Below are 115,759 nucleotides of genomic sequence, written 5' to 3'. Positions count from 1 at the left end.
GAATCTCATAGGCAGTTAACTTTAAGCAAATCTACTATGATTATTATGATCATTCAGAAATCACATTATCTGAATAATTGAAGAGATTTCATTTAAATACCTGGCCCTTCACACCTGTGAACTTCTTCCTTGCAAAGGATAATCACATGCAACAATAGCACATTTAAAAAGTCACCTCTTAAAGGACCTCAGCCTTCATGTTATCTGAAAAGTTAACACCTAGGGTGCTTTAGAAAGCCAGCCAATCAACTTTGCCCATTACAAATTCCTCACAAGCAATCCCTGTAGTGTAAGGTGTGACTGATGAATTTTGTTGATTATAATTAAAAAGTTTTTCTGCAAAACATGTTTCTCTGTGCCCTTTTACTTTATCAAAACACGATTTTCACATCCAAGAAATCTATTTTAATTCAATTGTTCCAAAATAGCCTCATTCTGTATTCGGCAATGTTACCTATTCCCTATTTATAAGACTGGCTGCGCAATTTGCGGGATCTGGGACAAAATAACAATCTGGAGATCTTTGCTCAAAAATATGAAAAATAGTGCCCTCACATTGACAAGATTTTTCCCCTTCTCTGCAGTTTCTCTCAACTTGCCAAGATATTTGATTTTTGCTGTGGAATGCCTCTCTCCCTTGGACATGGAGATACTAGCAGGTCAAGTGCAGGTCCTCGTAGGTGCCTGGAGACCCTGTTCTGCAACTCAGTCGCCCACCCACTGCCAGGCTCCTCCTCCCCCAACCACTGAAACAATAGTCCAGGCTCTGTTTGGGGTGAGGAAGCTGAGCCAGGCATCTGCCCTTCTCCTGGGCCTGCTGCCTGAACCACAGACAGATAGACAACCCCTGGGACTGCGGCCTCCACATCAGGACCCACACAGTGCATGAAGCAGGGGTAGGTGAGGGGCTTGGCCCGCTGAGTCTCTACTGGAACGTGCTGTGGCCCTCCCAACCTGAGACGGGATGACACCTGCCATGCCGACAGTGAGGCTGCTGGCGTGCACACCTGACCACAGCCTTCCCGACGCCACGTCCAGTCCTCGCACAGGGTGGAGAAGGAATGGCAGTGCTAGGAGGTCAGCGTAAGGAAGGAGACACTGGACTGGGCCCAAAGAGCCAGGGGCTGGCTGAGGAGCAGGTGGATGAAAACCCCTCCCAGGGAGAAAGGGATATAATGGGAGACAGTCATAGGTAATGTGATTCCAGATTCCAACACCCCACACATGCTCCATGGTCCCTTCCAAATTCACATACAATATACCATTCAAAGACAGAATTATTACAAATTCCAAAACTGCAGCCACACACCTCAAAGCCTGATAGCAGGATTCAGTGCTGCTGGACTAGTGGCAACCCATGGAAGGGCCCTGTCTGATTCGCTTCTGAAACTAAATTATCTCTTTGTAACAGCAACTAAATGAAGCAAAGAATGTCAAGCAGAGGCAGCTACCAAACTATCTGATGGGACAATTGGGAGCTGAGGGCCAGGCAGTTCTGATGGTAATATCCTTTCTGGAAACAGAATTTTGCCCTTTGGGTATCAACAGGAAATCAGAGAATTACAGAGGCACACTAAAGACTGTAAAGTGTTAATCACTCAGTCTTGTCCAACTTTTTGGGACCCCATGGACTATAGCCCACCAGGCTCCTCTGTCCTTGGAATTCTCCAGTCAAGAATACTGGAGCGGCTGTGGTACTGTATTAATGTACTTTTCAAGGTACTGTATTGTAAGATTAAAAATGTTTTCTTTTTTTTGTGCTTGTGTTTGTTTGCCTTTTATGTATTATTTCTGTGGAAAGTATTATAAACCTATTACATTACAGTACTATATAACCGATTATGTTAGTTGGGTACCTAGGCTAACTTCATTAGACTTAAACAAATTGGACTTAACGAATATGCTCTTAGAACAGAACTTGTTTCTATGTAGGAGATTTATTGTAATTGTATGCCTCATCTAAAATAAAAAGGAAAAATGATGTGTTTGTCTACAGAAAGCAAAAACAAGAATACTGGAGTGGGTAGCCATTCCCTTTTCTAGGGGATCTTTTTCTAGGGGATCTTTTTCTAGGGGATCTTCCTGACCCAGGAATTGAACCCCAGTCTCTTGCATTGCAGGCAGATTCTTTACCACCTGAGTGGTATCATTCTGAGTACCATTCTGAGCCACCCCATTAAAGTATTTCAAGTCTGAGGAAAAAAGTTACCTTTGATCCTTTAAAGCATATAGGAAGCAACCCTACAAAACAAACAAGTGATGAAGAATTTTTTCCTTTACATTATGTTTAATAGTGAAAAATTAAAGCATAATCTGTCATTAAGGATAAAAATAGTGAAAATTGCTTGGTATAAAAATGAAACAGATATTAAAGATGTGCATGAAAACAATTACTCAGCTAATTGTCAACCAAATTCTCATGGGCTGTGTTACCTTTTCTTCACTCTCAATTCTCAAACCTAACTTGTTTTCAGCCCACTCTTATTCAGTAACCTTACCTCCCTATTTTCTGACAATATAACATGTAGAATTTAAAGAGGATGCAAAGATTTGGGGTGCATAATGGAAGCAGGAATCAAGGATGATTCCCAGGTTTTTAGCTGCCAAAAAGAAAGATACAGTATGTAGGACAAAAAGTACATTTGAGAAGAATGATGACGGATTAAGTTGGGGTTGGGTGGAAGAACATAAAACTGAGGTTCTTCAGCGAGTAGGTTAGCCTGCATACTTTTAGCTCAGGAAAAAAGTTGTGCCTGATATGATCGTGTGGGTTTCCTCAGCATACTGGTGTCTTTATGGGCACAGGAGTATATGTGATTGCCCGCTCTACACCTGCCATAAAGCTTAGGATATATCTGATATTCAGTAAGTATACAAAAAGATCTTCATGACCCAGATAATCATGATGGTGTGGTAATTCACCTAGAGCCAGACATCCTGCAATGCAAAGTCAAGTGGGCCTTATAAAGCATCACTATGAACAAAGCTAGTGGGGGTGGTGGAATTCCAGTTGAGCTACTTCAAATCCTAAAAGATGATGCTGTTCAAGTGCTGTACTCAATATGCCAGCAAATTTGGAAAACTCAGCAGTGGCTACAGGATTGGAAAAGGTCAGTTTCATTCCAGTCCCGAAGAAAAGCAATGCTGAAGAATGCTCAAACTATCACACAATTGCACTCATCTCACACACTAGTAAACTAATGCTCAAAATTCTCCAAGCCAGTTTTCAACAGTACGTGAACTGAACTTCCAGAGATTCAAGCTGGTTTTAGAAAAGGCAGAGGAACCAGAGATCAAATTGCCAACATCTATTAGAAATAATCAAAAAAACAAAGAGTTCCAGAAAAACATCTAATTCTTCTTTATTGACTACACCAAAGCCTTGGACTATGTGGATCAAAACAAATTGTGGAAAATTCTTCAAGAGATGGGAATACCAGATCACCTGACCTGCCTCATGAGAAACCTGTATGCAGGTCAAGAAACAACAGTTAGAACTGGACATGGAACAGCAGACTGGTTCCAAATAGGAAAAGGAGTGCATCAAGGCTGTATATTGTCACCCTGCTTATTTAACTTTTATGCAGAGTACATGATGAGAAATGCTGGGCTGGAAGAAGCACAAGCCAGAATCATGATTGCTGGGGGAAATATCAATAACCTCAGATATGCAGATGACACTACTCTTATGCCAGAAAATGAAGAAAACTAAAGAGCCTCTTGATAAAAAATGAAAGAGAAAAGTGAAAAAGTTGGCTTAAAGCTCAACATTCAGAAAACGAAGATCATGGCATCTGGTCCCATCACTTCATGGCAAATAGATGGGAAAACAGTGGGAAAAGTGGCAGACTTTGTTTTGGGAGACTCCAAAATGACTGTAGATGGTGACTGCAACCATGAAATTAAAAAACGCTTGTTCCTTGGAAGAAAAATTATGACCAACCTAGACAGCATATGAAAAAGCAGACACTTTTCCAACAAAGCTTTGTCTAGTCAAAGCTATGGTTTTTCCAGTAGTCATGTACAGATGTGGGAGTTGGACTATAAAGAAAGTTGAATGCTAAAGAATTGATGCTTCTGAACTGTGGTGTTGGAGAAGACTCTTGAGAGTCCCTTGGACTGCAAGGAGATCCAACCAGTTCATCCTAAAGGAAATCAGTCCTGAATCTTCTTTGGAAGGACTGATGCTGAAGTTTAAACTCCAATACTTTGGCCACCTGATGCAAAGAACTGACTCATTGGAAAAGACCCTGATGCTGGGAAAGATTGAAGGCGGGAGGAGAAGGGAACGACAGAGGATGATGGTTGGATGGCATCACCAACTCTATTGACATGAGTTTGAGTAAACTCTGGGAGTCAGTGATGGACAGGGAAGCCTGGCCTGCTGCAGTCCAAGGGGTCACAAAGTATTGGACACAACTGAGCCACAGAACTGAACTCAACTTACCTCTGCTATTGTAAGTTCTTCCTGCTCCTTTGAGGAGCAAATCTTTTCATAGCCTCTTGTCTCTTTTACCACCCACAACTGTCTTTCTTTAGTACCTGACAACCATCCCTTTGAAATGTTAGCATCAGTTCCCCATTTGCCATTTCAGTTCACTTCAGTTCAGTCGCTCAGTCCTATTTGACTCTTTGCAACCCCATGGACTGCAGCACACCAGGCCTCCCTGTCCATCACCAACTCCGGGAGTTTGTTCAAACTCATGTCCATCGAGTCAGTGATGGCATTCAACCATCTCATCCTCTGTCGCCCCCTTCTCCTCTTGCCTTCAATCTTTCCCAGCATCAGGGTCTTTTCCAACGAGTCAGTTCTTCACATCAGGTGGCCAAAGTTTTGGCGCTCCACCTTCAGCACCAGTCCTTCCAATGAACATTCACGACTGATTTCTTTTAGGATTTCTTTTAGGATTCTTTTAGGATTGATTTCTTGCAGTTCAAGTGACTCTCAAGTGTCTTCTCCAACATCACAGTTCATGTTGAGGTTTGACAGAAAATAGCAAAATTCTGTAAAGCAATTATCCTTCAATAAAAGATAAATTAATTTTTTAAAAAAGCATCAATTTTTCGACACTCAGCTTTCTTTACGGTCCAACTCTCACATCCATACATGACTACTGGAAAAACCATTTAATACTGGGAAAATCAATCCAGGGCCAGGTGGGCAACAATATTTAGCCAGTAGACTCAGGCTAGTATGTGGATAGAAACAAAAGCTGGACAGCAGGTTCATTATAAGACTTACTCAACATTGATTTTGCATGGGAATGGAGAAGGAACTCTTCTCAATAAGAGGACCTTTAATTTGGACTAATTGAGGGACACCAGGAAGTTTTCCCAACTGAATAAATCTTCCCTTCTTGAAATATCACTCCTAGCACTTTATCCTTTTTACAAAGTACTTGTCTCTGGATGCCCCCTAAAACTTCTCTTGTGCCTTCAACCACTGCCAACTCAAAGGGGAAGCTGTGTGAGAATGGTATATTTCACTGTTCATAGTTTCATTCAGTCAGTAGTTACTGTTTAGCAGCTCACAGGAAGGAGACAGGGTTCCTAGGAGATGGTAGAAGTAAAGACAGGGCAAATGGGAGACTCTAAAGTAGATTTTACCTGCCTCATAAATTTAACAAAGATGAGCCATAGCAGAAACCTTACCTATTCTTCTCTTTTAAATTGTCTATCCTGCTTAGCTTTGTATTGTCCTTAGAATTTGATGAAAGATCACCCTTTGCCATTAGATATAATTGAGTATATACCTTTAAACTGCTGTGTCTGTGGACAGAATAAAATATAAATGTCAGTTGCTATGTAATACCTGGGAATATAGTCCACACTTTTTTATTTCTGAGAAATGCTATTGGTTTTTTGAAATTTATTATAAGACATTATGTTATTTCCCATCACTGTGTACGATAGCCAAGAAGTCTTTTTGGTTAAAATGCTTGATTGTATGACTTTAGCTAATCAATCTTATAAAGGCATGTTCTGAAAGTGTCTCAAATAAAACATCCTAATAAAATTCTTTCCACTGATAAAATTTATAGAATTGAAATAAGCAATTCCAATGCAATAATAGTTTGTTTATTGGCTCTTTGAATTCCAAAACCTATAGATTTGTTTAAATCATCCTAATTTTTACACAAGACCTCAATGAGAACACCTATTATCATTTTTATTTTATAGGTAAGCAACTAAGATATACAAAAGGGTAATGACTTAACCAAGGTTGAAGCTAGGAAATGGTAGGGATGGGTTTCAAACCCAGAGAACCTGGCTTTAAAATCTCACTCTGGACTCTGTAGTGTATGTAGATTTTACAGATAAAAGAAGGCATATGTTTCCAAAAATAACTAGACATTCATAATCCAGATAATAAATCTCTGAGGCATCACCCCATGAATTTCCATTTCCACTCTGTATTATAGAAGTTTATGTGTTCTAGCATTTTTCTCATTAAATATAAAATTTGGGGATTAGACAAACACTATCAATACCCAAATCTGGATTTTTCCTAACTACTGATTAGTAAAAATTTTCTACTTTAGAAAACCAAATTTAAAATGAGACAGATTTTTTTAATTTATTTTTTTTATTGAAGGATAATTGCTTTACAGAATTTTGTTTTCTGACAAACCTCAACATGAATAAGCCATAGCTATACCCTTTTGAACCTCCCTCCCTTCTCCAGCCCCATACCACCCCTCTAGATTGATATAGAGCCCCTGTTTAAGTTTCCTGGGCCATACAGAAATTTCCCATTGGCTATCTATTTTGCATATGGTAATATAAGTTTCCATGTTACTCTTTCCATACATCTTACCCTCTCATCCCCTCTCCCCATGTCCATAAGTTTATTCTCTATGTCTGTTTCAAAAGGATGTAGATTTTTAATGCAAAAAAGCAGTATACAATTATTTGATGGATGAAAATGAAGTCATTATTTGCTTAAAAATAGCCTTAGGTGCTTAGAAAGAGCAAGGAACTGTACCAGGTATTGAAATAAGGTGAAAAAATAACAAGTAAAAAGTACACAGCTATTTAGGATTGTTAGTAAACATCAGATTACTTGATATACAAAGTATAATAAATCTGTCTAAAGCCTGAAAATATCTAAAAATTATTGCTAAGGTTCTGTGATAAACTTAGTTTAAAATATAGTAATCAAAATAAATTTCTTGCATGTCAAAGGACAGTTGTCTTTAAAACTCATTTTTGACTTTTTAATTACTATTACTAGTGTGTTTCTGCTTTTTTTTCAAGTGAGATGTAATACTGAAGAGTCATTCTTCAAGACTGATATTTAAATAGATTGGAATGTGTCAAAAATGAAGAGTGAAAACATAAATGAAGAGCATTAGAGCTGAAGAAAAATAAACAGCAGCTTCAAAGGTTGTAAACATGGGGATCTGTGAAATTCAGGTAAGCATCAATTACATCAGTTACAAAAGAAGAAATGTTACAGCAGCGACCAATGAGTGACGCTGACAGTTCTCCAAGAGAACCTATTAATGACGGCCTGTTTTGTCTTTGCAGTGTGTTATTGATGGATTATTCACAGCCTTGATGCCAATTGATATATTTGCTCTAATTCCAACCAACACTGAGGCAAATGACAGCAACTGTTCTATAACTTTCTTTCTTTTTTAAATGTATTTATTTTAATTGGAGGCTAATTACAATATTGTAATGGTTTTTTGTTCTATACCTTTCTATTTCTGAACACCCCATTTCAATATTTTTTAATATCAGTTCAGTTCGGTTCAGTCAGTCGTGTCCCACTTTTTGAGACCCCATGAATTGCAGCATGCCAGGCCTTCCTGTCCATCACTAACTCCCAGAGTTCACCCAAACTCATGTCCATCGAGTTGGTGATGCCATCCAGCCATCTTATCCTGTTGTCCCCTTTTCAATATACAATTTTTTTAAATGTAGCGCTGTACTTTTAGTATCAACCGATTAAGAAAAATACATGTTGGACAAAAACAATTATGAATTAAATAATGCTTTTACATAAATAATTAATAAAAATAAACATCCCAACCCAGGGATCAAACCCAAGTCTCCTGCATTGCAGACACATTGTGGGCCACAGTGCAGGAGGAGAGATAGGGCACTATAAATATATATATATGTATAAATATAATATAAGTATGCAATATAAATATAAATAAACATGCATTTTAATAATGGTACATATATGTGAGACACATAGTATTTATGAAATTTACATCCTGAGGCCTAAGTGGATTAATTACATCTTTGCAATAACTGTCTACTTCCATCTTCAGGGTGTCTTGTTCCAAATACATCCAAGGCTCTGCAGCAATTTTGTATGCAGCTAGCCAAGAAGTTAATCTATTACTTGTATAAATAAATTAGATGTAGAAGAAAGGAGTGGTGCTGAGGTCATCACTGAGATAGTTTGGGGGTAAATAACCAAGTGTTGTGTTCTTTTCAATCAAAAGACTTTTATGAAGAACTTCTAGGAGAGTAGAAAAATAAACAATGTATTCTTCTAGGAGAGTAGAAAAATAAACAATGTATCCTTCATTCATAAATGTGAATAAGAGCTTAGAAACATCACTGGACAGTATTTATTTTTGCAATCAGTTCATCCAATGATCACACTCTACAAACTGCAAGTGAATGCAACAGTATATTTATATATATTTTTTAAGTCCCCGAGATCGTTTTCCTCATTATATATGAGTGTCACTGTCAGTTTACACTGGCAATTAACACACATTTCTATGAGGACAACATTATTGATTCACTATTGAAGGGACACAGCTTTGAGCTCTTCTCCAGAGAGAATGTGAGGGACCTTAATTACGATCATTTGAAAGGTGACCAGTAGACCTGTTTGGTGACATCATGTCTGAACCAGATAGGTGTTCTGCATGAAGACTCCGTATTCTCTTCATCCTCCTTTATCTTTATTTTTTCTCTCTGAAATACTGTCAGCTCTATTTGAAAGGTATTAATTCATAAATGTAAACTAGCTTAACCTTGTATAAAGTATTTCACAAAGCTTTTTTTTAATAAGACATATAACATACAAAATTTATGTAACTCTGTTTAGCTGTCTCTTCTTTTCATCTCATTAAACAAGTTTGTTATAGAATAGTCTGCGAAAATGAGTTACCTAAATAAAGATTTAAGGCTGTGGTTCAAAGATTTAAGAAGGCAAATCACCTTATTCTTGGTTTTTTCAAATTTTTCTCCATCTTAAACACTTGACATACATGTTTAATTAAAATGAATTAAAATTCATGTGAATAAGAAATGTTATCAGATGAGAAAACTAACAATCTTGCTACTTGCTATTTTGAAATAATCCTTGTTTATATCTGGGTAATTCAGCTGTTATTATAATTCAGGTAATGTATACCTCCAAATACAATGTCTAATACAAACAATGAACTCAAAAGTAGAACAAAATGTTCATTTGAATTAGCATTTGGTGGCTCAAACAGTCAAGAATCTGCCTGCAATGTGGGAGACCTGGGTTCAATCCCCAGATTGGGAAGATCCCCTGGAGAAAGGCATGGCAACCCACTCCAATGTTCTTGCCCGGAGAATCCCCACAGACAGAGGAGCCTGGCAAGCCATAGCGTAGCAAAGAGTCAGACATAACTGAGTGACTAAGCACATCACAGCTTATCCAGATTGTTAAAAAAGCAGTCCATCTCTTTGTCTACATGCTCATTTGACTGTAATAAACTATGTTCTCCAGCAGTAAAATGTTCTGTAATCATGTAATTACTGTACATGTTTTCTGTGAACCCAGTGTCCATAAAATGGAAAGTATGATTAGAATTTAGAAAACACAGAAATTCAATCTTTAATTCACTAGAAAATTTCCATTGCACCTTTTGCTTTTCCCCTTTTTCTAAAGTCCTTTTTAGATTAACACATTTCAAGAGTTTGTAATCTTACATTAACTTTTAAATAAAATATACTTTAAAAAAGATTTTTTTTGTTCCCCAAAATCTAATTTCAAGTTAGGTAGGATTTTTTTAGCCTCTATATATTTTGGACAACTTAACATTGGTAACAAGTATAAAAGAATCGACAAAATTCAAATTATTTGTAGAAACAATGAGAAATTTCAGAGGAAAAGGTAGAGAATCAGAAAAGCATAAAAGAATATGAAACGAGAGGCAACATTACTCATTTATCATTAAATTCTAAAATAAATGCCAAAATTCAACACATGAACACAACAAAATTTTGGAACAACTAACTTTTAAACATTAATGTCCTCCTGGTTGGCAAATGATTACACTTGCCTCTCTAGATCCAAATACTTAATTTTGCCCTTGACCTTACTTCCATGTTAGTTTTTAAGTTCCTGAAGCAACCTTGTTAATCTATGTCTGCTTCCTCAGAACATAAATTAACTGTGGATGAATCAACTCTTAAGACTTGGCCACTTATGATAAGCTTTATTGCCTTCCGAAACCATGGATAAAAGAAAGCATAAATCAAGGGATTCATAGCCGAATTATAATAAACACACCACACTAAAATCTCATAAACATAAGGAGGAGTTATAAAATTCATATAAGCATCGATCACAGCATCAATAACGTATGGAAGCCAAGAGACCAGAAAAGCTGCCACGGCAATACCCAGTGTTTTCGCGGCTTTTCTCTCTCTCTTTGCTACTCTTTCCTTGTAACTCTCTGAGGAGCACTGAGCTTGGCTGGCTGTACTTTCTATCTTCCTGGCCTGATATTTAGCCACCAAAAATATCTTACCGTATATAAACACCATGACAACAGTGGGTATAAAGAATAGGAGAAAACAGAGTAGAACCCAATTTTGATTCAGTGGAGCCTGGCAGCCTCCTACACAGGTGAGAGCAACTACTAGGTCCTCAATCCCTTCCTCATTGGCCCCCGTGTAAAAGATAGAAAAACTGTATGTGACAGAAAAGAACCAAGAGAGAACAATGCATATTCCTGAAACAGAGACCGTAAACTTGGTAGGATAGGTCAGAGGGTCAGTAACAGCAATGTATCTATCGATCGAGATACAGCATAAATGAAATAAAGAAGCAAAACAGAAGGAAGTATCGAAACAAGTATGAAATTTACAGTAGCTCTCCCCAAAGTACCAGCAGCTCTCCACCGACCTCACTGTGCTGAAGGGCATCACAGTCACTCCCACCAAGAAGTCCGCACAGGCCAGAGATGCAATCAGAAAGTTAGTGGGAGTGTGCAGCTGTTTGAAGTGAAGAATAGCAATAATGACCAGTACGTTTCCAAACACGGCCAGCACAGCCCCCAAACCAAGGACTGCATATAGAACTGCCCGAGGACCTGGTGAGTAAGGCGTCTTAACACAGGACCCATTCACGTTCTGGTAGCAGAGTTCCACAGCTTCAGCTTGGGAGAAATTGTTCACCATTGCCTTCTTTGGAAGAGTTTAGGGTTCTCCAATTCCCTATTTCAGCAATGGAAAACAAGAAGGAGATGGCAATTTTAAAAGCTTCTGGAAGAAGGAAAATTTTCTGGTTAAAATAAATGAAAGTTAGTAACTTTTCTCCCATTTGGGGGAGAATAGGAACTCTAACCTCTTGGTCTTTTCAAAAACTATTCCCAAGCTTTTAATATAATTAGATGGGGAATTTGTTGCAGAGAGTCATTAAAATACAGTCAGCATTCTTAGTCCAGTGATACATTTTATATAATGTAATTAGTTAATGGTTAGAAAGTCCCTTTTGTGTGTGTTACTTTACCTTTTGAAATCTTGCCTGTAACCTCCTGAGCTGAGAACTGATTAGGCTAACAGGAGCTGAATGGTATCTAATAAGTCATCTCCCCTGAGTAGTCCACCAGTAATGATAAACTGTACTTCATTTTTTCAAGAAGGAAGAAGTAAATTACATCTCCTTCAAATTACAGCCTCAAAAATCCCTGTAGTATAGGGTGTAAAGACTAAGGAAATATTTACTCATAACTTGCTAAACTTATTTGGAGAGTGTATTTCCTCCACTGGTTATATTTTCAGAGTTTGTGGGGTTTTTGATTTTGTTTTTTTTTTTTTGTATTCCTCCGCGATTTGGACTGCTTGAGATGATTTGGAGAACTATTCTTCCGAAATTGCTACTAATATATAAGCAGTATATAAGTATTTTGTGGCTAACAATCAGTTTTCAGTTCAGTTCAGTTCAGTCGCTCAGTCGTGTCCGACTCTTTGCGATCCCATGAACTGCAGCACGCCAGGCCTCCCTGTCCATCACCAACTCCCAGAGTTCACTCAAACTCACATCCATCGAGTCGGTGATGCCATCCAGCCATCTTGTCCTCTGTCGTCCCCTTCTCCTCCTGCCCTCAATCTTTCCCAGCATCAGTGTTTTTTCAAATGAGTCAGCTCTTCGCATCATGTGGCCAAAGTATTGGAGTTTCAGCTTCAGCATCAATCCTTCCAAGGAACACCCAGGACTGATCTCCTTTAGGATGGACTGGTTGGATCTCCTTGCAGTCCAAGGGACTCTCAAGAGTCTTCTCCAACACCACAGTTCAAAAGCATCAATTTTATGCTCAGATTTCGTTATAGTCCAACTCTCAAACCATACATGACCACTGGAAAAACCATAGCCTTGACTAGACAGACCTTTGTTGACAAAGTAATGGCTCTGATTTTTAATATGCTGTCTAGATTGGCCATAACTTTCCTTCCAAGGAGTAAGTGTCTTTTAATTTCATGGCTGCAATCACCATCTGCAGTGATTTTGGAGCCCCAAAAAATAAAGTCTGACACTGTTTCCACTGTTTCCCCACCTATTTGCCACGAAGTGATGGGACCAGATGCCATGATCTTCATTTTCTGAATGTTAAGCTTAAGCCAACTTTATCACTCTCCTCTTTCACTTTCATCAAGAGGCTCTTTAGTTCGTCTTCACTTTCTGCCATAAGGGTAATGTCATCTGCATATCTGAGGTTATTGATATTTCTCCCGGCAATCTTGATTCCAGCTTGTGCTTCCTCCAGCCCAGCGTTTCTCATGATGTACTCTGCATATAAGTTAAATAAGCAAGGTGACAATATACAGCCTTGACGTACTCCTTTCCTGATTTGGAACCAGTCTGTTGTTCCATGTCCAGTTCTAACTGTTGCTTCCCAACCTGCATACAGGTTTCTCATGAGGCAGGTCAGGTGTTCTGGTATGCCCATCTCTTTCAGTCTAAAATCAGTAAGATTGTTTAAAATACACAATAACTCACCTAGCCCTTCACCTTTCATCCTTAAAACAGAGTCCTATGTAACTCCTGGAATGGTCTGGGCTAGGATGGGGAGGTGGTTAGATTAGCTACCTCTCTGGTGGGAATGGATTCATTCAAAGGCATCCAAAATTCAAGGAGATACAAAGTTTGTTTCTCCCAGTGTTTGTTTTTATTTGATTATTTCTATGCTGAAGAATACAGCTTCAGACACTTTACAGAAGTCACCAAACAATTTAGTTCAGTTCATTCTCTCAGTTATGTCCGACTCTTTGCAACCCCATGGACTGCAGCATGCCAAGCTTCCCTGTCCATCACCAACTCCCAGAGCTTGCTCAAACTCATGTCCATTGAGTTGGTGATGCCATCCAGCCATCTCATCTTTTGTCATTCCCTCCTCCTCTTGCCTTCAATCTTTCCCAGCATCAGGGTCTTTTCCAACGAGTGAGTTCTTTGCATCAGGTGGCCAAAGTTTTGGCACTTTAGCTTCAGCATCAGTCCTTCCAAAGAAGATTCAGGACTGATTTCCTTTAGGATGAACTGGTTGGATCTCCTTGCAGTCCAAGGGACTCTCAAGAGTCTTCTCCAACACCACAGTTCAAAAGCATCAATTCTTCAGTGCTCAGCCTTCTTTATGGTCCAACTCTCATATCTATACGTGACTACTGGAAAAACCATAGCCTTAACTAGATGGATATTTGTCCATAATGTCTCTGCTTTTTTAATATGCTATCTAGGTTTGTCGTAGTTTTTCTTCCAAGAAGCAAGTGTCTTTTAATTTCATGCTGCAGTCATCATCTGCAGTGATTTAGGAGCCCAAGAAAATACAGTCTGTCCCTGCTTCCATTGTCTCCCCATCTATTTGCCAGGATTGGTGGGACCAGATGCCATGATCTTCATTTTTCTAGTGTTAAGTTTAAACCAGTTTTTCACTCTCCTCTTTCACACTCATCGAGGCTCTTTAGTTCCTCTTTGCTTTTTGCCATAAGGGTGGTGTCATCTGCATATCTGAGGTTATTGATATTTCTCCCAGCAATCTTGATTGCAGCTAATGCTTCATCCAGTCCAGCATTTTGCAGGATGTACTCTGGATATAAGTTAAATAAGCAGGATGACAATATACAGCCTTGATGTATCCTTTCTCAATTTGGAACCACTCCATTTTTCCATATCTGGTTCTAACTGTTGCTCTTTCACCTGCATGCAGATTTATCATGAGGCAGGTCAGGTGTTCTGGCATTCCCATCTCTTGAAGAATTTTCCAGTTTGTTGTGATCCACACAGTCAAACGCTTCAGCATACTCAGTGAAGTAGAAGTAGATGTTTTTCTGGAATTCTGATGCTTTTTTGTTATCCAATGGATGTTGGCAATTTGATCTCTAGTTCCTCTGCATTTTCGAAATCCAGCTTGAACATCTGGAAGTTCACGGGTCATGAACTGTTGAAGCCCAGCTTGGAGAATTTTGTGCATTACTTTGCTAGTATGTGAGATCAGTGCAATTGTGTGGTAGTTTGAGCATTCTTTAACATTGCCTTTTTTGGGGATTGGAATGAAAACTGACCTTTTCCAGTCCTGTGGCCATGGCTGAGTTTTCCAAATTTGCTGGCCTATTGAGTGCAGCACTTTCACAGCATCATCTTTCAGGATTTGAAATAGCTCAGCTGGAATTCCATCACCTCCTCTAGCCTTGTTCGTAGTGATGCTTCCTAAGGCCCACTTTACCTCACATTCCAGGATGTCTGGCTCTAGGTGAGTGATCACACCGTCATGGTTATCTGGGTTATGAAGATCTTTTTTGTATAGTTCTTCTGTGTATTCTTGCCATCTCTTCTTAATATCGTCTGCTTCTGTTAGGTCCATACCATTTCTGTCCTTTATTGTGCCCATCTTTGCATGAAATATTCCCTTGGTATCTCTAATTTTCTTGAGAGCTCTAGTCTTTCCCCTTCTATTGTTTTCCTCTATTTCTTTGCATTGATCACTTTAGAAGGCTTTCTTATCTCTCCTTGCTATTCTTGGAACTTCGCATTCAAATGGATATATCTTTCCTTATCCCCTTTGCCTTTCGCTTCTCTTCTTTTCTCAACTATTTGTAAGGCCTCCTCAGACAATCATTTTGCCTTGTTTGCACTTCTTCTTCATAGGGATGGTTCTGATCACCATGTCCTGTACAATGTTATGAACCTCCATCCATAGTTCATCAAGCACTCTATCAGATCTAATCCTTTGAATCTATTTATCACTTCCACTGTGTAATCATAAGGGATTTGATTTAGGTCATACCTGAATGGTCTAGTGGTTTTCCCTACTTTCTTCAATTTCAGTCTGAATTTAGCAATAAGGAGTTCATGATCTGAGCTACAGTCAGCTCCTGGTCTTGCTTTTGCAGACTGTGTAGAGATTCTCCTTCTTCAGCTGTAAAGGATATAATCAATCTGATTTCCGTATTGACCATCTGGTGATGTCCATGTGTAGAGTCATCTCTTATGTTGTTGAAAGAGGGTATTCGCTATGACCAGTGCATTCTCTTGGCAAAACTCTGTTATCCTTTGCTATGCTTCATTTTGTACTCCAAGGCCAAACTTGCCTGTTACTCCAGGTATCTCTTGACTTCCTACTTCTGCATTCTAGTCTCCTATGATGAAAAGGACATCTTTTTTTTTTTTTTTTTTTTGGTGTTAATTCTGGAAGGTCTTGTAGGTTTTCTTAGAACCATTCAACTTCAGCTTCTTCTGCATTAGTGGTTGGGACATAGACTTGAATTACTACCTTGAGAACCCCATGAAGAACACCAAACAATAGTAACTATTTTTAACTTCATTTAACCATGAAAAGTTACAACCTTGAACCTGAATCTTAATTTAACTAGAGACTAGATTACTTACTTTAGTGCCATCATACCATCGGCTTTCCAGGTGGCTCAGTGGTAAAGAATCTCCCTGTCAGTGCAGGAAACACAGGAGATGTGGGTTCGATCCCTGAGTTTGGAAGATTCCCTCAAGAAGAAAATGGCAACCCACTCCAGTATTCTTCCCTGGAAAACTCCATGGACAGAGGAGCCTGGCATGATACAGTCCAAGGGACCACAAAGAGTTGGACACAACTGAGTGAATGAGCACACACAGCACACGTATCTCATACCATAGATTTGGCCTCTGTTGAAAGTGCAGGTTCTTAAAAAAAGCTGGGTGAACACACTTGTGTATATGTGTATCTTTTATCTACATGTCTATACTCTGCAGTTAGTAAGCTTTGCTAATCTATGAATTATAAACATATATGTGTGGTGCTGCTGCTAAGTCGCTTCAGTCATGTCCAATTCTGTGCGACCCCATAGAGACGGCAGCCCACCAGGCTCCCCCGTCCCTGGGATTCTCCAGGCAAGAACACTGGAGTGGGTTGCCATTTCCTTCTCCAATGCATGAAAGTGAAAAGTGAAAGTGAAGTCACTCAGTTGTGTCCAACCCTCAGCCACCCCATGGACTGCAGCCTTCCAGGCTCCTCCATCCATGGGATTTTCCAGGCAAGAGTACTGGAGTGGGGTGCCATTGCCTTCTCCATATATGTGTGGTATGTGGGTATATATGTCTGTGGCATTTTCAGGCCTTACTAGTCCTTGAGTTTTAAATCAATTCATTTTTACTTTGATTTCTCAAGTTTATACTTATTTAAGTTCTGGTTTACTGGCATAAATCTAAGTCTCCTCCTCAGAACAGATCTCATAGTTACTCCTCGGATTCCCAAGGTAGGTGCATGCATGTACTCATAAGCCAGTTTACCCAATAAAATGACCATTTCACACTTCCATGTTTCCATCTTCTGCCACATAATCGAGAAATCGTTTATTTAACAAAAGTATAAATTATGATGCTTGAAATCTAAATCCCTGAAATAGTAAAGGCATAAGGGATTGAGGCATCTTAACTCCTTATTTCTTGGCAGGTCTTTCTTACTGATCTATTTCGAGGGTAGTCTCCCGTCTTTGACACTTTCATTTTTCCCTGTACTCTGCTGCCCCTTAGTGGTCACTGTCGGCAATACTGGGCTGACCAAACAAGATTAAGTTAAAGCCCAGAAAGTAAGTTTATTCAAAAACGTCACCACCCAAACCCCTCCCCAAAATAAGCTCCACATCAAACACTTTGAAAAGAGTCTCTGCCGTGACTCAGATGATAAAGAATCCACCTGCAGTGCAGGAGACCCAGATTTGATCCCTGGGTTGGGAAGATCCCCTGGAGAAGGGAATGGCAACCTACACCAGTATTCTTGCCTGGAGAATTCCAGGTTCCAGAGGAACCTGGCTGACTGCAGTCCATGGTGCTGCAAAGAATCAGACACGATATAGCAACTGAACGACAAACACTTTGAAAGCGTGACAGCTAGAGACTATCCATTTTCTTCCTTCCAAGCTACCCCTCCATACAAACAAGTCAAAGAAAGATTTTTGAACTTGTCTTCATGTTCAAAATCATGTGAGGTGCTTAAGATTTCAGGCCTTGTACCTAGAAGTTCTAGGACTGTGGTGTAGTGTGTTTTTTTAAGTCATGCACCACAAATGATTCCGGCATTCCACAGAACATTTCTTGAGGAACTCTGCCCGAGGGGAAAGTAGCCCTAGTAGAATGGAAAATGCTCTCAACTCAATCAGAAAAATCAGGTCCATTCTTTCCACTCACACTTGCTAAGCACTTTCTAGAGCCAGGCATCCATGTTTGATGCTAAGAATGCAGATAAAAGTCACAACCCCTAACCTGCTCATGGTCTAGTTTGGGAGAGGCCAAGCAAACAATTACAGAGCTCTGAGATAAGAACTCTGGAGAGAGGGAGGAGGAGCATTCCAGGGAACAAGGAAGGGGTGAGGGGAGGTCCCTGGGAGAGCCAGGCTGATGTTTTTATTGTAGAATGTTCTCCAGTCAGAGACTCTGAAGTGAGTAAGGACAGATTGTATTCAAGTTCCTAATTTCTCTCACCCTGAACCCATCTTCAAACTCTCTGGGTTTCAATTTGTTATAAGAAAAAGACATTATACACATGTCGATTTATACATGTGGTTTTACATACATGTTTAGCTGTTTCTGGCACTTTTCACTTTTACTTGACAGTGTGCTTACAGTTTACACTAGTGACGGTGTTTCTAATAGGTACAGTGACCTCAAGATGTTATTCACTGTCTCCAAATACCTCCCACCCAATGTTTTACGATCCTATATACGTATGTGATCCAGATGCCTTAGGAAGAACAGTTGGCTGTTCTTTCGAATAAACCAAGGTCCTAACTGTTTTGTTGTTAAATTGTGTCTGACTCTTTTGCGACCCCATGGACTGTAGCCCACCAGGCTCCTCTGTCCATGGGGTTTCCAGGGCAAGAGTACTGGAGTGAGTTGCCATTTCCTTCTCCAGGGGATCTCCCTGACCCAGGGATTGAACCTGCACCTCTTGCATGCATCTTGTGCACTGAAGGCAGATTCTTTACTACTGAGCCCCCAGGGAAGCCCAAGGTCCTAATGGCTCATTGTATTTCATTATTAATTCATAATAATCTACCAAATAGAAAGCTATAATGCATTTTTGTTTGGTCTGATCATTGATCATGGCACTTCAGTGAATCCCAAGGAAAGTCCAAATGGAAAATAAAATGAGATAACGTGAGATGAGGGGAGATGAGATGAACAGAGAGCAAGAGGCAAATGATAGATAAACAAAGGAAAAGATGAAGGAAACAGAAAGAGAAGTGATTCCCTGTCCCCACTGTACATTTCAGTATCTCTTCCTCTTTCACATCCCAGCATCACAAAAACCTCCTCCTCCTGAGATCTTTCCTGAAGCAAGGTCAACATCTATGCACACTGTTTTAATCTTGGCCGTAACTCTTACAGTAGCAAGAACACGTACAGAGTACATCCCTGTGCTAGGTGCTCTCACAAATGTTTTACATTGTTAACTCATTTAATCATTAAAACAACTGTATGAGGCAATATGATTTCTACTTGACATGTGAAAATAGAAGTACACAAACTTTGAGTAACTTATGCAAATTTAGGGAAAATGGGTGGCAAAACTAGAATTTCAACAAACCTGTGTCTTTGTCTTCAACTCTTTCTGTGACTGTCTGAAGACAGCTTTTTACTCCCTTTCTCTACCTCTTTAATTCAGTGGCTTGTGAAAAAATGAGGCATCGAAATTATATTGATGACTTCAACAAGGAAAAAAGAACGTGGAGGGGAAATGCGTTAGCAAGTTTTGAGGAGAATACCCATTGAAGGTCATAACTAACAATATTCAAAGCCACGGCTCAGCTGGATTATTTCCTAAACTGTAAACTGAGTAACTATTATAAGAATTTCTTCAATGTTTTTAACATGTACACTTTTTCTTTAACAGTTTTCAATAATCTTCCATTCTAATTAACACGAGATTTTTTAAATTGAGATATAATTGGTGTAATGGTATAACTGACATATACCATTTTATTCGTTTTAAGTGTGCAACATAATGATTTGAGATAAGTACATACTGTGAGGTAACTACTAGAATAAGTTTAGTTAACAACCATCACCACACTTACTGAATAGCTACAATTATTTTACTGTGATGGGAACGTTTAAGATCTGTTCCCTTAGGAACTTCCAAATATACATTACACTATTTTCAACTATAGTCACCATATTGTACATTATATTTCCAGGACTTTATTTTGTAGTTGGAAGTTTGTACCATTTGACAGGTAAGAAAACTGAGGCACAGAGAAGGTAAGTGAGTTGTCCAAGACTACACACCTTTAAGTGCTAGAGCTGGGGCTTGAGCCCAGGCAGCCTGATTCCAAACAGCATACTCTTAACCACCACACGATGGTCTTCCTTTCCCTTGCCTTTATTAAAGCTGCACTGCTGTCTGTGTGCAAACATCCTTAGGGAATTCCATTGACAGATATTTATTTTGTTCCCAAATGCTTGACACTTAAAATCATATTGTGATATGTCGTTTCAACACACTTGTCCAGGCATTTCCTCAGGATAGATTTCTAAAGGCGGTGTTGATGGGCTGAAGAGTTAGTACATTGCATTTAAAAGTTTGCAGAAAGGGTGTGTCGATTTATAAAGCTGCCGCACTGTAAGAGTGTCCATTTCCCCATATATCTACCTGTTCGCACTATGTAGTATCATTCCTATATGCCCAGTCTCTCATGTGAGACAGTGTAGAGCCCTTTTTTACACAGGTAAGACTCATAGATGCCCTCCTTGTTTATTTATCACAAGGTGGGACAGACTAGATCAAATTCCCATTCTTAGCCTCATAAATGATTGGCTGAACTTCTAGTCTCTACAAATCAATCAGAACAAAATGCTAATTGAGTTCAAACAACGGTTAAGATTCCATCTTTCCCTCAGGTGCCTGAACTTTGGTCTATGGCCAGCCCCTCCCTACAAATGGCCAGCCCCTCCCTAACAGCCTCTCCTGAGAAAGGACAGGCCTCAGGAGAAAACACTTTCTAATCTTGTCACTCCCTTTCATTCCAAGTCCTGACACCTAGTTCTTCTTAGCCTGGTTTCCTCCTCTCTAGTAAAGAAACAGAGAAGGCAATGGCACCCCACTCCAGTACTCTTGCCTAGAAAATCCCATGGACAGAGGAGCCTGGTAGGCTGCAGTCCATGGGGTTACTACTAGTTGGACACGACTGAGCGACTTCCCTTTCACTTTTCACTTTCCTGCATTGGAGAAGGAGATGGCAACCCACTCCAGTGTTCTTGTCTGGAGAATACCAGGGACGGGGGAGCCTGGTGGGCTTCCGTCTATGGGGTCACACAGAGTTGGACATGACTGAAGCGACTTAGCAGCAGTAGCGGCAGTGAAGAAACGGCCTATTACCTAACACCCGAGACCTTAGAGATCTTGTGATCTAAAGGCTCTCCTCACTGCAACAGCTCCTTTCTCTCCACTGCAATAACTTTCAAGGAAATTCCCTTTTCACTAAGTCCAGATTTGTTTTTTAACAGGTCAAAACAACAACCACAAAACAGCTTGCTTTATTTTGCTTTTCCTTTTGTACTTTTGTTGGCTTTTCAAGTATGGTTATTGGCTATTTTGATTTCTTCTCCTGCAGTTTAAAAACTTTTCCAGATTTGCTCAGTCTCAGGTAATTTCAGCCATTTGTTTCCAGGAGATCCAACCACTAGGAACAGTCCAACACAGCTGTGTCTCTTTGCCTCCCAACCATGAGTCTAGGTTTCTGCAGAGCTTCTAGTCTCTACATGCAAAGTTACCGAAATTTTGGTTTGCTGATGTGGCTTCCTGGGCAGGAATGTCTCTATGTTGGACTTAGAAATGCATCTCAACACTGCTAAGAGACTGGACCTCAATTATTCCCACCATAAAAAGAAATGGTGATCACATGACGTAACAGAGGTCTTAGCTAATGTCACAATGGCAATCATAGTGCCATACAAAAATGTATCAAGTCAACATGTTGTACACCTTAAACTTACACATTATGTGTCAGACATATTTCAATTATCAAAAAAGCTTTAGTACATAAAATTTTGCCTTAGGCTCTCCTTTTTGGGAAGCTTGGACTAAGACTCTTCTGTGAGTTTTCTATTCTGAGCTTCTGCTACTTTTTCTAATGTGATGTCTTAAGTTGGGGTCTCTAGATGCAGAAACTGAACTGGGGTACAAGAGAAGGTGAGAAGAAAGTGTAGAAGAGAAAGAGAATAAGGAAAGGAGGATGAGCCAGGGGCAAAGCTAGGAATGTGGTCTCAGCTAGAGACTAGCTTCAGTCCATCCCATAGGAGCACAGCTTGCACCAGAGAATCAGTTCTACCACAGCTCCAGGAGTTCAGTTCAGTCAGTCATTGACTGAGTCTATGGGATCAGGGCATGCGAACTTCTGAAGGGAGCAGCTCATCTTGAGTCAAGGGTAGCTCTCCAGAGAAGGCAGTCGTGATTTGTTGTAAGCCAATACAGCCACTGAGGTTTGGTTCCAGTAGCAGTTAAAGGGAATTTGATTGGAGAATCAATAGCCTCCTCCATATGAGGTTTGTCTTTCTTATAAGTGATGACGCTGTGAACCATTTGTGCTAGAATTTGCACATATTTTCTGTTCATTTGTCATTCTCTTTAATTGTGTTCATGATTTTAATAAAGAACTTATAAATTTTTCTGTGAAGATAATCAGCACCCCAAAATAGAGACTACTTTGGTGCAAAGAATATTTTAAGCTGAAAGCATTTGAGATTCAACAGATGCAAAGAAAGAAGAAGAAAAAGAAAGCTTTCTCAAAGCTTCTCTTATCTGTTTAAAAGTAGTAAATTCTGGGAAATTGGACTGCTGTAAAATTCCTCTTCGGGGCATATCTACTCCAAGAATGGGGAACTCAGCTACGTGCATGCATGCCGTGCGTGCTGAGTCACTTCAGTAGTGTCCCACTCTGTGTGACCGTATGGACTATATTGTTATTGTTTAATCATTAGGTCATGTCCGAGTCTTCTGTGACCCATGGACTGTAGCCTGCCAGTCCTCTGCCATGGGATTTCCCAAGCAAAAATACTGGAGTTGCCATACCCTTCCCCAGGGGATCTTCCCAACCCAGGGACTGAACCCGCATCTCTCATATCTCCTGCATTGGCAGGCGAGTTCTTTTCCCACTGAGCCAATTGGGAAGCTTTATGGGCTGTAAACCTACCCCAAGTCCCTTCCTCAAAGGAGTTTTAGTTTTAAGACCATTTATGCCTATGTAGGGGCTTCCCTTGTGGCTCAGAGTTTAAAGCGCATGCCTGCAATGAGGGAGACCCGGGTTCCATCCCTGGGTCAGGAAGATCCCCTGGAGAAGGAAATGGCAACCCACTCCAGTATTCTTGCTTGAAGAAGCCAATGGAGGGAGGAGCCTGGTAGGCTACAGTCCACAGGGTTGCAAAGAGTCAGACACGACTGAGCTACTTCACTTTCACTTTCGTGCCTATGTAGACAAATATTAACCCAAACTTTTCTACCACCAGTCTGTTCTCCTAAAAACCTATTTGTCTTTCCTAAAGAAATCTGGAAAAGGTCAGTTTTCATTCCAATCCCAAAGAAAGGCAATGAAAAGAATGCTCAAGTGAAGTGAAGTTGCTCAGTCATGTCCGACTCTTAGCAACCCCATGGACTGCAGCCTACCAGGCTCCTCCGTCCATGGGATTTTCTAGGCAAGAGTACTGGAGTGGGGTCCTATTTGCCTTTTCCAAACTGGAAAAGATCAGTTTTCATTCCAATCTCAAAGAAAGGCAATGAAAAGAATGCTCAAACTACTGCACAATTGTACTCATCTCACTTGCTGGGAGTGATTGGGGGCAGGAGGAGAATGGGACAACAGAGGATGAGATGGCTGGATGGCATCACCCACTTGATGGACGTGAGTTCAAGTGAACTCCGGGAGTTGGTGATGGACAGGGAGGCCTGGCGTGCTGCGATTCATGGGGTCACAAAGAGTGACTGAACTGAACTGAACTGAAAGAAACCTATTTGCTTTTCTAAGTTTTTCTCCTCCTTACCTTTCCCCTGTGGAGTTAAGCATATAAACTTTTGTTTCTATCTTTGTTTGTTAACATGTAACAAACCAGTAATTTCCTCTGTTTGCCCCAATATTCATGCAAACTAAACCTTTTGTCCTGTTAATCAGTCTTCTGTTAATTTAATTCACAAGGCCCAGCTGCTGAACCTAAAGTGTTAGTCTCTCAGTCCTGCCCAACTCTTTGGGATAGCATAGACTGTAGCCTGCCAGGCTCCTCTGTCCATGGAATTCTCCAGACAAGAATACTGGAGTGGGTAGCCATTCTCTTCTCCAGGGGATCTTCCTGACCCAGGTACTGAACCCCTGTCTCCTGCACTGTAGGCAGATTCTTTATCAGCTGAGGCACCAGGAAAGCCAAGAGAGTAAAGAGAAAGCTTTTTCTCTACTGCGCTGGGAGGGATTGGGGGCAGGAGGAGAAGGGGACGACAGAGGATGAGATGGCTGGATGGCATCACTGACTCGATGGACCTGAGTCTGAGTGAACTCCGGGAGTTGGTGATGGACAGGGAGGCCTGGCGTGCTGCGATTCATGGGGTCGCAAAGAGTCGGACACGACTGAGCGACTGAACTGAACTGAACTGACGTGTGTCGTAAATACAGATCATCCCATTCTGCTTTCCTTGCCTTTTTCACCCCAAGATAAAAGCAGTCATCAAGGTATATGGAATATAACATAAACCATAAACTTAGATCCACTCAAAGAAATGAAGAGATTCAGGAATGGAATATATGAAGGTAAAATAAATGTTTTTCTCATTTTAAATTGCTCTAAAATATGGATGACCATATTAAAACCATAAAATACATTATGTTTTTATAGCACATGTAAAAGTGAAATGCATGACAATAACAACACAAGGAAAGAGAGGGAGGATTTAGGAAAATATTACTATATTGTCCTTAGAAATATTACTTGAAGGTAGGCTCAAATTAATTTTTTTCTCTCTTTTTTTTTAAATTATGAAAGTATGACAACACATTTACAGGAGATTTGGAAAATACAGAAGAAAGTTACATATAATTTCATTACATATTATAATTTTTTAAGTAGATAAATTAATATTTTTAGTTGGAGTTTCAATATCAAACTCTCAAAAATTAATAGAATGAATAGACTGAAAAGTAGAAGGACATTAGTAGACCTGAAAAGCACTATGAACCAATTCAATGTAAAAAAGATTTAAATAATTTTCACACAAAAGTAGGATATAAATTCTTTTCAATTTCCCATAGACTATAATCTAGGAGACACTGGAACATATGCAGGGACATAAAATAAGGTGCAAAAATTTCATGGTCTAAAGGTATTGAAATCATGTGGAATCTGTTCTCTTATCACTGTGGAATTATGTTAGAAATCAACATAGAAAGATATCTGAAAATAACCCACATATTTTCAAGTACAATGTGACATTTACCAAGGCTCAAATTAATTTTTAAAATGGAAAGAAATATATGTCAATAAAGGAAATAAAATTATTAAAAATTCTTAATTAAACCCAGGGAAGAAAGCAAAAGGTGAACAAAAAAAGAATAAAAGGAACAAATAAGCAATTAACAGGATGGTAGACTTTAATTGAAACATCATAGATTTAACTCAAACATAGTTTAAATGTTAATGATCCATACATGTTGGTTTAAGATTAAGAGGAATTTGAAATAAAAAATACATTTATAACAGCATCCAAACAAATGAATACATTACATATGACTTACAAAATATGTTCAAGATTTGTATATGGAAAATGATAAAACACTTATTAAAAATAAATAAAAGAAAAGCTATATAAATGTAGAGATATACTGTGTTCATGAACTGAAGAGTTTCGGTTTTGTTAAGGTGTTAATTCTCTTTAACTAAGAAAGATTCCCTGGTGACTCAGATGGTAAAGAAACTGCTTGCAATACAGAAAACCAGGGTTCGATCCCTGGATCAGGAATATCTCCTGGAGTAGGAGATGGCAACTGACTCCAGTGTTCTTGCCTGGAGAATCCCATGGACAGAGGAGCCTGGCAGGCTACAGTCCACGGAATTGCAAAGAGTTGAACACGACTGAGCAATTAATTCTTTACTTTCACTTTCCTCTTCAATTGACTTTTGACTAGAGTGCTGTCTACTTAAGATTCACAACATGAGAGTTGCAAATTGAGTTTTATATGGGGGGAAATGAGGCCTGCTGACCGGGAGACAGCACCTCAGATAACTCTGAGAAACTGCTCCAAAGAGGCAGCAGGGGAGGACAGTATGTACGTGATTTTGTTGAAAGGAGAGTACATGCAATCAGGCCCATATTTTTCCAGAAGGCTTTTGCTAGTCTTATGAAACTTTCTGCTAGTCATGAGAAACAGTCATCACCATGAAGGATTTTAATGCTTTTCTAGATATGAGGAGCTACAAGAATTGGGCTCATAAAATCACCTCCTGAGAATATCTATCTGAAAACCCGTCCTGCCAGTTTTTCCCGAAGCACAGAGTGCCTCATTTCTCCATTACCCTGAACTCCTTTCAGAGGGATGTTGAAGGTCAGCAGCTACAGCAGGACATGATTTAGTCTTTGTAGAGGTAGAGACAAGTACCCATAGCACATGTCAATTTCTAGCTGACAGTGCAAAGGGAACTCAATGGAGAAAAAAGTCTTCTACAACTGATCCTGAAACAATTAGACATCCATATTTTAAAAAAAAGAAACCAAAACTTTGATATACATCTCATACGAAAATAAAAATTAATATGTATTGTAGATCTAAATGTAAAAGGTAAAACTATAAAACTTTAAGAAAACAATTTAGAAGAAAATCTGTGTAGTTCTCGATTTGGTAATGAAAAGATTCAACAACAGTAGCATAATTTATAGAAAGAAAAATTTGGCAAATTGGATTTTATAGAAAATAAAATTGTTTTCTCTGTGAAAGACACTGGAAAGAAAATAAAAAAGACAATAGGAGGAATATTTGCAAATGACACGTTTGTTACAGCCCCCAAAATATAAAGAACTCTCAAAACCCTACAATAGGGACACAATCTAACAACAAAAAAAATGGGCAAACGATTTGAACAGATACATCAGTAAAGAAGACATATGGATTTTAAATAAGCATATAAAAATGTTCAATATCATTAAGAAAATGAAATTAAAGCCACAGTGAGATGCCACTACACACCTATTGGTTTGGCGGTTTAGTCGCTAAGTTGTGTCTAACTCTTGTGATCCCATGGGCTGTAGCTTGCAGACTCCTCTGTCCATGGGATTTCCCAGGCAAGAATACTGGAGTGGGTCGCCATTTCCTTCTCCAGGGGATCTTCTTGACCTAGGGATCAAACCTGTATTTCCTATATCAAGGGCAGATTATTCACTGCTGAGCAACCAGGGAAGCCTATACATCTATTAGAATAGACACAATTAAAAAAGAAAATCTAACAATATCAAAGGTTGACAAGGAATTAGAGCAAAAGAAATTCTCATTCATTGCTGGTGGGAATGCAAAATTATATGACCACTTTAGAAAACAATTTGGCAGTTTCTTATAAAATTAAACATATACAACCCAACAATACCACTTCTAGATATTTACCTAAGTGAATTGAGAACAAGTACGTTTATCTAAACCTGCACACATATATGAGTTTTATTTGTAATTGCCCCAAATTGGAAACAACCAATAGGTGACAGATAGTGTTACATAATGACAATGGAATGCTACTTAGCCATAGGAAAGACCAAACTATTGATTCATACAATAGTGTGCATGTATTTTAAAGGCATGCTGCCAAATGCCAGAAGGCAGACTCCTATGATTCCTTCTCCCAACCTTACACAATCCCTCAACCCTGCCCATTCCAGGCACTTTTATTTCTAAGAAGTACATTTGAGGGCATGTGGCAATCATGGTGATGACATGAAGCCTGAAGTAATGTTTTCAGATTTGTGCTTCAAATATTCAGTGCTGGCTTTGAGAATAATGATGTTGAGTGGAGTGGAGGGACAGATGCTGGTGGATTGGGACACAGACCATGAGAGACAGAGATAAGAGGCCACCTATTGACAATATTTAGGAGGTAAAATTAGAAATGAACATACCACTTGTCATGCTGTTATGCTGTAATTGTCCATGTAAGATTTCTCTGGGATGCCTATTAGCTCTATGTTTAAAAGTGAGAGCAAAATCTGCTCTGTCCTTGGCATTTAAGTAGGCACAGGGTGGTCTTAGAAAACAAAGAGACTGCCAAGAAAGGTGCTGCTAAGCTGCTAAGTCACTTCAGTCGTGTCCAACTCTGTGCAACCCCATAGACGGCAGCCCACCAGGCTCCCCTGTCCCTGGGATTCTCCAGGCAAGAACCCTGGAGTGGGTTGCCATTTCCTTCTCCAATGCAGGAAAGTGAAAAGTGAAAGTGAAGTCGCTCAGTCGTATCCGACCCTCAGCAACCCCATGGACTGCAGCCCTCCAGGCCCTGTCGTCTATGGGATTTCCAGGCAAAATTACTGGAGTGGGGTGCCATTGCCTTCTCTGGCCAAGGAAGGTGAGGGGTGCCTAAAAGCAAAGCACAATGAAGCAAACTTGTTTATTAGATATTAATTTCAGCTGCCTCTTAGTCTAGGACAGATTTCTTAAAACAGCTGTGGTTTTCCCACTAATAATCAAAACCAAACTTTCACAAGTACTCTTGTTCTCATTTATCAATAAATTCCTTGCCTTGCAGTATTTTCTTTTTGTGTCTTTTATTTCTCTAGCTGTCCCACAAGATCACATGGTGGTCCTTCAAAAAATTTTTTAGTTCAGGGGCTGTCACATGAATGGGTAATTATCTCCTTCTGTTCACTAGAATTACTATTCTAAACACTGGAGATATAGCAGTGAAGAGTTCCCTAGCCTACATGGCAAAGGTTATTTAGGTAGTATTTATATTAATAAGGACACTAGTATGCAGATAGCAATTCCCACTCAAAAACTTATTTCTGATTGCCCTTCAAAATCTTTCCAAGAAGACCCAAATCCCCAAAATTGCCAACCCTGAAAAATCCAAGTTACAAGTCTTCAAATACAGGTTCAGTTCAGTTCAGTCGCTCAGTCGTGTCCGACTCTTTGTGACCCCATGAATCACAGCACGCCAGGCCCCTCTGTCCATCACCAACTCCCAGAATTCACTCAAACTCCTGTCTATCAAGTCGGTGATGCCATCCAGCCATCTCATTCTCTGTCGTCCCCTTATCCTCCTGCCCTTAATCCCTCCAAGCATCAGGGTCTTTTCTAATGAGTCAACTCTTTGCATGAGGCAGCCAAAATATTGGAGTTTCAGCTTCAGCATCAGTTCTTCCAATGAACACACAGGACTGATCTCCTTTAGGATGGACTGGTTGGATCTCTCTGCAATCCAAGGGACTCTCAAGAGTCTTCTCCAACACCACAGTTCAAAAGCATCAATTCTTTGGCACTCAGCTTTCTTCACACTCCAACTCTCACATCCATACATGACCACAGGAAAAACCATAGCCTTGACTAGACAGACCTTCGTTGGCAAAGTAATGTCTCTGCTTTTCAATATGCTATCTAGGTTGGTCATAATTTTCCTTTCAAGGAGTAAGCGTCTATTAGTTTCATGGCTGCAATCACCATCTGCACTGATTTTGGAGCCAAAAAAATAAAGTCTGACACTGTTTCCACTGTTTCCCCATCTATTTCCCATGAAGTGATGGGACCAGATGCCATGATCTTTGTGTTCTGAATGTTGAGCTTTAAGCCAACTTTTTCACTCTCCTCTTTCACTTTCATCAAGAGGCTTTTTAGTTCCTCTTCACTTTCTGCCATAAGGGTGGTGCCATCTGCATATGTGAGGTGATTGATATTTCTCCCGGCAATCTTGATTCCAGCTTGTGCTTCTTCCAGTCCAGTGTTTCTCATGATGTACTCTGCATGTAAGTTAAATAAGCAGGGTGACAATATATAGCCTTGATGTACTCCTTTTCCTATCTGGAACCAGTCTGTTGTTTCATGTCCAGTTCTAGCTGTTGCTTCCTGACCTGCATATAGGTTTCTCAAGAGGCAGGTCAGGTGATCTGGTATTCCCACGTCTTTCAGAATTTTCCACAGTTTATTGTGATCCACACAGTCAAAGGCTTTGGCATAGTCAATAAAGCAGAAACAGATGTTTTTCTGGAATTCTTTTGCTTTTTTGATGATCCAGCAGATATTGACAATTTCATCTCTGGTTCCTCTGCCTTTTATAAAACCAGCTTGAACATATGGAAGTTCACGGTTCATGTACTGCTAAAGCTTGGCTTGGAGAATTTTGAGCATTACTTTACTAGCATGTGAGATGAGTGCAATTGTGCGGTAGTTTGAGCATTCTTTGGCATTGCCTTTCTTTGGGATTGGAATGAAAACTGACCTTTTCCAGTCCTGTGGCCACTGCTGAGTTTTCCAAATTTACTGGCATATTGAGTACAGCACTTTCACAGCATCATCTGGTAATTTCTCCAAATATAAAGGATTTGTTTTGCGAGAAGTGAAATGATAACCAGTAAAATCAACAGAATTTTTGAGCACTACTGGATTCGAGGTACCTGGCTGAATTTTACTAGGGCCTTCCTTGGTGGCTCAGCAGGTAAAGAATCCACTAAGAAGCAGGCTGATGTTCAGATTTGCTGTTGTTGTTGTTTAGTCACTAAGTCGTGCTCAGATGGGATACCATAAATATCGGGAAGCCTTTCATTTATCTTCTGTATCTCTAAATTTTGCAAGGCTACCTAAACTATATCTATTTTTTCACTTGAATGCAAAAGATATACAAAGGTGTGAAATCTTATTCTTAGTTTTCAAAAGAGCTGGAAGAAATCCATTTATAATATGTTGTTAAAATATGGGAAGTTGGAAGGAGCCCAGGAATCAGACAGTTGAGGGTTGATTCCGATTCACTCAGTAACTAACATGGGACCTGAAGAGACTACCAAACCTCCACTTCTTCTGCAGTACTTTGTGCTTGCCCCTCCCATAGCCCAGGATTCTATCAAACATGATAGGATGTGGAAGGTATAGCAGATGCCACACAGATATAAATTCTCTGCAATGATAGATTCTTGAATTATTGAAATGCCTCTTCCCAAATTCCCAAGTCCAATCACTTCTTAAACCCCAAGTCCAATGCACAACTTTTGGTTCTTAATTTATTTGCACTTCCTATGACATGTGCTATCATTCCCTCTTTTTTAGAAGTGTTTTTCTTCATTCTTTACTACTCCTTTTCCTGGTTTACTTCTTATCTCTCTGATTACTCCTTTTCAAGGGTTTTCTTTCTCTGCCCTTCCTTAGACACAGAAAATTCACAACACTTCATCTTTATAGTTAGTGACTTCATCTCTTCCCAGAGTTCCAACCAGAGCTCCTGTCTGGAACACCAGCTCACATTCTCAAGTACCTAAAGACACCACACATCTCAGATCCCCAGAATCGTCAATGTCCCAAGCTAAACATATCATCACTTTGCCCCCTTGTTTCCCCACCTCCCTACTCAAACTGCAACTGCTTTATCAGCAGTCTTAGATCTCAGCTACATCATGTTCTGCTTAACAGTTACGTGTCTTAAAAAGAGAAGATCTCTTTCATTCTCCATATCTAACTGATTTTCAAGTCTTCTTAAATATTTCTCAAAGCAGTCCTCACCTCCTCTTCTCCAGTGTATTTGCCTTACTACAGTCCTTCAATATCTCTGATACTGGAGAGATCCTTAAATGGGGAGATACTACTATCGCAGCAACCTCCTAAGTAGCCAAAACTCTCTCTCTCTCATTCTTCCATGTGTGCTTGATAACTCATGTCCCCATGGACAGCAGGCTGCCAGGCTCCTCTGTCCATGAGATTTTCCAAGCAAGAATACTGGAGTGGGTTGTGATTTCCTTCTCCATGGGACCTTCCTGACCCAGGGATCAATGCAAGGTCTCCTGAATCTCCTGCATTGGTTCAGTTCAGTTCAGTCATTCAGTTGTGTACAACACTTCCCAACCCATGGACTGCAGCAGGCCAGGCCGACCTGTCCATTACCAGCTCCCGGAGTTTACTCAAACTCATGTCCATTGAGTTGGTGATGCCATCCAACCATCTCATCCTCTGTCATCCCCTTCTCCTTCCACCTTCAATCTTTCCCAGCATCAGAGTCTTTTCAAATGAGTCAGTTCTTCGAATCAGGTGGCCAAAGTTTTGGAGTTTCAGCTTCAACATCAGTCCTTCCAATGAATATTCAAGAATGATTTCCTTTAGGATGGACTGGTTGGATCTCCTTGCAGTCCAATGGTCTCTCAAGAGTCTTCTCCAATACCACAGTTCAAAAGCATCAATTCTTTGGTGCTCAGCTTTCTTTATAGTCCAACACTCACTTCCATACATGACTACTGGAAAAACCATAGCCTTGAATAGAAAGACCTTTGCTGGCAAAGTAATGTCTTTGACTTTTAATATGCTATCTAGGTTGATCATAACTTTCCTTCCAAGGAGTAAGTGTCTTTTAATTTCATGGCTGCAATCACCATCTTCAGTGATTTTGGAGCCCAAAAAAATAAAGTCTGCTACTGTTTCCCCATCTATTTTCCATGAAGTGATGGGACCAGATGCCATGATCTTCGTTTTCTGAATGTTGAGCTTTAAGCCAACTTTTTCATTCTCATCTTTCACATTCATCAAGAGGCTCTTTAGTTCTTCTCCACTTTCTGTCATAAGGGTGGTGTAATCTGCATATTTGAGGTGATTGATATTTCTCCCAGCAATCTTGTTTACAGCTTATACTTCAGCCAGCCCAGCATTTCTCATGATGTACTCTGCAGAGAAGTTAAATAAGCAAGATAAAAATATACAGCCTTGACATACTCCTTTTCCTACTTGGAATCAGTCTGCTGTTCCATGTCCAGTTTAACTGTTGCTTCCTGACCTGCATATAGGTTTCTCAAGAGGCAAGTCAGGTGGTCTGGTATTCCCATGTCTTTCAGAATTTTCCACAGTCTATTGTGATCCACACAGTCAAAGGCTTTGGTGTAGTCAATAAAGCAGAAATAGATGTTTTTCTGGAACTCTTTTGCTTTTTCAATGATCCAACAGATGTTGGCACTTTGATCTCTGGTTCCTCTGCCTTTTCTAAACCCAGCCTGAACATCTGGAAGTTCATGGGTCACACACTTTGAAGCCTGGCTTGGAGAATCTTGAGCATTACTTTACTAGCATGTGAGATGAGTGCAATTTTGTGGTAGTTTGAGCATTCTTGGCATTGCCTTTTTTGGGATTGGAATGAAAACTGACCTTTTCCAGTCCTGTGGCCACTGTTAAGTTTTACAAATTTACTGACATATTGAGTGCAGCACTTTCACAGCATCATCTTTTAGGATTTGAAATATCTCAACTGGAATTCCATCACCTCCAGTAACTTTGTTCATAATGATGCTTCCTAAGGCCCACTTGACTTCTCTTTCCATGATGTCTGGCTCTAGGTGAGTGATCACACCATCATGATTATCTGGGTCATGAAGCTCTTTTTTGTACAGTTCTCCTGTGTATTCTTGCCATCTCTTCTTAATATCTTCTGCTTCTGTTAGGTCCTTAGCATTTCTGTCAGGTCCACACCATTTCTGTCCTTTATTGAGCCCATCCTTGCATGAAATGTTCCCTTGGTATCTTTAATTTTCTTGAAGAGCTCTCTAGTCTTTCCCATTCTATTGTTTTCCTCTATTTCTTTGCACTGATCACTGAGGAAGGCTTTCTTATCTCTCCTTGCTGTTCTTTGGAACTTTGCATTCAAATTGGTATGTCTTTCCTTTTCTCCTTTGCTTTTCGCTTCTCTTCTTTTCACAGCTATTTGTAAGGCCTTCTGAGACAACCATTTTGCTTTTTTTGCATTTCCTTTTCTTGGGAATGGTGTTGATCCCTATCTCCTGTACAATGTTACAAACCTCCATCCATAGTTCATCAGGCACTGTCGATCAGATCTAGTCCCTTAAATCTATTTCTCACTTCCACTGTATGTATAATCATAAGGGATTTGAATTAGGTCATATCTGAATGGTCTAGTGATTTTCCCTACTGCTGCTGCTGCTAAGCCACTTCAGTCATGCCGACTCTTAGCGACCCCATGGACTGCAGCCCACCAGGCTCCTCCGTCCATGGGATTTTCCAGGCAAGAGTACTGGAGTGGGATGGCATTGCCTTCTCCGAACGGTTTTCCCTCCACGTTCAAGGTCAGGAGGGGAGGCCATGAGGAGATACCCGTCTTCCAAGGTAAGGAGCAGTGGCTGCGCTTTGCTGGAGCAGCAGTGAAGAGATACCCCACGTCCAAGGTAAGGAAATCCAAGTAAGACAGTAGGTGTTGCAAGAGGGCATCAGAGGGCAGACATACTGAAACCATAATCACAGAAAACTAGCCCATCTGATCGCACAGACCACAGCTTTGTCTAACTCAATGAAACTAAGCCATGCCATGTGTGGCCACCCAGGACAGGCGGGTCATGTTGGAGAGGTCTGACAGAATGTGGTCCATTGGAGAAGGGAATGGCAAACCATTTCAGTATTCTTGCCTTGAGAACCCCATGAACAGTATGAAAAGGCAAAATGATAGGATACTGAAAGAGGAACTCCCCAGGTCGGTAGGCACCCAGTATGTTACTGGAGATCAGTGGAGAAATAACTCCAGAAAGAATGAAGGGATGCAGCCAAAGCAAAAACAATACCCAGCTGTGGATGCGACTGATGATAGAAGCAAGGTCTGATGCTGTAAAGAGCAATATTGCATAGGAACCTGGAATGTTAGGTCCAATTGGAAGTGGTCAAACATGAGATGGCAAGAGTGAATGTCAACATTCTAAGAATCAGAGAAATAAAATGGACTGGAATGGGTGAATTTAACTCAGATGACCATTATATCTACTACTGCAGGCAGAAATGGAGTAAATGCAGAAGAAATGGAGTAGCCATCACGGTAAACAAATGAGTCTGAAATGCAGTACTTGGATGCAATCTCAAAAATGACAGAATGATCTCTGTTCATTTCCAAGGCAAGCCATTCAATATCACGGTAATCCAAGCCTATGCCCCAGCCAGTAACACTGAAGAAGCTGAAGTTGAACGGTTCTATGAAGACCTACAAGACCTTTTAGAACTAACACCCAAAAAAGATGTCCTTTTCATTATAGGGGACTGGAATGCAAAAGTAGGAAGTCAAGAAACACCTGGAGTAACAGGCAAATTTGGCCTTGGAGTACGGAATGAAGCAGGGCAAAGGCTAATGGAGTTTTGCCAAGAGAATGGACTGGTCATATCAAACACCCTCTTCCAACAACACAAGAGAAGACTCTACACATGGACATCACCAGATGGTCAACACCAAAATCAGAGTGATTATATTCTTTGCAGACAAAGATGGAGAAGCTCTATACAGTCAGCAAAAACAAGACCAGGAGCTGACTGTGGCTCAGGTCATGAGCTCCTTATTGCCAAATTCAGACTTAAATTGAAGAAAGTAGGGAAAACTGCTAGACCATTCAGGTATGACCTAAATCAAATCCCTTATGATTATACAGTGGAAGTGAGAAATAGATTTAAGGGCCTAGATCTGATAGACAGAGTGCCTGATGAACTATGGACAGAGGTTCGTGACATTGTACAGGAGACAGGGATCAAGACCATACCCATGGAAAAGAAATGTAAAAAAGCAAAATGGCTGTCTGAGGAGGCCTTACAAATAGCTGCAAAAAGAAGAGAAGTGAAAAGCAAAGGAGAAAAGGAAAGATATAAGCATCTGAATGCAGAGTTCCAAAGAATAGCAAGGAGAGATAAGAAAGACTTCCTCAGCGATCAACGCAAAGAAATAGAGGAAAACAACAGAATGGGAAAGACTAGAGATCTCTTCAAGAAAATTAGAGATACCAAGGGAACATTTCATGCAAAGATGAGCTCAATAAAGGACAGAAATGGTAGGGACCTAAAAGCAGCAGAAGATATTAAGAAGAGGTGGCAAGAATACACAGGAGAACTGTACAAAAAAGAGCTTCATGACCCAGATAATCATGATGGTGTGATCACTCACCTAGAGCCAGACATCCTGGAATGTGAAGTCAAGTGGGCCTTAGAAAGTATCACTATGAACAAGCTAGTGGAGATGATGGAATTCCAGTTGAGCTATTTCAAATCCTAAAAGATGATGCTGTGAAAGTGCTGCACTCAATATGTCAGTAAATTTGTAAAACTTAACAGTGGCCACAGGACTGGAAAAGGTCAGTTTTCATTCCAATCCCAAAAAAGGCAATGCCAAGAATGCTCAAACTACCGCACAGTTGCACTCATCTCACATGCAATGGCACCCCACTCCAGTACTCTTGCCTGGAAAATCCCATGGACGGAGGAGCCTGGTAGGCTGCCGTCCATGGGGTCCATGGGGTCGCTAAGAGTCGGACGCTAAGAGACTGAGCGACTTCACTTTTACTTTTCACTTTCATGCATTGGAGAAGGAAATGGTAACCCACTTCAGTGTTCTTGCCTGGAGAATCCCAGGGACGAGGGAGCCTGGTGGGCTGCCGTGTATGGGGTTGCACAGAGTCAGACACGACTGAAGTGACTTAGCAGTAGCAGTAGCACATGCTAGCAAAGTAATGCTCAAAATTCTCCAAGCCAGGCTTCAGCAATACGTGAACTGTGAACTTCCAGATGTTCAGGCTGGTCTTAGAAAAGGCAGAGGAACCAGAGATGAAATTGCCAACGTCTGCTGGATCATGGAAAAAGCAAGAGAGTTCCAGAAAAACATCTATTTCTGCTTTATTGACTATGCCAAAGCCTTTGACTGTGTGGATCACAATAGACTGTGGAAAATTCTGAAAGACGTGGGAATACCAGACCACCTGACCTGCCTCTTGAGAAACCTGTATGCAGGTCAGGAAGCAACAATTAGAACTGGACATGGAAAAACAGACTGGTTCCAAATAGGAAAAGGAGTACATCAAGGCTGTATATTGTCACCCTGCTTATTTAACTTATATACAGAGTGCATCATGAGAAACGCTGGACTGAAAGAAGCACAAGCTGGAATCAAGATTGCCGGGAGAAATATCAATCACCTCAGATATGCAGATGATACCACCCTTCTGGCAGAAAGTGAAGAGGAACTAAAAAGCCTCTTGATGAAAGTGACAGTGGAGAGTGAAAAAGTTGGCTTAAAGCTCAACATTCAGAACACGAAGATCATGGCATCCGGTCCCATCACTTCATGGGAAATAGATGGGGAAACAGTGGAAACAGTGTCAGACTTTATTTTTTTGGGCTCCAAAATCAGTGCAGATGGTGATTGCAGCCATGAAATTAAAAGATGGTTACTCCTTGAAAGAAAAGTTATTACCAACCTAGATAGCATATTAAAAAGCAGAGATATTACTTTGTCAACAAAGGTTCGTCTAGTCAAGGCTATGGTTTTTCCTGTGGTCATGTATGGATGTGAGAGTTGGACTGTGAAGTAAGCTGAGGACCGAAGAATTGATGCTTTTGACCTGTGTTGTTGGAGAAGACTCTTGAGAGCCCCCTGGACTGCAAGCAGATCCAACCATTCCATCCTAAAGGAGATCAGTCCTGGGTGTTCGTTGGAAGGAATGATGCTAAAGCTGAAACTCCAGTACTTTGGCCACCTCATGCGAATAGTTGGCTCATTGGAAAAGATCCTGTTGCTGGGAGGGATTGGAGGTAGGAGGAGAAGGGGAAGACAGAGGATGAGATGGCTGGATGGCATCACCGACTCGATGGACATGAGTTTGAGTGAACTCTGGGTGTTGCTTATGGACGAGGAGGCCTGACGTGTTGTGATTCATGGGGTCACAAAGAGTCAGACACGACTAAGCTACTGAACTGAACTTCAATATAAGTCTGTATTTGGCAATAATAAATTCATGACCTAAGCCACAGTCAGCTCCCAGTCTTTTTTTGCTGACTTTGTAGAGCTTCTCCATCTTTGGCTGTAAAGAACATAATCAGTCTGATTTCGGTGTTGACCATCTGGTGACGTCCATGTGTAGAGTCCTCTCTTGTATTGTTGGAAGAAGGTGTTATGACCAGCACGTTCTCTTGGCAAAACTTTATTAGATTAGTGGATTCTTTACCACTGTGCCATCTGGGAAGCTCCTCTCACTCTATTTCTCTTTATTTTTCCCCATTCTCCAAAGTCTTCATACAATGGAATTATGAGCACATCACACCTTTGCTTTCATCCTGTAACTCCTATTAGGTATTCATGTAACATGATATGCAGGTTTTCAGTATGTAAATTCCATTTGACTTTCTAGTCTCATGCCCCTCCATTCCACCCACTTTGCTTTATCTAATGAAAGTCATAAGAGATCCCTGAGAGTTTACACTTGCCTATGATTTTATGTTTTATGTGTTCTTCCTTTCGAGTGGAATGTCCTTTCCCATCTTGTCTCCCCAGCAAACTCTTACACATTTTTCAAGATTCTAGTAACTCTTCCTTTTTTGAAATGGTCCCTGTCCCTGTAAGTGATCCTCATCTCTGGGCTCCCTCGGCACTGTGTAGAAATCTTTATCACAGCATTTCTTGCAGTGTTCTGGGAGAGATCTCATTCATTGAGGGAAAATACTGGAATCTCATTTTGAGATTTGCATTGCCTCACACAGCACCTAGCACAGGGCAGAGCATCAGTGAGTATTTGCTGAATGAAATAAAGGAAGAAATCAAGATGTTGAATTAGGGCACCTGGACCTGTGCTTCTCATAATTATTTGTGTGATTTTGATCATGTTTCTTTGGGTTTCAGATTTTTTTTCATCTGCCAAATGGGGAAATAGAGCTAGCTTTTCTGTTAGGCTTTCTCCAGCTTTAATACTCGATGGCTGAAATTATCATCTATTACAAAGGCTGAAATACATATTTTATTTGATTACAGTATGTTTTATAAAAAGGTTAAGAATACTGGGAAAAAATTTCACATAAAAATCAGAGTTTCCACTATATCTCAACAAAGCTGATAATTTGATTATGTTGGGCCAATATTCCTAAAAGTCTACAATCGGCTCTAGCTGAATCATGCTGCCCATTTAGATGCGAGTGTGTGAGTTTTGTCTGACAATCCTGCCCATCTTTTTCTATTGTCCCCTCTTAACAGAGAGAAAGTATACGTTGCTGCCTATTGTCACACTTATACCACAGTATTCAGGAAAAATGAGAAATAGAAAATATTTCTTGGGGACTTTCCTGGTGGTCCAGTGGTTGAGAATCTGCCTTTCATTGCAGGGGATATGGGCTTGATCCCTGGTCAGGGAACTAGGATCCCACATGCCATGGGGCAATGAGAGAAAGCCTGAGTGTTGCAACAAAGATGCAGCATAACCACAAAATTAAAAAAAAAAAATTTCTTGTTCTCATTTCTCTGTTTAGAGGAGAAAAATGAAAAATAAATGGAGAGTCGCTTATATTTCTTATCTTTGGGTGACCTCTCACTTAAGTACATTTGTATGCATAATTACAAACAACCTAAAATTTGCTCCTAAAGTGAAAGTATTAGTCCCTCAGTCATGTCCAGCTCCCTGCATTCCATGGACTGTAGCCTGCCAGGCTCCTCTGTCCTTGGAATTCTCAAGACAAGAATACCGGAGTAGGTTGCCATTTCCTTCTCCAAAAATTTGCTTGGGTGGTACCAATTCAAAGTATTCTGGCTTTAGATTTCTTTTCCAGCTTAGTTCATCTGGATTTTGATTTCCTGATGATCCTCTCAGAAAATACTGTTGCCTTAATAAAGACAAATATGTGCTTTGTGCTCAGTTGGGTCCAACCCTTTGTAGCCCCATGGACTGTAGCCCACCATGCTCCTCTGTTCATGGAATGTTCCAGGCAAGAATACTGGAGTGGGTTGTCACTTTCTATTCCAGGGGATCTTCCCAACCCAGGGATCTAACCTGCATCTCTTGGGTCTCCCACATTGGCAGGCAGATTTTTTACTACTACAGCACCTGAGAAGCCCCAATAAAGACCTCATTAATTAATCTGATATTTCTTTCACTTGAAGCGACTGATGCTTTTTATCTAACGATTACTTTATATTTGAATATCATAAGAACATTCTCGGCTCACTTCAAATCCTGGGAAAACTACTTCCTGCCTTTCAAGGACGCTATGAAAACTTGTCTAAGAAAGCACAAGGAAATTACTCTTCGTTTATTCCTTCATTGTTCCTGTTAGAACTGCATATTTATACGTTTGCATTTTTTTAATGGACCTGCGAATACGGTCTACTGTAGAGTTAAGTGTTGGGAAACAAGATAAGGTATGCGTTGATGATACGGCCTGAAGTCTAAGGAGGCCGAAATGACCCGATAAAGAAAACAGCAGCTCTCCTTTCCCTCTTCTTGTTTTTTACACGCAAACTAGGGCGTTCGCCATCCGCACTTCAGACCTCAAAGAACACCTCCTATGTACTGTGTAATTTTGCAGGAACCCCTATTCCTTAGCTTAGAACCAGAGGGGGCGGGGAAGGCATCTGTCACTCAATTCCACTAGCCAATGAGAGGGGAGAAAGCCCCGCCTCCTTCCCTGGGTGCTGTTGCGGGCATGCGCAATGAGCGTTCCAGCGCCACCACCCATCAGCTGAGAATCGTAGCTGGGGGCTCAGGGGCCCTTGGGTCCCCGCGGCCAAAGAAGGAGAAGGAAGCCGAGGAGGTCGGGGTAAGAGGAGCCTCGGGAGGGGGTGTCTCTGGCGGGGCGCCCCGAAAGCGCGTGTCCCCGTGGCTGCCGCGCCACCTCGTTTTTTGTGCGCGTTGTCAGGTGGCCGCCGCCCCTGCGCTTTGCTGCAGGCTCCCGGGAGTCGGAGGGCCGGCGCTAACCCTGCCCCGAGATCGCGCTGTTCCCCACGCCCCGCCGGCTGGCGCGAGTGCGCCGCCCGATCAGGCGGGTCCCGCCGGCCCTGCCAGCCCGGCCCGCCCAGCGCCGGCTGCGCTGTAGCCTCGCCTCCGCCCCGGCCGCGCTCGCTCAGGCGCACCGGCGGGCTACGCGCCCCGGGGAGGGGCTGGTGCCCGAGCCGCTCCGGCCCAGCTCTGGAATCCAGCTTCTGCCTCGGGCTGGACACCAGTTGACCTCTTCCTCTTTTTAACGCACGGATTTAGAAAACGCGCTTTAAAGTTCTCCTCTCGAATACAGATGGAGAAGGAAATGGCAACCCACTCCAGTATTCTTGCCTGGAGAATCCCATGGACGGAGGAGCCTCGTGGGCTACAGTCCATGGGGTCGCAAAGAGTCGGACACGACTGAGCTACTTCACTTCACTTCTCGAATACAGAACAACTGAAGACATACATTTCTGTAGTAAAGGAGCCGTCTGTTTATTCGAAGGCTCATCGTGGTTGGTTTTCGGTTTGGCAAGGAGAGTTTGACATGCAGCCTTTCTTTGATCTTTTCAGTGCAGGAAAGCGTTAGTCGCTCTTTCATGTCTGACTCTTGTGCGACCCCATGGACTCTAGCCCTCCAGGCTCCTCTGTCCGTGGAATTTTACAGGCAGGAATACTGTAGTGGGTTGCCATTCCCTTCTCCAGGAGATCTTCCCGACCCAGGGATCTAACCCACGTCTCCTGCATTGTAGGCAGATTCTTTACCATTTGAGTACCTGCCCTTAATTGGCTTGCGGAAAGCCCTTTGCAGGTACATAAAATATTCCAGGATACCTCCCGACCCCGCCCCTCTTGTTTTTTAGGTTGTTACTTAAATTCAGACAAAAAGAAAAAATGCCCTTCCAGTCAAATGCTGTATGTTTTTGTCCTCTCAAGGTTCTTACATTTGCTTGGCTCTTGTAGACATATGTTAATTTTTGTTTAATTCAGATCAACATATTCTGACCATAATTATACATCATCAGCCCTGGGATTTCTTTGGAAGGAATGATGCTAAAGCTGAAACTCCAGTACTTTGGCCACCTTATGCGAAGAGTTGACTCACTGGAAAAGACTTTGATGTTGGGAGGGATTGGGGGCAGGAGGAGAAGGGGACAACAGAGAATGAGATGGCTGGATGGCATCACTGACTCGATGGACGTGAATCTGAGTGAACGCCGAGAGTTGGTGATGGGCAGGGAGGCCTAGTGTGCTGCGATTCATGGGGTCGCAAAGAGTTGGACACGACTGAGCGACTGAACTGAACTGAAAGCTTGCACAGCATCTGGAAGAAAAGAAAATGGTTATGAATGCTGTGCTGTTCAGTGATACTGGAGGTGAACGTTTCTTCTGGGGTTGTCCTGATCACCGCCCCCACCCCCCAGGGCAGAGACTTATAGCAGTGTTAAACTGTGTGCTGTGATGTGGTCAGGCCTCTGCTTGGCAGGCTGCTTTGAGAAGTTTGTCCCAGACTTTTGACTGGTTAAGAATTAAACTCTAGTTCAGATTTTCTGAAGAAGTTAACATGATACCATGTTAACTCAGTAACATCTACATTTTTCTTCAGGTATCTTACTTCTGCTGTTCCTGATCTTGAAATCAGTCTGAATTTTGATTATGATCTCAAACTTTAGCCAGGGGCTGCTGGTTAAAAAATAAATCGTATAGAACACCTGCAGTAAGTCTGAGTAAAGTTTGCTGTAATTCCATTTAATTTGAAAGCTTAGAGCTTCAGTCTGAGTAAAGTTTGCTGTAATTCCATTTAATTTGAAAGCTTAGAGCATGAAAGGGTAAAAAATAGTTCTTGATATTGTGGACCAAACCAAGATAGTATGATAATTTAACGGATGGAGGAGGTGAGCTAACAAGTGCAGTTAATGCAACTGATGTTGACTGTGCTCATGCTTGTAGTAGAGTGATCACCCTGACATCTCTGGATCATCTTCTGTGGCCCCAGGACTTGTGAATTCCACAAGACTGGCAGACTTGTCTCTCTCATCTCTATATTCCGGAGGTAGGATTAGATAATAAATGATGTACTGACTAGATCATTTTAAATGATGATTAGCACTGTGATGCAGTAGGTTAAATCAGCAGAGTGGCAGAATGGTGACTCCGCACTTCAGATCAAAGTGACCATAGAATACTTCTCCAGCCATGTGACGTGACTTTCGGGGGCGGGGGGGGGGGCGGAGAGCAAGTCACCGAGGGAGGGGGCGGGCTCATGGGACGAGCTCTCCAGGGAAAGGAAATAGCATGGAGCAGTGGCCCAAGTCAGCGATAGGTCTGGGACATCCTGGATCGGAAAGAAAGCCCTCGAATCCACTGTCTTAGCAGTGGTTATATTAACCCTCAGCCTGGGCGTGTGTTCTTAGGAAATAGGTACATTTGTTTTACAAATATTTATTAAGCACTTATTATATATACAGATACTGAAAGTAGAGCAGTCTACGCAATAGACCAAAAAAAAAAAAAAAAAAAGAAAAGAAAAAAACCACCACCAAAAACAAACAAAATAAATCTGCCCTTCTGGGAGCTTATTTTTGGAGCACAAGTTGGAGGGAAGTACTGCTGATGCTCACCGTTAAGAAAGTGAAACTGACTATAAACTGTTTCTATTGCTTTATCTGCACTGAATTTATAGAGCATGACCTTTATGTTAATTGGAATTTTAAGGATTCTGCACTGTGTCCGTTAGTAACTAGGAATAATGTTTGATGCTCAAGATTCCTTTTTAAAAATCCCCTTTGTTCTTTTATTTGTGCTCTTTAGAAACAGTCTTAAGATTCTCAGTACAAGTATTGCACTTTGATCCTCTCTTCCCATCTTTCCCTTTGTAATGTTTATATATCCTCATAGAATGCTGTTTTTTGAGATGTTTGGTGAACACTGTTCAATAGAACTTTGCTGAAATGGAAATGTTCCATCCGTGAGCTGTCCAAGCCAGTGGCCACACAGGTATGAACACTTGATAGTGCAAGTTTAGATAATGAGGTATAGTTATTCTGAGTCATAAAACTAGGAATTCTGAATGGCCTTTCAGAAATATACAGTGTGAGTGCTTTGGTGCATTTTAGCTCTGGGCTACGTGCTGGATGGAGAGTGACATGCAAAGCAGACATCAGAATAACTTGGTTGATGTAACCTGTGTGCAAAGATCATACAATTTTACATCAGTTTATAGTTAGCTGTGTATCTGTTTCTATGTATTTTACAGTATAGTTGGTTGTTTGGATCCTTTATTTCTCATAGCTCATCATCAGGAGAGCCAATCACTGTTGTTTTTTAGATATCACTATAAGCAGAATAAGAGAAGATGAGGAAGCTATGCAGCCGTGTTACCTTGATTCATCATGAAGTCACTCCAGGCCTATTTCCCCATCTTCCTTGAGTTTAGCCAGATTTCACACAGGGTCTGCAGAAAGCTGGTAAATTTGGTGTTTCTGAATTGAGTGGGCTCACCTGTCCTTAATTTTGTTGTACAGGGCAGCAACAACATGGTTTTGTGTTTTAAAATATAGCAACAACATGGTTTTGTGTTTTAAAAATATAGTAGGCTTTAAGATTTAGTTTCAAATTTTAGTTCTTTTCTTACATTAAGTGTGTTGCTTATTCTCAGTATACCTCAATTTCTTTGTGTAAAAAAACCATAATTATTATTGTACCTATCTCCGTAGGCTTGGTGGAAGAATCAACTGAGAAAATAAACGTGAAAGTTGTAAACACAATGCTTAGGAAATAATGTTAGTGATAATCTTGTTGAGTTTTTCTTTCCCTTCCATAGATCACAGTTTCTTTTCATTCTTAGCTCAGCACTGAGCCAAGAGACTCACCACTGCACCCTTCCTCTAAGGAAATGCCAACCAGTCCAACAGTGGCAGCCCTTTTGGGTGAATGATGCTTAGTTGTCTCACCAGCAGGAACTTCCTCAAATGTAGGCTCTTGAGTAAAGAGATGAGGAACACCAGTAGTTTGTAGCTATTTGGTTGATTCTCTGAAGAGCAGAAAAGGAGACCATAAAGGAAAACAGTGGGAAGGCTTATCCTAGGCTTGTTGAGTCTTGAGGGTTAAGGTTAATGCTACAATACGAAGTGGCAGTCCATGGGACTCAGTGATCATACTCCCCACTCTGGGGGAGAAAGCGGGCCTCAGCTACTCCTGTGGTCGGGTGGTCCTGAGGCAGGGAAGGTGGTTGATGTTGCTCCTGCAGATGCAAGAGCGGAACTTTCCTTTCTTCTGTGTAGAGTAGGAAAGCTCTTGGTCCCTGGATGTGCATTATCTCATTTGGATCCTGGCTGCAGGCCCAAATGTTAAGTGTCTTCCTCAAAGTAGAGACTTCTCATTTTTGCCAGTTCCACTGGCAGCTGAAAAGGCAGTTGGTGAGTTCCTGCAGCTTCAAAGACATAAAGACACTACAGAGAGTGAAGAGTGTGACTTGGAGATAGGAATGTGAGACTCATTTGTGTGTGTGTGGACGGAAGAGCACCCCCAAGAGAGTACATAAAGAAGAAAGAGGAACACGTCCTCATCTAGTGTCTTTGTGTAGGCAGTGAGCCTAGTTGATAGAGGGAAAGGAGAAAGAAAGATATCAGTGAGCCAGGAGGATGTTGCCCCTGTCTGTACAGTAAAATATTATTTGGCAGTGAACAGGAAGGGAGAACGCAATGGCAACCCACTCCAGTGTTCTTGCCTGGAGATTCTCAGGGACAGGGGAGCCTGGTGGGCTGCCGTCTGTGGGGTAGCACAGAATCCAACACAACTGAAGCAACTTAGCAGCAGCAGCAGCAGTGAACAGGAAGGAAGAATCGATACATGCTGCAACATGAATGGGCCTTGAAAACGTGCTGAGAAAAAGAAATCAGTCACAAAAAGAACACATTGTATGATTCCTTTAATATGAAGTGTACAGAACTGGCAAGCCTGTAAAGACATAAAATAGATGAGTGGTGGCCTGCAGCTTAGGAGCTTGTTGAGAAATGGGGAGTCACTGCTAATGGGTATCAGCTTTATTTGGAGGGTGAGGAAACGTTCTAGCAGTGACGTCATGGTTGCACAACTTTTTATTGTGAGTATTTAAAAACACCATTGGATAGTGCACTTTAAATGGGTGAGTGTATGCTGTGTGCATTGTATCTGAGTAAAGCTGTTGTGCTCAATTTCCAGCTCTTTGGACTGCAGCCCACCAGTCTCCTCTGTTTATGGGATTATTCAGGCAACAATACTGGAGTGGGTTACCATTTCCTTCTCCAGGTGATCTTCCTGACCCAGGGATTAAACCTGCATCTCCTGTGTCTCTTGCATTGGCAGGCAGAATCTTTACCCACTGAGCCATCAGGGAAGCCCTTTTCAACCCCCAAGCTCTTACTGGGGGAAAAAAGATGCAAAATTTAGAGATCTAGTTGGTGTTTTGTAGGCAGCTTGGGATAGTATTGATCTTGTTGAATCCCAGGTCCAGTGTAGTTTGGGTCCTCAGCTCTTCAGGTGGCTGCAAGCCCAGGTCCAAGGCTACCTGGGAGTAATCTTATTCCTGCTGCCCTGCTGCAGTGGTTCTACTGTTTGAGTAGAAGTTTCATTCACCCTTTTATGAAATTGGTTTTGGGTCTCTGACAATTACTTAGTGAAGTCCAAAGGGCTCAGAATAGATGAACTGGACCTGTCACTCAGGGAGAGAGAATGGAGAGCATCTAAAACTTCCCAGGGATTCCAGGGCGGCCTCGATACAGCAGAGCACAGGCATGGCCCCAGCACTGTTTTTTCTGTGTCAGCCATTCCACTGTCGTACTTGTTACCAGCACCAACCACTAGATCAAAGACACATATTTCTTTGTGGTCTCTTCCCCCTGATTACCAGAAATCTCCAGTGGGGTCTTCTTGCAACATATTCAAACCAAACCTAGCATCCAGAGCCCACCCTCTTCTGTGACATCTGTTTTATGGGGCAGCAAGGACTGTTAGAACCAGAACCCTGGAATTGAATTCCACCTCTGCCTAGTGGGTCGTTTGGGGTACCTTTCCAGTTACTTAATCTTCATATGCCTCAATTTGCTCATTGTGGCACCCCATTCCAGTACTCTTGCCTGGAAAATCCCATGGACAGAGGAGCCTGGTAGGCTGCAGTCCACGGGATCGTGAAGAGTCAGACACGACTGAGCGACTTCACTTTGGCTTTTCACTTTCATGCAGTGGAGAAGGAAATGGCAACCCACTCCAGTGTTCTTGCCTGGAGAATCCCAGGGATGGGGGAGCCTGGCGGGCTGCCATCTATGGGGTCGCACAGAGACGGACACGACTGAAGCGACTTAGCAGCAGCAGAAAGCCAGGTTTATTTGCCACTACCTACTTTAAAGGGAAGAACTTGAAAATTAAATTAGACTGTCTATGTGAGATGCTTTTCATTTCACAGATGTGCAGTAAATGTTAGGCCATTGCACCTTTTCCTTCTCTGTGTCATCTCCTGCTTAACCAACCATGAGGCATTGGATCCAGGATTGACCATAGATTTCCCCTTCCTTTGGTAACTGACACACTGCCTTCATACTGTCCACATGGACTGGGTCTGTCTGCCTCAAGCTTCATGTCTTTGCCTTTTTTGTTTTTCATATATTCATACTCAGGTATCCAAGTCTTACATCTGAGTTTCATAAATTCTTTTTAGAGAAGAGTGATAGTCATGTTTCCTTTTCCCCATCTCTATCACTTTTGCCTGGCACATGACTTTCTACTGATCCAACCCACCCACCAGCAGAGATGGGATTCAGTTCCAGGATTCTGGTTCTAACGCTACCCATCCTTGCTGCCCCCTAAAACTAATGTCACAGAAGAGGGCAGGCTGGTATTGCTTTTATTGTTTTATATTATTACCTTTGTCATTCTCGTAAATGGAAGACTTGATTTGAGCATTCTTTGGCATTGCCTTTCTTTGGGATTGGAATAAAAACTGACCTTTTCCAGTCCTGTGGCCACTGCTGAGTTTTCCAAATTTGCTGGCATATTGAGTGCAGCACTTTGACAGCATCATCTTTTAGGATTTGCAATAGCTCAACTGGAATTCCATCACCTCCACTAGCTTTGTTTGTAGTGATGCTTTCTAAGGCCCACTTGACTTCACATTCCAGGATGTCTGGCTCTAGGTGAGTGATCACACCATCGTGATTATCTGGGTCGTGAAGATCTTTTTTGTATAGTTCTTCGGTGTATTCTTACCATCTTCATTCCAATCCCAAAGAAAGGCAATGCCAAAGAGTGCTCAAACTACTGCAAAATTGCACTCATCTCACATGCTTGCCCTGGAGAAGGGATAGGCTACTCACTCCAGTATTCTGGCCTGGAGAATTCCATGGACTGTATAGTCTATGGGGTCACAAAGAGTCTGACATGACTGAGTGACTTTCAGTTCACTCACACACTAGTAAAGTAATGCTCAAAATTCTCCAAGCCAGGCTTCAACAGTACATGAACCGTGAACTTCCATATGTTCAAGCTGGTTTTAGAAAAGGCAGAGGAACCAGAGATCAAATTGCCAACATCTGCTGGCTCATCGAAAAAGCAAGAGAATTCCAGAAAAACATCTACTTCTGCTTTATTGACTATGCCAAAGCCTTTGACTATGTGATCACAACAAACTGTGGAAAATTGTGAAAGAGATGGGAATACCAGACCACCTGACCTGCCTCTTGAGAAACCTATATGCAGGTCAGGAAGCAACAGCTAGAACTGCGCATGGAACAACAGACTGGTTCCAAATAGGAAAAGGAGTACGTCAAGGCTGTATATTGTCACCCTGCTTATTTAACTTCTATGCAGAGTACATCATGAGAAATGCTGGGCTGGATGAAGCACAAGCTGGAATCAAGATTGCTGGGAGAAATCTCAATAACCTCAGATATGCAGATGGCACCACCCTTAGGGCAGAAAATGAAGAGGAGCTAAAAAGCCTCTTGATGAAAGTGAAAGAGGAGAGTGAAAAAGTTGGCTTAAAGCTCAACATTCAGAAAACTAAGATCATGGCATCCGGTCCCATCAGTTTATGGGAAATAGATGGAGAAACAGTGGAAACAGTGTCAGACCTTAATTTTGGGGGGCTCCAAAATCACTGCAGATGGTGACTGCAGCCATGAAATTAAAAGACACTTACTCCTTGGAAGGAAAGTTATGACCAACCTAGATAGCATATTCAAAAGCAGAGACATTACTTTGCCAACAAAAGTCCTTCTAGTCAAGGCTATGGTTTTCCCAGTAGTCATGTATGCATATGAGAGTTGGACTTTAAAGAAAGCTGAGCACCGAAGAATTGATGCTTTTGAACTGTGGCATTGGAGGACTCTTGAGAGTCACTTGGACTGCAAGGAGATCCAACCAGTCCATTCTAAAGGAAATCAGAAACTCCAATATTTTGGCCACCTGATGTGAAGAACTGACTCATTTGAAAAGACCCTGATGCTGGGAAAGATTGAAGGCGGGAAGAGAAGGGGATGACAGAGGATGAGATGGTTGGATGGCATCACCATCTCAGCAGACATGAGTTTGAGTAAACTCCAGGAGTTGCTGATGGACAGGGAGGCCTGGCCTGCTGCCAACCATGGGGTCCAAAGAGTCCAACACGACTGAGCGACTGAACTGAGCTGATTCGAGCAGATGCTTTCTCTTGATTGTTTTGTTTGCTTGTTCGCAGCTCCCCAGGGCCTAATGGGGTGTCGGGTGTGTGGCAGATTCAGCTAGCGTGCTGACTGCCCAAGCCTTTACAGTGTTCCGAGCACACTCGGTGAAAAGATAGTAGAGGAGTAGCTGAAATTCTTTGCTGTGCACAGTTCTGTCCGCAGGGACACTCCTTTTTATCCTTTTTCCCTAACTATGACTGATGCGTGGTATGAACTGAAGAAGGACAGATCTTTGTTTTACTCTCTTTCTGTGGCAGCTGCACCACTTAGCTTCCTGTTCTAAGATACTGGCTTCCACAGCAGAATTCTTCCTCTGTCAGGGGAGTGTGCTTGTGATGGGCCTTTTACTGGGTATTTCCTTTTTTCTTAACTTGTTGGCTCTGCTCTTTCAAATTGAACCTTGTTTCCCATTAAAATTAGAGACCCATTAGTGAGCTGTTCCTGTGTTAAGTTAAATGAGAGAAAATGAAATTTCTGGGGAAAGCCTGAAATCTGTGTGCCATATAATTCATAATTGAATGCCTTTTCTCTGCCAGGAATTATTTTAAATGTTGGAGAAAGAAAGATAAATAATATGTGGACCCTGGCCTATAGTTGCTCACAGTTTAATTAAGGAGAAAATATACAAATGGTTAAAAGGATACACAGAAAAGGCACTTAGGGTTTTTCTGGTGGTCATGTATGGATGTGAGAGTTGGACTGTGAAGAAGGCTGAGTGCCGAAGAATTGATGCTTTTGAACTGTGGTGTTGGAGAAGACTCTTGAGAGTCCCTTGGACTGCAAGGAGATCCAACCAGTCCATTCTGAAGGAGATCAACCCTGGGATTTCTTTGGAAGGAATGATGCTAAAGCTGAAGCTCCAGTACTTTGGCCACCTCATGCGAAGAGTTGACTCACTGGAAAAGACTCTGATGCTGGGAGGGATTGGGGGCAGGAGGAGAAGGGGACAACAGAGGATGAGATGGCTGGATGGCATCACTGACTCGATGGACGTGAGTCTGAGTGAACTCCGGGAGTTGGTGATGGGCAGGGAGGCCTGGCATGCTGTGATTCATGGGGTCACAAAGAGTCGGACACGACTGAGTGACTGAACTGAACTGAACTGGACTGAACTGAAGTCATCCTTTGCGAGATCAAAGATGTTTCCAAAGGGAGTGGATAATTTGAACCTTATTTTCTTTAACATGTTTAATTCAGTTCTACCCTATAAAGTCCATTTTTAAAAATATCAACATGTGAGTTTTACTCTGACGGATTCCTTTGGTAAATTTCAACCCTGTTAGGTTCATCAAATTTGTAAAATCTAAGGAGTAACTTTAAAATAGGTATAATTATATGACTTTTATGTTATTTAGGTAACAGCTGAGAAAACTGCACTGCTCACCAACAGCTGATGAAATTAGTGAACAAGCAAATCAACCATGTCTTACACTCCAGGCATTGGTGGTGACCCCGCCCAGCTGGCCCAGCGTATCTCTTCCAACATCCAGAAGATCACACAATGCTGTGAGTTGAGTTTTAAATTGACTTCACTGTTTGTTTTCAATTCTTCATGGGAACTTGGTGGAGATTCAGAAATGGACAACCAGTGTTCTTCCAAGAAGAGATTTTAAAAGGCTAGACCTCTTTAGAATGAATGTAAGAAATAATTATGTTAGAAGAGATAACACTTAACTGCATTTTTCTGTAGTGTGTTAGGCAGTTAATAAATGTTCATTAATGAAAGGTTAACAAACGTAGATACCAAGGTTTGCTTTAAAACTGTGTGATTCTGGATGAGATCTGATGAAATCTCATAGCTTTGGAACTTGGAAGCACTTTCAAGTTTTAGGAACTTTTGTTTATTAAAAATAAAATCTGACTGGATATGATTTAGGTTAATTTTGTCAGGATAAATGTGTAGTAGATTATTAAAGACAAGGATGAACTAAAGTAGGGGTATTGTTCTCTCCTGAGGCAGATGTAGAAGATAACCATCTCGACTCCCCACAAATTATCCTTTGCTGTACTTGTCAAAGTCGGAATACTAGAAAACTAGTTTAATGTGGCGTATTGTTAGGAATTATTACTCCTCAGAGTATATATAATAAGAATTAAAAAAAAAATCAGATCTGAGCTGTAGGTTTATTTGACTTTTTGTTTCTGAATCACAGCTAATCCTATACCTGGATTATTCTAGTCAGTTTGCAATCAATATGTTGGTCGTCCTGACTTACCTAAACCCTTTTAGGATATGTTAATCTGCATAGTTTTATTTTTCAGCCTACTTCATTAAGGCTACTCTGCCAGAGTGCTGACACACTGGAACATCTGAAATGTTTTCAGATGACCAACTGTGTTTCTGTAATCATTAACTTCCCAACAGTTATTACTCTACCTGAAAGATTGAAGTGAGATATCAGTGTGTTTTGGAGTCAAAGGGAGTAAATTAGATTACAGATGATCCTAAAAACGTGCTGTTATGCTCAGCAGTGTAAGGTAACTCATATTCTGATTTGGGGTAACTCTCGTTTTCTTTGGCTGTTCTTGGAGGAGCAAGGAAGGGAATAGCGTGGAGGTCCCACCTTATCCCCTGCAGAGTCCATAGGATTGGTGCACTGGTGGTTGTTCCAGTTTGTCCTGAGGCACCAGTGTTGGCTCCACCTTGCTCTTCTGGCTTCAGATCTGTTCTCGTAGTTAACTAAAAGGGCCTCTCCTTTCTGTGGCTCCCTCACTGCTGATGAGAAGTAACGCTAGTCTGCCTCAGGCTACCTGTGGGAAGATAAAGAGAGTTTATAATTTTAATTTGCCTATGTGGAAAATCAGGACCTGTATCCAAGAAAGGAGGCCAGGAGGTCTTTTTCCATAGGATAGGATTGGTATCTTACATTGGGAAAGCTAAATGGCATCAGGAATTCTGGGAAGAAGATGGGAATGACTGTAGTGCCCAGAGATTACAGAAGCAGTGTGCACCTAGTGATATGAAGGATGCATGGATTGGAAATGGTGTGTGAGCTTGAACTGGAAGGAAGGTAGAGTTAACTTCAGTTAGGTCACGCTCCCTCAGAAAGAGATCAGTTCACAAGGCCAGCCAGATGATATGAGGTAAATTGGACCAGAGTTGCATACTCATGGCCGGGTTGATAGCTAAATATGTGACTACATTGTGGTTTGGGGCAGTCTTGGAGGATGTGGGAGGGTGAAGAGAAGACCCAAAACTCTTGTTTTTAATAGCCTTGTGAAAGTGAAGTCACTCAGTCATGTCTGACTCTTTGTGGCCCCATGGACTGCGGCTCACCAGGCTCCTCCGTCCATGGGATTTTCCAGGCAAGAGTACTGGAGTGGGTTGCCATTTCCTTTTCCAGGGGATCTTCCCGACCCAGGGATCGAACCCGGGTCTCCTGCATTGTAGGCAGACGCTTTTACCGTCTGAGCCACCAGGGAAGTCCCAATAGCCTTGTGAAGAGCCGTTAAAGAGACTGGGACTGTTCAACCCTGGGAAGGTACAGTCACCACCTTCAGATGTTTGAAGCACTGTCTTGTCTGAAACACAAGGAATATACTCTGCTTGATCATAGCGTCCTCCACAGATGAACAGAGGCACAGTAGTCAGTCCTCAGTTTCCGAAGGAATAGGGGCATTTGAACAATCATAATTGTTTAGAGATAGAATTGTCTACCTCAGAAGCAGTGCAATTCTGAGCAGCATATGGTGGTAAGATATTTCTCAGGTCTGTTACTCAGAGTTTTAGATACCTGAATAATGGTTCAGACTGAGAGACTTTAAAGTTTTGATTTTAAGTATTTATTCATTCAGCAAATAATTTATTGAGCATCATCTGCTTGCTTGTCACTGTTTAAGACCCTGGGTATCCAGCAGCAAACAAGACCCAAAAGGTCCTGTTCTGTAGTTTCCAGTATGAGGAGAAATGAATGTTTCTGTTTTTGTTTTTAATTAATGAGCAACTTAATTTCCCATGAAGAAAAAAAAAAATAATGAGAGTGATGTGAGAGCAGGTGATTAGGGAGAAGCTGCCTTAGGTTAGAGAATCCTCTGAATGCAGAAGAGGAGGGGCTGATAGAAGATACTGGGGAAGAGCAATTAGTTGGAAGCCACAGCTGGTAGTTTTAAAAAGCAGTCCAGAGCATGAGGTGTTCAGAAAGCAGGAAAAAAAGAAAAATCCAGTGTGGCTGATGCACAGCACTTGAGGCAAGAGTGGCAAGAGGCAGAACTGGGAGAGGAGGCCAGTCAGGTCACCTAGAACCTGGGAGGCCATGTGAGGCCTTGTGGAGCTTAGATTTCAGTCCAGGAGGCAGGGAAGAGACACAGTCAGATCTGCACTTTGAAAAGATTACTTTGGCTGCTGCTTAGAAAATAGACTTTGAGGAAATAGGAGGAGGACACCCTGGCTATGGCAGGGTTTTGAAGAGAGAGCTGTTGCCTTGCCCCAGAGTGGTAGGTGGGGAGCTGGCGAGAAGTGCTGGATGTGCACCGCCAGCAGGACTTGTAATGCTTGGCATGGGCGGGGGCGAGAGGGAGAGAGGACGTCTGGGTGATGCCATGGTTTTTGCATTGAGCAGCCAAGTGGATGGTGGTGAGTATGTACTAAGATGGAAAGAACGATAGTTCAGGAGATGTGGGAGAGTTTTGTTTTGGCCAAGTAAATTTTGAGGCGTCTTTTAAGCATCCAAGTGGAGATGTCAAATGTCTAGTTTAGATATATAAGTTTGGAGACCAGAGTGCCATCAGAATACAAATGATATTTAAAACTATAAATCTAAAATAATCACATAGAAGGGAGTAGAATTCAGAGGGCTAGAGCTTAAAAAAAAATGTAGACGTTGGGAAAGCAGGGAGAAAACAGCATAGGCAGGAAAGGAATGACCATCAAGGTAAGAAGAAAATCAATCTCTGCTGGGGTTCCAGAGATTAAAAAGAGTTTCTAAGAATGGGTGAGGCATCGTGTGTCTAATGTTGCCAAGACACTGAATAAGATGAAAACAGAGAATTGAATCTGGCAAACTGGTGACTTTGAAAGAGTGAATCCCTGGATATATTCCAGGGATGAAAAGCTGGTTCAGCCTCCGCAAATCAGACCATGTGATGCATACAATGCGTTAACAAAATGAAGGATAAAAATCATATGATCATTTCAGTAAATAGAGAAAAAATGTTTGACAGAATTTAACATCCATTTATGATAAAAACTCTCAACAAAGATGGGTATGGAGGGAACTTACTTCAACATAGTAACGTCCATAGTAACAAGCCTGCAGCTAACATCATACTCAATGGTGAAAAGCTAAAAGCTTTTCCTCCAAGATCAGGAACAAGCATGAGGATACCCATTATTGCCACTTTCATTCAAAAGTGTTGGAAGTCCTGGACAGAGCATTAGGCAAGAAAAATAAATAGAAGGGATCCAAATTGGAAAGGAAGAAGTAAAACTCACTATTTGCGGATGACATGATATATATATATAGAAAACCGTGAAGACTCCATCAAAAAACTAGTATAACTAATAAAATATAGAACTAATATAAACAAATTAGTGATGTTGCAGGTTACAAAATCAATACTCAAAATCTGTTGTGTTTCTATACACTAAAAACAAACTATGAGAAAGAGAAATTAAGAAAATCCCATTTACAATTGTATCAGAAAGGAATGAATTTAACCAGGGATATATATTGAAAAATACCAGACATTAAGAAAAGAAATTGAAGGAGACACATGTAAGTGGAGAACTATTCCATGCTTACGGATAAGAACAATTAATATTATTACCCACTGTAATCTACAAATTCAGTGTAATCCCTATCAAAATTACAATGGTATTTTTCATAGAGTAAACAATCTTAACGTTTATATGGAATTGCAAAACATCCTGAATAACCAAAACAATCTTGGGGGGGAAAAAAAAAAAGCTGGAGTAATCACACTCTCTAATTTCAAACTATTACAGAGCTATAGCAATTAAAACAGTATGGTATTGGCATTAAAAACAGACACATAGGTCAATGCAAAAAAATGGAGGGTCCAGAAATAAACCCATGTATATATTATCAATTAATTTACAATAAAGCCAAAAATATATAGTAGAAAAGGAGTCTCTTCAATAAATTGTGATGGGAAAACTGGACAGACACATGGAAAAGAATGAAACAGGACCACTATCTTACACTAATACACAAAAAATTAATTCAGAATGGTATAGACTTGAACATAAGGCCTGAACTATACAACTCCTAGAAGAAAACATAGGTGGTGAGCTCTTTCATATAGGTCTCAGCAATGATTTTTTAAATTTGACAACAAAAGTGAAACCTACAAAAGCAAACATAAGTGAGACTGTATCAAACTAAACCGCATAGCAAAGGAAACCAAAAAGACAAGAAATAACAGGTGTTGGTGAGGATGTGGAGAAAAGGGAACCCTTATTCACTGTCTGTGGGAGTGTAAATTGGTGCAACCACTATGGAAAATTGTATTGGAGGTTCCTCAAAAAATGAAAAGTAAAATTACCACTGTGCTGTTGTGTTAGTCATCCAGTCATATTCAATTCTTTGCAACCCCATGGACTGTAGCCTGCCAGGCTCCTCTGTCCATGGGATTCTCCAGGCAATAATATTGGAGTTGGTTGCCATTTCCTCCGCCACGAGATCTTCCCAACCCAGAGATCAAACCCCAGCCTCCCATATTGCAGGCAGATTCTTTACCGTTCGATCCACCAGGGATTCCCATATGATCCAGCAGTTCTACATTTGGATTTTTATCCAAAGGAAACAGAAATGCTAACTTGAAAGTGTATCTCACTCCCATGTTCATTACAGCTTTATTTACAATAGCCAAGATATGGAAGCAACCTGTGTCCATCGATGGCTGAATGGATAAAGATGATGTGGTAGATAGATAGATATACACAGTGGAACATTTTTCAGCCATTAAAAAACCCTGAAATCTTGCCATTTGTGACTGCATGGATAGACCTCAAGTGCACTGTATTAAGTCAGATGAGGGGGCAATTACTGTATGATCTTTCTTGCATGTGAAATAAAAATAAACAAAAACTCAAAACCAAAAAACCCTTAAACTTCTGCATATGGAGAACAGATTGGTGAGATTGGTGGTTGTCAGGGGTGAGGGGTGGGAGAAATGAGTCAAGGGGGTCAAAAGGTAAAAAATATATATATATATATATATATATATATATATTTTAACTAAAAAGAAGACGGTTCACAGATTTGAAAAATTCAAAAAGAGGAAAGGTGGTGTCCTATCCATGGTCCTTGTGTAGATGGAGAAAAAGGAGACTGAATGACTGACCTGTTCCACTTAAAGGGACTTCCCAACACCCTCTCACCTCTGCGTATATTACTGACCAGAATTTAGAGTCACGTGGCTACTGCCAGGAAGGCTGAAAGCATCTTTTAGCTGGATTGCAGTGTGCTCACTAAAAATGGGGATTTCTCTACTTGAGAGAAAAGAGATAAATCAATTATTTAGGAGGCAACTAGTCGATTCTACCACAGAAATACAGAGATGATCAAAGAAAAGGTGCATTTTTTTCCCACTACACAAGGGAAATTCTGGTGAAAGTATACTTGTGAAAGAATTGTCTTTGAAGGTGAGAGGCTATGGGGAATGGACCACTGATAAGTGGTTTGCCTTTTTATCCACTGTACAGATTTGTTGCAAAGTGTGGTGTGGACTCGAAATGTGATGGGTAAAGATGGAAAGTTTCTGAGTTCTGAACAAAATAGGAGGCACAGGCATCAGATAGACAGTGGGAGAGAAAGCTGTTAGAAGTTTATGGAAAGAAGAGAAGGTAAACTACTTGAAGTTTTGACACTTGAGAGAATGGGTGTACCAGGGAAGCAGAGGAAGGTTGTCTTTTTTAAATTCTAAGATTAAATGTTTAAATGTTGGGAAGTTTAGATTTCGGTAGAGCAAATTACTGCTAAAAATCTAACCTACCATCAAGTGTGTGTTACTGATAAGGGCTCTGCAGAAATCACATGGAAGTGAAAGGGAGAAGTGTGAAATTTCACTTCACTTTTTTCCCCATCTGGTAATGCTAATAATATTGAATGTGATTGAATAAGATGATACTTTGCAGCCCATTTAGGTGCTTCTCTTCACACTACATTTGCATCTTTTGAATTTGTGTCAGTAAAATTATCTAATTTTACAGAAGAAATCAGAAGAGAAGATGCTGTAAGGAAACATCCTCATATTTAGAATATGTACATCTATTCAACTGAAGCTAAAGTCTCCCTGAGTATTGCAGTGGGAAAATTTATTTTTGTATTAATTTTGATTAAGATCAATGAAAATGTGTAAAATACTAAATTGTATGGTTTAATTTATACCAAAAAAATATTGAGTTGTATGGTTTAATTTATACCAAAAATAGCAGTCAAAAGACTTAATTCTTGGAGGAACCCCAAAATAGCATTGAGTAAAGTTGGAATTTTGTGAGTTTTCAAAACATTATTCTGGCAGTTCTGTTTTGCAAAATGTAGGATAGAGGAAACAAAATGTTTTTAAACTTAAGTGGGTTTTTTTTTCCTCCCTATTAAGCTACTTTTTGTTACAAATAATCTCTAGTCTTGTTGATTTGCTTTACTTATGATGTATTTAAACCACATTCAGTTCAGTTCAGTTCAGTTCAGTTCAGTCGCCCAGTCGTGTCTGACTCTTTGCGACCCCATGAATTGCAGCACACTAGGCCTCCCTGTCCATCACCAACTCCCGGAATTCACTCAGACTCACGTCCATCGAGTCAGTGATGCCATCCAGCCATCTCATCCTCTGTCGTCCCCTTCTCCTCCTGCCCCCAATCCCTCCCAGCATCAAAGTCTTTTCCAGTGAGTCAACTCTTCGCATGAGGTGGCCAAAGTACTGGAGTTTCAGCTTTAGCGTCATTCCTTGCAAAGAAATCCCAGGGCTGATCTCCTTCAGAATGGACTGGTTGGATCTCCTTGCAGTCCAAGTGACTCTCAAGAGTCTTCCCCAACACCACAGTTCAAAAGCATCAATTCTTCGGCACTCAACCTTCTTCACAGTCCAACTCTCACATCCATACATGACTACTGGAAAAACCATAGACGGACCTTAGTCGGCAAAGTAATGTCTCTGCTTTTGAATATACTATCTAGGTTGCTCATAACTTTTCTTCCAATGAGTAAGCGTCTTTTAATTTCATGGCCGCAATCACCATCTGCAGTGATTACAATAATATAATTTATATTAAGCATAAAATATTTAAATATTCTAAACATGTAAATGTAAAATATATTAAAAATAAAATTATGTTAAAATAATATCACTTTCTAAGTATATGCAGTAAATAGATACAATAAACTAGAACTTTATTAGAGATTTCTCTGTGGAGCATTTAAAATGATTAAGAACCTGTTTTTATCCTAAGGGAGAAAGTGTTCTGTGAGTCAGCAAGTTGTTTGTGCTCCATTTTGACAGTATTCTCTATCGCTGGCCTTAACACGGAATTAAATCTTTCTTAGTGCAGTGTTCTAGGCAACCATTCCCAATAGACTGAAGTTGACGTACAAATGAAACTGATTGTTATCCAAAGACCAGAAGATCATAGTGCTTTAAAGACATGCTTAGATTTAGTTCTCAAATTTTAGATTTACTTCTCAAGTTATTGTTTTAAACAGTACCATTTTCATTAACGGTATGAGGAAAGGAGATATACACTCGTTTACCATTTAACATCTGTATTTTGTTTGGGACATCCTACGTGTGACATCCAGGACAAGGATAAGCAAGTCTCTGTGGGTTGAAAAGGCTTGAGCCTACTATATGAGGTAAACCAGAAGAGGGTGTTTCGCAGGGCCCCTTCATCCTGTTGCAAATACACACAATTCAGAGAAGGACTCAGGACACATGGAACACACACAAAGAATGCATGTTTTTGAAAGAAACAGATAAATATATTGACATCCCATCACATAATTAAAGACTTTTTTTAATTAAAAAAAAAGAAGTATTATATATATATATATATATACACACACATACACATATATAGAGAGAGTTGTATAGAAATTATTAACTTATATGCAGAGTACATCATGAGAAACACTGGGCTGGAAGAAGCACAATCTGGAATTAAGATTGCCAGGAGAAATATCAATAACCTCAGATATGCAAATGACACCACCCTTATAGCAGAAAGTGAAGAGGAACTAAAAAGCCTCTTGATGAAGGTGAAAGAGGAGAGTGAAAAAGTTGGGTTAAAGCTCAACATTCAGAAAATGAAGATCATGGCATCTGGTCCCATCTGCTGCTGCTACTGCTGCTAAGTCGCTTCAGTATGTCCGACTCTGTGCAACCCCATGACGGCAGCCCACCAGGCTCCCCCGTCCCTGGGATTCTCCAGGCAAGAATACTGGAGTGGGTTGCCATTTCCTTCTCCAATGCATGAAAGTGAAAGGTGAAAGTGAAGTCGCTCAGTTGTGTCCGATGCTTAGTGACCCCATGGACTGCAGCCCACCAGGCTCCTCCATCCATGGGATTTTCCAGGCAAGAGTACTGGAGTGGGGTGCCTTCTCCACTGGTCCCATCACTTCATGGCAAATAGATGGGGAAACAGTGGAAACAGTGGCTGACTTTATTTTTTGGGGCTCCAAAATCACTGCAGATGGTAATTGCAGCCATGAAATTAAAAGATGCTTACTCCTTGGAAGGAAAGTTATGACTAACCTAGATAGCATATTGAAAAGCAGAGACATTACTTTGCCAACAAAGGTCCATCTAGTCAAGGCTATGGTTTTTCCAGTGGTCATGTATGGATTTGAGAGTTGGACTGTGAAGAAGGCTGAGCGCCGAAGAATTGATGCTTTTGAACTGTGGCATTGGAGAAGACTCTTGAGAGTCCCTTGGACTGCAAGGAGATCCAACCAGTCCATCCTAAAGGAGACCAGTCCTGGGTGTTCATTGGAAGGACTGATGCTGAGGCTGAAACTCCAATACTTTGGCCACCTCATGCAAAGAGTTGACTCATTGGAAAAGACCCTGATGCTGGGAGGGATTGGGGGCAGGAGGAGAAGGAGACGACAGAGGATGAGATGGCTGGATGGCATCACTTGACTCGATGCACATGAGTTTGGGTGAACTCTGGGAGTTGGTGATGGACAGGGAGGCCTGGCGTACTGTGATTCATGGGGTCGCAAAGAGTTGGACACGACTGAGCAACTGAGCTGAACTGTATAGAAATTAGTGTAGCTCAGTGAATTATATTACAATACCACACGTCAGGAAGTAGAACATTGCCAGCCTCTTGTAGACCTTCTCATGCTTAGAGCCCATTCATACTGTCCAGAGATCACCAGCGTCCTGACTTCTAATGTCACCGATTAACCTTCCTAGTTCTCAACTTTATCTAATGGAATCAGGTAATTTATGTTAAATGTCTTTCTCCCATTAGGTTTGTGCACTTTCTAAGTATTGTTGCATCTGTGTTGTTGCAGGTAGCTGTCAGTCCTAGGTTTTCATTAGTGTATTCAGACATATCTAGTTTTTCTTTCTACTGTTGCTGGACGTTTGGAGTGTTTCTGTGTTTTTGCTTTGTTTGGTTTTGTTTTTTCCTTTTATGAACAATGCTGAGTGAGCACTCTTGTACATTGTTTTGTTTCATGTGTGTGTCTGGAAATTGGGTTGCAGTGTTGTAGGATAATGTGTATGTTCAACTGTAGTAGATACAGCAAACCAGTTACCCAAGTAGTGGCCCCGCCAGCCACTGTATCAGTTTATGTTGCTCCAAATTCTTGCCAATATTTGACATCTGCAGTCTTTTAAATTTTACCCATTTTAGCCACGGTTGTGTCCCATTGTGATTTATATTGCAGTTCCCTGATTAGAACCAGACTTTTCAGAATTTCGCTGAGTGGGGAAAATCAGTGAGACAATAGAAAAGTTTCTAATTAGGCAAGCTCTGTGTGCGTGCATGCATATTTCCTGAAATCAGATCCAGAGAGCAGTGTGACCTGAGTAAGCTGTCTAGTCTTCCAGGGCATGATTTTCTTATATATTTTTTCTGTGGGCTGGATTATGGTCTGTTCTAACTTTAACAGGCTATAATTTTAACCAAGAGAAATTGGTTAAACCAAGTAAAAAAATAAAAGTCCTGAGAGCTCTTCTGACATATGTGAGATTATTCTCTTTGGTATTAAGAAACCAGTTGCCATATATGGACCCTTCATGCATGCTTTTAAATTCCCATAATGGAAACAGTCATCCATAAGTTACAAGTAGAATTCCACTGAGAGCTTTGTATTATTTCTAAATAATAAGAGGTGGGAGAATTGCAGTTACAAAGGGTTCTGGGGTGAATCATGTCAGAATTAATTAAGGTATGAATTGAAGGAAATTGATAGATAGAAATAACCACAGCTGACCACGAAACACATTCATTGAGGTAAAAGTTTACCATATGTATACATTACAGTAAGTCTTACCAGTGCTAATAAGAATTCTGGCATTTGAGTATTGGTTTAAAGGATAATCTAAAAGAGGAAGCTGGAGAGTGGATAAAGCTTGCCTTTGGAAAATGAACAAAAAAAAGGTCCATTGGTAACTTTATAAAATATGAATGTGTACATGTAGAAGTTTTCTTAGCAGAAAATATATGCGTGATATGTCATATGTGTTCCAGAAGATTTGAGAAGTCAGGACTTTGTAGGGGGGCCATAAAATGTGTGAACTGAAGCCCATATTATAAAGGTTAAGGGAAGATGACTGAAAAAAGATTTGTGTTGAATCTTTATTGTTTTATTTTTTTTTAATTATATATCTCCTATAGATTAAAGCTATTGATCCAACACAGATTTGTTTAGATTTGAAGTAAATATTATTGGTTTCTCTGTTGTGATTTCTTTCCTTGTTTATTGAGAAGGATCAGTGCCTGGCTCTTATTCTCAGAAGGTCCTTAGGACTTTGAGATGAAACATGAAAATCTCTATAATGGTGTAAGCCCTTTTGTTTCTTTTACGAATGAATGCAGTTCTTTTAACTACAGTCTGGTGAAGGACACTCTTTTTGCACCTTAACACATGACTGCAAAAAAGGGAAGCTGGTATCATCAACTTCTCCTTTTTGGTTGCCAGAGCAGAGTTTTCTTTAAAAAGGATCACCAGTCCTGAGAAGTTAATAAATTGACTGTACCAGTGTATTTACCTAGGAAATGGAACTGTTTCCTTCCTTTTCCTAGGGCGATTGGTTGGTGAGTGTTGGTGGAAGGGAAGGCAGTTTATAGAAGGAAATGAATAGAAAACATGTTCTCTCTCTCTCCCCCTCCCTCCCTCCTTTCCTTAAAATGCAGTATGTTATATCTACTTCTGATGTCACATGTCTGAAAATACCTGGTTGAATTTTTTTCCTCTTGAGGAGAGAAGCTTCAGTAGCTCTGAATTCACTGTTGTGATTTTCTTCGCCTACGGTGTTGACATGGAACAAAGGGAGGGGTAAAAATTCATCTTAATCCAAGGGAATCTGAACAAATAGCAGCCACCCTTTCTTCTCTCTGATGATTTTGCCTACGGGACTGAACGCGAGTGTGGTTTACAACTGAATGTGAGTGAACACTTTCTGTTTGTTTTAGGAACTAAAATTTATTTTATGAACTAAAATAAAGATACAGCTCCAGGGAGCTCTGTCCCTCACTGCCCCCGTAGGTAAACCATCTGTCCTGAATGTGAACATTCTTACCCTTGGTCCCAACCTCAGTCCCTAGTTCTGTGTAGTCTTTGCTCCCCGTTTGCAACCTAATGCACATCCTGTTGGTCCCACTTGCCAAATTTGTCCTTTCCCCTCTGCGTCTGCTGTGACCAGGCAGGTCCCAGCTCCTACTCTTTCTTCTCTGGGTGATACCAGTCTCTGAATTGTACCCCTGGCTCCCATTCCTGCCCCCCTGCAGTCTCTTCTCCATACTGTAGCTGAGGTGAAGGATGTCAGACCATGTCAGCCCGCCATGCACCACCATACCCTCCAAGTCTGATCCTGCCCTCACTCTCCAACTCCTGCCACTCTCCCCCTTTGTAGATTTCAACCACAGTAGCTGCCTTACCCCTGACTGAACAGTTGAGCTCCTTCTTAACTCAGAGTAATTGCACTTGCTTTTCCTCTGCCTCAGACATTTTCTCAAATCTTCGCACAGTTGGCTTCTCCTTGGCATTCAGGTCTCAGCCCAAAGGTTGTATCATTAGACATATCTTCCCTGACCTATCGTGTGCTTCCTCCACTCATTCTTTCTCATTAAACAGTTTTGTTTCTGTGATGCCTTTCATCAGTAAGTCTATTGTTCAGTCACTCAGTCATGTCTGACTCTCTGCGACCCTGTGGACAGCAGCCTACCAGGCCTCCCTGTCCATCACCAACTCCTGGAGCTTACTCAGACTCGTGTCCATTGAGTCAGTGATGCCATCCAACCATCTCATCCTCTGTCATCCCCTTCTCCTCCTGCCTTCAATCTTTCCCAGCATCAGGGTCTTTTCCAATGAGTCAGCTCTTCGCATCAGGTGGCCAAAGTATTGGTGTTTCAGCTTCAGCATCAGTCCTTCCAATGAATATTCAGGATGGACTGGTTGGATCTCCTTGCACTCCAAGGGACTGTCAAGAGTCTTCTTCAGCACCACAGTCTGAAAGCATCAATTCTTTAGTGCTCAGCCATCTTTATGGTCCAACTCTCTTCTATTTGATTGGTATATTAAACTACTATAATTGTCCACTTATTTTCTGCATTCCCTACTAGGATGCAGCTGCTAAAGAGAAAGGACTTCACATGCCCTGTTCATAGCTCTGTCTGTCCTATAAGAACAAATGAATAATCTCAAGTAGGTTACCCTTTAAGTATGCCTGGCATGTACTAGCCATTATAAATGTTTATTTCTTTTCTTACCTTTGACCTTATGGCAGGAATCTCTTCTCACTGATTTGGTAATGAGATGCTGGTTTGTGAATTCTTCTGTATTTCATCTTTATGATTTTTTTCTAGGTGCCAACATTTTTTCCTTTACTACGAGAGTCTCTAATCTCTTCTATGGCAGGGGGTCATACTTTAATGCAGAATTATATCCCTCAAGAGCTTTGCATACAGAGGCTATTAAGAATCCATTGGATGACAAAGGATAGAATAGAAAGGCAAGAATAGAAAACTTCAAAGAAGAGAATGTTATGATTTCAAGATGTGACCCTGGAGGGAAGGAACAGTTTGATAAGATGGGAAGCGCTCAGCAATCCTGACTACAGTGCTACAATGTAAAATCAACTGAATGAGAACAAAACAAGGTTTATAAAGAAATCTTAGTGCTCACATTGGCAGCACATATATTAATACTAAAAATGGAATGATACAGAGATTAGCATGGCTCCTGTGCAAGGATGACATGGAAGGGAAAAAGGTATCTTAGAAATCTTAAAGGAAAGGCACAATACGTTTCTATGAGCCTGGTTCTGGGGCAGGGTGGGGGCTGGGGAACCAATGTTGAAGGTGAATAATGGAAAGGGAGAGGGGAATGAGAGGGTACAGAAATCACTCTATGATGCATGGATTCATGCAGCATTTGGAAATACTAGGAACATTTCATCTAGAGGGGGATTGGATTGTTGCTTCAAATAGTTGAAGGGATGTCAAGAGGAACCAGAGCTCGAATTGCCAACATCCATTGGAAATCATGGAAAATGCAATAATTCCAGAAAAAAATCTACTTCTGCTTTATTACACCAAAGCCTTTGACTGTGTGGATCACAACAAACTATAGAAAATTCTTCAAGAGATGGGAATACCAGACCACCTGAACTGCCACCTGGGAAATCGATATGCAGGTCAGGAAGCAACGGTTAGAACTGGACATGGAACAACAGACTGGTTCCAAATCGGGAAAGGAGTACGTCAAGGCTGTATATTATCACCCTGCTTATTTAACTTCTATGCAGAGTACATCGTGTGAAATGGCAGTCTGGATGAAGCACAAGCTGGAATCAAGATCGTCGGGAGAAATATCAATCACCTCAGATATGCAGATGACACCACCCTTATGGCAGAAAGCAAAGAAGAACTAAAAAGCCTCTTTATGAAAGTGAAAGAGGAGAGTGAAAAACTTGGCTTGAAACTCAATATTTAGAAAACTAAGATCATGGCCTCTGGTCCCATCACTTCATGGGAAATAGATGGGTAAGCAATGGAAACAGTGACAGACTTTATCTTTTGGGGCTCCAAAATCACTGCAGATGGTGACTGCAGCCACGAAATTAAAAGACGCTTGCTCCTTGGAAGAAAAGCTATGACCAACCTATGCAGTATATTAAAAAGTAGAGACATTACTTTGCCAATAAAGGTCCATCTAGTCAAAGCTGTGGTTTTTCCAGTAGTCATGTATGGATGTGAGAGTTGGAGTATAAAGAAAGCTGAGCACCGAAGAATTGATGCTTTTGAACTGTGGTGTTGGAGAAGACTATTGAGAGTCCCTTAGACAGCACGGAGATCCAACCAGTCAATCCTAAAGGAAATCAATCCTGAATATTCATTGGAAGGACTGATGCTAAAGCTCCAATATTTTGGCCACCTGATGCGAAGAACTGACTCATTAGATGCTGAAAACGATTGAAGGTGGGAGGAAAAGGTGATGACAGAGGATGAGATGGTTGGATGGCATCACCGGACTCGATGGACATGAGTTTGAGCAAGCTCTGGGAGTTGGTGATGAACAGGGAGGCTTGGCATGCTGCCATCCATGGGGTCACAACAAGTTGGACGAGACTGAGTGACTGAACTGAAGTGTCAAGCGGAAGAGGATCTCCCTTCTTTTTGTATGATATTAAAGAGAGTAATTAAGAGTTGAGTTGAAGGAATTGCAGTGATTATGAGTGGTACTTCCAGCAAGTTTTCTGAGGTTGCTGTGGACTGGTACAGGTTACTCTTTCATCCAGGTGTTCGAGCGTACATCAAAGATCCTTGACAAGTATCTTAATTTATTTATTAATATATGTATTTTTTTTACCTTCCCCTCTCGTAAGCTCTGTCAGGTTCCTTGTTATGGACTGAATTGTGTTCCCTTATTCATTTGTTGAAGTCCTAATCCACAGTGTGACTGAATTTGAAGATAGGGCCTTTGGAAAGGTAATTAAGGTTAAAATAGGTCATAAGGGTGGTGTCCTAATCCAGTCTGACTGGTGTCCATATGAGAAGGGGAGAAACACCAGGGATGCCCAGGCACAGAGAAAAGGCCACATGAGGATATAGCATGAAGAAGGCCATGTGCAAGCCAAGAAGAAGCATCAGGAAAAGCCCACCCCACTGGCACCTTGACCTTAGGCTTCCAGCCTCCATCCAGAACTGCGAGAAAATAAAATTCTGTTGTTTAAGCCACCAGTCTATGGTATTTTGTTATGGAAGCCCTCACAAACTAAACACAGCCCTGCATTCCTTGGCATGTTGCACTGGGGTTTAAAGTGACAGGAAACCCAGGTAATGCTGAAGTTGGCTTTTGAATCCCAAGATTCTACAGTTTGTTGTAATGTATAGTATTTCAAAAGTAATGTGGGTTCGTGTGGTTTAGGCAGGTATTGATACAGAATGAGAGAAGAGATATTTATATTAGCTTCTTTGATTTTTATGAAAAACTCAAGATTCTGAAAGATGTTTTCATTTACTGAATAGCACATTAGGAAGAGTAATTCATGGATAATATAGAAATACCTTTATTAAATAGTCCTTTGTTATAAGATTTCTTCTGTTTGAAGTGATTACTGATAATGACCATAATGATAAGCCAAGACTGAAAGTGTGACATTAGTTGATTTTTCAGCTCTTATCTACCAAAATCCCTAACTCAGGCTTTTACTCTGGGTAGAACTAGACTTTTGAACATGTAAATAAATGGAACTTGGATACACAGATAAGAGAATGTTCTCATCTAGGTATCATTACACTAAGTATTTTCTCTATATAGAACTTGGAAGGATTCATTTGTAAAAACAGCATGAATGGTAAGTTTCCCCCAGTGTTAAACTTATAATCTTAGGATAAAGTCTCCATGAACAGAGGTTTGGTAAGTGCTGTATGGCACAGTCATATACTAGAGGACGCACAGTGTTGGGCTCAACTAGAGTCTTGGATTTGTCGAATGGTTAAGATGAGTGGAGGGAGGGACTCAAGGACACAAGCAGGGGAGTAGAAGCTGATGATGTTTAGGCTGGCTGTGGAGTGCAAGTTGGGACAGGAGGCCAGTGAACCAAGGGGGAGGGGGAGGTTGTGTGAGGGAAAGTGACAAAGAGGCAGGACCTAAGGGCTCTAGGTCCTGGGAGTTGTCAGAGGCTTGTTGGGATCAGGGTACCAGTCAGAGAGTGCTAGGCATACAGGAGGTGGTAATTTGTAAGTAGTGTCTATGAAACTAAGGTTATGGAACAGTTAACAGGTGTTGGTAATAAGAAGGCATTCGGTTAGATCTTAGAGTGTGTGATTTTGAGAGGATGGAGGATAAGTTCATTTGGAAAGAAACATACAAAGAACTGGGGCTTCCCTGTGACTCAGCTGGTAAAGAATCTGCCTGCAGTGCGGGAGACCTGGGTTCAATGCCTGGGTTGGGAAGATTCCCTGGAGAAGGGAAAGGCTACCCACTCCAGTATTCTGGCCTAGAGAATTTCATGGACTATACAGTCCATAGGATTGCAAAGAGTCGGACACGACCGAGCAACTTTCATTTTCATAGAAAGAACTGAGGCCAGGATTGTTGTTCAGTCCCTCAGTCATGTCTGACTCTTGGCGACCCCATGGACTGCAGCCTGCCAGACCAGGATGGTGGCAGGCTTATCAGCATGGGTATTGAGATCACCAGGAGCTGAGAGAGAGGAGTCGAGAGTGACGGTGAACCTGTAGCTAAAACCATAGAAAGTCGGGAGCGTGACCTGAACAACCCAGAGAGACACCCACTATTCCTGGGGCTCTTGCTTTCTGTGCATCTAACCTGACCTGTCATTTTTTCTTCATTGCAGAGAAGAATTCTAAATTCTTTTTCTTCCCCAAGTTACTCCAGTTTCTGCTTTGCTGGTGCTTATTATCTGGCCCTCTTGCCTGGGAGCTCTTTTGCGATCTTGCTTTAAAACTGCAATTGCTTCACTGAGTTTAAAAAAAAAAAAAAATTCAGTGCTATTTTGGGTTATAATTTTCACCTTATCCACTTCTGTGGTTACGTTTTTTTTCCTGCTGCGTTTTCCTCATAGGGAGTTTTGCTGTTCTTTTCCACAGTTTTTTATAGTCTTCCACATGGTTGCTATATCTGTTCTTTCTGTTGTTATTCAGTGGAGTGAGTGTGCTTTTCCTGGCTGTGAAGGGAGAGGGAGGAGCCAGACTCCACTCTAGGGCCCCTTCCTCTCGGTGCTGCCCTGAGGCACTGTTTCTTGCCCCCTCTGCCTCTCAGAACCTAGCCCGGTGTAGGAGGGCTTTCCCCTCCAGCCATGGTGTCCCCCCATCACGCCATTGACTCCCAGTGTTCAGCTGCTTCTTTCTAAGGTGTCCCTTTCCTCTTAGAGAAAGGTGAGTTTAAGAGATGGGTAGCCGGGGGCCCGAGGGTGGTCTCAGCCTCCTGATGCCACCACCCCCAGCAGAGCACCGCCCCCGTTCCTTCTCAGCGCTGCTCCTGGACCCCTCCTCGGGGTGCAGTCATCGTCTTCTGCTGGTGGATACTTGCGGGTGACATTTTGGAGCTCTGCCTCCCCTGCTCGCATCTGCAACACCTCCTCACTCCCTGTCCACACACGTGGCTTCTCACCCAGGATCTGCTCTTTTCTGTTCCTTTTGGCCACATGTACATATTTTTGAGGATTTTTTTGTTGTCTTGGTTTCTCTGAAAATATAACTTCGGTTGGATTTCTCCCCCCACCCCCACTCTGTTCTTTATGGCTTGGGGAGGGAAGAAGAGGCAATAACATGTGAGCAGCAGGGTGTTGCGGCTAAAACTGATCAGGAATTCAGACTGAGGTTAACAGTTGAGGAAGCACTGTCATTTAAGCGGGAGGGGGATTCCTCACGTGGCTAATACTGCTGCTGCTTTTGGAGCAGGGGGAGGCCATCAGCAGATGACAGGAAGGAAGCTCGTCCAAGAGGTGAGGTGGGCTGAGGAGGGGTCAGGAAGGCTGGAAAACCAGAAGGAGTAAGGCTTTCCCGCTGGCAAGCTCCCCTGTGTTAGCTGTGTACACAGACCACCCTCTCAAGGGGCCGCGTCCTAACCTGGGCCTCTGTTAACTCCTGATTCTAGACTCCCTCCGACCAGGTCGGCCGGGCAGGCCCATGTGACAAGATGTTAGGTCTGAACGTCTTTGCTAAATCAGAGCTTGCAATGATCTGGCTACCTTCGAATTCCAAAGTACTGTTTAGATACAGTTGGCAAATGACTCGCTTTTGTACTTTGTTCATTTTTGAGAACCATGACTTCAGATTTAACATTTTGTTAGTCTACAGAAGCTTTAAAATGCCCGAAATTGCAACTTTGTTCCACTGTGTGCCTTTCTTGAAATATCTGGGAAGAAAACCAATGAGGAATTTAAAATTAAATGTGTTCTAGATGAGAGACTGCTTCATGGAAGCAGGACTTGCCTGCGGGTGTTGGAGTACCAGGAGGGCGAGCACAGTAAACCAGAGGGCTTGGCCCCGGCCACACCGGCTTCACCTTCAGCTTCTCAGCTCAAGACTCATTCTTTAGAAGATCCTTCATTTTCCTCCCCACAATGCACATCAGTTTTTTCACTCTTGAAGAAGATAAGCTCCCTGTTCGGGTCACAAGACAACATATTGGGAAAAAAAGCCCATAATTATTTCAGTAGTTTTCTTTCAGATTTTCTAACGAGTTTTTCTACTTACCATGTGCTTTTTAGAATTACAGTATACTTTTCTTGGTTTTTCCTGATATAAGAAAATAAACCTAGGTCACTTGATTTTTTTTTTTTTTTCTTCAAACCTTTTTGTGTTCAGACTTATTTTTAACCAGCTGATGCAGGTATTTTTTCATGGTGCATTATCTTATGCACCTTGTACTGAGTAATGATTAGCCCAACCTAATGATTCTAACTCTGATTATCGTAAAGTTACCAGTAATAGCATCTTGTGTTCTTTTATTAGGTTGGTACAAAAGCAATGCAGTTTCAGACAGTGAATTTTAATCGTTATCTGTTCAGTTCAGTCACTTAGTCACGTCCAACTCTTTGCGACCCCATAGACTACAGCACACCAGGGTTTCCTGGCCATCACCAACTCCCGAAGCTTACTCAAACTCATGTCCATCGAGTCGGTGATGCCATCCAACCATCTCATCCTCTGTCGTCCCCTTCTCCTCCTGCCCTCAATCGTTCCCAGCATCAGGGTCTTTTCCAGTGAGTCAGTTCTTTGCATCAGGTGGCCAAAGTATTGGAGTTTCAGCCTCAGCTTCAGTCCTTCCAATGAATATTCAGGACTGATTTCCTTTAGGATTGACTGGTTGGATCTCCTTGCAGTTATAAATAGGCTCAAACACATCTGTATTAATCAGAATAGGAACCATTACAATCAACCCATTCTTGCTTATTTGAGAAATAAGTTTGTGTATTCCTGTAGCATAAAAATTTGTGCTTTCAGCAAACTGTTGGAAAGCGTTTTCTGCTTCCTGCTGGTTGTGAAAGCGTTTTCCCTGCAAAAAGTTGTTGAGACGCCTGAAGAATTGGTAGTCAGTTGACAAGAGAGGGCAAGTGAATGTGACGGATGAGGCAAAACCTCGTAGCCCAATTCGTTCAACTTTTGAGATGCTGGTTGTGCAATGTGTGGTCGGACATTGTTGTGGAGAAGAAGTGGGCCCTTTCTGTGGACCACTACTGGCTGAAGGGGTTGCACCTTTCAGTGCATCTCATCGATCTGCTGAGAACGCTTCTCAGAGGTAATGGTTTCACTGGGATTCAGAACGCTATGGTGGATCAGCCTGGCAGCAGACCACCAATGACCATGACCTTTTTTTGGTGCAAGTTTGGCTTTGGGAGGTTTTTTGGAGCTTCTTCTCAGTCCAGCCACTTAGCTGGTCATCGCTGGCTGTTGTGTAAAATCCATTCTTTTGCCACACCTCACAATCAGGTTGAGAAATGGTTAGTTGTTGTTGAGTAGAATAAGAGAAGACGACACTTCAAAATGATGATTTCTTTGGTTTGCAGTCAGCTTATGAGGAACCCAGTTATAGAGCTTTTTCACCTTTCAATTTGCTTTGAATGCCGAATGACTGGAATGTAGATGCTGAGTTCTTCTGCAGTTTCTCATGTAGTTGTAAGAACGTCACCTTTGATGATTGCTCTTAATTGGTCATTGTCAACCTCAATGGCTGGCCACTGTGCTCATATTCAAGGCTTTCTTGTCTCCTTTGCAAAACTTCCCTGACCACTATTGCACTGTACGTTCATTAGCGGTTCATGGGCCAGACTGTTGATGTTGCAAGTTGTCTCCACTGCTTTACGACCCACTTTGAACTTGAATTTAAAAAAAATTGCTTGAATTTGCGCTTAGTCTTTGAGATGATTGAATGACATCACCGACTCAATGGACATGAGTTTAAGTAAATTCTGGGAGTTGGTGATGGACAGGGAGGCCTGGCATGCTACAGTCCATGGGGTTTCAAAGAGTCGGACGTGACTGAACTGAACTGAAAAATAAATATAAACAGCAAGTAATGCATTAGCAAAAAAGCACAAAGCAAGAAATGTCCATTAAAATGATAACATAACATGACCACATTTATTTAAGAATGTATTCCAATATCAAACAGCAAAGTTCAACAGTGCAAAACCACAATTACTTTTGCACCAACCGAATAGAAATCTATGCCATTTTGTAATGTTTTTATATATACCATCTTCTATAATATTGATGCTTAAAAGCACCCCTTAAACTAGATAGTTTGATAGATGAGGAAAGCCTGGAGGCTAAAACAGAGTTTGTTTTTACTTAGAGTTTGTTTAACATTTAGTAGGGTTTTTTCCTGTTAATAGTTCAGTTTCCCACTTGTATGTAACTGCTAGACACGGTCGCTGTCAGGTAATAGCTGACTTCCTTCCTAATTGAGGGTTATTACTATCTGGTCTTGATTTATATTTATCATTATCTCCACAATTCTCATAACTTTATCAGAGTTTATTAGATTTCAATACCCTCCTACAGCATGTTTCACATTAGTTAATATATGTTAATAAGAATATTCTTATTCTTCATTTTGCTGTAAGAACATCACCTTCAATGATTTCTCCTAGTTGGTCATTGTCAACTTCCAATGGCTGGCCACTGTGCTCATCTATGACTTCCAGAAGAAAAACATTAAGTCTCTTCATGCTGTTCTCTCTCATTTAGTAAGCTCTTTCTGTTTGCAGTACAAAGCCCTGACTTATATTGCTCCGAGTTGGAGTTCCTGATGACTGAGGAAGAGGTGATTTTCCCTCCACTTGACTGTGAGGCAGTTATAGCTTGCAGAGATGAGATCGGTTGCCCAAGGTCAGCAGCCAGGAAGGAGTGAGGTCAGGCTTCCAAATCAAGCTGTCTGGCTCCCAGACTGCTTGCTGGTCAGTGTTAAACTCGACTTCCTCTGTGTGATGTGGGTGAGACTTGAGTCAGAATCTCTAAACCACTTGCCCACGTGTTTTAATAACCGTTATTTTTTTTTCCCATGATTGACAATTTCAGCTGAGTTATTTTGGATTGAGCAACAGAGCAATTTTGTGCTGAAAGAGCAGGTGGTTGTATTCTGTTCTCCGTTATTTGGAGACCTTTCTTTGAAGGTGGTCTGTGTGCCTTGTAGGGCTAACTCAGAGTGTCCCCAAAGCCTGGCCACTCTCACTGGTCAGACAGTGTCCTCCCTGCTCCCTTGGGAATTCTGACAGGTGGTAACAGTGCACAGCCTCTGATAGCATGCCTATGGTGGTACTGACAGAAAAAAAAAAAAAAACCCTTTGCTATGAAGCAGTTTTTTCCTTAGGTCATCCGCTAGATGGCAGCAGACTCTTATGGAACACAGTGGGTGTTTGGTACAGAAAAGAATGAAGAGGCAGAAAGGGCATGGTTTGAGTTTTATATAAATAATACTGCACTTTTCCTGGATATGTAGGAAATGGTGTTCTCCTTATGTTATGAAAAATGTAGTATACTTTAATGTTACCTCTCTAGTAGAAATAGTGCAAAGAGCTGTAGATTGTGAATAATGCAAAAATAATTTGTTCGTTGCATTCTTGTAGTACTGCATCTTGATTTAATCCTATCTCAGTGTATTAGGTGAGTTTTTCTTCAAGTAACTGTTTATGGTTATGGGAAGAATTAATTCCTTAATTTTCATGTTTCACAAGGGTTTTTTTTTTTTTCTTTCAAATTAGACATTTGCCAGTAAAAATGAATATGACTACTTCAAAAATTCACAATACCCCAGGCAAGGTAATGAGACGAAATCTACTAGACACGACTTGGGAGAAGCTAGGAATGATTATCAGTTATTTTAGATCACTATCCTGTTTGTTGCCTACCTAGAAACCTCTTTTTTGTCTGTCTGTCTCTAAACCAGTTTTTTTGTAAACATTTTTGAACATGTCAACATGAGTAAGGCAAAAGATCATATAAGCCACCATCCTAAAACTAGGAGATAGTCAGAAACTGGAGAGTAATAAAATAGATTGGTAATGATATATCAGTTACTCTGCAAAAATGTTCATCCAATACAATGAAAAAGTAACCATAATTGTTTCTAAATTAATGTGAGAAGAGCAGCAGTTAAAAATAATAACTGACACAAACCAGCACCTTTAATGTACCAGTATCATTTTGTGGTTGTTCAGTCTCTCAGTCATGTCCAACTTTTTGCGACCTCATGGACTGCAGCTCACCAGGTCTCCCCGTCCTTCACCATCTCCTGGAGCTTGCTCAAACTCATGTCCATTAAGTCAGTGATGCTATCCAACCATCTCATCCTCTGCTGTCCCCTTTTTCTCCTGCCTTCAATCTTTCCCAGCATCAGGGTCTTTTCCAGTGAGTCAGTTCTTCACATCAGGTGGCCAAAGTATTGGAGTTTCAGCGTCAGCATCAGTCCTTCCAATGAATATTCAGGACTGATTTCCCTTGGGATTGACTGGTTGGATCTCCTTGCTGTCCAAGGGACTCTCAAGAGTCTTCTCCAACACTGCAGTTCAAAAACATCAATTCTTCAGCATTTAATCTTCTTTATGGTGCAACTCTCACATCACGATTACTGGAAAAACCATCGTTTTGACTATATGGACCTTTGCTGGCAAAGTAATATCTCTGCTCTTTAATATGCTGTCCAGGTTTGTCATAGCTTTTCTTCCAAGGACCAAGCGTCTTTTAATTTCCTGGCTGCAGTCACCATCTACAGTGATTTTGGAGCCCAAGAAGATAAAGTCTGTCACTGTTTCCACATCTGTTTGCATGAAGTGATGGGACCAGATGCCATGATCTTCGTTTTTTGAATGTTGAGTTTTTAAGCTGGCTTTTTCACTCTCCTCTTTCACCTTCATCAAGAGGCTCTTTAGTTCTGCTTCGCTTTCTGCCATAGGGGTGGCATATTCTTTCTGAAAATTGCAGAAGTTCAACTCCTTATACATGCGTGCTCAGTGGAAGACTTGCAGCACTGCTCAAGTGTGAAATAGACTTAGTAACATAGTGTGTACTTAGTACACTCAAGTACCATACTGAACTCAGTTATGGTTGCAAAGTCTTAGTAGTTTCTACTAATTTAGGACAAGGATCAGCCTATTTTTACTATAAATGGCCAAATAATAAACATTTTAGGCTTTGCAACACACATATGGTCTCTTGTGTATTCATCATAGTTGTTTTGGTTTTTGTTAACCTTTTCAAAATGTAACAACCATTTTTACATTGTATACATTTTTACATTGTTTTATACATTTGTATAAAACCAGTCTGAAAGCCCCCACAGGCCATATATGGCTGACACTGATGTAAGAGGCTGATGCTGGTCTTATGTAATGTGATGTCTATGGAATCTTGCTCATAGGGCCTGAAGAAAGGACAGGTGTTTATTTCCTCATCAGTTGCAGTAGGGCAGAAGGCTGCTTGTGGTCCCTGGTAGGCCTTGAAATGTGCTTTGAACACCACTTGAAGCACCAGAGCGTCTCAGCTCAACTCCTTCAATTTTGCACACTTATTTTTCCTTTCTTTGCTTTGGCAGCTATCGTACCTGGATTAGGAAATAATCTTTTTAAAAGTCTTTTACTCTTAGCCCTTTTAGCACTCTGAAAAATACTGTTTTAGAAACTAAGAAGTCTACATTCTAATTCCAGCTCTTCTACTTAAAAATAGCCATAGTTTCTGGAACAAATCAGTTATTCTGTCTGGTATTCAACTTCATGTGTATAATAAAATTGAACTAATACCATATAATATTTCTCCTGAATTTGATTCAGTAATTTCAGATGTGTGTTTCCATAGGCTCTTCATCACCTGATCAGATGATACCTTCACTTGTTCCTCAAGTTTGTGTGCTTAGTCACTCAGTTGGGTCTGACTGTTTGTAACCCCATAGACTGTAGCTTGCCAGGCTCCTCTGTCTATGGAATTCTCCAGACAAGAATAGCAGAGCCTGCCTGTTGCTATTTTCTCCTCCAGGGGCTCTTCCCCACCCAGGGATCAAACCCGCATTTCATGCGTCTCCTGCATTGGCAGGTGGATTCTTCACCACTCTACCACCTAGGAAGCCTGCTCCTCAAGTTTAGAGCCGAACAGATTAAAGAAACAGGAATGATTGTTGATGTCCAGAAATCCTGGTGGATAGTAGGTACCCAGGCCATGTTGAATGAATAAATAATGAAGGAACATACCTACCTCTCTTAACTTTCTTCTCTTATATGCCTTGTGTTTTAGAAATACATATGGGGCTTCCCTGGTGGCTCAGAGGTTAAAGCGTCTGCCTGCAATGCGGGAGACCTGGGTTCGATCCCTGGGTCAGGAAGATCCCCTGGAGAAGGAAATGGCAACCCACTCCAGTATTCTTGCCTGGAGAATCCCATGGATGGAGGAGCCTGGTGGCCTATAGTCCACGGGGTCGCAAAGAGTCGGACACAACTGAGCGAGTTAACTAACTAAGTCTTAATATATAAGATTCAGTCTTTCTGATGCTGTTTTGTGGCTCAGTTTAAAAATATTCATTGAGTGTCAACAATATGGTAGATGCAAAAGATCTGATAATGAACAGTGAATACCTAGTTCTTTCCTTTAAGAGTTTATTTACCCTTGTGGTTGGGGGAACTAGTTGATAATCTGAACATCAAGTTATGTCTTAAGTATGATACCGAGGTTCGAATCTCCAAAGTAAAGTGTCTGGTATCTTGCACTTCAAAAATAATACAAATGCCTCCTCCATTAGGCTCTTTGGATTGTCCTTCAGTAGAACACCTATACATAGGTCCTTGTTTGAAACATTATGAGAGCATTTATACTATGTATTGATACTTTCTCCCCTCCTTTTCTAGATTGCATACTGTTTGAGTGTAGGAGGCCTTGTTTTACATTTGCATTCATGAAAAACATCGAGCACTTAGTTAATTAAATGCACTCTATTAGGCAAAGCTGAATGGTTGCCTTTCTAAGAAGCTTCATTTTATGAGGTACTGTGTTATTCAAATTATTGTTTTAGAGTGAAAAGAAAGTTGTCAGCTAAAGCATTTGACTTGTAAGCAACTTTGGTATTTATGGAACCTCAATACATTCAATCAGTCCAGATTTTGATTATAAGTAGCTAAGCTAGTTTTATGAGTCTGGTCTTTCTTTTCTTGTGATTGTTGCTGGGACTCTGTCATTATTAATCACCTGCATTACTCATAATGGAGGCCAGCAAAGCTCAAGGACTCAGAATGGTTTTGTGACCATACTGTCCAGTTTGTTCCCCCTAAGGACTGGTTCTGTAATGATACTTCCCAGTGGTGCTATTATAAACCAAAAAGACCCAATGTCATAAAAATTTGGGCTATCAGATGGCCAAAAATCCCCATTATAATTCATCTCTTTTGTTTTCTATAATGAATATATTTCTCCCTTTTTTCATATTTAAGCTTGAAAAAATTAAAAAGCCCCTTTTAGCATGGTGCTGCTATTGCTCATACAACCCGCACTCCTCTCCCATCTCCGCTGACAGGTAGAACCAAGACATGTGTATTTCCTGCTTCCAGTGCCAGGTCTGTTTGGTGATTTCCAGTCTATGCCTCCTCTGATTCAGCAAGATGGGGGGGTCACAGTATTTCCTTAATCTGTGGACCAGAGTTTAAGTGTAACTGCTAACAACATGCCCCTATAAAACAGTGGTGAATAGAGATAGGGAAGGAAATAAATAGTTAATTTAAGGATCCACATTACAGAGCAAGGAACAGAATATTGACACGTGCTGTAGTCTGCCGCTTAATGGCTGGAAACAAGGCTGCAGTTTCTACTAATCCTTTTCTCCTGGATAGCTATTCCATGTTCCTTTTACCTTCTTTTTGTACCTCGACTGTGGAGTAACCCAGACGTTCAAACCCGGATCGTTGTTAGGTCATACTAACTTTTCTGATTGAAGACGGCAGTATTAGCTCGTTCCCTCCAGCTCATTTCCCAAGGTTTGTTTGCACTTCTCCCTCTGACCTTGCCCTGGGCACACTTTTACTTCCCCTTGATAATGACCTCAGTGGACACTGTGCTACCCTGGCCCCAAGTGGCCCCATGTAGTCTCAGCTTCCACTCAGGTGGAGCCACGGTTACACTCCTTACTTGAATATTGTCTCTAAATCATTTCAAGGGATGGAAGAAAAGTTTGTAAATGGGTGAAAGTGAAAGTGAAGTCGCTCAGTCGTGTCCGACTCTTTGCAACCCCATGGACTGCAGCCAACCAGGCTCCTCTGTCCGTGGGATTTTCCAGGCAAGAGTACTGGAGTGGGCTGCCATTGCAAATGGGTAGTTAGATGTAAACGTGAACTATTTCTCTTCACTTTTCCACTTTAGGTCCTAAATCTGAGTTTTCTTTGTGGATATGGTTGAAGCAGCACCAGAGAGTGGTGGGTCTTTGTGAGCATAAAGGTCCCATGGGATTGCATTTCAGCTTCCCAAGATACTGTCTCTCAGGTGACACCGTAATTGGTTCTTCAAAAGGCCATTAGACATTCTAGAAATCCAGCAGCTTCCAGATAAAGGAGTACTGGCAGACCAAGGAATTCTTGGTCTTTGGAAGCTCTGTTTTATATGTATATATATATATATGTGTGTGTGTGTGTGTGTGTGTGTGTGTGTGTGTGTATTTGTTTTTTTTCTCTCTGTTACATTGAGTATCTTGATCAGGAGCACTGGTGGGTAGAATGATTGTGATTGATACATGGATTCAGAAGCCGGTGGGATCATGGGGGGAGGGCAGCAGAAGAAGCAGTGCAAAATCCATAGTGCTGCTATTTCAGTCAATATAAAATTCCACCTCCACCAAGATGGAAGGGCTGTAATCATCTTGCTGCTGGGTGACTGGCTCATAACCCCCAAGAATGGTGCCATATTGTATATTTACTTTTGATTGCTGTTGACTGCAAACTGGTACATGGCATTGTCAGTAATCATGTTAATCTGAAGAAGGGGAAGTCTGTGTTGGCAAGCCTGTATGTAGTTTTTAATTCTTAAACCATTCCTGGTTGTTTATTCCATTGAACAAGTACTGCAGAAGTTGGAGTGAGAGGCAGCTTGACTAACACACAAAATCTAGAAAGAGGTACATCAGCAAGACAGTGAAAGTGTTTGTCACTCAGTCGTGCCTGACTCTTTGCAACCCCACAGACTGTAACCCACCAGGCTCCTCTGTCCTTGGAATTCTCTAGGCGAAAATACTGGAGTGGGTAGCCATGTCTTCCTCCAGGGGATCTTCCCTACCCAGGAGTCAAACGCAGGTCTCCTGCATTGCAGGCAGATTCTTTACTGTCTGAGCCACCTAGGAAGAACCTGTCAACAAGATAACATAACACCTAATATGTAGCAGGCAACTCAAGTCACTGGGTCACCCAGTATATCACTGTTTACTTTTTATCCAAGAATCAGTAGTAGGACTAGAACTATTCCTCAAAAGGGTAATATTGGCTTGACAAAGAGCATCATTTTGCTCAATGAATCTAAGGGACTTCTCTTGTTTTTTTCCTAGTGGACCTTGCCACTAGTTTTATGCAGAACCCTGAAATTACACAGGTTCTGGAGTTACCATTGGATCAAGCAGGTCATTGAAGCCAAGTTGTAGAACTGCTTATGCCACCGCTTGAACCAGCAGGATAGCCTTTTCTGTTGGGGAGTTGAAGCCAAAGCCAGCAGCCTTTTAGGGCATTCAGTAAAATGGATTGGAGCCACATAAAAAGTCTCACTAAGCCGTATTTTCCCATTTGTATTTGAGACTGCAAAGAAAAGCAATTTGTCATTTACTTTGCAGGAGTATATCAATGATCCATACGGATCAGTGGGCCAAGATTCTTCACTAAGGAAACAGGTTTCTGCATTAATTTATCTTCTGTCTGCTGGCATACTTCCATCCTTCCAAGGCACCTAAGAGAACATGTGGCTTCTCACTTGTGCAGATTTTAAAAGCACATGAAAGCAATGTATTGGACTTGTGTAGTGTCCTGTAGGAGGAAAGGCTCAATAATCTTGACATCTGACTTGTACAGTGATAAAGAGGGTGTATAACCCTAAGATAAGACATTGAAGGCTTGCCGCCCACCCCATCCAGCTGAAAGCATACTCCTCTTGTTTTCTCTTTTTTAGGATAGAGCAAAAAGTGTTTACCATATCAGAAGGTTTGTACAGGGTGCCAACAATTTTGATGATGTGTTCTAGCAAAGAGATCACATTTTGAGGAGCATCATAATTGGAGTCACCATTTAAAGAAGCCTCTGCTAGCCATCGTTACTACTAATGTTTGCTTTCCTCATCCTCTGCACAGGCCAGTCAGATGGGCGTAGGAGAGGCTTCACAGCTCTCAGCTCTCCTCAGGTCTTCCTGACATTTCTGGGCAGTGAACAAGAAGAGGTGTGGCTGATCGTCTTCTGTTTTGTTGAAGTGTGGAGCCCTGGGGCTCCCAGTTTTGTCCTCCTTTGCATATGAGTCCTTTCTCAGGGAGAAAGGATGAAGACTGGGGTTGCTGAGTGTATCTGTGTACAAAAACCAGGGAAATAACCATTTGGTGGACTTAAGCTCCCTCCCACTGGGTCTATCAGAAGCATGTCTACTTAATTTCTTTTTAATGGCCAAACAATTTTATATAGCGTCCATGCATTAAAATTATTTATCCTTTCTAGGATTGACACTTTTTAGTCTTTTTGTCTTTTTTTTCTTGCTATTCGTGTTTTCAGTGAATATTATTAAAAGTACTGTTCCTGGCCTACTTTTGTCCTGGCTTGTCTGACCTTTCCTTGGTTATTTCTGATTCTTTCTACATGATGGATATTACTCCTCCCTATGTCTTTACCTTTATGAAGACTTTTGCTTATGATTATATTATCATCTGCTATTTTGCTTGACTTTGTCCAATCTGATATATGAAAAGTTGATTGTCAACTTCTCATATGTTTATTTGCTTGTCATTATTTTAAGATGATACCTTTTACCTTTTTTTCATTGGACTATTTTTATATTTCCAACTTATAGGAGTTTTTTTCTATATTAAGAATATTAACCCCTTTACTCATCATATGCTGCAGGCATTTTCTCCCATGTACACACACATATGTTACTTGTATGGATTTGTAATAAAGATACATATTTTTCATATAGCATTTAAACTTTTTGTGTATTTATTGCCAGTTTGATAATATTTTCCTTCATAGTTCTTAGTTTTGTATTATACTTGGTTAATATTTTGAATCAGTTCAGTTCAGTTCAGTCGCTCAGTCGTGTCCGACTCTTTGCGACCCCATGAATCGCAGCACGCCAGGCCTCCCTGTCCATCACCAACTCCTGGAGTTTACTCAGACTCACGTCCATCGAGTCCATGATGCCATCCAGCCATCTCATCCTCTGTTGTCCCCTTCTCCTCCTGCTCCAATCCCTCCCAGCATCAGAGTCTTTTCCAATGAGTCAACTCTTTGCATGAGGTGGCCAAAGTACTGGAGTTTCAGCTTTAGCATCATTCCTTCCAAAGAAATCCCAGGGTTGATCTCCTTCAGAATGGACTGGTTGGATCTCCTTGCAGTCCAAGGGACTCTCAAGAGTCTTCTCCAACACCACAGTTCAAAAGCATCAATTCTTTGGCGCTCAGCCTTCTTCACAGTCCAACTCTCACATCCATACATGACCACAGGAAAATGTACCTGTGCCAAAATCATAAATAAGATTGTGTAATAAGTACATTTTATAGTTTTATGTAGCAGTTTAATAGTTTCAATTTTTAATGTTTATTAATTTTTTACAGATTTATTTTGCTTCATGAGGTAACATTGAGTTCTCTGTTTTAACCCCCAAATGATTGGTCAGTTTCCTCATGTCATTTATTGAGCAGTCTTTTTTTCACTTCAGTTCAGTTCAGTCACTCAGTCGTGTCCGACTCTTTGCGACCCCATGAATTGCAGCACGCCAGGCCTCCCTGTCCATCACCAACTCCCGGAGTTCACTCAAACTCACGTCCATCGAGTCCATGATGCCGTCCAGCCATCTCATCCTCCCTCATCCCCTTCTCCTCCTGCCCCCAATCCCTCCCAGCATCAGGGTCTTTTCCAGTGAGTCGACTCTTCGCATGAGGTGGCCAAAGTACCATGGCCTTTTTAAAAGACAAGAATCCTCTTGAAATAACGATAGATGCCTGGATCAGTTTGTCTTACCAGCATACTTTTTTTGAAAGTGAAAGCTTCAAACCCCTATAAGGTAGCTTAGGAGAATCTGCTGAGGTTGAGAAGGAAATATATAATTTATTGTACAAAGCAGCCATAAGTTTAAAACAGCAAACAAAGTTTCTCATCTCACAAAAGAAAAGGTCTATTACCAAAAAAAAGAGCAAAAAGAAATTCCTTTGTAACTAGCTGAATGGTTAACAGTTGCTATATGTTTCCTCTCCACTATTTATATTTTCCATCTTTGACTTGAAAGCAATATTCATTACATCATCCTGAGTGAACAGAAGTAATCCTGTGTTTTGGAATACAATCATTCCCTTGATCCCATAAATAAACAATGACTTTTTAAAAGCATTTAAGCTATATAAATAAACGACTTCTTTTAAATGAAAAAGAATGGGTGACTTGGATCATTTTTCTCTAGTTCTTGGAAATGTGAAAGTTCTTTACTTTGAGATGGATTTTCAACTTATCTCTGCTTGCCATTTTATTTGTGTACAGAAATGCATAAAACTAGAACCTTCCCCTTTGTAAAGAGCCTTTTTTTTTTATTACTATTATTACAGTGGTAGACTTCTGAATGGTGAACTTAGCATGAAATATTTAAAACCTATAGAAGAGTAGAAGTATAGTACAGTGGTCTTTTTATATACACTTTACCTGGGTTCACCAGTTGTTGACATTTCTCAACATTTGTTTAGTCTTTCTCCAGATTCGATTCAAGTTTCTCTAGTCGTCTCTACAAATTTTTAAAAATAGTTTTTATAGGTTTTTTCTTTTTTCCTGAATCAGAAGCCAGTCAAAAATTGTACACTGGGTATCTTAGTATTTTGTGTTTTTGATTTAGAAAGCTTTCCTGCTTTTACATATTTTTTTCTTTTGTGATTGATATTTTAAGAAGTACAGATCAGTTGTGTAGATTATCACATAATCTAGATTGGTCTGATTTCTTTCTCATGATTCTGTGTGGTGTGTGTTCAGTTGCTCATAGATTCCAGTTAGATATTTTGGCAAGAAAAATACATAGGTCATTTTGTGACTTTCTTGTTGCATCATGTCAGGAGGCTTATAATGCTAGTTTGTACAATTGGTGATCCTAAATTTGGTTATTTGTTTTAAGCAACAGATTAATCTATAAAGTTAGCCCAAGTTAATAACATGTATGTGATGATAATTTGAGGTCATGTGAGTATTCCCATGATTTTAGCATCCTTTGATTCTTGCTTGAATTGCTTATTACATAGACAGTTGAAAAATGGTTATTCTAATTTTGTCATTCCTCTTTCATTTATTAACTGTAATTCATTCACTTTATATCCCAGTGAATCATATTTTCCTCACAGTTTTTGTGCCAGTAGAATTTACATGACAGTCCATGTGCCATTGTACCAAATGTGCTGATGGAATAGGGAAGAAAATAATATTTTGGATCATAGTTACAGTTTCACATGTTAAGGTACCCACACAATATATTGTCACTAATTAGATTTGAATAAGCCATTGATTTTTTTTTTCTCAACTAATATTTTCTATATTTATGTCTTTGTTTTTCCTGTCTTTTTCTAACTGTCCTATTGCTTGTGTTAATTTCTAAGTTAATTTCTAATGGTCTAACATTTGTAATAATTACTGTACATTTACTTTCTATCATAATAGCTGCGGAAATACAGAGGACTCTGAATCAACTTGGAACACCTCAAGATTCACCTGAATTGAGGCAACAGCTGTAAGTATTTAGTTAAACATCAAAAAGAAAATAAAGAGGGAAAACCACCTATTGTTATGTTTGTTCGCCTGGAAAATCCCATGGACGGAGGAGCCTGGTAGGCTGCAGTCCATGGGGTCGCTAAGAGTCAGACATAACTGAGTGACTTCACTTTCACTTTTCACTTTCATGCATTGGAGAAGGAAATGGCAACCCACTCCAGTATTCTTGCCTGGAGAATCTCAGGGATTGGGGAGCCTGGTGGGCTGCCGTCTATGGGGTTGCACAGAGTCAGACACGACTGAAGTGACTTAGCAGCAGCAGCAGTGTTATATTTATTGGAGAAAACAATGAAAAATCAATAAGGTTTTTCTGGTGCCTCATTGTACTCAGATTTTGTATAAGTTTTTCCCTGTCTAAAGTGGGCAGCTCTTTTTCTTTATTTTAAAGATCTGGCCTTCTCTATCAAAGCAGAACTTCTTGGTTACCTAGTACTTTTTAATAGGTTGTTTTTGATGGTTTTAGAAAAACAGTACTCTAAGCTTCCCCCTGTGTGAGTCACTTCTCATAGCTAACAATCCTTGTGATGATTTTTATTTATTTCTCTTAGATTTCATTGCATATCCAGTATGAACTATGCCCCCCAAAAGTTTATCGTTACATCTTTGAATTTCAGAAAGCATTAGCCTCTGTTTAAAAAAATAAAAGATATAACCGAGTAATGTACTTACCTATTTGAGTAAATTAGTATGTTATAGAACAACAGCAACAATACTTTGTGGTGTTACAGATTTTACAGTGTGTTTTTACACCTTTTCTCATCTGAACCTTACAAAACCGCAGTGAGCTAGATAGATCAAAAGAACTATTTCCATTTTACTTATAAGGAAAACATTTCTGTTTGGGCTTTGATGGTTTGCCCAACATTATTCTAAACCTGAGTCATTTTATATGTTAATTTAGCACTGTTTCCAGCTACAAATTTCAAGTAGTATATATGTAATAAATGAAATGCCAGACATTAGCTACAGAAGGAAAAGTTCCAAAAAGAAGAGATTGGAAGATAGGTAATAATAATTCATATTTTTTCTGAAGTACAGTTTGAGGAGTTTATAGTTGTCTTATAATTTATATTGCATTTTTCTGCAGTGGATAGATATCAGGGGGATAAACATGTCCCAAATCTAAATAACAAACCATCATTTATTAAAATAAAGTAGAACAGAAGCCATAATTCTTAATAGTTAACAATATTTTGCTAAGCTTAAGAGTGGAGATTCTGAATATGTAGACATCATTAAAGTCTTCTTTTTATAATTTTAATTGTATTACTTTTCATAAAGATTTATAAAACATATATAAAGATAAGGCATTTGCTGAACATATATAAGTGTGGTATAATTCCTTGACAGTCAAATATAGATATCTATATACTGAAAGATATAATCATATGCTGCTGCTGCTAAGTCGCCTCAGTCATGTCCAACTCTGTGTGACCCGCACAGATGGCAGCCCACCAGGCTCCACCATCCACAGATGGCAGCCCACCAGGTTCCGCCCTCCCTGGGATTCTCCAGGCAAGAACACTGGAGTGGGTTGCCATTTCCTGCTCCAATGCATGAAAGTGAAAAGTGAAAGTGAAGTTGCTCAGTCGTGTCCAACTCTCAGTGACCCCATGGACTGCAGCCCGCCAGGCTCCTCCGTCCATGGGATTTTCCAGGCAAGGGTACTGGAGTGGGGTGCCATTGCCTTCTCCTATATCATATAGTTTCTCATTATTTTAAAGCACCCAAAGTGTGAGCAATACACAGGAAACTCAAACAGGGGCTCTGTATCAACCTAGAGAGGTGGGATGGGGAGGGAGATAGGAGGGAGTTTCAAAAGGGAGGTGATATATGTATACCTATGGACAATTCATGTTGAGATTTGACAGAAAACAGCAAAATTCTATAAAGCAATTATTCTTCAATAAAAAATAAATTAATTTTTTAAGAGCAGAAAAAAGGCAAAAAAATAAATAAAATGAGAGATAATATATATGTGAGGTACTGATGTTGTGACCTGTAAAACATCACATGAATACAAGCTTTTTTTAAATGTCAACTTCCTTAGTTATAGATCTTACTTTTCACTTTATAAGCTAGTTAGCAAGGTAGAAACAGATAACTATATAATTTACCTCTTTCACTGTGTTCGGTTTTTTTTTAACAGAGAAGTGCTATCATTTTTTTCCTATGGTTAACATAAATAATAGTAAATTTGTACTATTATTCATTTTGAGTTCTGATCTTTTTTCTTTTTTTTTAAATAAAGTATCTATAGGATATAAATACTCAGGTAGAGAAATAAGGGAGGCTGTCTGTAACCTGAGAGCTGGACAGAGTTTTAAGGCTCCCACATCCCCCAGATCTCAAACATCAGACATCTTACAATCTCTCATTGGCTTCAGTCATCTTCTTTTCTAAATAGCTGCTGATATTTATTTCTCAAAGCTTGGTTATCTCCATATGTGAGTAAAGCACCTTCCACATAGTATTTACTCAATATTTATAGGACCTGATAACTTTGTTTTCATAGAGAAAATTTGAGCCAGTCTCTTAAAAAGTGATTTTTCTAAACCTGTTCATCAGGGTTGAATTGAGTGGCAGAGTTATAGCTTCAAGAAATACCTTAGTTCTTTAACTGTAATACATGTTGTTTTTACTTTAGCCAGCAAAAGCAGCAGTATACGAACCAGCTTGCCAAAGAAACAGATAAGTACATTAAAGAGTTTGGATCTCTGCCCACCACCCCCAGTGACCAGGTATGAAGCTTTAAGACACACTGTTGATGTACTGAATGTGAAAGGAATCAAATGCATTGTAGGATCTTTGAACTATTGTACTAGAAAGGAAATCAGGGGGGGGGAAATCTATTTGAGATTAGTTCAGAGAACACAAAAGTGTATTTAATTGCCCAGGTAGTATCCTGTGGTTCAGTAAAGCAAAAATTATTTCCATGCAGTTGTCCTGACCCATAATTAAGTAAGTGCTCAGAAAATGCTTCCTGGCTAATTGTTTCCTGGCCTTCCAGGACTGACTTCATCAACATGCATGCTCATTCAAGATGTGAGGTTTCCTAGGGGCACACGTTTTTATTACCCTGCTTACTTAGTGGAAGTTATTACTTAGGTGAATCAAAGGTTTTATTTCCATTAAAATAAAGAAGAGGAATTACTTTAAAAGGGTGGCCTAGTTTTTAGGATGAAAACTTGAGGTGAAAATCCAACATTATGGGCCTTTGCCTCAAGATAAATATGCACAGTGTTTGAACACATTATCAAATTGAGCAAACTGTTATTGAGTGTTAATCAGTAAGGGTCTGTAATATAGTGGATAAAATTTTCAAAATTAAATAAAGAGCCAGCTACTAGCAAAACACCTTTTGCAAATTCTATAGAACTTCACAGCTTGATTCTAGCAGGTTTCTTTTCCCCGCCTCTCCTCTAGCGTCAAAGGAAAATACAGAAGGATCGCTTAGTGGCTGAATTCACAGCATCGCTGACAAACTTTCAGAAGGTGCAGAGGCAGGCTGCCGAGAGAGAGAAAGAATTTGTTGCTCGAGTAAGAGCCAGCTCCAGAGTATCTGTAAGTATTTAAAGCAGCATTGTAAAAATGAACACCGTATTCCCCAGGGATCCTGTGAAAAACTACAAGGCATGTGTTTTGAGCCTTAAAGTCCTGTGAATATCTTGGAAATCGGTGTTGAACGTTTATTTTCAGGAGTTTTCTGCTCAGTTTTTAAAAGGATGATAATTGTGTATTATTGGTGGCTCAGATGGTAAGGCGTCTGCCTACAATCCGGGAGACCTGGGTTCAATCCCTGGGTCGGGAAGATCTCCTGGAGAAGGAAGTGGCAACCCACTCTAGTACTCTTGCCTGGAAAATCCCATGGACAGAGGAGCCTGGTAGACTACAGTCCATGGGGTCGCAAAGAGTTGGACACAATTGGGTGACTTCACTTGTCGCTTGTGGTTATTCTGTCCATGTCATGGAACAAAAGATTACAGATTATGTAAAAATACGGAAACGTTCGGTCAGAGAAGATTAGGAATCAAATCCTGATTTGCACCTGAGGCAGTAACTTTGTATTCCTGCTGGAGTAGAAGACTCTTTACTCCTGGGTTATATGAAGATGATTTGAAGTGAACAGAATGAATATATTGTGAGAATAATTGAAAATGAACTTAGACCTGGAGAAGATAAATAGAAGGATAAGTTAGAGTGGAATTTTGATTTAATCTAATTTTAAATCTCCCTGGAAACTATCATAAGTGTTTCCCTGTTCCTTAATGTAGAGGTTCCAAAGCTACATTCTTTTTTAATCAAATAATATTCATTATTTGGCTCTTGAGAATATTTAATGAATTGCTTCCATGTCAGCTTAGGTTATAGTTTTATTATTGCTTGAAGTAATTGACTTAAAATAGTAGAACAAGAACTTTTCTCTTTTCTTATACCTATACTCCAGTGTGTACATAAATCAGTTTAAATTATTATAGAGGAAAATATGAGTGCTGTGTGCTTTTCCTTTGTGCCATCTCAATCCATTCTGTTACTAAATTATTCAGGGTGGTTTTCCTGAGGAGAGCTCAAAAGAAAGGAATCTTGTATCTTGGGAAAGGTAAGAAGTATATAACAGTATGCAGAGTAAAAGATAATTTTTCGTATTTGTTTTTTACATCATGGTCTTGGGCAAAATTAGTTTTCAATATATCTTGATTCCTAAGTTATTTATAAATAGAAAACAATACATTTGAAAAAAATTTTTAAATAATTATTATAAAATATGTAAAAATAGTCCAGTATAGTAATAGTATTCTTTAGTTATTTATCCAGATAAATATTATTGACTTAATTTTTGATTAAGATTATTTTTGATATAGATTATTCCCATGTGTGAGGTTTAAGTCAACCAAGAAGAAATACTCACTTGCTAGATGTAATAGCTTCCGATAATTAAATAATAACTCTAAAAAAAATCATTGAAATGAAAATGAATAAAATTTGGTTAATATTTCTGTTATACTTTTAGAATTTAAGTGAGCAATTCTGTGACTTTGAAGCAAAAATGTTCTATTTAATAAGTATTTCTGTAATAAGAAGGAAGTCCCCTTGTTTCCATACTGGTTTTTCTTTTTTTACATATTCCTTTCTTTTTAATAGCCAAACTCAGCCTCAAGCTCAGTTGCAGGATGAAGAAATTACAGAGGACGACCTGCGCCTTATTCAGGAGAGAGAGTCTTCTATCAGACAACTCGAAGTAAGCTTTAAATTGTAGAATTGAACTGCCTCACTTAGTGAGCTTGTTCTCCAGATGCTTAGGTGATACTGGGAAAAGGGTCAAGAAAGAAAACTAAATAAATATCAATTCGGTGGCATTTCTCATATAAGTTAGAATCATTGCTTTAAAAAAGTGTAATCTCTTTAGAAATTGTGCTAGGATGAGAAAATATACTTCCCTCCACTCCAAATTTTCTCTCTCTTTTTTTTTAATTCTGTTAAGTCATCTCAAGGCACCTGAGCATTGAGAAAAATATCAGTCTAGTGATGAAGTTCTGTTCAGTGAGTCTGGATGGCTTCCATGGCACATAATACACATCACACCTGCATGAATAAGATTTCTTCCAGAGGCTTTAAATGTATTTTATTTCCCTTTGGTACATGTAGGATATTGAAAAGGGCTTAAAGGTTTATAGCCTTAGTTTATAGGGAACCTACCTGTTCCCTGGAAAGTGGCCTGATAATAGCTAACAATAGCTACCATTTATTGATGGATTCCATCCACCAAGCACTATATGATAAATTGTTTCTGTTGTCTCATTTAGTTTTCATAAAAGTAACTTAACTGTGTCACTATCACTCCCCATTTTACAGATGAGAAAACTAAGTTCTAGGATGAATGTGTAAATCGCCCCACTCTTCCTGAATAAAGTATTTACATATTACTCTTTAATCAGGCAAAATAATAGTTATATATTAAAGAAAATTAAATTTATAACTTATTTACCCATCACTATTACATTGCATATTCAAGTTTATTAATCTGAGAATTTGAATTTATACTTCATGTTTTATTCTTTTAAAGTGTCAGATTGAGGGACTTCCCTGGTAGTCCAGTGGTTAAGAATCCACCTTCCAGTGCAGGGAACATAGATTCAGTCTCTCGTCAGAGAACTAAGATCTCAGTGTGAGGAAATGAAGCCCACTTGCCGCAGCAAAGACCCAGCACAGTCTTAAGTGTCAAATTGACATATAAATTTTTACTGGAATATTTTCAGTGTTTTTGAGGAAATACTGCTTGTGCTAACAAGACTAATCAGATTGAATGGTGTAAATTCAATAACGCACCACCCTTCTCTATTACATAGATCGTTCATTTCCATTCCAATGATATTTTTAACATTACAAACTTGTTTTAGAGAAATGGTTACTGTTATTCAGAGTCTACTTACTTGGGATTGCCTGTAGTCAAATAGTTTTCTCACATGTACAAAATGCATGTTATTAAGTCCAGAGGCATGCTCACCTAGGTATGAGTAGTGGTTTGGGTTTTTTAAAAAATTTTCCCCCTTTGTGGATTGGGGACTGAATTTCCGATTACAATAATATGTACTTTTTTTCCTCTTAGGCTGATATTATGGATATTAATGAAATATTTAAAGATTTGGGAATGATGATTCATGAGCAAGGAGATGTAATAGGTAAGCCCTATGTGTGAAATGTCATGAGCTGGAAGCAGGCCTCATGCAGTTTCCCTGTGGTAACTTCTCAGAGTAACTGACCTCCTTCTCTCGTTGGGTCCTCGTGGAGTCAAAACTACCGTGTCTGCAACAGACAAAGCACCACCCTTGGCATTATCTGAAACAGATCTCATTTTTGGCTCCTACTGGTTGAAATGACCAATTTCATGTATTTAAGAAGTCCCAAATTTAATCAGGGTCTGCTGCTACTGAGATCATGGAAGGTTCCATGTAACATCATCCTAGCTCATTCCCAGGACCTTTGGTTTCTGTCTTATCCCAGTTTAATTCTCATCACACCAAGACTTTGGAGAAAATGTCTTTTCATAAAGTGCACACTGTCCTCTCTTCTCAAGTAGAGGGAATAAGTAGCCATTTGCCTAAACATTCATTCTCATAACGTTTTTAGCATATTAATTTAGTAGTATTACTTCATTACTGAGGATTTTTTAATTCTTTTTTAAAAACTCTGTAAGACTTCCTTTAAATTTTAAATGTAATCATAATTCATATAGGATATAATTAGCGTTGATCAAGATTCTGATCTTCTTTATGATTTTTAAGTATGAAGATATTTGTGAGTATACTAAAGGTATATTTAATATGTTTTCTGAATTTGGTGTTTAAATTTAAATACAAGTTTAAATACTTGGACCTATAGTTTAATTATTATTTTTCTATTCTTACCCTCTTCTGTAGTCCCAATAGATCACAGGGTAAAACTTAAGAAACCATTCATTCATCCAATAAATATTTATTGAGTGCCAACTACTTTAAGGCATAAATCTAGGCACTGAGGATTCAGCTGAAATTAAACAACAAATAAAAGATATTATAATCTAATTGGAGGAGAGAGACAATTACAACAGAAAGAAAAGTGAGTGGTGATAAGTGTTTCTGGGGAAAATAAGGCCAGATTGGGGTGGGACTGCAGGTTCTGGGGAAGGTGCTGCTTTTCAGTGTGGAGTCAGGAAGGGCAGGTGACATTTTAGTGGGGACTTCACGGAAGTAAGGAAGCCCGCGGGAGAAGAGGTTCCAGGCAGAGGGAATAGCAGGTGCCCTGGCCCTTGGGCAGAAGCATGCCTGGCATTTTAAGTGAGTGGAGTGAGCACAAGGAGGATGGAGACAGTGTCCGAAGTCACGAGGGACCAGATCACATAGGCCGCTGAGCCATCCTAAGAACAGTCTTTGTATTAATAGAGGAGAAGCCACAGGAAGATGTGAGCAGAAGGGCGTAATCATCTGACTTAGATTTTAAGAGACTCACTTGGACTATTAGGTTAAGAACAGAGGTTGAGAACATGAGGTAAAGGGGAGGTGAGAACAGAGGTTGTGAACGTGAGGTAAAGGAGAAGTGTCTGGACTGGGGTGTTAAATCTGGGTATCATCTGCACATAGATGATATTTAAAGCCATGAGATTAGGTAAGATCACCTGGGAAATAAGTTTAGATAGAGAAGAGAGGGGCTTCCCTGGTGGTTCAGTAAAGAGTCTGCCTGCAATGTAGGAGACCTGGGTTTGATCCCTGGGTTGGGAAGATCCCCTGGAGAAGGGAATGAAAACCCACTCCAATATTCTTGCCTAGAGAATTCCATGGACAGAGTAGCCTGACAGGCTACAGTCCGTGGGGTCACAAAGAGTGTGACATGACTGAGCAAGAGGAGGTTCTAAGGACTTATAAATATTTAGAGCACAGTCAGCAAACTGCATCCATTCTTTTATGTATCTATAGCAGGTTTTGTACAACAGAGGCATAGTTGAGTATTTATGACAGAAACCATAAGAATGAACTGCAAAGCTTAAAGTATTTATTATCTGGCACAAAGAAAAAGTTTGTCAATCTCTGATTTAGAGGCTAGAGAACCAAGGAGGAACCAACAAAAAATAACCAATGATGCAGAAGAAAACCACGTGAGTGTACAGTTTTAGGATGGTGTGCAGGAAACATTTCAGGGTGATGACCCGTCTGCTCCCTCTGATGCTGCTGTTGGGCTAGGTAAACTGAGGATTAAGAGTTGACTGCTGAATTCAACAACATGTAGGGCATAGATGACCTCCGATGAGAGGCTGTGCTGGTGAAATAGTGCAGGTAAAAGCACGATAAAGTAGATTGCAGAGAGGCTGGGAGGAGAGTGACCGGAGATGGCAAGTGGAGATAGCTTTTTCCATCAGGGAGGTCCTAACTGCCAGAGGATGTGGCATCAGTGAGAGGTCTGAGGGTTGGTTTGTGTTTAAGATGGCAGCAATAGGATTGATGAGAAAGAAGTGCTCATAGTGAGAGGGAAGCAGTTGCTGGCCTGAGGTCATTGATCTAGGCAGCAGGAATTGGGATAAAATGCACGCATGGAGGGGTTAGCTCTCACTGAGCACAGATGGGTCCCCCACAACCATGGGAGAGAAGTCTGAGCACAGAGATGGTTGCATGTGGTAGTGGGTAGGGTCAGAGGAGATTGTGGAAGTGTCTTCTGATTGTTCCTGTTGTCTCGGTGATCTGGAAATAAGGCCCCTGGTGGAGAATGACAGTGAATGAGGAGGCATGGGAAGTTAGAGGAGAAAGTGTGACTTACCTTCCAGGAGCTGGGGAGATGGGGCAAGAGTGCTCTGCAGTCAAGAATTTAAAGTGAAATAAGTCAGCCCCGATGACTTTTTTGTAGCCATATACAACTGCACAGGATAGGTTGGGGACTATCCTGTCAGCTAAGTGTGACTGCAGTAGAGCGGAAGAGGGCTGACGATGAGTGCAAGAAAGCAGTGGCACATGACTGTCCATGGAGTCAAAGGTAAGGAAGAGGGCAGGAAGGACATGAGGTATGCCATGAAGGCCATGAAAAGGGGTAGGATCACTGAAGTTGGGTCTCAGAAGGAGAGAACTCTCACGGTAGCAGGTGGTGATCAGAGAGTGAGACCTGGAACGGAGATTACAGAGAAGCTGCAGTTGCTGGTAATGACAGGTTTGGAACGTGACCATGGAAATAGGTGGCTCAAAAAGCATCACAGGCAAAGTTAAGGAAAAAATGTGTGTTCAAAGAATTGAGAGGCCTGGGTATTTGAGGGTCAGCAGTTGGACATTGAGATCACCAATATGGATAATAGTAGAAGCATTGAAGAGAACATCAGTGGAGCAGGAACTAAAACATTCAAGGAAAAAGAAGAAAAACCATCTCGGGATGCCTGCTGCACTGCGGAGTGAAAGAGGTAGGCGTGAGCTCTGAAAGTCGGCAGGGAGGAGGAGGAGACAGCACTCATCCATCCTGCAGATGTAGGACATTCTACCCCCAGTTCAGAGGAGGGGAGGAAGGAAACCTATCACCATTTGAGAAGGCTATGGGGACTCTCAGGGAGGCTAGGTTTCCAGCACAGAAGGAGGTTGATGCTGGCCACAGGGCAGATGATGGTTTTCAGGTCTCCCTGTTTCCCCTGAACCAAAGTTCAGAATGCTTTGCTTGGGTACTGAGTTGGCCATCACAGAATGCAAACTCAGTGACAGCATTTTTGGGGTTTACCAGGTAGAACTGGAGTACGCTGTAATGAAGATAATCAAGTTCATTTTCTTCACATTGTTTCTGTATTGTTTGAGGCACCTGAGAAATACAGTTGCTAAAAGAAAATTCAGCTGTACGCGTATAAACCTTTGAATAATCAATGTATTTAATTTTAACCATAAATAAAATTAGGTGATTAGTGCAGCTCTATTACTAGCACATCAGCACCTGTTTAACATTTTTGTGTCTGTGTTTTATTTTAAAGATAGCATAGAAGCCAACGTGGAAAATGCCGAGGTGCATGTCCAGCAAGCAAACCAGCAGCTGTCAAGGGCGGCAGACTATCAGGTAATATCAACTGTGCTAAACTGTCCTATAACTTAGGCTCCTAAGTGTGTGTGTGAGAGTGTGAGTGTAATCATGTGGATGGAGATGTTAAAATTTAAAATCCCATGGAAGACAGGCCAGAAATATGCCAGTCCATTAAAACTGGGTTTAACCTGTTTGTTCTCAGGATTGAACAAGTGTTGTGCCCACAAGAACAGGCAGTTTAGCATTTAGAGTCTTGAGAGGAGCAGTAGACAACTCCACTCTTTTCTGGCAGCTTCTGGTCTCCAAGGTCATTTTCACATTTCAAACCAGAAACCTGTTTGCAACAGTGATTTCCCTACCTTTCTTGCAGTTCCTTTCTGCCTTTCTTTTTGGTCTGTGATACTTTGGACTAAAGAGGCTAAGATCCTTGTCCCAGAAAGATGTCTCAGGTTCTGTGGAAATTTTATTAGCTTGGACTGTCCTTGACCGGTGGGTATTTGGTCAGCATTCAGCAGACCCTTCACCAGGAATGAAGTGATCCCTAAAGTGAATTAGGTTGGTATAGGAAATCCATACGTATGAGTCAAATATAAATACACACAGAAGACTACAAATATTAGTACCGTGAACTATATCATTTAGTATGTAAATCTTTGATGTTTAACAGATAAGTTCTCTTTGCTGCTACTGCTGCTAAGTTCTCTTTCAGTTCAGTTCAGTTCAGTCGCTCAGTCGTGTCCGACTCTTTGCGACCCCATGAATCCCAGCACGCCAGGCCTCCCTGTCCGTCACAAACTCCCGGAGTTCACTCAGACTCAAGTCCATCGAGTCAGTGATACCATCCAGCCATCTCATCCTCTGTCGTCCCCTTCTCCTCCTGCCCCCAATCCCTCCCAGCATCAGAGTCTTTTCCAATGAGTCAGCTCTTCTCATGAGGTGGCCAAAGTGCTGGAGTTTCAGCTTTAGCATCATTCCTTCCAAAGAAATCCCAGGGTTGCTCTCCTTCAGAATGGACTGGTTGGATCTGCTTGCAGTCCAAGGGACTCTCAAGAGTCTTCAACACCACAGTTCAAAAGCATCAATTCTTCTTTGGGAACCCCTAAATACCACCCTAGCATTTTATTTCCCTTTTAAAGCTTCATTATTTGTTGATGTAGTTGTTCATAATTATTTTCTCAGAAATTGTCACCTTCCTATAAAATTTCTAAGATATTGTTACCATCCTAGGCCTTTTTAATCACTTTTCACTTTTCTCACTGATCTTAGAAGTTGCCTTTAGTTTTAGTGGTTTTCTCACTGGAAAAATCCCTCCCAGCATCAGAGTCTTTTCCAATGAGTCAACTCTTCGCATGAGGTGGCCAAAGTATTGGAGTTTCAGCTTCAGCATCATTCCTTCCAAAGAAATCCCAGGGCTGATCTCCTTCAGAATGGACTGGTTGGATCTCCTTGCAGTCCAAGGGACTCTCAAGAGTCTTCTCCAACACCACAGTACAAAAGCATCAATTCTTCAGTGCTCAGCCTTCTTCACACTCCAACTCTCACATCCATACATGACTACTGGAAAAACCATAGCCTTGACTAGACGGACCTTTGTTGGCAAAGTAATGTCTCTGCTTTTGAATATGCTATCTAGGTTGGTCATAACTTTCCTTCCAAGGAGTAAGCGTCTTTTAATTTCATGGCTGCAATTACCATCTGCAGTGATTTTGGAGCCCAAAAAAATAAAGTCTGACACTGTTTCCACTGTTTCCCCATCTATTTCCCATGAAGTGATGGGACCAGATGCTATGATCTTCGTTTTCTGAATGTTGAGCTTTAAGCCAACTTTTTCACTCTCCTCTTTCACTTTCATCAAGAGGCTTTTTAGTTCCTCTTCACTTTCTGTCATAAGGGTGTTGTCATCTGCATATCTGAGGTGATTGATATTTCTCCCGACGATCTTGATTCCAGCTTATGCTTCATCCAGCCCAGCGTTTCTCATGATGTACTCTGCATAGAAGTTAAATAAGCAGGGTGACAATATACAGCCTTGACGTACTCCTTTTCCGATTTGGAACCAGTCTGTTCTTCCATGTCCAGTTCTAACTGTTGCTTCCTAACCTGCATATAGGTTTCTCAAGAGGCAGGTCAAGTGGTCTGGTATTCCCATTTCTTTCAGAATTTTCCACAGTTTCTTGTGATCCACACAGTCAAAGGCTTTGGCATAGTCAATAAAGCAGAAATAGATGTTTTTCTGGAACTCTCTTGCTTTTTCGATGATCCAGCGGATGTTGGCAATTTGATCTCTGGTTCCTCTGCCTTTTCTAAATCCAGCTTGAACATCTGGAAGTTCATGGTTCATGTATTGCTGAAGCCTGGCTTGGAGAATTTTGAGCATTACTTTACTAGCATGTGAGATGAGTGCGATTGTGTGGTAGTTTGAGCACTCTTTGACATTGCCTTTCTTTGTGATTGGAATGAAAACTGACCTTTCCCACTCCTGTGGCCACTGCTGAGTTTTCCAAATTTACTGGCATATTGAGTGTAGCACTTTCACAGCATCATCATTTAGGATTTGAAATAGCTCAGCTGGAATTCCATCACCTCCACTAGCTTTGTTGTAGTGATGCTTCCTAATGCCCACTTGACTTCACATTCCAGGATGCCTGGCTCTAGGTGAGTGATCACACCATCGTGATTATCTTGGTCGTGAAGATCTTTTTTGTACAGTTCTTCTGTGTATTCTTGCCACCTTTTCTTAATATCTTCTGCTTCTGTTAGGTCCATACCATTTCTGTTCTTTATTGAGCCCATCTTTGCATGAAATGTTCCCTTGGTATCTCTAATTTTCTGGAAGAGATCTCTGGTCTTTCCCATCTGTTGTTTTCCTCTATTTGTTTGCATTGATCACTGAGGAAGGCTTTCGTATCTCTTCCTGCTATTCTTTGGAACTCTGCATTCAGATGCTTATATCTTTCCTTTTCTCCTTTGCTTTTCTCTTCTCTTCTTTTCACAGCTATTTGTAAGCCCTCCCCAGACCTCCTTAGCAATTTTGCTTTTTTGCATTTCTTTTCCATGGTGATGGTCTTGATCCCTGTCTCCTGTACAATGTCACAAACCTCCGTCCATAGTTCATCAGGCACTCTTATCAGATCTAGTCCCTTAAATCTATTTCTCACTTCACTGTACATGCAGCTCAGCAGAGTTAATGTCACCACATTGCAGACTGAAGGTATCATTCCTGAATAGTTGAACACACACACACACACCCCTAGATTAATCTGTGACTGCCAGCTGTTAAATCTGCTCAGATACAGAGTTCAGCAAGATTCATCAGTGACTAGGATCCATGTCATTTCATTTTGCTTTTGAATTTTAGGGAGATGTAGATATATCCCCAGCTTTTACTTTTCCTCTTCCTTGTGGAAGGAAAACCTGCAGCTGCTCTGGGGAAAAAAGAACACATCTTCCCAAGCTAAACCTTCAGAGCTAGAACTGGCCCCCCTCCTTAATCCCACAGGACCTGGTTGTTATTGTTGTTCAGTCGCTCAGTTGTGTCTGACTCTTTGAGACCCCATGGACTGCACACACCAAGCTTCCCTGTCTTTCACCATCTCCCAGAGTTTGCTTGAATCAATGATGCCATCCAGCCATTTCATCCTGTCACCCCTTTCTCCTGCCTTCAATCTTTGCCACCATCAGGGTCTTTTGCAGTAAGTTGGTTCTTTCCATCAAGTGGCCAAAGTATTGGAGCTTCAGCATCAGTCCCAGTGAATATTCAGGGTTGAGTCCCCTTAGAATTCACTGGTTTGATCTCCTTACTGTCCAAGGGGCTCACACAGGACCTGGAGGGATGAGAACAGAGTCACGCAGCACAGGGGCTGGGAAGAGAGCAGTTTCCCAGTCGTCCTGCTTGGCAGCCTTGATATTAAATGATGCCTCTGCAAGATACAGTGTGGTGCCTCTAAATAGTTCTGATGGATTAAGAACATAAAACAAGGTGGAAAATGCTCTCATCACCATAGCACCCCAGAGTCTTGCCTCCCCTGGAGATGGTGCCCCAGGGAAAATAAAATTCTCTAGTGGAACAGCTGTCATTGTTGATGAAGGCACATTACACATGAGTCTGCGGTAACCAGGTAGAGTCTGGGGAAAATACATGGGCGTGATGAAATTGAAATGAACTGTGTTTAATTAGTATTTTGTTGAAAAATTAGATGGCCACGTGGAATACTAATCAGTATTAATGGTTTCAGAAACATATCTTTTTGGTAAATTTTACATTACTTCTAGTTGACCCAAGGCAAATTTACAGACTTTTCTACTTTGTAAGAAAAAAAGATTCCTGGAAGTTGTCATGAGATGGACAAGCCATTAGAGAAATACAGAAATCTACAGCTGGGCCAGAAATGAGGAATGGAGCAAAGCTCAACCTTTATAATTTAAATGAGTGTTTCTTAATTTTTTTTAGCTCTTTTTAAAAATTTATTTGCATGTTGAAATTCTGAATGCAGTTTCCATTCATATTTAGGGATGAGAACGATTTGGGAAACTTAATTAAACTTTAGGAAACATCAAATATTTGCTGATATGGTCAGAGAACTCATTTTGAAGAGCAGTTCTTTGATAAAAGTTTAAAAATTGATGTCTTGAAGCTGTTTTTTGTTTTCACATATAGGTAAACTCTATCTCTTAATTTTAATTCCTCTGTATCTTTCCCAACCACACATTTAGAAAAAGCACCAACAAAAGTTGAATAATTACTCCCTGAATTAATACTGTTAATTCAAGAATATATTTTGAAAGCATACTACTATATGTATTGAAAAGCAAAAAAAATATAGCCCCAAATTTGAGGGCGAGAAAATACCATTGATTTTACTCTAGAAATGAACCAAATGATTTTCACTTGCCATCGAGATGCTCCGCTACATCTGTAAACATGTTTTTTGTTTTTTGCATCTGCAGCGCAAATCCAGAAAAACCCTCTGCATCATCATTTTTATCCTTGTTATTGGAGTTGTAATTATCGGTCTCATCATATGGGGAGTGAAAGGCTAAGATGATAAAGGAGCACACTGCTGCACTACATTATGTATAAAAGATTATGTATTAAAGATTCCTTTAATCATGGTGGGTTTTTTTTATTATATTCTTTTAAAGCAGTTGCCTAAAGGATGGTTCCCGTACTCTGTTATTTTTATTTGGAAGTTTTCTTTGGATTAAATCTTATATTTTCTAATGCTGAAAGTTTTCCTATATATCACTGCTGGCATGCTTTTCAATCTAATAACTGTTCTGCCCACATTGTATTTGCCTTTCATCTATAATTTATTTATCCTGTTGACTTAGCTTTTGGAACTTAGTAAATTTAAAGGTGTGTGTGTGTGTGTTTTCTGTGTGCACCTTCCCATCACAATGTAACATGCACCCATGTTTGTGTCACTTTGATTACAGATCTTCAATTTAATTTTGATTTGTGCCAGCAGAGGAAACATTGTCAGTAACTTGCAAAAGTAACATATATGTCTGTGTTTGGTATTTGGTTGTTTCCCTGGTTCACAGCAGCATAAGTTGTCTATTTAACTTTTATCTTTGTTTTTCTCTTAAGACCCTTGTTGATTCTCAGTGAAGTCAGTGAATAACTTCCTAGTATATCTTTCACTCCTGATGTGTAGATAGTAAGCATTTGTTGTAGATTGCCTAGTCAAATGCTAAGGATAGGTTGTTTTTATATAGGTTCTGTTGAGCCTGACATTCCTTTACAAGGAACTGTGTTGTCAGTATAAATGTTTAACGTGATCCGGAGGAAGAGTATGACAAATCGGTACCTATTGTGTTAGAATTCTAAAGCCCCCAAGCTTATTCTGCTGTGTATCTCCACAGCTGTTATGATGGAAAATTAATTACCTTCCCTTTTGTCCTATAGAATAATGATCACATTTGTGTCCTTGGGTCACGATTACTTTGGGGAAGTAACTTTCCCACAGTTATTGTTTTGGGGCACCTAACACTTAAAATTCTGGGTTTCCTTTGCATATAATTTTGTACCATCCTACATTAGCAAATGAATTGGATGTTTGCCAGTTAACTCACTTGCCTTTTTAAATCAATGTTGTTTTAATGCACTAATCTGTATACTATAAAGAAGATCATCTTTATAGTTTGTATTTTATAATGTTCTTACATAGCAGTTTGATAGTGAAGGCAATGTTTTACATGGCAAGCTATGAGACTTCAGATGGGAACAAATAAAATATTAAGTAACTAAGTAAATTGTATCTTTGCAAGCAAAATAAAGATGATTTTAAAAGTGCCTGAAGAGTTTTATTTCAAGAGAATTCCGCTTCTGCAGGACTTGATACTTAACTCACACTTTTGCCCCTGTACTTACCTGAAATCTCAACAGAAGTGTAACCACATGGCTGCTATTTTGCATCTTGCTGGAGTACCAACTCACTCAGAGTTTTTATTTTGGCCCTCTTTTGCTGCTAATAGGTAAGAAGCTGTTTTGCTTATTACCAAAACACAAGAAGAGCCTGTAGAAAACTGTTTTGTGAGTGAATGATTAGGAATATCAAGACTGTGTTCACCTACATGAGACTGCTGTATTGAACAGGTTGGGTGATGGAGGCAAGAGAATTCTTACAAATTCTGCCTATTCTGAAGGCAGTGCAAGCCCATCAGGCCTGCTGGAATGTGATCCTTCTCTGTAAGTACACAGAGAAGTGTAATAGCCAGTCTCTTAGGACTGTTTATGGCTGCCACAAATCAGCTCAATTTTCTGCCGTGATTATACTGGATAAAGTGTTTATTCTCATACAGGCAAATGCATCTACTTCTGTTTATTTCTTGCTGAGTTCCCAATAACAGCAAAAGCACTTACTTCGGGAGACATGAGTTTAAGCACCTTAATTTAAAATATACTATTTTATAAATTATTTTGACTGGGACACAGATCATTGAAAGCAGGAGCCTGAGTGATTTGTACTCTTTTTAAGAAATTTGTTAACTTAAGAGAAAATTTTACACAAAATATTTGGAATACAAAGAGAGAAAAAATAAAATAAAAAATAGTACAGTTTTCAAATATTTAAAATTCTTAACAAAGTTTTCCTTTAGGTGAATTTTAGAATCTGTTTGAAAGGCAATGCTTACTTTCATGACTGTCAACATATCTGAGTCTGAGTCGAACCAAGCCTCAAGCTGAAGAAGTTTCCTTATCAAATGACACATCATTCCTTTTAGTGTGCTTTGAAGACATACTTGCATGATGCTGACTGTAATTAACCAGCGTCTTTGCTTAAATTGAATGACGGTGTCGCAGGAAGGGTTTGACCACTGTATCAGTCATTAAATATTATGGAAATGTTTTAGTTTTGCACAGTGACTAGTGGTAGAGGACTATCTGGTGCCATTCCAACACAATGCAGCTTGTTTTTAGTAGGCATGGGATCAGCCCTAAAAAATACAGATGTGGACACAGATGGAGCTTGATCTCAGACAGCAAACGGTAGAGACAGCCTCTGGAGTCAGGCCCCCTGAGCACGCTGGGTGCCCAGCAGTTGTGTTTGTCTTGTCCACTGAGAGCACTGCACCTTGAAGAGGCTGAAATGGAGTCTTCTTCGGTGTCATCACTGCTTTTGTTAAAAAAAATAGTAAATTCAAGGGCGGGGCGGGGATTCTGTGTATACCTATGGCTGATTCATGTTGGATGTTGGTGGAAACCAGCACAATTCTGTAAAGCAATTACATGCTTCAATTAAAAAACTTAAAATTTAAAAAAGTAAAATCTTACACACAAAAAAGTTTGAGTACTGATTTAGACAGATTTACAATGAAAAAAGACTTTTTTATTTTGAAGGCTTCTCGTTCTGCACTTTGTTCTGGTTAGGAAAATGGACTTGTTTACCAATAGAGAAACAGAACTGCTAATTTTTTTTCCCGCCAACTCTAACAGAAGAGAAGAAAAATCCAAGGCTTTCTGCTTGACATAGTTGACTCTTTCCGTCTGTCAGCGTGTCACCACTTCGCTGGGTTGTGTCACCGCAGTATCACCGTCTCCTCTGTGTAGTGTCCTTTGCAGTGCAGAGAAGCCAGAAGGTCCATTTTTCTAGAACCAGAACCCCCTTTGTTTTCTGGTTCTAAGAATGGTCCAGTGAGAGGCATTTCCAGGCAACTGAGGAGGCAGAGAAGGGCAAGTTCTCCCGCCCTCAGACACCCTCCCTCAGACACCATCCAGGCAGAAGTGTGTGCAGGCTCTGGACATGGGCGTCACAGCACTTTTGGGATTTCTTACAGGTCATCTGTTCTGGCGCTGTCAACAGCCAAGACAGTCACTGACAGCTCCTTGAGACTCAGCTGGCGTCAGTGGTGCAGGCTGGGGTGACAGGAGTCTCGGGAAGCCTTCCAGATTGACAGGGTCTCAGGGATGAGCTCCTGAGACCCGCCCGGGGCGGAGCTGCAGACACACCTTCCCTATCCTCCCTTCTGATATTTCTAATTCACCACACTGAAACCCTTTGGGCTTACATCATCATGTGATGATTCTAACTGAACCAAGGTATAGAGGTTGAAATAGCTTAATTCAGCATGAAGGGAAAACAGGTTTTCTACATGTCTTGTCATAGTGAAAGACAGGCTGCTTCACTGAGCCTATTGACTTTGTTAAATCCAGCTGAAATGAAGAAAGATGAATCTGCAGGTTTATATGCAGGTAATTTCTTTATTTCTCATGTGATAGTATTTTTAAAAACACAGATTCCTAAAAGTGGAGAAAATGGTTTTATCTTCACTGACTGTGGGTGCCAATCTTGTTAAGTATAATTTCTCGCTGAGAAATAACAAGCTGCTCAGATCTTATGGTGTTACTGAAGAGGTCTGGGAGCCAGAGGACTGAGCAGTTTCTTCCCTCCCTTGCTGTCTCGTTGCTCAATAAATATTTGAGTCCTTAATTTGGCATTTATTTTGTGTCAGGCCGCTACATGCCTGAGCACAGAGGCTATTAGAGTGAACCAAAAGAATGTGGCCCCTGCCTTTAAGGAGCTTACATTTAGCACTTGATGGTAGGGGGGAAATGGTGGGTGGGAGAGGGAAGAGGTAAGGGAATGGGAATGGATTTGTCATTCCTTGGACCACCTATACTCGGGGACCACTCATTGTTGAGGACTGGCTTCCTGTGTTTCGTGTTCCTTCATTACCAAGTATCTGAATTTCATTCATTTTTCTTAGTTAACAGACTACTAGAAAAGTGTCTGTAGAGTAACTACTAGTTTGAAAATTGATCTGTATGTATTGTCTCTAGTAAAAGAAACTTCCATCTTTTGATGGCAGCATCTGAATTTAAAGCTAGTGCATCCTGATAGTCAGGACTGACATTTATAGGAGTTCTGCAAAATTATTGCTCCCAATATTGGAAAGGAAGGAAAATAAAAAGGATTTTGGAATCTATATTTCTTCAGAATACATTCAAAGCCAATGCATTATGCATGTTCCTTGTAAAATTTCCCTTAAAATATTTTTAATTTAACCCTGCCATATCCCTTGACATTTTTGGCTGAGGGGAGGGTGGGAGGGGAATGGGAATAAAGAACAGCCTCCATGGCTCAAGTTTAACCCATTCTTCTAAATTAAACACAGTTTCAATTTGTCAGTTTTAATCCTTTGTCTTGGCAATCCTTTGGTTAACAGTAAAATCATGAATGTTGGACAAGACTTGGCAACTGAACAACAAAATTATGAAATTTTATTTTTCTCCAAATCTAATTTTAAATGCAGAAATAGAGCTAAATAACTGACACACTAAATAGATTTTTATAGACCCTGTTGCTTCTGGCAGGTTTTTAAGAGGTTGGTCACTTAATTACTCAGAGTGGGATTCCTGTAGGTTTTGTGCAGTGATGGCATTCCTGCTTAAAATGTGAGTGGTAGAAGGCAAAACCAGATTTCCTGTGCAGTCGTTACATGCACAACACCCTTACTTGTTTTAGAGGGAATCTGCTAGAACTCAACTGAGTCTTTAAATAAACTTGAAAGGGCATTAATTCCCACTTTGGCAAACCCAAAGTACAAATTTTTAAGTGTTTACTGTAAGTACTGTTAGACAGTAGTTACTAACTCCAATATCTCTTAGAATTGGTGGAAACTTAGAAATGCAGTATTTAGCCTCAACAAAGATTTACTGATACTAGTTTCATTTTCTAGTGCCTTCTGGAAGTTCCATGTCAATGTTGAATGGTACATCTGAAATACTTAAATCAGACCAGGATAAAAGGAACCAAATTTACATCTTCAGAAACTAGAGATTTAGCCCAAGAGTAAGGGTAACTTGCATAGCTGAAGACCTAATCATGAAAAGCTTTCATGAGTAGCTAACTGAAAAGTAAGGCGTAACTGTAGAAAGGACAGACAAGGAGATAGAAAATATGAACGAGAGGTGATGAGACCTGAAGGATTAAAGGAGAAGATCTAATATGTGTCTCATCAGAGTCTGAAAGGTAAGGAATAGAAAAACATGAAAGAGATGATTGCTGAGAAATTGCCAGAATTAGTAAAATACAAGAAGAAAAATGTATATCAAACAGGATAAGTAAAAGGAAACCAATGTAGTTTCCTTACAAGGAAACTTAAGAACAACAAAGACAAAGCGATCTTAAAAGCAGCCAGAATAAATAAACGTCACATACAAAGGAATGATAAATTGACAGCCAACTTTTCAGTGCCAAAAACTGAAGCCAAAAGACAGTAGAATAACATCTTCCAGGTACAAAGTGAAAATAACTGTGAATCTAAAATGAATGCCCAATGAAATTATCTTTCAAGAACAAGGGTAAAATAAAGACAGTTTTGGTTTTTTTCAAAAAGAATTTATGACCAATACATATTCATTTAAAGAATAAGGATGAATTTAGAGTAGGGGAAAATGAAGAAAGGTCTGAGATGCAGGAAGGAGTGATGTACTAAGATGGAAAATATTAAAGAATGTTTCTATGACCTCTAATTAGGGAAAATTTTCTTAGAAACCAATTTTTGCTTAAAACCTCTTTGTAAATAGCACTGTTAACTGTTTAAGAAATCCCCAAGACCAGTCACCTAAACAGTGTCTAGTTAAAAAAATCTCAGTCCTCTACTCAGTGTATGGCATCCCTATCCTAGCATCCCTTCCCTAGGAAAAAGACCATAGTGTCCAATGGAACTAAAAAAAATTTTCCCAACCAATCTAAAGCAGGTTTTCCTTAACTCTTAAGATAGAAAGAATGATTTCTAACACATATGTTATATTTATCAGTTTTTCATTGAGTCATACTGAAAGTAGAAATTACATTGTTGGTATGCCTTAGTTGCCTACCCAGAATCCATGCAACTCTTCCCCATTCTGAATGGTCTCAGACTTTCCTTTGGAGTATTCTTTTTCCTCTGTTGGGTAGCAGCCACATGCTTTGGATGGAATTGACTCCAACCTGACTTCAGAGGTGGTGGGCACTACTTTAGATAAATTGGTCAGCCTGTCCCATTCTTTTTGCCTTGGCAGTTGGTTCAAGGATGAGCAGAAACACAATCCAAACAAGCAGCTCCAGGATTACTCTCTTGCAAGCTATAATCATATCTGGGCAACTTTTGGGCTCTGGTGCACCAGACGTGAAGTTGGACAGCAACACAACATTTTAATACTATGAGGGATAACATAGCTTCAAGAAAAAGACATGAAGTTGGGTAGAATCATTCATTTATTTATTCAGTAAGAATTTGCTGAATGCTTAATAAATACTGGGCTCTAAGAAGAAGAAAAATCTTAATGAGCAAATTCTGGCACTAGGGACAATGAAATGGTTCATAGCTTCCACAGTTCGTTAGAAACATCTCTTAAAACTTCATCCTTGTATCTAGGAAGACTTTCGCTTTTCCAATCAGGAACTTTAGTTCCAGAAGGAAAGAAAAAAAAAAAAAAAAAAAAAAGACAATGAAAATGTTGTATGAAAGGTTTCTTTCAAACTTTCCTCAATCAGCAGTTTTTACCCCAGTCATGATGCTGAGACACTTCAGAAACACAAGTGACTCTGTGTTCAGACCAAGTACTTTGGCTTCAGGAAGATGAATGATCAGACCTACTCACCATATGATTATAAGGGTCAGGTAGTTTAAAAAGAAATTACAATCTGAATTGAACCAAGGATGAACAGTGTTGCTATTGAGTTTCAAATCCCTAATAAGCATAACCTTGTAAAGAGAGGTTAGTGTTTGGGAAACTGCATGTTCTTGCAGAAAGGCAAAGCTTTTGCAATATAAATAGTTGTGAGTGTACTAGCTTTCATCTTTGATGCCTTAACCCTCTGTGTTTAGAGTTTTGTTTGTTTGTTTGTTTTAATCCGGGGCCTGGAATGAGAATTTTAGAAGCTCCAGATACTAAAAAGACTGTGATGGCAACCCCAGATATAATTATTTTTTAATTTATTTTTTCAAAAGATCATAAAGCTCACCTAAATACTGAAATTAAAATGGCTTTTTCTAGATTTCCTTACTTTGAAATGCTGCCTAAGTTCATCACATTTAAACTTTGCTAGTAATTTCTGGTTCATCTGCTTTTTTGGCATCTTAAGCACTCACTTAGCCTGTTGGGTAATAATTCAGCATCAATTGCATTATAAATGTCATAATTTTTCTGTACTTTAAAAAATATAGACAAAGGGGAAGAGTTATTTCAGGGAGGGATTTGATCACTCACGGCAAACAATATGCTTTGATTTGGGGTACTCTGTTGTTTTAGATGCTAAGTTGTATCTGACTATTTTGCAACTCCATGGACTGCTGCCTGGCTCCCCTGTCCATGGGATTCCCCAGGCAAGAATACTAGAGTGCCATTTACTTCTCCAGGGGATCTTCCCCACCTGGGGATTGAACCTGGGTCTCCTGCATTGCAGGCAGGTTCTTTACCACTGAGCCATCAGGGAAGCCCTTGGGGGTACTCTAGACTTGACTTTTTTCCTAAATAGTTCTAGTAAGAAACAAACTTTAATCCCCAGTATATCACACACTGACAAAACAAAAATCCTGCTTTTTCTTTTTTCTTAAGATAAAGCAGGTCTTATTTTGGTGCTGTGCAAAGTTTGGTTTAAATTAAACACGGTTGGAGGAGACACTTAGGTGTGTAAGGGTCACTGAGATGAATGGGTCAGGCTTTTTGCTGATTTGCTTTTCTAGGACTTGGTGGTAACGTATCTCAGAGAACTGAGTAAGGTTAGCCAGTAATTTTTAACTAAAGAATGCTCAAAGGTCTACTTTTTCCTAGTTCCCCAAAGCTATTTATGATTTGTAAAGTAGTATGTTTTAACCTTTTTTTAAAAAGAACATTGTATTAAGAGAAAATTAAGAGACCAAATCTCCCATTTAATAATTTCAATATGACATTTGTATTATTTTTTTTGTTTTTCATCTAAAAGCCTCCTCAAGCTCTATGAAAGAGAGCAAAGAGATATTGATTCCTTTTTTGGGGGGAGGGGGGGTGAATCATTCACTGGAAAACATTCGTCATATCAGGATCTTAAAGCAAGAATAAATATTGCCCTCAAAGCTTACTATAAATGAGTAGTAATCAAGACAATGAGATATTGGCACAAGAAGGAACATATAGATCAGTGGAAGAAACTTGGGAGTCCTAATAGAAATGATTATATCTGTGGTTAATTGATTTAATTAAACTGCATCAAAATTAAAAACACTTCTTTCTTTCACATCTGTCCCTGCATGGTTAGTCCTTGCTAAGTCACAGCCCAAATGGGAACCAGACTACAGTGTGTGTTGGACAGACTAGTGCCAGGTGGGTGGGCCTTCTTTAAGAACAAGAACACAAATTGTTCTTGTGTATTCATAATTGAACAAATTGCGAATACAAAAATAAGCTATGAAAGTATTTAGAATGAGAAAATGAATCACAGAAATACTATTTTTAAAACAGACGAATAGTACCAATACCACAAAATTTTTTTAAAAGATGATAATATGTCTAACAGTCCTGTAACAATTTGCTTCCTACATTTTTTGGGCTGCATACACTGTATCTCTTCATATGAAAGTTTTTTGCAATGTTTTCTCTAGAAAAAATGGAAATTCAGTCTTTCATCTCTCATGATGAATGGAGATTGAGTGATCAGAAAGCTTTCTTGCAATTTCTTCATTCATTATTGGTAATGCCTCATCAGAATTTCTTTCTCAAGCAGTGGTCAGGAAAATGATAAGAAAATGCCAGCCTGTTGATGTCACTGGGTATGGATCCTGATAACCTCCTGCCACAGTGGATGGTCCACTTTGATTAGGTCTTTTCTGCTCCCTCTTCTGAGTGGGTGGTACCCGAATATCAACAGAAGATATTCCTGAATGCTGGTCATAGTTGCCCATAAGAAGGGAGACATCTCCTTAACCCTTCTCACAGATGTGATCTGGAGGCCTGAGGTTATATTTGGAGTCCCAGTAACCCCATCAGGTTGCAGAAGGTGACTACCAAGCTGGGCACTGCTCCCTGCTTCCTGCTCATGGCTAGCTAGGGCCACTCCTCCTCCAGTTAACCAGAGAACACAAGAGACCTTAGAACCAGTCCAGTGGGAGGCCCAAACAGTAAGATTCATTAACAACTTGGTAAATCTATAAATCTACCTCTGACCACAGCTGACATCTCTCTGGAGGGTGTGTTTGTACATTTCCAAACAGATACTCAAAGCGTCTCTGTCACAGCATGCTAGAAGGCAATTAGCCACATGCTTTCATTAGCATAACATCCCTACCAAAGACCTTGAAATTAGTTCAGAGTTTGAGTTTAGCCGAGTGGAGATATGCCGGTGGACAGACAGCATCGGGTGAGAGGGACGATGAGTGTGGAAGTGAGGACGGATAGCAGGAAGGCACAAGAGAAGCCTTTGGGGAGGAATACCCAGTAGTAAACTGTCTGTCAGTTAGACTCAGAACTTGAGTGGTTTATTTTATGATTTAAACTTAAAAAAAATCATCATATTAACAGATTCTACAGGCTGCAGTAGGGACGAAAAAAGAACAGAATGAATTGCCACTGGGGCTATTTTTCGACTGTGAAAACTTGTCTTTGAAAGAGCTGGACACAAGGAGAGAAAGCAGTCAGCATGGGAATCAAAAGGCATGCTGCAGGGAGTGAGGACCTCAGAGAGAAGACAGAAGAAATGGGAGCATGAATGGTGTCTCGGAATAGCAGAGGCCAGGTCCTCATCTGCACAGCTGGTGACACCCCTTAGCTGAGGCAGCCAGCACCGTTGAAAGTCCACGGCCCAAGAGGTGGAAAGGAAGAGCTCTTGCATCTGGAGGAGAAAGTGTGCCCCCAGGAGCTCACACTGGAATCATTAGCACCTGTGTGTCTCCTAACATGACTGTGTATATGGGTGGAAGGGGTGGATGGCTTTCCTGAAGGCTGAGTACCTGCAGGTATAAAGTGACTGATGAGTTTGCTCTGACTGCAAGCAACGCACTTTTTCTGCTTCCTGGAAAATTCCAGACAGACACAAGAAGGAAAGACTGTCATTTGATAAACTGAGACTCTTAATCCATTTATCAAATTTAAGGTTAAAAATAACCACACATAAGATACCATTGGTAGGTCTTAAGGGAATTATTGTTGTTGTTTAGTTGCTAAGTTGTGTCCAACTCTTTTTGCAAACCCCATGGACTATAGTCCACCAGGCTCCTCTGTCCATTGGATTTAATAGGCAAGAATACTAGAGTGGGTTGCCATTTCCCTGTCCAGGGCATCTTCCTGGCCCAGAGATTAAACCCACACCTCCTGATTAGCAGGAAAATTCTTTACCACTGAGCCACCAAGGAAGCCCCTTTTTAAAGTGTGACAGATTCTAAGAATTCTTCAAGAAGAACCATCTTTTCTGAGAGTCACCTGACTCCCTCCAGTCCGAGAAGCTACCAGCCATATGGTCCTGCCTCTGCAACTGAGAGTTTCTAAAGAAGAGGTGCTACTGTTCTGCTCCCCATCAGAGTCTCCTAGAGTGGGTGGCCGGGAGGAAGGTTCCTTCATTGGTCCTGTTGACCAGCCAGCAGAGGGAGTAAGAACAACAAAGTTTATACCTTCTGAATAACACTATCAGCTGAATTTTTCACTGTGGTATAACTTTAAACCAATACATAAAAATAATGATTGTGAAAGCATCTTTACTGATTTTCATGTTTATAAAGATAATTCATGTTTATTTTTAAATGATGTTAAAATATAGAAGGTAAAAGACTTAAGGTTTCCAGTTATCCCTCTTTCCAATAAAAAGTGTTTAATCGTTTGGTTTACATCCTTCCAGAAAGTTTTCTAAATAGTTTGAGTCCCCATCCTAGGTAGTGTGGGGAAATCTAGCATTTCCTTCAGCGGTTTCATCAATTCCTGAGAAAGATACTAATATAGTGGTGTTGAGTCCTCTAGCTCTGGATTCTAGGCTAAACTCAGTTTCATGTTGCTTTGTTGCCACCTCTTCATGCCTGCCGATAGCTCCAGCTTTTGTTTTCTTTTCTTGGCTTCAAAACTTCAAAACTGGAGTTTCTTCCATGGACTGTGCTTTCCCCAGTGTGTTCAGCCTAGAAAGGGATTGCTTTCTCTTCTTAGCTTCAGTAAACGATTTCTCAGGAATTCAACAGGTGCTTGTTTCAATGGAAAACTTTAGTGAGTACAATGACTCACCTTTCAGTCCAAAATACTACCTGATGAAGTCAGTTCAACAGCCTATGTGTCATGATGGCCTGCCTTCATTTTTTTTATATGCTTTTAAATTTTATTTTTAATTGAAGGATAATTGCTTTATAATATTGTGTTGGTTTCTACAGTACATCAACATGAATCAGCCGTAGGTACATATATGTCCCCTGCCTCTGGAACCTCCCTCCCAAGTCTCACCCCATCCCACCCCTCTAGGTTGTCACAGAGCACTGGTTTGAGCTCCCTGAGTCATACAGCAAGTTCTTGCTGACTGTCTTACATATGGTAGTGTATACATTTCCAGATACTGCTTTACAGTGCGGTGGTCTCTGCCATACATCAACGTGGATCAGTCATAATTATATATATCTCCTCCCTCTTGAACCTCTCGCCCCACCATTCCACCCCTGGCCTTCATTTTAAATCCCTTTGAGGTATGCTTTTTGGCTTCTGTAGAGGTATATGTCTGTGGGTACATTTGGCCATGCTTACAGAGATCCATTTAAATCTCTGAGCACTGACAGATTGAAAAACTTGTTTTAAGTTTATAATTTTGAGGATATTTGTTGATATTATTGCTCTTATACATATTTATGTTTAAAAATCAAACTTACATAGGATGAATGGAGTAAGCCTAACACAGAATGAATACATATTTTAGTTTCAAATAACATGCTATTCCTCTAAAGCAGAATTTCAAACATTAAATGAAATGCTTGTTTGTTTATCCCTAGGAAAAGTAATACTCAGACTTACATGTCTTTTTAAAATTTTGCAGGCCATGTTGTTTAATACCTAATTTGACTCAGTGGATGATACATAAGAGATTTCACAGAAAAAAGTCAATTAACTAGTCCAAGAAATAATAAATCCAAATATTGAAAAGCATACTTTAAACCAATAAATGACAGAGTTAAGAGTTGTTTACAGAAATAGAAATAATAAGACATTTTCTGTTTGCAGCCTTAGATTTTGTTTAAAATAATATTTCATGGTGTTGATTACTACACCATTTGTCTCCATTTGAAGAAAGCACCTGATTGAATGAGCAACTTTTGACGTTTGAAAATCAACACTGTTTACATTTGAAAAAATTCACTGTAGCTTGTTTTTAATAAATTTAAAGAGATTCACAAACACTCATATAAACTTTATGTTCATATTACTTCCCTTCAATTATATTTTTCCTAAAGTTTAATAACTATAAACCCTCTAATCCATGTGTCCAGAGCAGTCGCCAATTATCATTATTTTACATTATACTTGAGTTCAAAACATATCCCCAATTAAAACTGGTTTAAAAACTAGGGCTTCCCTGGCTTCCCTGGTGGTGGGGTGGTAAAGAATCCGCCTGCCAGTGCAGGAGACAGATTTAATCCCTGGTCTGAAAAGATCCCACATGCCTTGGAGCAACTAAACCTGGGTGCCACAACTATGAAGCCTGTGCTCTAGCGCCTGAGACCACAACTATTGAGCCCATGCACTGCAACTAATAAAGCCTGCATGCTGCAGAGCCCATGTTCCACAGGAGAAGCCACCACGATGAGAAGCCTGTGCATCGCATCTGGAGCATACCCCCCGTTTGCTGCAGCTAGAGAAAAGCCCGTGCAGCAACAAAGACCCAGCACAACCAAGAATAAATAAATAAATAATTGTTTTACTTAAAAATAAGTAAAAATAAAAAGCTAACAAAAGTTGAAAGAGTTGGTAGGTTCATAATTGGGAAGCAAGTTATGAATAAACTAATTATTGTGAATTTGTGTCCAGAATATACAAAAAAAGAAACATATAAAAATATTTTTAGCCAGTTAATCTATTGGTTTTCTAGTACAGAATATGATATTAAATCTTGTACACAACAGAATACATTATGGCTTTAGATGTTTTACCAGTTGACCGTAGAATTAAAAAACAAAATGAAGTTGTTCAGTTAGGAATTGAGTTTTATGTTTGTATTTTTGTCCTTTACTCTCTACCCCCAAAACCTTTATTGAGTGACCAATGTGTGTCAGTTGATACATATTTCTCATTTTCAGTTTGGAGATACCAGTCGAGTGAGTATACTTAATGAAGAAGCATTTCCAACACTCATGTTCCAGGACTCCCAGTTTAGAAGAACAGACAGAGCTAGGAGTAAGACTTATGGGGCACAAGTATGAGTAGGAGTAAGAGATTATACCCTTTGGGTCAGGAAATTAATTCCTTTCTCTTGCATTTCAAAAGATAGCCCAAGAAAAAACACATTGAGCTTCTCTCAGACTTGGAGGCAGGAGCCCAGAGACCTAAACGTTCAGATATCTCAGTGAAAAGGCTTGCAGTCTTATTTTGTCTCTGACCTTGTCTTCAGCCTTTTCCCTTTTCAGTTGCAACATTCCATTCCTTAAAGAACCTTGCTATCTCTAATTATATGCTATATATAGGTACATATATATTAAATGAACAAGTAAAGAGAACCAACCCAAGTTCATCTTCCTCCTTCAAGTTTAGGGATTCTCTAAAGATCAACTTCTATTGAGACCTCAGTCTCTTGTCTTTTCAGTGGCAGTTGACCTTTCGTTGTTGTTTAGTCACCAAGTTGTGTTCAACTCTTTGTGACCCCGTGGATTGTAGCACGACAGGCTTCCCTGTCCTGGAATCTGACCAAGTTCAGTTAAGTTCAGTCGTTTAGTCGTGACCGACTCTTTGTGACCCCATGAATCACAGCACGCCAGGCCTCCCTGTCCATCACCAACTCCCAGAGTTCACTCAAACTCACGTCCGTCGAGTCAGTGATGCCATCCAGCCATCTCATCCTCTGTTGTCCCCTTTTCCTCCTGCCCCCAATCCCTCCCAGCATCAGAGTCTTTTCCAATGAGTCAACTTTTCACATGAGGTGGCCAAAGTACTGGAGCTTCAGCTTCAGCATCATTCCTTCCAAAGAAATCCCAGGGCTGATCTCCTTCAAAATGGACTGGTTGGATCTCCTTGCAGTCCAAGGGACTCTCAAGAGTCTTCTCCAACACCACAGTTCAAAAGCATCAATTCTTCGGCACTCAGCCTTCTTCGCAGTCCAACTCTCACACCCATACATGACCGCAGGAAAAACCATAGCCTTTACTAGACAGACCTTAGTCGGCAAAGTAATGTCTCTGCTTTTGAATATGCTATCTAGGTTGGTCATAACTGTCCTTCCAAGGAGTAAGCGTCTTTTAATTTCATGGCTGCAATCACAATCTGCAGTGATTTGGGAACCCCAAAAATAAAGTCTGACACTGTTTCCACTGTTTCCCCATCTATTTCCCATGAAGTGATGAGACCAGATGCCATGATCTTCGTTTTCTGAATGTTGAGCTTTAAGCCAACTTTTTCACTCTCCACTTTCACTTTTATCAAGAGGCTTTTGAGTTCCTCTTCACTTTCTGCCATAAGGGTGGTGTCATCTGCATATCTGAGGTTATTGATATTTCTCCCAGCAATCTTGATTCCAGCTTGTGCTTCTTCCAGTCCAGCGTTTCTCATGATGTACTCTGCATATAAGTTAAATAATCAGGGTGACAATATACAGCCTTGACGTACTCCTTTTCCTATTTGAAACCAGTCTGTTCTGCCAGGAGCCAGCACGAGAGATCCCATTCATGACAAGGTCATGCAGAGGAGACCTGACAGGCAAGGCAGATCAGGACATGAGGGACTCCCTGGACCTGCTCGAGCATCTACCCCAAACCAAAATCTGTCTGTCTACTGTATACTATATTATGCCTTTCACCAATTCTGCTGACATTAACAGGGGGCTATCCCTGACCACCTTTCTCTGGAGAAAATCAACTTAGAGCTCTAGTTGTTAAGTCTCTTGGGCATGAAAGGAGCATTTCAATTCAAACCCCCCTGTTAGCATTCTAGCTTGCTTGGCAGGTTTATCCAGGCTCTTGCAACTACGCATAATATTGTTCACAAACCATGACACGGGAAGCCTAAATATTCTAAAAATATAGAGCCCTTTGAGGGGTGAAAAAGTTTCATTAAAATAATACTGGTGAAGAGTTTCATTGTTGACCCAATGCTTGCTACCAAGTTCCCATATCCTTTATCCATTGTGTGCCTGGGAGTGCATTAGTTAATATAGTTGGAATGTAAGAAAAACAAGTAGTAGCCTTGGTATTAACCACATCAGACCTTTGAGCTAATAAGTTCTTTTTTGTAACCCACTGCACCTTTGTTCCATGAGAATGTAATTCTGTTTAGTACTGTGTGAGGCTGACACAGATTAGAGGTATAAAGAAAAAACACTTCAAGGGAAAACAAGTTTTCTTTATCAACCTTTATCAAAAAAGGGTCATAAAATGTCAACAGGCCTCCAAGGCCATAAGATAATGTACACAACATAAGACCCTTGTTTATGGGAAGGGTATGCAGAAAAAATCCTGGTTTCGATAAGGACAAAACGGCTGGAATGTTTGAGCTGACTTTGCATGACTTTGCATGACTTTGCATCTTTCATTTTCCTCTATCTACAAGTCAGGGTATAAAAGCTTCTTTTGAAAATAAAGTTACGGGCCTCACTCACCAAAGCTTGGTCTCCCCATATCATTCTTTTGTTCGCCAACACCGTTTATCCTGAGGTTATCCCTGGACTCTGCTGAGGCTGGACCCTAGCATTGTTCCAT

At 40.4% G+C, this 115,759-nt stretch overlaps 2 protein-coding genes and 1 non-coding gene across 3 annotated transcripts; 2 read left to right on the top strand and 1 right to left on the bottom strand.

The window, feature by feature from the left end:
• Positions 1-10,365: 10,365 nt before the first annotated feature.
• LOC138089757 (trace amine-associated receptor 9) lies at positions 10,366-11,412 on the bottom strand. Its single transcript, XM_068985295.1, has one exon. It carries the CDS (start codon positions 11,410-11,412, stop codon positions 10,366-10,368), a length of 1,047 nt encoding a protein of 348 aa, XP_068841396.1.
• Positions 11,413-40,368: 28,956 nt separating this feature from the next.
• STX7 (syntaxin 7) lies at positions 40,369-100,645 on the top strand. Its single transcript, XM_068985140.1, has 10 exons — positions 40,369-40,455; positions 50,665-50,815; positions 83,810-83,879; positions 86,568-86,661; positions 87,347-87,484; positions 88,468-88,520; positions 89,063-89,159; positions 90,528-90,600; positions 94,386-94,468; positions 99,380-100,645. Exons 2-10 carry the CDS (start codon positions 50,731-50,733, stop codon positions 99,470-99,472), a joined length of 786 nt encoding a protein of 261 aa, XP_068841241.1. The 5' UTR covers positions 40,369-40,455; positions 50,665-50,730; the 3' UTR covers positions 99,473-100,645.
• Positions 64,619-64,728, top strand: LOC138090025 (U6 spliceosomal RNA). Its single transcript, XR_011145850.1, has one exon. It is a non-coding gene; the product is annotated as a U6 spliceosomal RNA (small nuclear RNA).
• Positions 100,646-115,759: the final 15,114 nt, after the last annotated feature.

This window comes from Capricornis sumatraensis, chromosome 13 (genome assembly GCF_032405125.1).
Source record: "Capricornis sumatraensis isolate serow.1 chromosome 13, serow.2, whole genome shotgun sequence".
In the NCBI taxonomy this organism is placed as follows: Eukaryota; Metazoa; Chordata; class Mammalia; order Artiodactyla; family Bovidae; genus Capricornis; species Capricornis sumatraensis.
The sequence above is the reverse complement of the archived record's forward strand: the minus strand, read 5'-3'. Positions and strand labels throughout refer to the sequence as shown.

Bases quoted from the DNA above. Each gene is read 5' to 3' on its own strand.
- LOC138089757 (XM_068985295.1), bottom strand. From the start codon at position 11,412: ATGGTGAACAATTTCTCCCAAGCTGAAGCTGTGGAACTCTGCTACCAG.
- STX7 (XM_068985140.1), top strand. From the start codon at position 50,731: ATGTCTTACACTCCAGGCATTGGTGGTGACCCCGCCCAGCTGGCCCAG. The intron at 89,160-90,527 runs GTAAGCTTTAAA...TTTTCCTCTTAG, and splicing joins CTTCTATCAGACAACTCGAA to GCTGATATTATGGATATTAA. The intron at 90,601-94,385 runs GTAAGCCCTATG...TTTATTTTAAAG, and splicing joins TGAGCAAGGAGATGTAATAG to ATAGCATAGAAGCCAACGTG.